The sequence below is a fragment of the Zosterops lateralis genome (genome assembly GCF_965231275.1).
Source record: "Zosterops lateralis genome assembly, chromosome: 4".
Lineage (NCBI taxonomy): Eukaryota > Metazoa > Chordata > Aves > Passeriformes > Zosteropidae > Zosterops > Zosterops lateralis.
In genome coordinates this window covers 14,119,005-14,257,009 of record NC_139765.1, presented here as the reverse complement: position 1 = coordinate 14,257,009, position 138,005 = coordinate 14,119,005, and the positions used below count along the sequence as shown (strand labels likewise).

Sequence of the window (138,005 nt, the reverse complement as noted above, 5' to 3'; positions counted from 1 at the left end):
GAGGCCTCTGGAAAGGAAAACCAAGCCCTTTGATCTGCCCCTCCAAGCGTGGGGAGCACATGGACCAGCGCTGGCAAACAGCCCTCCATGCCAGTGTGGCCAGGGATTTGCACAGCAAGGGGTAAAAGTTCCTAGTGCTGCCAGCAGACAGCAGTGCTGGAGGTTGGGAAGTGTGTGGATGTGGAGTTTGAAGGCACAAGGGGATGATTTATTGGCACGGGGCTTCTTGTTCAGTGCCTTCCCCAGTGTGGATACCTCAACAAAACCTTTTACCTTTGCCAGAAGAAAGGAAGTGAAGGTTGCTCCATTGTTCTCAGGCTCCAAACCAGCTTCCCCTCCCTGAAACAGTGGGGCCAGTGGGGGGCTGCTCTGGTGTTGTTTTTCTTTCATGAATCTGAAGTGGGTTAGCTTGGTTTTCAAACACCTTTCTCCAGCCTTTCCTTATTGTGCAGCCATATACTTCTGCTGTCAGGCAGTAAACCAGCAGTTAAACCCAAATCCCTTTCCGGTGGGCGGCATGAGCACCCTGCCCCCCCTCCCCACTGCCTGGGGCTCAGCCCTGCTGTGCTGCTTTTGAAGGCAGCCCTACAAAGGTGCATCCACCTTGGCCTCAGGGCTTGCTGGAGGTGGGTTCTTGCTGGCTGCTGTGCCCAGAGTCTGTTTACCCCAGAGCACTGCAGACACCAAGGGACAAAGCCAAGCTCTTTCCTCCCCTTGTTCTGTCCCAGGAGCACATGAAGGCTGCTGGCATTTCCACTTGCTGTCCACATGAGTGGAGACCCCATGTGGACCCATCACATATGGGATACCAGCACTGAGTGAAGTGCAGTGAGAAACAGGTGAGGAAAATGAGCCCAGGGTGGTACCTCATTGTCCTCACCCTGAAAAACATGGTGTCCAGTGCTCAGGGAGGGAACAACAATGTTGTGGTACTGCTGGTGCCACATGGGGAATGTAAAGGGCCTGAGCAGCAGGTGGTCTGATTTGAGGGATATGCAGTGCTGATTTTTCCCATGCACTATGTGTCCTGAGTTGTAAAGCCTGCTGAGACAGCTGGGTGCTGCTGGAGCCCAGTTTTTATCTAATGCTTTTTTCTTTCTGCCTCAGAAAGGTGGCAGGGGACACAACAGAGTGATGGCACAGCAGCAGAGGGGATGCCCACCCACCTGGCGTGTTCCCCTGGCACACCCACCAACAGATGTGGTGCAGCACGATCCCACCTGCAGCTCGCAGCTGTCACAGCAAGCAAACCTGGCTTCCAAATAAGAGCTGAGCAACACTGACAAATGTGAGCAGAAGGGCAGTCCTGGTGCAGTGGTTGTGTTTAATCCGTGAGAGGCCACCTTGCAGGTGAGGGCAGCTCCCTGCTATGGAAGCCTGCAAAGGGACCCCCACCTGAGGGGGACCCAGTGCTGCTGGCACAGCGCAGAGCCCCGTGTGGGGTTAGGAGTGCTTTAATGTTTAACAGGCACGGGTGCACCTGTGCAGAACAGGCTAGTGGCAGTCAGAAGGGGGTTTTACAGCCCGTGCTGCAGGCGCTTTCTGAAATGTTCATGTCACATCATCTTGCTTCTACTTTTCAGAAACAGTAAAGCCCAACTCAAGTAAAAAAATCTTCCATTGGAGCTAATGAGAGTCACACATGTCAATTCTTTTCAGCAGCTGGGAATTAATACAGAATATTTTATCCTTTAAAATGCTGGGCAAACATTAACTAATCCCCTCAACACCCTTCTGGGGTAGGTAAATATTACTCTCTCCCAGGTGCGGAAACTAAAGAGGAAAAGTTATGTGCTTTGCTTAAAGCCACAGAGGGAATTAGGTGGGGGTAGAGATGGGGGGAGGTTTTAATAGCGTGTGCATGTACTTGGGCTCATTATAGGTGCTGCCTCTCAGACAGTGATCCTTTATAAGCTCAGCTGTAGTGAGGGGAAACATGCTGATGTCCCCCTAGCACTACAAGAAGTGAACCAGCTGATGCATGAGCATCCAGGGTCTGTGGGGAGCATGGGCAAAAGGAGGGGCTTTTGGGGACAGGGATTACAGGGAGCACATGGCTCTGCAAAAGCCTTCTCACTGTGAAGTCAGTTAACTTTCGGCCCATCACCTTCAAGGCAGGACTTAAAACTTGCTTCTTCCAGGCTGCGTTTGCCATGGATGGGGAGTGCCCCTCAACGGCTTAGTCCCGAGCCGCCTGTCTTTAAAGTGAGTGATAAATGTTGTCTGTAGAGCTGAGCTGGTTATCTTTGGGATTTACATCCCAGATACGGTGGCGGTGGCAGGACAGCCCCGTGTTTGCAGACTTGGAGGGAAAGCTGAGCACTCATCCCAAGGAAGGGGCTGCTGCCTGGGCTCAGCCTTCCCGCAGTGCCTGCTGCTGCCCTCGGGTCAGGGCGAGGGTCTCTGTGGGGCAGCAGTGCCTGGTGCTCCACAGAACCACAGGATGCATCCCTCCTTTTCTTGGCGGCTGGGATTTTTAATAGCATTGTAGCAAGGGGCTTCTCTCCTTGTGCTTAATTGCACCACACTAACCTCTCCCTACTCCCATTCCCAGAGTGGTCTGGCTCATCCCCTTGCTTGTTTTCTCATCTCTGACCTGGCCAGGGCTTTAATTTACAGGTGATGGACAAAATTTAGTGGAAATGTTTGTGTGCAAAGCCACTCTCGCCTGCAAAGGCAAAGGTCACTTCTGTGCCTCCAAATATTGCTGGGGTTTACCGAGTGTTTGCCCATCAGAGTGCAACTATGGCCACTTCAGGGCAGTCGCCATCCATGGGAAAGCCCTTGTTTGTTATCCCTGATCCTGTTTCAGATGCAGTCTGAGGCGAGGCCATGTAGTTGAGGATCTGTGCCTGTGTGATGGGTTGCCAGAGGAGGCTCCTGTCTCTGCTGCCTTGTGCCTGGGTTATTTTAATTAGAGACACATGGTTCATTATTTAAAAGAATATGCTTTGCTGGTTGTTTGTTAGGACCTTGTATCTGAGAGTGCTGCAGCTTGTGAATCTTAAATTAAGCTGTAGGAAGGACACTGAGCACCTGGGGAAGGGGCTGCTGCAAAACCAAAGTCTATTGTTCTCCTCTTGAATTGTGAGGAAGCTCTTTCCTCATGCTGGCTCTTTTACTTGGGAGCCAACAACTACACACGGTGGTTTGTTTCTCTCTCCATCTGTTCCAACTTCAGTTTATTCATGGCTCTGTAGGTATTGTACATTCAGCTGCTTTTTCTTTTTTCTTTTTTTTTTTTTTCTTTTTTTTTTTTTTTTTTTAATGGGAGAGCCTCCCCTTTTCATGGTTCACTTACTCATTTTGAAGGTCTCTGGCTTCCTTGTCAAGATTTCTTTTTTGTTGTATTAATTGGTCTTAAATCTATAGTCAGGTGCTGCACGCATGCTTCCTGTGTACACCTTAACCATCTGCTCGGTTTCATCTCCATGGCACCCAGGCCAAATTCCAGCTCTGGCAAGGACAACCTGCCTCCCTGCATTTTTCCTGTGCTTTTAATTGGCTTTAGTTCACTTCTTCTTTTTTGGTTTTTTCTTTCCTTGTCCTAATATGCCTCTCCACTCCTTGGCAAGGCAAGGTGGTCTGGGGTGGTGAGGGGCTCCAGGCTGCCAGCACCGACCTGGAGCCAAGTTGTCCAGCACCATGGAGGAGCAGTCATGACACAACATGATGACTGGAGAGTGAAATGGAGAAAACATTACACTAGAAACAAGATGCACATTTTCAGCACTGAAAGCAGTTGCATGACTTTCAGAGGCACACAGTGAATTTTGCATTTCCCCAAAGTTCCTTCAGGGAGAGAATAGGTAGCTTTCTGGAACTGGTGCTGTTTCATCCTGCTGGCCCTTCTGTCCAAATAGATCAGCTGTAGTCCCTGAATGAGGGCAGAACAACAACTGATAATGTTTACCCTGGTCTTAACACTCCTAGATTCCGATACTTTCAGGATAAAAGCTGATGTGTCCCAGTGATCCCAGAATGTACTGAAGTTCCAGGAGCCTGGCTGGTGCAGTCGCCTGGCTTATCTGGCACTTTAATAGCACAGCAGTTGTTAGCTTTACAACTGGGTTTTGGGAGGACCAGACTGGTATCGCTCTGTGCAGCAACATGGTTTTCTGGGAGAGAGCAGGTTCTTGCTGCTCTTTCACTCCCGCTTTTTAAAAAATACTTGAGTCTCATTATTATTGAAAAGATTCTCTAATGCTCAAGCTTGCTTAAAAGCATGGTCTGAACTCCTTATTCACTTAGTCTATTTCTTCCTAGCCTGGAAACTTTCTCTTCTTTCTGCTAATCCTGTTACTTCCAGTGACAGCCCCAGCCATGGGGGTGAGCCACTGGCAGGGTCCTGACTCACCTGTGCTCTCTCTGACTGGGAGTCCTTACTGTAACAGCTTGGCTCCGGTTGTCACACTGAGTGCTGTATGGACAACTGTGGGCACCCAGACAGTGGGATGGATGGATGGATGGATGGATGGATGGATGGATGGATGGATGGATGGATGGATGGATGGATGGATGGATGGGGTGGTGCACAGCCCACAGCTGCCAGCACTCATTGAGAGGGTGGGTCCCTGCTGAGGATGGCAGAAATACCTGCCTCTTATCCAGCCTTTTATAGCAGGTAAAATCTTACTGGTCAAGGGCACAACAGTGGTTGAGACTGGATTGCAGGCAGGGCAATGATGAGCACCATTTTTTGATTCAGTAGGGAAAATATCCATGAGACTTCAGATTCCTGGTAGAGGTTTCTACTGCTTTGGAAATAACAAAGGAGGCATTGGCATTTTGGGAGTATTGCCCCAAGAAGTTACATCACCTTCTGGTCTTATGTGAGCCAGTGGAAGGGCTTGTCCTTGCAGAAGTCCTCTTGCCTGCCACAGACCTTCACTTGAAAGAGCATTAAGCTGCCTGTGTTCCCTTTCTCTTAGAATCACAGAATTGTTTAGGTTGGAAAAGACCTTTAAGATCATCAAGTACAACCATAAACCTAGCACTGCCAAAGGATAAAGTACCTGTACCAAAGTCTGCCCTAGCAAAGCAGCATTGAGCACAGAGGAAGAAAGACCAGTTCTTATCAATGAGCACAGCAGTAATAAACCCAGCTAGCAATAAACCCAGGCTCATGGAAGAACCCTGCAAGCCCCAATCCAACAAAGTCCTTGAAAAATCACATATTATTTGTCTTTTGGGGTCTTTGTGAAGATGATGGCAGTATTAGACATGCACATATCTGCGTGTAGGAAAGTGTCAGTTCTGAAGTAGAGTCCAAGTCATTGAGGTAGGTGGCAGGGGCAGGAGAAAGGAAGGGCTGTGGATCCCATTTCCCTGAGAGGGCATAGGCTGACTATAGTTCAGATTTTAACAGTATTTAGAAGCACAGAGATGCGGGGAAGAGGATTCCCTGAATGCTGTCTGCTGGAATGCTTCACAGCCTGACCTTGAGTGCATCTCTGAGTGAATAAATGTCTTTAGGGATTTGGTCTTTTACTTGTGAGACCTAGGACTTCAGCACCAACTTTCCAACTCTGAAGTGGACTTTTAACCATGGCCGCATCCTTAATTTGCTACAAGGTAAGGCTTCTAGATGAGCAATACACTGGGTCACATTTGTTTCAGATGTGTGGGTTGGTTTACCAGTGTAGTGGGTCAGCACTCTGCTTGTGTGTGTCCCGACATCCTGTAGCTTTAATGTCTGTAGTGATGGAACAGTTTGTGAATCCTAGCAGATCTATCACTGCTCCTGTGAGAGAGAGAACTGGGTTTTCAATTTTTACAAGGAGGTGGTGTGGCATAGAAGAAATTAGGCTTTTAAACTCGGTGTCAGAGAAGAAGGAATTGGCATGGTTGTGAGCATTGCCTCAGGTGGGCAGCATCCTGCCTTCCCCATGGGAATGCATACAGCAGGGTGCAGAGGTCCCTCCTGGCTAATGAGTCTGTCAGTGCTCCATTCTCCTGTCTCTTTCTCTGTTCCCACAGATCAGATCAGCCCTCTGTGCAACAGCCTGTCATCTGATTTATGGGAGCCATAAACTGCAGAGCAGAAAGAAATAAAAATACTAAACACTTAGTTTTTTAAAAGGCCAAGAGCACATTGAAGTCTTGGTGATAATTTGCTCATAAAGAAATGTTATGCTTCAGATCATAATCCCAGGCTGCAGATGGAGGCTGAGGTCTGGCCTGAGTCTCTCATACATAGGTTGTAAAAGGAAGGCAATGAGATGAAAAAAACTGCATAACATGTGGGGATCAGGCTCTGCTGTCTTGCTGTCCATCACCTCTGGTGCCTGGGAGGTCTTGTGGAGAAGTGCTGATGTTCTCCAGAAAAAGATCTGTCTTGTGTTGGAAGGACAGTGGGCTCATGGAGGGATGAGAGGCAAGAAGGGGAGGGGAGAATAATAATCTATGAACAGCAGTCAAACAGCTGAGATTTATAGGCTGTGTGCAAGTGCCCGAGTGGTGAGTTGAGGGCTGTTTCCCTTGGACTGAGCAGTGGGAGTCATCTACATTATCTGCAGTATTGTATCAGCATGGCCAGCCAAATGCTTGTTGGTGCTTCTTGGGCAGCAGTTGCCTTTAATAATTGTTGCTGAACACTGATTTTTGGTCAATGCAGATGGATGTCTCAGTTCCAGGAGGTGAAAACCAGCCCTGTGGCAGTAAGAGCAGAGAAGCAGTAGGTATGTGAGCATGTGACACCTTCACTGGTGTCAGTGTTTGACTGCTAGAGAGGTCTCACAGCTGCCCCAGGCAGGGGCCTGTTCTGGGTGGATAAAATTCCTTTCTGGTCTGGCTTCCTGCCACAAACACTGTCTGTGTCTGTTTACCTACTGGGCTTGCACTGGGGACAGGCACCTGGCAGTTAAAAGCAATGCATCTCTTCAAAGGAGATCAAGGACTGCACAGCCATTTCAGTGCAGACGTATTTTCTCCTATCTGATCTTCTCCACCTCACCCTGTCAAAACCACCTATTAGTACACTGCCATCTCAAAAGAATCTTGCTATGATGCTGCTAGGGTTGCAGGAGAGCAGGGAGGTTGTCAACCATGGTTTTTATTTTTCTTTTTTTCCTTCTGTCCTTTCCTTATGTTCTGCTGGCAGGAAGGCTGCTGGCAGCATTGTCTTGTGTCCTGGACAACACAGAGCTTAGTAGCTTTTCTCAATTTTTCTCAACTCTTCTTCCTACAAGAAACTCTCCATTGAAAGGAAACATGTCTTTCTCAGATACACATCCTAAACTTGATGAAGGGCCACTTATAAAGACAGGGGAACTGGGAGGAAATAGTAACTTGTGTGCTTGTGTGGTTTTCCTTAGTTTTTTGTTGTTGGGTTTGTTTTGTTTTGTTTTGGTTTTGTTTTGTTTTGTTTTCTCTAATAATAAAAATGAACAGATATTCTAGGAATTCTGTGAACTCTTTTCTAGAATTCATAACGTTCATGAAGCCTGCTATTCCAGCGCTCTGTTCCAGAGGCAGCCTTAGCAATGTTGAATTGTGCTCTCCCCATGGCCTGCTGGCCATGCTGCTCCTGACACTGCCTGCTGGGCAGTTTGGGTTTGCAGTGAGAGCACACAGCTAACTCATAAACTGCTTGGCAAGCCTATAACTCCCACCTCCTTTTTCACTGGGCAATTACTTGGCCAGTCTGTTCCCAGCCATGTGGATGCCTGACGTTACTTCTCCCCGGGGCAGAGCTTTGCACTCCTGTTCCTGTGCATCATAAGGCTGCTGTTGATCCAAAAGTCGAATTTCTCAGGGTTGTTTTGTAGCCCCAGTTTGCTGAGAGTATGATCATTTTCCCAGGCTACATTTAAAAGGTTTTTATGACTCCTTGAGAACTACTGAGTTCAGCCTTGCTGCATCTCAAAGGCTTGCTGGCGGTCTCAGCAGACACATGTTAATGGTAACCAAAGGGGCAGAGTACTGCTTTTCAACAAGTACTTTCTTAATTAAAATAAGAAGGCTTTAACAAAAACAGATCCAAAGCATAAGTAGCCTAGTTGAAAAGGGAATCTGAAGTATTTAACTTCCCCCACAAAGATGGCTCAGGAAGTTCTGGGGTGGTCCTGGGCTAAGCAATGCTTGTACTCCAGTGGCAGGAGCTCCTGTGCTCCTTGTGCAAGCAGGAGGGTTTCAAACACTCTTCATCAAGGGCATGAGTCTAGTTTAATTCTCCCTGGGCAAGAGTCACTTTTACCTTGTAAATTAATCCTGTCAAGAGTGTTCCCTCCTCTGCAGCCCTTTATAGTATTGAGTACTGTAGGAGAATTTTCTCCAGGAGAGAGGGCTCACAAGCCATTTCTCCTCCAGTTAGAATAGGCAGTTTATTTTCTTGGGGAAATCAAAACTTTCAAAACTTCTGCCTACCCCCATCTTTCCCCTAATGTTTCCTGAAATGTTTAACAGCATCCTCTTTGCCTGTTTCCCAGAGACTGAGTTCTTCTTTGTGGTCAAGGTTTCTCTTCCCTCCTCCTTAGTCACTGACAATCAAGGACCTTGTAAATACGTCTTTGCAGGAAAACAGATGATCCTGATGGCCAAAACGCATCATTTCTTCTGGTAAGTGGCTGCAGAAGTGGAACTTCGTTCTTTTTCCAATTGTATTTGCTTCTGTAAAAATGAGAGCAAAGGGATGATTTCTCCCACCAGACAAAAAGTCCATTTATAAGTGTGGTGAGTGTTTACTGATGCCTTGTAATAGCACACAGAAAGGGATCATCTCTGAACATCCTTCCCACCCATCCCTGCCTTTGATTGGAGATGACAGATGATGTGTCTGTGCAGGTTTGGCACTAGGGACTGGTACCATGCAAACAGCAATGAACATCTCACTTCTAATAGGGCTGAAATAGTGGCCCTTTATGGGTCACAATAAGCAATAGCAGAGTGCTCTCAACTGATGCCAGAAGTGGTTGATAAATCACTGATTGCTCCAACAAAATGCTTAAAAATGAAGAATGCTTCCAGGAACTTTACTTGGGTGTTTTTAACTCCGACCTTCACAGAGCACAGGTATTTACAAGGAATAATCCATAGATACTGTTCATTATAAAGCATGGACATAAACCCCCTTTAAACAGCAGAACTATATGCTTTCTGGACATCTGCAGGTTTGGACAAGCACACTTGTGCATTATCTTGCAATTCCGTGCAGTCTTGTCTGTTGACAGTCAGGCCCATGCTGTTACCCACACTGGTTTGGGCAGTAGCTGCACAGCAAATGAAACCTGTTTGGTTCTTTTACTTGTGAGCCTGCAGGGAAGCTGAGGGTAGCAGAGGATCTTTGGCTGCTCTACTGGTGGGGATGGACTTATAATTGCTGTGTAACCTCTTCTCACTGGGTAACTTGATCACTGCAACAGACACACACCAGGATAAGTAGTGGTGATCTCAGACCAGGCAGGATTCAAAGCATGCCACCTGCTCAGAAACCCTTGATTTGATTTTGTTTCTGGTGCCATCCTGCCCAGTGATACCTTTGAAAGACTGCACTTAGCTCCATTCATCAGCACTTCTCTGCCAGGTTTGATCAGTAATGAGTTCTCACCTCCCTTTCCATTGTGTCCTTCTTGCAGGTCCTCTGTGTGTACCCTCACTGCATCCAGTGGGGTGACCATGCTACACATCTCCACATCTTTCCCTCCAAAGGAAAGGCCTCTCAGGAGCGGCAGATAGAAAACCAGCCCTGGGAACTCTGCATTTTTTTGGAGGTGAGCTGGCTTGTGTGAACTTAATGGCCTGACAAGGGGCTGGTCGTGAGAACCACAGCACACAACTCCCAGTGCTGAGAGATACAGCCCCATTGCTCTCATCTGACTCTGTGCTGCCACACTGATTCCACTACCCACCTCTGCTTGTCCAGTGGTAAAGTGATTAATTTTTCAAGTGACATCATATATTGAACACTTTAAGTCGGAGCACTGGAGGTGTAATTAGACTAAGGGGAGACACTTAAAACGTGCAGTGTAATCTGCCTTCTTGACAGAAAATTTCCTTCGAAACCTGGGGACCCTTTTGGGCATCACTTGGGTGCAAAACTGTTTTGTCACAACAGGAGGAAGGACTTTGATGGAGAGAGGTGCAGTAGTTGAGCAGAAGTAGCTCCTCAGGCACGAGATGGTGAAGGAAGTCTCATGACCCAAAGTGGTGCAGTGCATGTCTCTGAGCAGATGGGCAGTGGGTGCTTTCTCTGCATGTCTCTTCTATTCCTAGGAAACCTGCATGATATGCTTTTCAAGTCTGCTGTTCCAGAAGACAAACTGAACACGTGCTGAACTTTGATCCTGTGAGTGTTGGTGTTAATAAGTTACAAACTGACCTGAATGCTTTGCAGGAGCCAAAGGCAGCCTGGAGGAAGTTCTCTGCTTTTCAGTGAGGCACCTTGTTATACCTCATCCCAATCCCATCAGCTTCATTAACTCAGGCAGCCACTCCAAGCTTGTATTTCAAAATGGCTCTTGTAATAGGTCAGCACTGGGCTGATGCAGCCAGTTCTCCAGCTGCTGAAATGCCACTCTGCAGGAGCACCAGCTTGGTGCTGGCTTGGGGGAAGAGAGATGCTGTGTCCCTTTTTGCATGGGGAAACAGTGAGAGGTCATGGAGGAGGCATGGAGAGGCCAGGAGCTCTGCCACCTCTGCTGCCCAGCAGGTCTTTCCTCTTTCTTTCCCAGGTATTTTCCCTTTCCCCCAGTCTTTCCCCTTTCTCTGACTTTTTGAAGATGAAGGCCTTCTGCTTCTATCTGGCTTTTTGCTTTATCTGCTCTCACAGTCTCCTCTTATTTGGTGGCTTTGGGAACAACTGTCTTGCTTCTGCAAATTAGATGTTGCTGAGAATCTCTTGTCCATTGAACCCAGTATGATTCCTGCTTATAAAGCACAAATATACTTTACAAGATCTGCTGAGGCTTCACTGTGAAGCAGAAAAACACGAAGGAAGCGATGCTGTTTAGATTCAGGGTTTCTACCTTTTTTAAAAAAATTAGAATTTTAGAGTTTTCTTTAGAAAAAATGAATTCCTGAAAGCTTATTTGGAGACCTCTCTGTTGGTGGCCATAGAAGTTTATTTTTTCGGGAATTTATTTAGAATTTATTTAGAATATACCAAATATAATGAAAAAATAGGAAGAGAAACTGCGCTTTGAACCAGAAATGTCAGAAAGTGTTTTCCCAGAACAAGACTGAGAAATGGGCTTTTTAGTTGTATGTTGCCTCCTCACCATCCCTGTTCCTTATGGACACCCTCAGGCTCCACTAGCAGCACCCCTGCACTAAATGTCTTGGTTCTTGATCCTGGACCCTGCTGCTGTCTGTGCCAGGGCTCTCAGCACTGCTGTCCCAACAGTGAAGCAGGACTGTGCTGAGGCTCCTTTGTGGTCCTAGGCACTGTCCCTCAGGAACAGGCTTTTCCCTCAGGTTTGGACCTTTTCTCTTTCTTTGTTTATGTTCCATTGGCCATATTGTTCGAACGACACCCAGGTCATTGCAGGTACTTCTGCGTGTGGCTAAGATTGGTTGTGTGAGTAGTGCCAGTGGAGAGGAGCTGAGAATGGCCAGGGCAGGGACAGCACAAGCCAGAGGGGTGAGTTCAGGTGAGCCATACCTCTGTGGGGCTCTCTTGCTGGAGCTGATCCACGTGTCACAGCTGCCATGGGACCAGGGAGTGCCTTGTCCTTTGGGCAGTGACATGGGCACCCCAGGGACACCCCGCTCCCTGCACTGGACAGACCTGGCTTTTCCCTTCTCTCTGTCCTGGTCATTCCAATGCTGGTGTGCAGTGGCAGTGGGAGGAGAGCTACCAGTGTGCTGCAGCTGGGTACTGACCCCTCGGGAGCAGTTGGCAATTACAGCTCTGCCCCGAGACAAGACAATCTGGACCTGCCACCAGCCCTGCAGGACCTGGGGGGCTGCAATGCTGCAGCCACAGACGTGGCTCACACAGGGGATGCCACAGCTACTGTTTGACAAAGCAGTGGAAGTTTGGCAGAGGTATCTGTGCTCTCCTAAGGCTGGAAGAGATACAGGTGGCGTGATGGGTGCTCAGTGCATCTCTAAGTCCGTGTTCCCAGATCTGCTCCCTCACTGTCCCTGCTAGCCAGCTGCACCAGCCCCTGATCAGCGGGGTTAGGGCAGCTCTCACACTCCCTTCTGCAGGACCTGGTGACCATTCCTCATATCCCAGAGGCATCACAGGGTCAGTCTCTGTAAAGAAAAGGTGCTCAGGAAGGGGCCGCCAAGTGCGTGGAGAACTCGCCGTGCCCCATCCATCTGTCCGCACTGCACTCACCCCCTGTTCCCTACCCCTGTTCCCTACCTGCCCTGTGGGGCAGGGGGCATGTGCCAGACGAGCACGTACGGCAGGCCCCGGCAGGGAGCTTTCCGCATTCGAGGGCTCCCTTCAACAAAGCCGTGTCTGTCCTGCTCCCACCATTCCTGCCTGTGCGGTTGGGGACCGAGGTCTGGAGAAGCACAAAGGAGCCCAGACAATAGGGCGAGCGGGAGAATTCCTCACACCCACGGCGGCAGGGAAAGGGGCTTTGTCTCCAGCCCCTGCCTCCCTCGGTGGCGGGGGCAGGCGCTGCCGTCCGCCCCGCGCCGCTCCTTTGTTCCCTCGCTGCCTGCCAGGGGTGAGACAGGCAGGTGAGCGCCGCGCCAGGCAGGGGGCTGGCGGCCTGCGGCGGCGGGCGCATATTAATGCATTTCTCCAGCCTGTCGCGGGATGTTCGGCTTGATTCATGAGGCTTCTCCGTCGGATGCGGCCGGCAGGGAGAGCGAGCAGGGAGACGGCTATTGTCTGCCAGGCCCGGGGCCCTGCCGGTGCCGCTCCGGCGGCTGCCTCAGCCCCAAAAGCACTTCGCACTTTTGCCCGCCGTCCTTCCCGCCGGCTGTCCCCCTGCCCGGTGCCCGCGCCCCACGCGTGTCACTGCGGCGTGGAGCAGAGCTGGGGAGAGGGCAGGGGGGCAGCAGGCAGCTCCCCAAACATCTCGGAGTGCAAGGTGAGCTGTGTCCAGTCAGGGCTGCATCCGAGGAGGGCTTGTGCAGCTGAAAACATTTCCATCCATCCAGTGCCTTAGTGACACCAGAAAAATGCCTTTTTTTTTTTTTTTTTTTTTTTTTTTTTTTTTTTTTTTTTTTTTTTTTTTTTCTGTAGATGTCATGGTACATTTTATGATTGGGTATAATTTTTAAACAAAGCAAATAGGCAGCTGGTGGACAGGTACTAACCAGGCAGCAGTCAGCCTGTCTTGAAAAGGCTGATTCAGGTACAGCATTTGATAATGCTCATGTGGGAAGGGCGTGGATGATAATCCCAGGGAAGAAAACAAACTGGACAGAGTGCACTCCATCATGCTGACAAAGACCTGAATTGTACGTGCTGGGGTGCAAATAGGATTGTTTGCATATTCAGCTGACTCGCTCTTCTCTTTTCCCCATCCCTGAACATAGGTGGTGCCTGAGGTCCTTGGGGAGCTGTTTGAATTGGGGAGACAAATGTGTGTGGGGGAGGGGAGTAAAGGAGCATGTGGAGGAAGAATGAGAGCAGAGAGGGTGCTGATTTCAGGGGCTACAAAAGAAAAGGCCTAGCTGGTGGGGAAAACGCTCTGGGGGTAGGGTTTATCGGACTGAATGTAGAAAGCTACAGATAAGCTTGTCTGACAGGCTTCCTTTTATATCCCTGACATGCAGTTTATCCCACTCTGAACTAGACATTAGCTCTCCAGAGCAAAATAAAGGTCCAAGGTTTGATTTTTTTCCTCCCCTTTCTTTCTTTTTCTCAGCTGTCAAGGAATAAAGCTGAACTGAGGGGGAAAGGAGCATTTATTCCCAGAGGGTAAAGAGAGGAAGGCTGAAATGAAGGATTTTCTCCTATGATAGCACTCACTGAGCAGCAAACCCCACCTCTGAGTTTCCAGTAAATCTATTGGGAGTACAAAGCAAACCAATCAAGAAATGTCAAGGTGTATTTACTGTCCTATTAACCTGGTGCCCCATTCCCTCTCTGGCACAAGCTGGCAGCACACAAAGGTGCATCCCAGTGCTGTGAGCTGGGGAGGGAGCATGGCTGTGAGCCTAGCTGGGGCAAGGTGACCAAATGGCTCCCGACTCCTGCTCTCCAGCCATCACAGCATGGAAAGGGGTGCTGGAGGTGAGCCTGTTCTGGGAACAGTGGTGCTTGGGGGCTGTACCAGTCCTTTGTGCTGTCTGCTCTCAAAAAGGCAGAAATTTAATTGTAACAAGGAACTCGCACACACTTACCTGCAGCTGAAGCCAAAGCAGTTTCTGTTAGAGATCATCTAGACTTAACTGCTGTCAAATTGCTGTAACTTGCTGGCTGCAAGTGAGATGGGTTTCCTGAAGGCTGTATTTTACTTGGTGACACATCTAGAACTTTTGGAAAGAGTTTTTTAAAATAAGCTTGTCTTTAATGTTTTTGCAGGTGTCTTTTTTTCTTTCTTTTTTTTTTTTCTTGTAAAGAGAATTGGGCAATCACAGGATTTTGATGAAAGTTGCCTCTTATTCTCTTGCTTCATAGCCCATGGCCATCCTGAAGAATAAAGGAAATGCTGATAAATTTGTTATATTCCCCATGTAATGTTCTTCTCTGCTGTCCTCAGAGCATGTTCTGCTTCTAGTTGCTCTGTTAACTTGTCTCTGCTTATAACATTCGGTACATAAAACACAACTGGGTGCTTTTCGCTCTGATTAAAATCATGCTGAGCAATAGGAAATACAAATTAGCTCTGGCCTTTGGGCTCCTGACAATTTTCCAGCGCTGCTTTCAACACCACAGAGATTGTGTAACTCCATCTGTGTGTGCTCTGTGTGGTGACGTCTCCCCCTCCGTCATGAGCTGGGCTGGCTGCCACTCATCCAGGTTCAGCTGCTAATACTTCAAGCAGCTTTTAGAACTGAAGGAGGAAGAGATGTTGCCAGCAGCTGGGTGAAACGCAGAAACCAGCTTTTCCTTGCCAGAGGACTATGTGGGAAATGTGAAAAGGAGGAGGACTGCCTAGGTGATTCTCCCAATCTTGATGTTTGTACAAATACCTCCCTTTTGAATGAATGACTTGGGGAGTTCAGCACAGAAGAGCCAATGCTTCAGTGCAAGATTAACCCCCTGAAGGAAGAGCACAGTAGCCTCTTCAAACTGCAGATTAAGCTCATGTTGCCATGAAGCACACAGCACTTTCCTGCCTCCTCCAGAGATTCAAGCCAGGCACGCTGTGTTACATCATTTCAGCGTTGCTCACAGAAGGGCTGAGGCTCCAGATATGGTGTCACGTTTTCAGCAGAAACCTTTTAAGTCTCGGCAACTTCCTCTGAGGATGCTGAAGCAAACAGTGCCCAGACCTGTGAGTGAGCAAGTTGCAAATGACATTGCCGGTTTGAAACAGTGCGTGGGCATGACGTGGGCGAATGTTCCCTGCACTGGGTGTTTTCTAAAGGTCTCTGAAGCATGAGGCATGACTGAATGACTTCTGTTTTCTTTAAATGATGAGTGGGAGAATTTTGAATCGTTGGTCTGCTTTTATTTTTGTTAAATGTGTGTGGGCTGACAACATGACTCAGTATTTTCTCTGCAGATGCAAAGATCATACTGCCAATTCTGGGTATATTTCAGACAGTTTCCTACAGAGAACTGGAACACTTTTTCAGTCTAGAGCTTTGCTTTCCAGCAGCCTATTGATGTGAAAATAAGTGATTTTAAAAACAAGTGTTTTGCCAAAATGCACATAAATACACTGAAGAAATGACCAAACATGGGGAAAGTCCCTCTACCTCCATGTTTTCTTAACAGTTTATCTGACTGTTTCATGGTTATCAATGTCTGATTTTTCTTTCTGATTCTCCCTAGTCTGAGCTGCTGCTAGGCCATCTCTTTGTCTGCTGGACATCATCTCTGGTGTTTATTTGGCCATCCATGTCCTGCTGGGTAACAGCCACCATCCTGTGATTCATGGTTGTGAGTTCTCCCCTCCTCCCAAGAGACAAGTAGGCATATTTATGGGTACCTGTATGTGGTTCAGCCAGAAGGACCGGAAAACTCCTCTTTCTCCCTTCTGGCAAGCTCCCTGCCCGGCTCTCCCTTCTTTATTCTCCCTTTATGCCATGTAGAGTGTATGCCATGTGCCCTGGGAGATATACAAAGCCAGGCATGGGCTTCGAATGCTGTTATTGTGCAACAAAAGCCATATTGTTCCTCTTCTCTACTAATGGGCAGTCTGCTGGTGGTTATGTCTTTGATAAGAATAGGTTTCTTGCTAAGACCCTCACCTATAGTCATAAGTCAGCAATCTAGAGCTACCAATAAACCACTCTTCCCTGCTGATAGCAGCCCTCAGCCCTGTGAACCTTGCTGAAGGTCTGTAAATGGATAGAGAATGACACCCTAGTGGATGAAGGATGTTGCACAGCAAAGGTTTTCTGTGAAGATGATGTGCCTGTTGATTCATTCTGTAGAGTGTGCAGAGTGAAATTAATCCCATACAGTCTGCTTGTTTGATTGCTAATTACAACCACAGAAGAATTCCCACAGTCTGCCCCTAGCAATGGCCTAATGTGACCTGTACTTAGCACCATGACCCAAAGCCCACTATAATCCTGACTCCATACTGGCTCATACAATATTGAGCTGTACCTGATCCAAATATGCACAAGCACGTATTACAGTACGAGGCAACTGTATCATTTTCCTATCATTCTAGTTCCTCAGCCCTAAGATCTTCTTCCTATTCCTGGCATTTTCTCTACCTTCAACTGTCCACCCATGGCAATATTTCACCCCAAACTTATGCCTGAGCATGTCCATCATCTCTACAGGCCTCGTTGGAAGCCACCTGATGTGGTTGACTCAAGTGCCTTTGAAGGTTCATCTCATAATGACAAGAAGCAGGTAGCAGGCTTTATAATTTCTCCACAATCCTCACATTATTCAGGAAGAATCCTACACTTTAAGCCCTTTTTATCCCACAGCCTGATTCCAGCCCTAAGGATAAACTAGCAGCTAGCATTCCTCCAATCACAGCAGAAGCATTGTGCCTTACTGAGTACCAGCACTCAGGCTTGCCCTGAAGAGCAAGCAAAGAAGTGGTGCTCTTTAGTCCTTGGTGCCCCAATCTCTAACTCTCTCTGAAGCTTCACAAGCTTCAGATTTTAGTGTCTGAAGATCCAATGCTTGTTACTTACAGTCCTGTACCTCTGAGTGTCAGAGCCACTCACCCCTGCCAGCCCCAGCCCAATGACTGTGTTTTGAATGTTTTTGCTGGAATCCAGGCACAGAGATGGTGGCAGCCACTGGGACTTGCTTGGTGTACAAGCTTTAAGTTGTGTTTTTCAGAGGTTGGGCTTGATGGGGCAGGGCATGCTTTGGTGGATTTTAGGGTGGAAAGATCACATTTGGGCATGGTTTGAAGGACTCACTGGTTTGCTCAGCTGCTGAGGGGATGGTAGGCTGGATACAAGATGGGCATGGGGGAGTGTGACGGTGTCTGTACATCTGTGAATGAGCAGGGAGTTATGGTCTGTGGCAGTGATCACTCTCCTTTCCTAAAACAAGCTTCATGGTTCCCATATACTTAATTCCCACTGCCCTTCCACAGGTTCTTCATCACTGTCTCTCGCCTTTTTCCTCCAGCCTTTGCATTTCCAGAGCTACCAGGTGCTCTAGAGCTGGTTCTTCGGCCCTCCCCAGCCCTCTGTCATTGCTGCCTTGTGTGTTTTTGGCAGTCAGATCTCAGCCAGAGGCCAAGCATATGAACCTTTCTTGCCTATTAGAAGGTGGTCTGCATACTATATTTCACATTGGTGTGTCTTGCTGGTTGGGAGACAAGAATGGACAGTGCTACAGCCTCAGGTGTCTTCAGATATCATTGTGTAGCTTTGAATATTGAGCTTGCTTCTGAAGTTTTTTTGGGATTGGCCTTTAAACTTGCTTCACTTAATTATTTACATTGAAGGTAGGTATAGCATTTTTTGTTTCTAAACTATGTTCAGTAAGATTGTCATAGAAAAGCTCTCTATGTTTCTGGAAAGAATACTCATTAGAAGAGGTTTTGTAATTGCTGTGGTGTGTGGTCCTCAGCTTTTCTGAACTTTTGCTGTGTTACATTCAAGTATAGTCTACAGTTGTTTGAAAGAAAGCTCGGAAAGAAAAAAGCTACAGCAGGTCCGACTGAGGGAGGTGGAGCTGGTTTATGCCACTTTTTTTTGCAACAGATTAAGTTGGTATTCCCCACCTGGTTAAGGTGCAGCAGACTGAATCACTAACACACCTTGTTCTGAAATAAATCACAGGGGCAAAAAGACATTGCTTGTGGCAGTAAGCAAAGTGCTTATTAAATAGTGAGCATTACTATGCATGCTTAAGATCACAATTACCCTCTTTAAAAAAAACCAAAAACCAAAACCTTTTTTTTTCCCATAATCAAGGCAAATGAAGGGCTGGTCCCCACAGGGTGCTGAGACCAGCCTGCTTCCTCATTCCTTGTGCTTTCATTGATGGGTTGCTTTCTTCTGTGTCAGCTGAAAGCTTCCTCACCCAACCCAGTAGCGCTGGACTCTCCCTGAGCCCTGGCAGGTCTCCTCTCCACACAGCACAAGTCAAGCAGCCTCACCCCATCTCTCCCGGGAATACCCACCCTATTCCCATGTGCCTTAACAAGGTGTTCAGCGAGTTTCTGTTTGCAGACACTTCCTGATACACAACACACATGCATTTTTATGGCCAATTTGGATAAAGACATCACTCCAGCTGGTAACTGCAGCTCCCAGATAAGACTGACTCTGTGGCAATGTAAGAAACACCCAACTAAGGAGGAAGGAGTAGTCCATTTTCAGACTCCAGAGTTTCTATATCTACCGACACTTTGTTGCACAAACACAGAATAACAACTCTAACTGGAACAGTTCTCTTGGTAGTTGTTACGTTATCTGTAATTGAATCTGCATGAGTTTGCAGGCCTTACCATTAGAAAGCAACTTACTGTGTGTGTCTTTGAATCAGATTAATAAAAGGAAACAATATTTTTCATGACAGATCCTCTTGGTATGTATTATTTCCTGAAACTCTGAAATCATAATTTGTTGCCTTACTGGTGTTTCTTGCCCCTAATTAATATTACAGCAGCTTTTTAGAAGATTGATGTGCCTGTGGCCCCATTTTTAGCTGGTGAAATCCTGAACTATGTTGGAAAACTAAAGAGTATTAAAACACCCACAAACAATGTACTGCAGGTCAAAACCTTGTGCACTTTCTAAATAGGTCAGGGTTTTGTTTGAGAATCTGGTATTTCTTGAAGATTTCCTCTACACTTCCTTTATTTCTCTGTCTTATTCTTCATTCAGTCACAGAGCCTGTGTGCTGGATTTGTTTGTTTTACATTTCTTTGCTGTCCATTTTGCTGCCAAATCATCATCTCATGTTGCCTGTCTTCTATAAATGTTAACATTAGCAAGCTTCACAATAACGTCTGGAAAGGAAACATTTACTTCTGAGCTTCCCTCTGCCAAACAAACCTACAGCGTGTGCTTTTTTGTGGCTACTGGTGGTTAAGGCCATGGGTTGTAAAATTATAATGCTGTAGGCAGTGTCTATTACAGTTACGATCACTGTAACAGAATCACTGTAATATGCATTTCAACGTATTTATTGTTTAGCTTTTAAATTGGTACAGTGTGGAGGACATGGCTCTCCATTGCCTCATCCAATATAATCTCCCTAGGTCCTTGAAAGGCTGCAGGAAAAAAAAATGCTGTTTTAAAATCTACTTTTTTGTTCTCGATGACACATAATGAAAGCATCAGTGTTACTTTTGTGTCCTGAAAGAAAGGGTGATGGCATTGACCGAACAGTGATGCACGCGTAGGCAGAGAGCTTGACAAGAATTAAACCACTGCAACCCCCAGCTGGGCAGCAGGGAAGCACTGGCCTGTCCAGGCTTCCTGAAATCAGATGTGCCCCGAGGTTCCTCTGGGAGAAAGCACAACTGCACGTCCCCTAGCCTTCCGTGTATGGAATTCGCTTTGTGAAAACATTTTTCAGAAACCGCAGCGAACGAGTGCTCCGTCACTGACCGTGCCCCGCTGCTGGCCCTTCAGGCGCTGCCCGGTGAGTTGGGCAGCCAGTCGAGGGGGAGACTGCACAGGCCGCCGTGCGGAGGGGAGCAGGGCCCGCCTGCCCCGCCAGCTGCGGGCTGGGGCCCGGGGTGGGGGGGGCAGAGGCGCTGCACGACCCTTGCTCCGAGGGAACTCGGCCGCTCCTCAGAGGGGTGTCCGGACAGGCTGACCCAGGACACGGCACGACACAAGGGGCCGAGCCGCTCCGGGCACCGCCGCCGCACTCGTTACATAACTCGGGGGGGGGGGGGGGGGGTGTGGGGGTGTGTGTGCAGCGCGCGCCGCGTCCCGTGCCCGCCTCCCCCCCGTGTCCTCGCGGCACCCCCGCCCCGCCCCCTCCCCTCGTGACTCGGCGGGGGGGCGGGGCCCAGCGCGTGCCTCCCTACGGCCCGCCTCCTGGGAGGGGCGGCACGTGCGCGCCCCGCCCCGCCCCTCCCGCGCGCTCAGCGGGGAAAACCGCTCCGTCCCCTCCCGGCCCGCCCGCGCACGCTCAGTCCCCGCCGCTTCGGGCGGCGCGGGGCGGGGCGGGGCGCGGGCCGTTCCGCGGGGCGCAGGCGCGGCGGGGCCGGTGGCCGGGCGGGGCGGGCGGGGCGGTGCTTCCCCCCGCCCCCCTCCCACCGCCGTCCCCGTCCTCCTCCTCCTCCCGCCTCCGCGGGGGCCGGGTGACGCACGTGCGCGCGCCCCCGCGCGCTGTTGTCCGCTCGCTCCCGTGCCGCCCGCCCCGTGCGCGTGCCAGCCGGCGGCGGGGGGCGCGCGCGGCGTGCGGGGCCGGCACGCGCGCTGTTGTTATTGGCGGCGCCGCCGCGGCCGCGGCGGAGGGAGCGGGGCAGGGGGGAAACGGAACGGGACGGGGAGGAGCGGAGCGGAGCGGGGCGGGCGGCTCAGTCAGGGAGTTCTTTAAAGATGGCCGGAGCGGCGGCCGTCGCCGCGACCCCCGTGTACTGCGTGTGCCGCGAACCCTACGACGTGAGCCGCTTCATGATCGAGTGCGACATCTGCAAGGACTGGTTCCACGGCAGGTAAGGCGCCGGGAGGCGCGCCGGGGCCGGGCGGCGCCGTGGGGCAGGCGCCGGGCGGCACCGGGCACAGGCGGTGGCAGTCGCCTTCCCCCCTTCCCCCGGGGGGGACAATGGCTGCGCGGCGGCGGCACGGGGGGAGCGGGGGGCGCCCGCCCGGTCCGGCTCCCCCACTCCGCCGCGGGGACAGTCAGTGCCGGCGGCGGCCGCCGTCACTGGGCACATGGGTCCGCGGCTGTGAGGGGGCGGACGGGCCGAGCCGGGCCGAGCCGGGGAGCCGCTTACGAAAGAGCAACAGATGCGGGGCCGGAGGGGCCGGGCCGCCCCGAAGTTGTGCCGACTGTGCCGAGGCGTCGCGTGTCCCCCCGCGCCCCCGCGGTGTCTCTCCCGGGACAGGGCGGTCTCCCGGCGGAGAAGTGCGGGAGCCGCGGCTGTCCCCGGCCGGCTGCGAGCGCCGGCGTGCCCGTGCGTTTTGTTCGGGGGACGGCGGGGGAGGAGAAAGAGGGTCGTCCCGCGCCTCTCGCCCCTTTGACGTTTCCAGCCCGGTCCCGAGCGGCCGCCGCCGCCGCGCGTGTGTTTTGCGAACTGAGCGTGTGAATAATAAAAGGCCCGTCGGCAGCCGCCGCGAGCCGAAGGAAGCGGCGGCGGTGGGGATTCACGGGCACTTAAACAAAGGAGCAAGTTGGGGGCCCGCGTCGGTGGCGGCGGCGGCTCGGCCGGGCCGGGGCTGCGGGGCCGCTCGGGGCCGCCCCCGCCGTGCGGGGAGCGCCGGGGAGCGCGCGGCGCCCGTGATTGACAGCCCGGCGTTTAAATACCCCGAGCGGCAACAACAACAGCGCCGGCCCCCGCGCCGCGCCCCCTGCCGGCCAGGGCCCGCACCGCCCCGAGCCGAGCCGAGCCTGCCCGCCGGGCCCGCCGCTCGCAGCGCGGCAGCGGGGACCGTCTGCAGGGCCCTACGTGTTTGCCTTTGGTTTCCCTTTATTTGTTTTCCTATGGCTTCCCCTCAAACGGCAAAAGACAAACGCCGGCAAAAAGTAGGTTGCGTATCTAGGTGTTACTTAACAGTAATTGTTACACACTGGCGTTTTCTTGCCACGTTTTCGAGCGAAAAGAAGGCTCGCAGCATTTCAGATGTTTACTTGTGTGTACGTCGAGGCGATTTGTTCTTTGTACGTGGGCTTCTCCCGGCTCGAGCTGCAGTATAACAGAAAGTGTGAAAAGGGCTTTGTAAGCCATAAAAACTGGCAAAGCAGGATTGTTGTACCTTAGAAACAACCTCTCATTAATGTTTTTAACTAGACTGCTACTACTCTTGCCAATAATGTTGTTTAGAGCGAGACACACAACAGCTCTTTTGGGTTACTGCAGCCTAATACAAGTTTGTCAAAACTCGGTCACTGCCTGCAGTAAATGTGCAGGCGTCGCCTGAAGTGTTTGTACAGTTACAGGTTCTTTCTCTTCCAAGTATTTTTCTGCATTTGTGTAGTTGCTCTTTCAGAATGTCCTGGCAATTGCTCAGGTTCCATCCAGGCTCAACTTAAATGCCAGCCTTGTGCGTCAGTGTTGCTGGGGTATGGGTGGACTAAATTTCTGAAGTTGTTATGAGGAGGAAGGTGTTGCCTGATCCAAAGGTGGGACAGACCACTTGGTAGCTATCTTGGATCCACAGAAGGCTCCACACAGGTTCCTGTGGTTGAGCTCTGTCATGTAATGGGTAGAAAAAGCCTGCTAGCATTGAACTGCCTGGATAATGTGAAACCCTAAGAGTGGAAAATAAGCAAGCAGGCCAGCAAGAGCTGGCAACAGCCATGCTGCTTTGGGATTTAGTTGCATGCTCACCCAGTCTCATGACTTGGGCAGGTTTTTTGGGAGACGCGTCGCCCCCTGCCAGATGTGGTCTGCTCTGGGAGTGTCTTTCCCGTTGCTTTGTGAGTGTCTGAAGACTCTTATATAGCTTGTGAACGAAAACACACACTCTCAAATCTTGGAAATTTTGGTGAACTTCTTACTTTCATGTTTTCTTGATTTTATTTTATTTTTTTTCCCTGGCCTGTGGAATGGGACTGATATGCATTCTAGCTTAAGAAACGTGTAAACCCAGGCTATGGTGTGCTAGCATGATACCTAGCGCATGTTATTGGATTACGGACTCTTTGCTGCCTTCCTATGTATAGTCAAGAGAGTGCCTGAACAGTACAGTGGCGACTGTACAAGGTCTGTTCTGACAGATTGTTACTTAGTCCCTTTAAATTTTTATGTGATTTTTTTCTGTGTGTTCTTCTTGCGCTCTCTGTCTTCAAGTGATCTGTACTTTGGTTTGCTGTTACCAATATATTAGTATTATGAAATACACATTTTATTACTTTTGGCAAATGTTTGTGTTAAAGCGAATGTTTTGTTGTGCCTGGCAAGGCTGTGAACCTGCATTGTGGGTTTCAGTTACTCTCTGAGTGGGCCTGACATCCAGCCACAGTCTGGTGTAATTACCCCTTGTGAACAAAAGAGCGTAACGCGGGTGCCTGCACGCTGCTTGAGGCTTCATCGCCTTCCTGAATGGCTTGCAAGAGTGCGTAGGCTACAGAGCTTTAGATGTGACAAACTGTCAAAGCTTTCAGATGGGCAAATCCATTTATATTTTAGACAATTTTTGTGTTTTTCCCATCTTTTGCCTGCTTTAAATGAAAGCGTCACATTAAGCTGATTCCCGCTTTCTGACTTGTCTAGAATATACTCTGGTTAGAATGTAGTATAACAAGTGCTTTATGCTGCTCTGTGTGTTGAGCTTTTTCTTGGATCTGCTCCATGGTTCTTGAAACCTCTTTAATTTCTTGGTTTCATCTTCAAATGATATGTATCATTCTGTGATACTTCCTGTGCTGTCTCTGCCTTCATTTTTTGATGCTTTGCCTCCGTTATTTGGTTAACGACGCGCTGTCATCTTTTCTTGTTTATGTTTTTTGCTGTGATATATTCTGTGCATAAGTTACGCATCTTTTTTTAAACTGATCTTGCAGTCAGCTCTGTTCTTGAAATACATTTGTGAAGCTTGCAGAAATCCTATTGAAATTTTTGTCATTTTTCTATCCATGATACATGTACTCAACTAGATTCATATGCCTTGCATAGATGTGACTTATTCCTGTAGACTGGATCTCAGGTCAGAACAAACTGAAGTTTAAGCATATAATTCAGTTTTTGTCTGCACAGTCTAATGTTGTCTCTGATATTTCAGGACTAAAGTAGTGTAGAATTGGCCTTTTGAGGAAGTTGCCTTTGTAAAGCTGCACTGGTACTGTACTAGTTGTAAAGGAGTGTGGAGAAGTCAGTCAGGTAAACTGAGAATTAAAAATGCAGGTGGCCCAGTGAAGTCTTCTGTGTTGCACTTTTCTGGGGATATTTTGTTTCTCAACAAACATACAGTGAACTTCTAAGGTCTCAATGATGAATAGGTTAAGAAATTATCAAATGTGTGCGTGTAATTTACAGACTGCCTTTTGAAATGCCTGCAACCTTTTAAATGTATTTTTTACATTACAAAAAGATTTTTTTTAAAAAATTAAACAAAGGAAATGTTTTGCTCTTCAAAGCTAGAGCAACGGGGCATAAAAAAGGGAAAGCATCCTTTTTTGTTGTTCAAAATTAGCAGTTTACCTGAAAATTTCATAATGGTGTTAACTTTGATGTCTTACCCCTCAAGGAGAAAATTTTTTGTTTACAGAAATAAATATTTAATTTGAGCACCTTAGAGGGCAGTCAGGGAAATACAGCGCTAATCTGTATGTAGTGTACATATGTACATGCTTCTGTTGCAAAGCAAAGTCAAATTGATTAAATTTGTATGGAATTGTTTTTCGATTGATAGCTCTTGCTCTCTGGATTAATTCTGTATTTAGTATAGTCTTGAAAGAATTAACTTTGCCCTTTCCTACAGCAGTTCATTGGTGGTATTTTGCTATTAGATGTTTGATGTTTTTCACAGCTTTGTCATTATTAGAAAACATTTAATAACCTTATTTGAGAAGAAAGGTGATTTGTGTACTGTTTGAAGATTTGTCCTTTAAACCGCAGATGCCTTGAGGCCTTTTTTCTTCACATGGAGGAAAAATTCAGTTCCAAAGTCACATCAGAGCGAAGTTTATGTAGAACATATTTTTTCTGATATTATGTAGGTTTGATCGTGTCTTTGTTTGGTCTTTGAAGAAACACAAAACTTCTCATCCACTCCTTAATATGATCTCGATGTAAAATCAAGGTTACCCTCTTACAGCTGTTAGGTTATGTGGTACAGGTCTGTCTGAACGCACTGATTTATACTCTGGAGGCAGGCTTTTTCCTTAAGAAAAGAAGGAAATGCATGTGCTATAGTGACTACTTTTCCTGAATTGGTTCTTTGTTTTGGAGCTTTATACATGAGGTTCTGCACAATGGGCTTTGCCAACTCCTTGCTGCAGAAAGAGGCTGTCCCGCTCCTGGCTGCATGCTACTATAATTCCTCTTTTGCTGGTTCAGTGCTTGCCTGATTGGTAAATCAACTCTGCTCAGAAAACTGACAGAAGCCATTCTCTTGCTGGGTTAGCTTTTTGTTGGGCTGCTGAGCTGAGTGGGCTCGTCAAAGGCTAGGATGAGTCCCAGAGTGCTGCAAAACACATGAAGCAATGTGTTTTTGGAGATGATACTGATGGGAAAAGACAGAAGAGTTGCTCATTTTTCTTCCTCACTGCCCACTTTGGGATTGATAGCTCACCAAGTTTTCTAGAGCCTTGTTTTTGTGTCTCAGTCACCAGACTGCCCAGACCAAGTTGCTCATCTAGTGGGGTCCAGGGGAATCCAGGCATTTCCAGTGGAGCTGCAGGAGTGCAACCTCAGGACATCATCTGTTTGCAGGAGTAGATGAAGCTCTTGTATCTGTCTTGGAGTTGGAGGACAAGGCATGGTGATGCTCGTGTCAGGGAAAGTGGAGATTGCAAAGAGACTGTTACAGATGTTTTCTGCTCTGTAAAGAACTACTCTTTACAGAAAATTAAGGCCTTGTAGTGAGAAACATTCAGGGACTTGAACTGAATCAACAAATCCTTGTCTGGTCAACAGAGCTTTGGTCTGGCACCAGAGAATTTTCAAGCTAACTTTCTGGCTCTTGTGCTGTATAAGCCTTAAATCCTTCATGTGGCAATTTGGTGGATCTTAGGGGAGTGTTTTAAACCTCGGGGGAAAGCTAATGTGTTTAATCTTACTTTCCTTGGCTTAGCCATGTTTTCTCAGAAGTAAGATGGAAGTCTCAACTTCAGTCCAATGAGCTGTGTACCCTCTGCCGAAGAATTAAGTAACTTGAAGTGACTTCAAGCTCTTCTAACAATACAAAAGCTGAAACAGTTTTGGTTAAACTGAAAAGAACCTAGTTATGATGAGGATGCTAGACAAGCACTTGTGTAACTGGGTGTCTGTTTCCAATCCTTTTATATTCTTCATTTGGACAAACTGGTTTTTTTTTTCTTGGTTCCCATCTGTGAAGTGGGAAGACTTATTAATATATATTAAAGTTTGATGTGTTCTACCATAATAAGCACTGAAGAGTTGTAAGTATTCAAATTGCTTCAGTTTTTGAAACTGTAATAACATGTAGAACTGCGTGCAAGTTTTTGTCTTTATAGTTTTCTTGAAGAACTGGCTTTATTGGAAATAGGTATACTTTGAAAGTTAATGCTCCTTTCCTTGAGATCTGTAATTTTATAATTTTTTTCATTTGTTCTGGAATAAAACACTGTAGATGTTTTAGCTTATGCCTTCTGATAAAATAACTAGGACAAGAAAAAAACATATTGTCCAATAAAGATCTGTAAGAGAACTGAATGGTACACAATTCAGCTTTTTAAATTAGGGCCCAACAAGATTCAAGTGAGTTTCTAAACAGTTCTTAAATGGTAATAGTTCTAATTTCTAAAGCACAAATTATTACCTTTTCAGTGCTAGTTAAAAGATAGAGGTTCAGATTTAGTAATTTAAACACTACCAATAATTTTCTATAGTATTATAGTTGACCTAAATTTTTGGTATAATTGTTTTTGTTTTGGCCATTCTTGACTGTGCAAATAAAGGCACTGTAAATATTTGTGTAATTTAACTGAATTTTTTATTAGCTAGTTAATTTATGATGATTTTATATTCCAAAATGTCATTTGTTGATACTCATTAAGCACTTCAGTATCTTCCTTTCTCTTTGCTATGTTTAATACATAAATGATTTGAGGAATTCAGATGTTTTCAGAAGGCTTTGTTTTGTGACTTTTGTATCTAAAAATCAGAGAGGTGAGAGGAGTCTGGTTGGGGGGACTGCTGCTTGGTACCCCTAATTTCTGTATATATACCTCCTAGGTGCTACAGTACAGAACATGAAATATATTCTTTGAATTTTAAACTTATCTTGATCTATTGATAATGATGAGTTCTCTTAGAGCAACACATTGGCAGTAAAATGGCTTAAGCCTTACAGTGGAGTGTCACTCTGTTAACTGCCAGTGGGCAAAACACATTAATTTTGTTTTCATTCTTCATTTGTGGTTTCTAGCTTTTCTTTTTGTGGATAGTTTTCATATTCATTAGTAGATTTTTTTTTAATCGGTGCAGTTTCTGTGCACTTTCTGCATCTTTCGAGAGATCATGCAATACTACAGTGTCTCCATTCTGTTCACATGACAGTTTCCACAAGTTGAACTAATACTCTTCATGTCACTATTTGTACTTTCCCTACACCACTGTAAAATAAAATAACATTTTCTCAAAACAAGTCCGAGTAATCAGTAAAATTTCCATAGTTACGATGCACATACTTAAAACCATAAACATGCTCAAATATTACCTTTGTCTTATTGCTCAAGTATGAAAATTCAATTAACCTCATTGCTATTGTTTTATTATTAACATATGAGAAGAATTTTAGTGAAATGTATAGGTTTAAAAAAAGCTAAGCTATTTTTCATTTTGCCAGTCCTTTCTAATGTATTATAACATTAGCTCATGAATACACAGAACTAACAATCTGTGGAGAATGAGTCGTCTTGAGATGTCTGCTGTGTGGTGGTAATATGGATATGGATTTATGTGGCTGGTAACCCTCCTCAGGTCAATTCTGCTTTTGAATGGAATTAATATTTAATAGTGTTTTCTCCATTACTTCAGCATTAACTTAAGTAGACTTGAAAACTGCTGTCTCTTTTTGAAAATACTGAGTTCATTGTTGCTCAGGCAGGCATAAATGCTGTTGTTCACCACAAAAGCAAAAAAGCTTTTTTTTTTTTTTTTTTTTTTTTTTTTTTTTTTAAAGCCTCCTACATTATTCTGTCTTAAAAGCCAGTTGGAGTAAGTATGATTGTATGATTGTTCTAGATTTTTAATATATTGTGGTCTGAAGTCTATTTATTTTCATTTGTAACTGTCAGCTGACATTGCAGCTAGGCTGGGAAATTAATTTCATAAATTTGATTGTGTTTGTTCCATTTACATGAATACTTTATTCACTTAAAGGCTCTTAAAGCACTTTTCATGAAAATGAGTGCAAGGAAAGGTGACTCTCTGAGAAATGGAATCTCAGATATTGAAGATCTGTGATTGCTCTGATGTGTCATTCTTGCCACTTATCAGGCAATATTTTCTAAAGAGAGTGAAGTTTTTCTTTTGGAATATTGATATTTGCCAATAAACAGAGTCCAAATCAGATAAATGAAGAGCAGCCAAAGAAATTTCTGTCTTGTTGCCCAATAGTATGTGTAAAACCTCTGGTCATGTTGCTCAACATACAGATTTTTAGTTTTGTTTCAATAACAAAAACATTTGGATCTTTTCAATAAAGGATTACATCATACTGTTGACTTGCAAAACTTGGTGTTAAGAACAAGCAGAACAAGAGAAATGAGGTGTTGCAAGTCAGCACAGGGCTTTCAGGGGTACTGCTGGGCACATCTCTGAGGTGCAGAGTGCACCTACGGAGCAGTCTAGGAACAGTAGCAAAAGCAAGTCAGGTGTGCTAATGGGGCACTGTGCTCAGGAAAATATTAACAGTCTGCCCCCTCAGCATAGTGTTAACCCTTAGTTCATGAAGGTGTGCTGTGTTGACATATCACAGCCTCAACCCCACTCTGTCCGAGGTGTTTCTCTGTGCTTCTATTGCTTATGTAACAGAGGATGAAAATCATGTCAAGGAAACTGATGTGCACACGTAGTCTCTTAAATATCAAGCTACGTTCTGACTACAGTATTTGTCTGCCCAGAGGATACATCAGTGTGTGGCAAAGGAGAGCAGCAGCTTGCTGCCTCTGTTGCTGTGCTCTCCTGTGTGAACAGCTAGGACAGCTCCTAACACTGCAGTAAAATGTGCTGCCCTGACGGAACAAGTATCACTGAAGTAGTTCAGAAGGCTGTTCTTACTCTCCCTGAGAACGAATGGGACAGCTGTAGTATTGAGTGACTGGACTGATGTCCTGCTGAAAAGTGCTTATTTAGCACTTCAGAACTGAGTAAAAGCAGATGCCTTGGTGTTGTACCTTATCCTTCCAGCATGGTCAACTGGTTGTGCTTGAAGCATCATGGAACTGAAGGATTTAGATATGAACTAGGGTTAGGAGTATCATTTGAGTAGATTAGAAATTACAGAAGCAAAGGTACAGCTTTGGTCTTAAGACCTTCTCCAAATGTTACCTCCTGACTTTTATATTTTACCAGTAAGGGCAGATTCCAATTTCCCTTTGGGTTTTGGAATTGATGGCTCAACTAGCATTACCAGTGAGAATATACTGTGTGTTCTAATTCCTGGCCCTTACTTGACTGTGGAAGTAAAGTTATTGTCTAATGAAAAAACATGAACCCTCCACTTCAGAGAAGAATAAACCTTTTTACTCCTGATTAGTTCTGATACTGAATAGATCTTTCACTATAAGAGGGAGCAAAATCTTCTATATTAGTGAAAGGAAAATATCACAGGTACCAGTGTTCAGCCTCTCAATGTCAGATGCTGTTACTTGCTTCCTGTGAAGATGCCTTGCATACAAGTGGTCTGTTCCCGAAGGTAGTTCCTTATATTAAGGAAGAGATCTGACATTCCTCTACAACCCTGTTTGCTTATTGCACATCAGTGCTTTTGTGCCTGTTTTCTTCCCCCCCAGCATATGAATATCAGCGCTTGTGTATAGTTGGCTGGATCTTTGTTTCTCATAGGGTTGCACTGTGTCTAATTCTCTTTTTTCCTTTGATGTCTGAATCAGTGATGCTGTGTGGGGACTGGGACAAGAAAAGGAGCCTATATCAAGAAAAATTGGTAAAACATAGGAAAATAAAGCCTTAGCCTTTCATTATGATCAGCAAAATTATTTTGAGCACACGTGTTGTTTGTCTGGACTAAACTTACATGGAACAGGCACAGGTACATTTACACTGTGTGATTAAGAGTGAACTGCAATGCATTCCTTACTGCTTTTGATACATGTGTGCCAAGAAGGGAAGTGAATGCCTCCCTGTAGTGTGTGATGGCAGTTCTCAATGCAAGCTACATGGCAAATTCCCAGGGAGTTGCTGGTGGATCATAGAGCAGCTTGAAGCAGTAAGGCCTCTATTTGAGTTTTCCACTCCATTCCAGGGCAACAATAGTAAACTCTAACATGATTTTCATGACACGTTATGAAATGCTTTGAATAGTCTGTTTTTCTGGGGTGTTTTTCCTTTTTTCTTTTTTTCTTGTACCATTAATAGGGCACTTGGAGATAGGAGTAGCATATAAATGTTTATATATATGTGTTGGTTAACCTAGTAAGGTAGAATTCTGTTTCCAACCTGGAGAAGCTGGACAAGCATCTTTCCAGTGTGAACACATGCATTGCTCTGGACCCTTTGAGAAACTCATCAGCTTTCTATGAAGCTTGTACACCATGATGCTTTGGAACAAGTTTTTTGTTAGGAAATGTGCTCTATCCCCTTAATATGCTTGCCATGTGTTTAGAAGAAAAACTATAAATCTCTAAATGATCACTGTTGGAAACATACTGACTATATGCCAAGAGGATGGGAGTAAAGTAGATACTTCCTTTTCAAAACCCTACCAGACACAAAACAATTGAATGGAACTTATGGTTTTCAGGTGTCTGAAAAACTGCAACTGAGATCAGAAGAATTTTCTGTTCACATGGGGTATCTACAAAGGGGGTAGGCAGCCTTGTATACAAGAGTCTTGTAGGTGAAAAGCTGGATGGAAAGAGATCAGGAAAGTAAAGACAATGCAGAAGAAAACTTATCAAAACAAAGAATACATGGAGAATATTAACTTGTACTGCATGAGTGTGAAGTTTTAAATTTGAACATTAAGTTGTGACTGAAAAAAGCATCTGTGCTAAAATGTGCCAAAATGTTTACTGCAGTGACCAGTCACTCTGAAGTGATGTGAGGAAGTTCTAAAGCAGCCAGTGGGCTTGGTAATACTTGTTGATACAAATGCATGGTTGACTTTTTGATTGGATGGAAACTACTTTATGGTGTGCAGAACATAAGGCATGATGATCAACATTAATTTAAATTTTAAATGTAACTTTCAGTACCTTTCTCTGAATAGAATAATCTAACCTGAATCAACTGCACCAAGTCCAACTTTAATTACTGCATTTTCTGAAGATAAGTACATAGTTTGAGGTTGTCTTATAATTCTGTCTTGAATTGCTAAAGGAGAAAAGATGTCTTTTTAAAGAAAGTCTTACTCTGGGTGTATTTAAATTGATGTACTACAAATTACATTGTAAGGTTGGGGAATTTTCACTCTTCAAACAGCTTTATTTTTTTTTTTTTTAATACTTTTAGTTTCAGTTGGTTTCATAGCCAGTGCTATTTAATATAAACAAACTGGTAAATAAACTTTTCTTCTGTAATTGAATTGTAAGAAAATAGCTTACTAGTTCACATTCAACAGTATATCAAAAAGTCTTTCATGAAAGGCTCTTTAGAGATCATTGGCCTCTAAATCTTTATCTAGGAAACACTTCTGATAAGAGATTATTCTTCTGTCAAGTATTTACTACTTTTTGCTAATTGTCAAAGAACAACCTCTTTGGCACTTTCACATTATGTTAGTGGAGGTTGTAAAGAAAAGCAAAGCATCATTATCACTTTCAAGCCAGAAAAGCAGCACCTATTAAGTGTTATTTATACTCCAAAAAGCCTGGCAGGTATGAGGCAGATCTTAGGCAAATTTCAAATCCTTGCCCGTTCCTGAAATATATAGAGAAATGGACAGTTCTTCCTTTTTTAAAAAGGAAAACAAGTGCATTCCCAGTCCAGGGGATAGACTACTGTATTTCTGTAGGAAGTGCTATTAAATCTGAAGACTAAAGAAAAGTATTAGTATGTCTTAAGACTTGGAAAAGGTTGTGCTGTAATTCATGTTCACTTCATGTATTTATTCACTAATGTCAGGAGCAGGGACCAGAACTTAAGATAACCTTGTCAGTGTCTGAGGGTTTTAAACCGGTCCCTTGTGCTCGGGTCATGTTACATTCTGTTCAGGGCCCATAATTCTTGGATACTTTTCTGTAGAGTGAGAGGTCCTAAGTGGGGGAGATAAAGGATGTCTTTACATAAAAAGTGAGCTGAAGGTGAACATTCCCCTGAAGTGTGTGGGCTTGAGCTCTCATAACCCAAATAAGCACTGCTGCCATCTGCTTTGGAAAAACAAAATAACTTCTCCCTTCATAACAACTCTTTATTGCCCAGCACTTTGGCAGTATGGCTTAGACACCAGGGAGTGTGGCATGTGCTGGGTGGGAGCACAAGGTGAGCGCAACAGGGGGAATTTTTGGGTGAAGTGGTGAGGTGCTAGCTCAGTGTAGGTACTTCTGAGGTTAGCTTTCTTCTGAATTCAAGTAGGCTTTAGGGACCAGCATCTTTAACTGGATATTGCCCTAATAGCTATGTATAGATGAATAATTTCTTCTGTGTTCTTGCAATTTTTTTCCCCTCCTGTTTTTAGAGGGATTTCAGATGCTTTAATCTGTGGCCATTGGCATTTGTCCTCTCATTGGGCATTATTAAGCAATGTCTGTTAACTTTCCCCTTACATCAGGGCAATTTTCACACTTTGATATTCACACACACTGGTAAAGTTGGAAATTTTCTCCCAAATAATTAATTTTGTGTTTTTCACAATAAGTGAACCATAATGTCTCTTGTAATTTTTACAGGAATAGTAAATCAGTATTCATCTCCAGGGGACGTTTTGCAATAGGCCCCCTACTTCATGCTTTGTATTTTTCCTGTGCATTTCTTTGAACATTCTTGATGGAGTAATGGGAATTTTGCCCACTATGAAGAAGAAGGTATTTTAAGAGATACATATATGCACACTATATGTACACTGATAAAATCTTATTTTTTTCCCCCATATAAAAGCACTGGAGCTGAGTAGCACAGACTGTGAAGTCAAGGTTACCTCTAAAAGCGTGTGTGCCTAAAATTTAGATTAAAACATGTGGATTTGTGCTCTTGCAAATACTGTAGATTACTCTAAATAGCATATGATAGAGCAAAAATGGTTTTGGTAACCTGGATCTGAACTCATACGAATTTCAGATTAAAATCAGTATGTCAGATTGTATCCAGAATAAAAATAATGGATGCAGATAGAATTCAGTGCTGATGTAACTCAACCCTCAAACTCTTTTTAGCTTTGTTCTTCACTATTTGAAGTTTCCACATGGTTTGGAAATTACTGTGCGTCATTAATTCCATCTGAAGAGGATTGAACAGTTAGATTTTTGTAGGTAGAATAATGTGTAAAAGTAACTTCTTGATATGTTGTGGACTGCATGGGCGCAGTTTTGACCAGCATGCCCCTCTGGACCTCTATAAGCAGCTGAGAATCCAATAAAGATCTCTAAATTATAGGCATTATCTAGTTGATTGAAGGAGCTTTTTCTACTTACTGCTTTGCCAGCCAGCCAATGTAACATCTGATATTTAGACTCATTATCTGTGTATCTGAAACAGTTTGCTTGTATCATAGCTTAAATAGAAGTTAATGTAATCAGATACTCCATCTGCTTTTGAAACGAGCATGGTGAGCCTAGAGATGAGCCAGTTTGCTCTCAGATTTCTTCAGAAATGAAGCATCTGTCTTTACTTGCTATTGACTGCAAATCTATTTGCCTTACACAAGTAAGGTATTTCAAAGCTATAGGAGCCACTGTGCATTTTTTTGTGTTGTGATTAGAAGATGCAGAAATTATTCAGCTTAATAAAAAGCTTGCTAAAAAGTTCCTAGCAATGTCTGAAAAATATTGCAGGCTGGAGGAGGAATTACTCAGTTGAGAAGAAGATGAATTGAAAAAATGTCCTTAATTTTTGTTTTTCATTTTTTATTTTTCTTAAAGGAGAACTATTTAATGAGTTGAATTTTGAAGGCAAAATAAGCTTTATTTCAGGTACAGCTGTAGAGTCTCTGAATGCTACTATGTGTTAAGTTACCTAGTAGACGACGGCTCCTTTAAAACCAATCTGGGTAAGAAATTTTTTAACCCAGTTAGGTGGTAAAGTGTTTTTGGTGTAAGGAGCCAATTTAAAGGTGTGTAAAGCAGGCTGAAGCCAAGTTTACTGTTGCTGCAGTCTGTAAAAGAAGCAAACACACACAGTAACCCAAGAATAAGAGATTTGCAGCAGTAGAGTTTTAAGGCTGTGCTAGTACTGGTTGCTGGTGCTAGGATATGGGAGACAGAAAAACGTCGTCCTAATGTTGTTAGCAAAAAGTCCTGCTTTCAAATCATTCCTGACATCATTTTTTAATTGAAGTGGCACAGTTTAAAAACAATCATTAGTGTCCTAATCAATCCCCTCAGGCCAGGAAGTCATTGTGGGTTTGTTGTTGTTTGCCTCCAAATCTTTTTTTTATTATTTGAGATACTTGAGAACAAGACAGATCTGATGGTGTCTACTGACAGCGTTACTCAGGATGTTGTAAGCTTTGCAGGCTGTGTATTGCGTAAAATAACAGTGCTGATAGTACATGTCAGGCTTCACAATCTTTTTAAACAGCTCATCTTTATTAGGCAACATGGTCTTTCTAAACAACTCATCTTTATTAGACAACCGGAATAACTAGCTTGTACTTTCTCTGTAGGAGTCTGCAGTCCGTGCACTTTGTAGATGAGGAACATTCAACACTTCTATTTGTTTGAGAATGAGATGGAGCTGCTGAAGACATACCAAAAATTCTCAAATGGATTAAAAATGCTTAGAGTGCAGATTGTCTAAAAGAGGTGGTTGAATTAATATTAGAGACACTTGTTGCATAAAAATGGTATAATAAATGGGTTTCTTGTGAGACTTTGATGTAGGTAATTATGGAATTTAGAAACTGCTGAGAGTATGCAAGTCAGTGAGTATGCAAGAACCATTAGTGAGGTTTTGTTTTGATCAGTCTCTAAAAACACAGGTATCTTCCCACTTCAGAGTGGTCCTCGTGTCTCTCAAACTAGAGGGTAGGAATTTGGCTGAAGGTTTGTCCTTTTGATCCTCTCCTGCTTTACGGAAAACTGTGTTTGATGTGGTTTAGAATTGTATCTTCCAAACTGTTTGGATTACTTGTTTTATAGTTCCTGTTGTACTTCAGTGTATTACTGGAAAGAGTGTTTTGTAGGCAATAATATATTGGTAGAGGCATAATAGACCTGCTGGGCACTTGCCTCAGCTACCCCGGTTCCTTGGAGCTACTGGTCTCAAGGAACTGATTTGACACTTCATCAGAGAAAGACTGGGATGCTTAAAAGAAGCCAGACTAAGACTATCTTAATGCTGTGCTAAGAACACTTGGGTTCAAACATGACATCTGGTGCTAATGCGTGTCTCCCTTGGACTCGATGATGCCTCCCTTGATGTTGTGCAGGGGGTGTGGTTAAAGTTGAGGAGGTTTTTCAGGGATGTTCCCTGCATTCTTATTGGTAAGCTGTTGGCAGTTTATCTGTTAGGCCACAGTAGTTCTGAGTCTTAGTGAATAATGAAATCCCTACCGTAGGCCTGGCCAGGTCTAGTGACTTCCACTGCTGAGAGGAGCAGTCCTACTCCCTGTATATCCCTCTCTCCGCCTTACATAGTTCTCTTCTCTCTCTCATGGATGCTGTAATCTGACTTGATAAACAGGCAAAAGACTGGCTAGGTTAGTTTCTGTCAGATCAGTGAATTAAAACAGGTTGCCTTGTAACCAGGCAGATACTGGGGCCATTGCAGGGAATGGGAGTGGGAAGCACTTGCTGGGAAGGAGTGGGTAACCTGCTTCTTCCAGCGACTGCAAGGCACTAAATCAATGTCATGTAGTTGCTTCCTAAGATTTATTTGTCATTTTGGACTGAACCTCAATTTCTCTTCATAGGGTGTGTTTTTATAATTCTGTTAATTTCTGTCTTTTTTCCTTCCCTTTCAATGTCCTCTCTCTTTGAAACAAGTAACTAAAATGTTTGTTCTGTGTATAAAAGGCCCTTGTTCTACCTGGTAGGAAACTGCACTGGAAATGGAATTGAAATTCCTGTTGATCAAGTTAAAAGACTTGATTGGGATGAAAGTAGATCTTAAAACTGTGTAATATGCAGTACTTCATTGAGATGGCTAGTGAGAATTGACAAGAGTTTGTGCATAAGTTGGAGCTGAGGAGGATTAGGACAAAAAGCTAAGAATCTAAAAGTTGAAGAAGGCAAATGAGTGTAGACTATATATCATAGAATTGTTAAGGTCAGAAAAGACCTCGTAAGATCATTTGAGTTGAACCATTAAACTACAACTGTCCCTACATGTCCCCAAGTGCCACATCCATGTTTTTTGAACACTAAGAGGTGGTGATTGCATTATATATATATATATACACACACACACACACAGATATATATATATATAATTAGGGGACATTTAATGTAATAATCAGCTTTAATTTGCTATGTTAAGGTTGTTGTAGTTGCTTCGTTCCTGAATGACTGAACATTTAATTAAGTTGTATACTGATTTCCTTTTTCCACGCTTTTGTTATCTCTGTAGGGCTTAGGATATTTCTTCCTTGTTTCTTCTGGGGAAGTACTGGTAGCAGCTTTGGGTAGTAGTTTGTTCTTCAGTAGAATAGAACCACACAGAGGTGCTCAGTTAAGATGTCTGTTTCAAGATGGATATGGAGGCTGCTTTAAATGGTTGAAGATTCTGTAGTGTGATTGGGTTTTTTTGTAGTTGTTGGTTGGTTATTGCTTTATAGAATTGACAAGAGTGTTAGTTCTGCCTTTAAACCCTCTAATTTGAAGGTATTATTTAAAGTACTTAATTTTGCTTATTGTAAGTTTAGGATTTTTTTTTTAACAAACACAATTAGATAGCCCTGTCTGGGAATTGAAATAAGGTAAATTACCTAAATAAGATGTAGTTATGTGTCAGAGTGGCTTACTAGGTTCTGTTTCATCTTAGGGGGGAGGAGGTTAACTGTTGACTTGGAGTCTTGAGGAGGAGATAAAAATACATAATTGAGGAACTTTCTTAGTCACCTAGAAAACCATTGTCACTAGTGTATACAGAAGCAGTCACACTGTTTTTGTTTCTCCCTTTCAATGCCCTCTTTCTCTAAAACAGGTAACTAATATGTGTTTTCTTCTGTGTGTGTAGGGCCCATAGTACCCAATACTGCTGTTACAGACTGTGCGTTATAACCAGAACCGAAATTCATGCCGGCTGTGGTCAGAGAAATTGGGACTCCAGTGTTTCTAGAATTAATTGAAATCCAATGTTAATCCTTTTTTTCCTGCATAATTTGTGGGAAGGACAGGATAGTTCTCATTTATTTCAACAGGCTTCAAGCTGTTGCAACTTCACTAAGACAGTGCCTGAAGTCAGATTGGACTATTGTTCCTTCTTCTCTTTGGTGTGTCAGTCTGGCCATGCTGGGAAAATGAATAGAGAAGAAGTCCAAACTGCTGTAGAGAATCCTTCTTAATCCCTGAGCAGTGTGCTTTGCTTCATATGTGTAGCGTTACCCAGATTACTGGTTTTAAAGTGTTAAAAAGAATTTCTTCGTGTCAGATCAATGCATTTTTTTTTTGCTTTCCTATGAATCTTGTCATGATTCTCTTCCTGGTATCATCTTTGTTTTTCTCAGTAGTTTCACACTGAAATAAGGCCTTCAGCTATCACAGCTGCTTTCAAAATGCCTTTTTTTATTCCCTGCTCTCACTGGCAAGTTGTTTAGTTTTGAGGTCTGCTGTAGTTTTCTTAAATGCTGTTTCTTTGATTGTGTTGAGGCAGCTTATTTTGCCAAAATCTACACTGAATCTAGAAGATTCAGTTTCCTTCAGACTTTCATTTCTGCAAAACAGTGTTTTTGAAATGACCCAAGTGCAATTAATTGTAAATACTGTTTTAAAGCAGCTTGATGCAATCAGTCTGGTTGGGAAGAATAAGTAGAAATATCATATGGCATAGAAAGGATAAAGAATGTGCTGTATGCTTAATAGACAATACTAAACAGAAGGAGTACATCAAAAGTACTTCAGTAATGTTAACTTGGCTCTATCAGGAAATTGTCATTAGGAAAAGTAACTTCTCATAAAGCTGCAACACATAATACATGATGGTGGCTGCCTTTATGGGTTAACCTGGACTGTGTGTCTCTTCCTAGAAGTTGCACATTGTAGTGGAAAGGTTGTTTGACCTCAGTGTGTGTAATTGCACATAAAGCTGTTTGGATTTTCTCAGCATGTAATTATTTGACTTCAGTTTGAACAGTCATTTGACTTCATTTTGCTTAAATTCCTAGTAGTTACATGAAATGCTTGTGTAGAAAACCAGCTTTCCACACAATCTTTTCACCAATAATTAGAAATAAGAACATGCCGATTATGCCAAATACTCAAAACTTGTCAAAGTATTTTCTAAAAGTAATGACTCTCTCTTGCCTTCTTTCTAGCAATTTCAATGAATTTAACTTAGTGTACTTAAAAAAAACAGGTCTTGAAAAAGAACATGTTGAGTTTCAAAACCATACCAGTTTGTTTTCAGACTGAACTGGAATTGCGGAACGGAAGAGTCAGTTTACAAATAATGTACATCTTTTTTTTTTCCCTGAGATTTGAGGTAGCATGATGATTATGTTGACTATGTGGCTACTTTCTCAATGCAGGTAGAGGGTTTGTTGTATTTGTAACTGAATCTATTTCATTATGTAACTTGATAGCTTTGTTCCATTGACCATAATTTTCCTATTAGGTTTCTACATTTCAAAATCCATTATTTTTAAGCTTTCGTTGACAAGATGTCATATACTGATTTTATTTATTTTAACCTCTGTGCTTTGAGGGAGTGAAAAGCACTGTTACTTAAGAAGGAAATTATGTATACTAGTTTTCTTTCTCAATGGAAAAATGTGCAAGAGTATTGCCATTAAAAGTGTTTTCTGAAAGAACAACACTAACATCACTATCAAACTTTAAGTTTTATTTCAGAAGGTGCAGGAAGTTTGAGCCTTTGGAAGGTCCTTTGGAATTCAAAATGGATCATATACCTGTCTGCATGTTTGTGTGCATGTTTGTACTACTGCAATACCTCATTTCAGAGAAACATTACATAATTTAAAAGCACTAGGGTTGAATTACGTTAGGGAAGTCTAAACCTATGCAATGAACATCAACATTTTTAATGTGGTGTTTGATGGTTAATCATAAGTAGACCAAGGCCTCTTAGGACATTGGAAGTATCAGAACAGATGTGTCTGAGCAATCAAAGGTCAGAGTTTTATGTATGTTATTGCATGCAGCATTGTTGTTCTTGGGATCCTTATCTGTGTTGAAGGATGATGCAATATTTAATAAGTTAGTATATATTTTAGGTGTTTTGAGAGTTGGCCTTACGTGTAATTTCTCTGTCCTTAAGAACTTGGTAGAATGTGTGTGAGTGAATGTGTACAAAATCTACATAAGCCACTGGGCCAACATGCATATATTTTATATATATGTTAAAACCATTATGTTTTGTTGGTTGGTTGGATATTTTGTTCTGTTTTGTGGAGAAAATTGGTAACTTTGAGAAAGGGAAAGTTTGCTACAGATAGAAAAACAGAATAACTGAAGTTATTCATGTTTTTTGGATTGTGTTTATATCACTTGCTTCCTTTTAAAAAGTATTTTCTTTTGCAAAGTGAATGTGGCAAAAACAAAACCTCAAATATTTTTATACTGAGATTTTTTTTTTGTAATTTAAGGCAGCAATTCAGTATCTAACGTATAGAAGTTTGTCGCTTTCCAAAAATTATTTCATTACTGAAGTAAATACTTGTAAGTTTATTGTGATTCCAAAAGTGTTACCATGCTTATCATGGTAAGATGAAGAGATAATGGAAGGAAACAACAGCTTTCTCATGGTGCTTTGTGGTTTCTTTTGGTCTGTTTTATTTTCTTTGGTGTAACTGCATGCATTTTGAAGAGTGGGGCTGGAGGGGAAATCCATCTTAAAATCTGGTCCAGGTTTTAAAAGCTCACAACATTTAAGTTTTAAATCTTCTTCAAATAAATTTCATTTTTTTTTTAATCTGTTATTGTGCTATGGGATGGTATGGTATCTGTCAATAGTATTGTGACACTGACTTTGTCTTTCTATTCCTAATTAAGCATTTTAATATTGTCCCGTAACAAGTGGCAGATGTGGCTGTTTGGTTGTGGCAGTGACGTCTTTAGTACTTTCATTGTTTTAACCTGTAAATATTGCCTACTTGGCATCCTTTTCCCACTTGGAAAGCATAGGCTTAAATCAAGTGACTAACCAGAATTCCTTAAAATCTGCCACACAGACTTCCTACCCTACACTTTCATTTGAATCCTTGGGATGGAGTAAGAGAAGTTATTCTTTGCATAACTTGCAAGCCCACTAGCTAATTTTGGCAATAATTACAATATTTTTTGGGTTTGTTATGCCCAAACAAATTAGGACTGAAAGTAGCAACTGCAGACCTTGTTACAGGTAAGATGAGAAGTTTGCTATAATGCTCGCCTGCTACTTATTTGCTCAGGATATTAATAGAAATAGCTCTCATCCTTGGTGATTTGAAATTCAATATTAAGGCTTGATAGTAAAAGGTATATTATCAGCACAAGATTGCTGAAGAGTCATCTCCTTATTCTTTAGCAATCATTTTTAGAAAGGCAAAGTAGAGATGAAGTAACAGAACATTTTCTTTCATCTGTCTTCTTAAAAATAGCATTGCTGTATATTTGTTAAGTAACTGCATGTTAGTGTAACATGTACCATTTTATTTCTTATTTAATGGAATCTTACTGTTAAAGTTTCTAAAACCTGTCTGAAAAAGTGAGTTGAGTGGCAGTTTTTATTCTTTTGGATCAGACTTGTCATGTGGCTGCCTGATGGTTTAGATCTGGTGAGAGAAACAGTGGAAGCCCATGGGGTTAGGCAGCTGGAGGAAGGAGGGTGGGACCTTTTGTTCAGCAGCAACATCTATGTTCAGTTTAATGCTATGAAAAACTGTCCCCTCCGGTAGTGACTTCAGTTTTGGGACACTTAAGGCTGCCCTCTTACTAGTGGATCTTTGCTGCCTCCAACATTGCCTTGGTCCTGTCCTCATCACTGTTAAGACACAGCAGAGACTCACTATCTGTGTATCTTGGCTGTTCTGTGGATGACTGGAAATTGAAAAAGGATTTTGGCAGTCTGCTCTGTCAGATAATAGGAAACATGCCTGTACCCCTAGTAATGGTCTATAGCCCTGTATTCTTGGTAACAGGGAACATGCTTTAATACTCCTAGTATTTTTCCACTCTTCCAGGATTTTTGTTCATTTCTTTTTTTTTCCTACTGGATGTCAAGACCTGTGCTTTTTTCCTCCTTTTATGGATAAACCCTGCAGTGCTCACTGAGGCATACCAGGGAAAGGTTGTGGGTGCTGATGCAAGGGTGGACATGAAGAGGACATGCTGAGTTCTTGCTCAGAAACAGCATGGTAGAGAAAGGAGGAGGTTGTCTACAGTATTTATTCAGGGAGAATATAAGGGGATCTTGCAAAATGTAATTTTGAGTAATTTTGTAGCTTGGAAAAGATAACAAGGTTTTGTGCTTAACTAATCATACTAGCAAGAGCCACTAACCTGCATTTTTGCTGCACAGTGGCCACAAAAAAAGTCAGACTGTTCAGGTCAGACACTGGAAAACCAAGAGATCTTGGGGCCTGAGCTTCATGTGTCCCAATAATAAATAAGAAACTTTAAAAAACTGCCTTAGTTTTGAGCTGTAAATCAACATCTAATTGTAAAATAATATCTATCCAACAATATCTGTTGAAGAAGTAGTAGACATGCCTGTGATGGCCTGTCCTGTTTCCTCATCTGCTAGGTGAAGCTTGATAGGTGCAAAGTATTGTGCTGGTGTGGAGAGGAGTGGAAGCTGTTGTGGGAGACGTTTTACAAAGTCCAAGTGTATCTAGAAGGATGAGCCTGTTAGATTGTTTTGCACATGCTGCTGAAAGAGATGAAAAAGGATGGACCTTATGGAATTAAAGCAGTAGAGGGAAGGAACAGAAGAGAGAATCCAAGAGGATGATGTCCCATGTACAACCCAGCTTCTTGACAAATTAGCTCTTTTCCCTTTTTGATGGTGATTCATCTGCTTTCTACTGTCCTTTTATTAGATCATTGAGAATTGCTTACATCTCTCAGTTTTCAAGATTTTATTTTCAGTATGTCTCATATAGAGGAAATCTTGGAATTTTCCTAGTAAATTCCTAGATTATCTTCCTGGTTTAATCTAGGAATTAAACTGAGAAAATGGGCATCCACATTTGCTCATTTCTTGGCTTTTGTAGTGCTTTTTTTTGTGTAAGCATTCCCTTTTACACTGGGAATTTTGTATAATGGTAGGGTACATATACTGCTTGCTTTAGTAAGTTAGTTTTTTAAGTGGTCATATACCCTTAAGAACACTGAAAATAAGGCCTTTGATTAAGAGTGCTTTGGATTTTTTTTCTTAAACCAGGATTCTTTCAGTCATACCAGTAAAGGCAGTTAAGCAATCTCTAAAATGTTGTGGTTGTGCTTGATAATGTCAGAAGCAGGGAAGAGAAAAGCCAGGCTGGATTGAGAGCAAGCAGGTATTAGATCCAGAAGGTGCAGCAGCCTGTGTGGTGACTGACATGGATCCAATATTTATTCACACTGTGCTGCTGTAGGAGAGATGTGCCAGGTGCCTTGGGTGGCTTACAATGTACAGCCAGCCATGCAGTCTCTGTGGATAATAGTTACTGTATTGGACTTCTGCAAACTCCTTGTACAAGACATTCCAGCAAAACTGTGAAATACTTGTTTAATCTGTCATTCTGAATTATTGGTACTCATTTCTTTAAATTAATAACCATACTGAAGAAGAGAACAGCCTCTGCAGGGCTTCCCCCTGTGCTGTGAAAGAAGCCTTATTTGCCCTTTACTGAATGGCAGAGGTCTGCTGGTACTTGTTGGAAGTTGAAGTCCTCTTCTGATTTGTTTTTGATTTACACACGCTACTTTTACATAGCTACAAATGTAAATATCAAATGGAAGCCTGCGACTAAATCAAAAACATGCACCTTCTAGTGAGCCTGAAGCTGGGAGAATTGGTTCCTCAAACTTGTAATAACAAGGGATTTCTTCAGATGCCAGGGATGGGCATGTTCTTGTGTGTGAAAAAAATTACCACTTCCTAAATATTGTCCTACCTCTTGTTGACCTTCCTTGATGATACCTGGGGAAGTTTGGAGTGTCTGATCGTTCCAAGACTGATGTAATGGAATCTATTTTTAACTGACTTTTTCCTACCTTGCTATTCCTTCTAGAGCATTTCAGGTGGAATTGGGCCTGGTTAGCCTTTCCACCTTCATGAACAAAATTAAAGGTGTGTTTTTGCATAGTCTTGTACCACTGTTGTTTTTGGGTTTTTTTAATTAGTATTATTGTATTTTATTGTCCAATACTGTAGGAGATGAGCAATTCAGAAACTAGGTAATATATACTCAAGACGTTTCAACCCAAATGGATTGGGTTGATTGCAAGGTGAAGGGTAATAATATTCCATACAGGAAAACATCAGTGACTTGAGTGTTGCAGTGTTTGAGTATGTTAATGTTTTCCAGGCTCTCTGCTACCTCTTGGTGACCTTATTTTGATGCTTGAGGTCTGAAGTTGCATTTACCACAGTAATTGATTGCTTGCTGGTAGCCAGAGTGATTAATGTCAGAGTCATCTGTGTATGTTGGAGAAAGGGACGCAGGGAAGCGACTTGTAATGGTGCTGTGTGTGATTGATGTGCTCTGTGGCATCCTTGGCAGTGCTTGTTCTTGCAGGTGCTGGCACCTCGTTTGCCCTTTGCTTCAGTCAGGCATCTGCTGCTGGATTCGCTTCCGTGATCTCCAGTTAGTGTTTTGTGTTTCCAGTGCTGAGTTTACAGGATAAATAGTGGACTGAAAATGTTTGCTTCCCTTATTGGATGGCTATTCCAGACATTGTAATACCGTTCCAGTCTCTGTATACAAAATCCCATGTGCCTTCATGAAAGGTTATGGAGTTAATCATTACTATTAAAGCCGAAATTCAGTTATCTGTAACATTCTATAAGAGACAATAGAATTAAAATTCTTAAATGGAATAGGACAAATAGTTGTCAGAGCTATTTTTACTATATTTTTATGCAAAGTTCTTACTGTTAGCAAGATAATCTAATTGGAATGATGATGAATGTATCAGATAAACACCAAGAAAAAGGGAAGGGAAATAAATGAAGTGCAAACTTGATCAAGATACAGTTCAACATAAATATCTTTAGCTGTTCAAAAATTAGGAATTTAGCTAGAATAATGAGATCCCTAAAGATGTATAAAACCAGCCTTCTGATTTGGGGCTTTTAGAGTGTACATTTTAAAATGATTTTCTTATAATGCATAGGATTATGAGTCATTCATCTATTCTATAAAAAGAGAGAGAACACAAGCAGAAGGAAATGGGACATGCATTTTTAAAGACTGCTTCTGCCTTCCTTTTTATTTATATGTCAGCTGGGTTTTCATGTAATAATGATTCTTGTAGCTGTGGTCTTAAAGCAGATGCTAAATATTGCAGGAATTGCGATGAACTATGACAACTGACTTTTGTATTTAGATTTTAAAATAGTATGCATATAAGAGAGCTAAATAATTTCTGGATATCATGTGGTATGTAGGGAATAGGGAAGTAGAACTAGCTGAATGTTTAGAGGGAGCTCAGAATGCACTTCCCACTGATAGTTATGTAGAGATGCTCTTCAGTTTCAGATTGGATTTGCTCATTGTGCTTTCAGTGCTAGACTGTTTCTTGTATTGTTTTGGCAGCATGTACTGACACTTGCTGGAGCGTGTCAGCAGTTTTGGCACAAGGCTGCTGAGGAAAAGACTTTGTGTAGCTGGATCATTTCAAAGCTTCAGTGTTTAAGCACTGATTACACTTGATATGAAATGGGTTACATGACTGGGGTACTGTTCCAGTTCTTATATTGCTAGAGTGTACATACCTAATTTTGTTGTAAATGTTCAGGGTTGTACTCTTTTTTTCTGTATTAACTGTAAAGTCAGCAATTTTGTAAGTGTCAGTGAACTTTTCAGAGAATGAAGAACTCTGCCAGGATTCAGACCAGCAAGCAGTGATTACTTGTTTTCTTTTTCCTTAAGAACTTCGTGCAAAAGTACATGTTCTCCAACTAACCTCTAGTGTTTCAGCTTCTAAGAAAATATACTTCATTGACTTTAAAGTTGTGTTGTTTAGGTATCAGCAGAGCAAATGCCTTTGCCTGACTATTGTAAAGATTTTGCTTTTAATCACATTTTGACTGTTTTGTCTGGAAAAAAAATATGCACTGAGAAAACATTACATCTCTCAAGTGCTCTTTAAAAATACTTGCTGCTCTTTTAAACCAAAACCAGTTCCACTAATTTATTTGTGTGGTCACTTGTGTAGCTTACAAAGCCAGTTCTATTTTAAAGATTTCAAGAATAACATGAAAGTATTCTTCATTAATTTGTCTTGGGGACTAGGAGTCAGTTACATGCTTTTTACAGAAAGAAGAAGAAAGACAAGGAAAATATCCATTATATCTTCTATAACTTAACAGCACATAAACATCAGATTTTTTTTTTAACTCATAGCTTCTGTGAGGAAAATTACTCAAATGATTTTGTATAAACTGTTTCCTGTAATTAGGATCAAGGTTTGGAGGGGGTAATGGTGTATATATTATGGATTTGCTAATTTTTAAATGAATATGATTCTTGTTTCCTGTTTATGATTTTTTTTAATGGCATTCTGTGTTCAGTGATAAATTCTTACTCAAAATTTATGTGGCAGCCCAGTAGTTGAGATAATCTGGTATCTCATTATCATTTTGTAGAGTAAGCACGTTTTAATAAAAACCTAAGATTTAATTATTTTTAGCTTGAAAAGTAAACCCTGTGTGCATTCTCATTAACATGTAAAAAATATTATTCCAGCTGCGTTGGGGTAGAGGAGCACCATGCTGTTGACATTGATCTATACCATTGTCCCAACTGTGCAATTCTCCATGGACCTTCTCTAAGTAAGTATGGGTTATTCCCATTTCATCTTACACGTTTGGACTATTTTCTCTCCATGTACAACTGCAAAGGACTGTTCAGAAGAATATTCAAGATGAGTTTGATTATTTAGAAGGTACTGGTTCTACGTGACTAACTCTGAGCTGATTAAAAACCTGCAAAACAAACAAACCATCTTGAAAGATTCCCTGATGCGGAGATGCAGATAGAATAAAGTATAAAGCACGGCTATAGATTGGAGGAATCTAAGTTCACAAAGTTAGTAGAACACAATCTGGACTTGGCAGAGAGTGAGAGAATGAAAATTAGAGAATCATCATTTAAAAAAAGAAAAAAGGAAAATACAAAAGATGGTTGCAAGGTTCCTGTATTTTAATTATCAAAATTCAGATAAATACCTAGGAAGGCAACTTTGAAAAAATGTACAAGCTAGGTGTCTTTTCTTTCTTTATGGTTGTAGGTTACGTGCCACAGTAGTTAAACACAACTTTTCAACAGTGACAGCAGAATATGAACAGGAACTCTCACAGGAGTTGTGTGTGTTTGTGCTTTTCTGTTGTTTTTGGTTTTGTTGTCCCCCTCCATTTATGTCCCTGAAAGTTACACAGTTCCCAGTTTCAGGTTTCTAATTTATAAACAAGGTTCCACCAAGGTCACAGTGAGTTGCCAGAAGAGTCTGACATAGGAGAGGAACAAGAGGCATCTCTTAGGTTTCCTTTCAGTAGATAAATTTGCTGTAGAGATCTGCAGTGAAAAAATGAAACATTCTTTCTTTTGGTAACTACTGAAAAGATACTGCTTTATCCAACTCCCTAGATTTCCCCCCCCTCCCCTTCTCAAATGAAAACAGGGTTTCAAAAAAACCTAAAAATAAATTTCACTTTCCCAACCATAAATTAAATTTCTACATTCAGACCTGAAAAGTATTTATAAGTAATGTGTCTTTATCCTCCAAGCACTGAGCCATGGTCATTTGTGTTTTCTAATGCAGGTTTGATTGTGGGTTTTGTTGTTGATTTTGCTTGTTGTATTTTTGTTTTGGTGGGGAGTTTTTGTTTGTTTGTTTGTTTGTGTTTTGTTTTTGGTTTTTTGGGGTTTTTTTGTGTTTGTTTTTAGGAGGTTTTCTCCTTCGAAGACACCAAATAATGTTTTATAGTCAATGTTGACTTAAATAATACTTCCAAATCTGAATTTCCTTTACATTTAGAAATAAGTTTAAAACCACCCTCAGTGATAGTCTTGTGGAGTATGCACAAAGTGATTAAGCATCAATTACTGATTTAATTAATATATGTTGAATGATATGTAGCTTCTGTAATATGTGAGTTCATGGTCTGTCAGCCAAAAGGTAAGATAAATGCTGGTTTATGTGCTTGTAGTTTTTAGTACTCCAGTGCTCATTTTCAGTTCAAAACCTGCACGTTTATCTTATAAATCAGAATACAAACAACAGACATTTTTTCCCCTTAACTTTCTGTCTCTTTTTTTCCTGTGGAATAGAGGGACTAGGAAGAGGAGTAGACGAGAGATCGTATCAGACTTTTCAAAATAATAAACTAGTAATTTTCAAACTTCTTTTATTTCCTTGATTTGTGAGAACTAGTCTACTTCACCCTGATGCCTGTAAATAACCTTTCTTGTAATGCTGTCTCACCTGCAGCAATTAGACAGTGAGATAAGAGGGATTTTTGTTTTGGAAGTCTTTTCAAAAAGACAAGAATCTGTGGTAAAAATTATCCTTGTTATTTCATATTGCCTCAAGTGTGTAGATCATCTAGATTTAGTAGAAGCTTCTGACATGTCAGTTACCAACCCAAACAGAGGTGATATAATTAAGTATGTTTTCACATTGAGTTTCATTAATTGTTCTCAGCTGTCAGAATCAAATCTATGGTAGTTCGTGGTTTGGGCCCTACTTCCTTTAGTTTTTAAAGAGACTGATAGTGTCTCATGAGTTCAGGTATTGCAGAAATGTTCAAGAGTACTTCAGTCATACGAAATTATGTATATAATTTAAAAAAACCCATTTTAATTTACAGCTTCATATTCTAAAATCACTTTGTCTAAGCGTTTTTAAAGACACAAAAACTCAACTGTTGAAGAAGGCAAGTGTATCTGTGGTTTCAACAGAACATGTAATCAAATGAGGTAGTGGAAAAAATTTACTTAAAGTGTGCAAGAAACACATAGTTACAGTACAAATCGGTGGTTTCTTTCAGTATCCTACAAAATTAATTGTGTAAAAGTTCCAGTGGTGAAAAGAAAGCTACAGCATAGATGGAAAGATGAAATTAAATGTCATGTAAAACTGTTCTTTCAAATTTATTAGTAAGCAACCATGTGTATAAAATGCTAAATAATACTAAAATCATAAGTAATTTAAAAAGAGAACAATTTAAAAAATAGAAATATATTGTGGTGGGTTTTTTTTCCTTAGATTATTTGATTTAGAGTATTCATATTTGTTTTGTTAGTTCCAAAGTTTTCTCAGTGATCCTCAAGTCTAAAAGTGAATGTTGTGAGTCTGATGTGTCACCAGTTTGTGGTGTCCAGAGCTTTGAGAAAGCACAACGTTCAGTAAATGCTAATAAGACCGTGGTTGTCAGGACATTACTTTCTTTATTTGGTTTTCTCTTCTCAGTTCTGTGTGTCTTCCAGCCAGTATCTTTTTGTTTGTGGTATTCATGCCCGTGCTTGGTCTGAGCTGAGAACACGATGTTGTACCAGGCCCTAGCAAGGTATTCTGTGATTTACTGTCGGCTCCTTAAAATTTTGCAGTCTTCCTGTGCCAACATTTCTCTTGCCTTTTTGGTCACTAGGAATCTCCAGTACCTCTTCCAAGACTTAGGCCCCATTGTACATGTGTACACCTCTTGATGGTCTCCATTTGGAGCCTAGCAGGTGGTGGTCTCTGAGGGAAACTGTCCAGTAGTGGGCAAAAACAGGGAAGAGTGTTTGCCTAAAAAAGAGACTGTTACTGGCCCATTGTTTTGAGTGTAGGAGAAATGTAAATAAAAAAAAATGTAACCTTTCCACTTAATTTTCATGAAAATGTCCAGCGCACTCTTCTTTTTCTCACCTTCCCTGCTACTGTCTTGTGTAGTTCTTAGTGTTGTCACAGCAGGTTTTACCTCAATTCTTAGAAACACTAAGGGTGAACACTGGTTCCTTCCTTAATTTGAGCATTAGGATCTGTTCAGTTAAAATGTTGGGGTTTTTTGCAGTTGTTTCTGTAATGTCTTAAGGGATTAAAAAAACCCTCTAGAATTAAGGGATATGTAAGCAGAGGAAGTTTTCAGTACTGTTTCCTCTTCTTCAATGTTCTCTTATGAAAGGATGATGCTTTGTACAGTGCCAAGTACAAGTGAAAGAATGATTTTATTTCTGATTTGTAAGTGTTGGAAAGACAGACTTTAAAAAGTGTGTCTGTGCTATAAAATCTCTTAAGCAGCTGTATCGTCTTACAATTTTAATGAGCTGTGGTAATAGCAGTGAATTTATGGGAAACTACTCTGTTGAAAATTAGTATTAGCCACTAATTTCTTGTATTATTATTTATGACTGAGAAAATAGCTTTGAAAACTTAATAAACCTGTCTTCATTATTTATGAAGTTTTACAGTATTTGGATAGTTGGTTCATTAAGCAGCACTAGTTATCAGGTTAGCAAAGATCTATAAATGTCAGTTTATTCTCAAAAAAGTCTTCTAAAGGGTCTATGTTGTCATCTCTGTGAGAAACAGAACATCAATAGGAATTATTCCCTCTTATATGTAATGACTATTAGATGTCTGTTATTCCTGTATAACCAACTGGGTTTTTTTCTGGCGAAGCAGCAATTTTTTTTCATTTTTAGAAACTTTTCCCCCTCCTCATCTTCCTATTACAATGAGCTATGTTTTCAGTATTGCTAGTGCTTTTTTACATTTTGTGTGCACCATGACTTAGGTGAATTTAAGAATGAGCTCTTCCATGAAGTTAAAATTTGTATTAATGCAGTGGTTTTGTTGGATGTTGTATTTCAGGCTGTTTGGCAGACAACTGTAAAACACTATTTGTGTTGACAAAGAACATTAGCTTTTTCCTCTTCTGAGTTTCCTCAGCATATGCAACTAAATTGCTGTTTAATATTAGTGGTTACATTACAAATCAGTAATCAGTAAATCTTCTTGGGGCAGTCTTCCAGTAGCACCTGTCTGTGGAGCAGAGTTTGGCTTTTTTAGGAAAAACTGAAATGCAGCCTTAAAATTACTGGACCCTTAGTGTGCTAGTACAGTGATAAAGGTAGGAAGTTCAGCACTCTTGGAGCTTGTTTCCCAAATGGTGAGACGGTAGTTCCTTTTGTGGAGCCACCTCTTGATGATTTAATAGGGCTTCTCAGCCTGTTGAGAGTTTGAGGATGAGAAATACAGGTTTATTTGTATAGAGGGAGTGCTCCAAAGAGCAGTTTAGTAACAAACAGGTGATACAGCCAAGGACTTCCGTTCAAGGCTGTATGCTTGTGTAAATTTATAAATGTAAATTGTGTAAATTTATAAATGAAAATGAAAAATGTGTGATTGAGGAAGCTGAATCAATGAAATATCCATTATGAAATTATTTGTTGTGAAACTATGAAAATTTGAAGACAGGCAGTTAAGTTAACCACTATATCGTAAGTCACTTTGTCCTCTCCTTCACCCAAGGTCAAAAAATTCGAATGGGGAGCTTTTGTATGTAAGCTACATGCAGCTTACAATGTTTTATAGAACAACTTTCTGATCTGTAAAGGGAGCTTATAAGAAATAAGATGACTTTGTACTGAGCCCTTTGTACTGAGTGATAGGACAATGGATGATGGCTTTAAACTAAAGAGAGTAGGTTTAAATTAAAGAAGAAATTCTTTAGTGTGAGATTGGTCAAACACTGACACAGTTTACCGAGAGAAGTGGTGGATGTCTCATCTTGGAAGTGTTCAAGGCCAGGTCGTATGGAGCTTTGAGCAGTCTGGATAGTGGAAAGTGTCCCTGTTCATGCCAGGATGTTGTAACTAGATGATCTTTAATGTCCCTTCCACCCCAAACCATTTGATGGTTCTGTGAATGTACATACACTTTTTTACACATCCTTTTTTTCATTTGGGTATCTGTCATTTGTCATGTGGAGATCACCACAACAAGTTTCTATGAGAATGTCTGGTGTTTCAATTTCCTTGGCCCTTTAAGTATAAGGAACAGTTAGAAATGCAATTTTGCTGCTATTGAACTATCAGTTTTATGAGATTACCAAAATTGTAATAGAACTTTAATTTATCCTTTGTTTCTTATTAAAATGCTGTAGCAGTGCATTAAAGCTTCAAACTGTTAAGAAATTATATGTTTTGGAGTGCAGTGTGTTACATATATTGTAAAGATCATACCTGCCCAAAACAGTTTGCACACAAAACTGTAATGAAGACGTAAGCAGTAGAAATGGTAGTGAATAGCAGTAATAGTATCAGACTTGGATATGGGCATGCTTATGGGGTGTGATAGCACAGTGGGATTAAGTCTTGTTAAGCTTGTGTGAATATGTAAAATGAAGTCTCTGGCTATTCAAGAGGTGTGATTCTTTTGTGTATTTAAAAGTAAAAAGTCTGAGCTTTAAGAAATTAAAGTTTGATGGTTTGTTTCGTACATGACTTTTTGGGGTTTCAGGCTGCACCTGTTTACTTGTGTTGGACTGGATATAGAGTCTTAAATTGTCTATAGTGTGCACTGAGATTCTCTTAAAGAAGGAGCTATAAAAGTACAGAGAGTTACTGCATCTTGCAGATTTCATTTGTTGGAAATAGGTAGTGTCACCTGATCAAGAAAATGAGGTTTGTTAATCACAGTAATGTGATTGAGGCATGCATGTCTCACTGATGGGATGACTGCTGATCTGAGCCGTCTGGTTTAACTAATTCCATGTTTAATCCTTCTGAAACTTGTAGTGAAGAAGAGGAGAAACTGGCACAGACATGACTACACAGAGCCAGATGATGGCTCCAAACCAGTGCAGGCTGGAACACGGACCTTTGTTAAACAGCTGCGGGCTCGCTCTTTCCCAAGGTACAGAACCTTCCTCACGTATTTTGGTGGGAAAACACAGTGAAATGTCCTATGAGTGTGTCTTAGAGGAAGTGACTAACATTTCCCTGCTTCACATAGAGAAGATTGAGGATGACTTCCTCCTTCTTCAGAACTCTTCCCAGTGCATCCCTGTTGCAGATATGGATACATTTGCCTTTTCATGCAGTAGCTTCACCTGTTCAGTTTTGCACTGGAGATGTTCAGTTTTGTCTGTTGAGGCTGCTGCAGGGTGGTCTGAGAGGTTTTGAGTTTTGGGGTGGGGTTTTTGTTTTGTTTGTTTAGTATTTGTGCTCTTACTGTCAGAATATTGTCTGTCTATTCCTTTAGTTCAGGAATAGGTCTCAGTTTCATTCCACATAGCATAGAACATTCACATGAGCTGGTAGTCTAGCCATTCCCATGCTGTAGAAGAAAGTGGAGAAACATGATTATGCTTTGATCCTGAGCTTGGTTGGCTATCTCACTGAAACATAATAACTTAAAATTCTTTAGAGCAGCTGGTGGTTGTCGTTAGCAAAATGTACTTTACTGCCTTCTCTGAGAATTCCTTTTCCTCATCCTTTTAAGTTACTCTCTTCACTCATACATAAGGACTATGAGTTTCCAGCTAATGCATTACAGTAAAAATTTATTTGCTTGTTGAAGTTATTTTCTTGGTCTTTTAGTTAAATGCTTAATAAAACTGTACTGTGTGTTTCTTTTGGATTCAGACGTAGCCATTCCCATCTGTCCTCTCCCAAACTGAGACTTTTTTATTTCAGTAGTGCTTGGAGGATGCTTTTCTGCTAATACTCCATTGTTTCTTTCCACCAGTGCTGATGAAGTAATTTTGAAAATGCATGGAAGCCAGTTAACACAAAGATATCTGGAGAAGCATGGGTTTGATGTTCCCATTATGGTTCCTAAATTAGATGGTCTAGGACTCAGACTTCCTCCACCAACTTTCTCCGTTTTAGATGTGGAACGCTATGTAGGTAAGAGTTACTCTGGAGTACTTATTAAAATGATTCTGTCTGTAAATTAAAATAAATATTTGCATGATTATAAGAGCTTCCGGAGTGCTAAATATTTATTCTAAATTCAAGACTAGCAGAGAGTAAAATCAAAACTATGGTTTGGAGTGGTTTTTAGCTCCTCTTTTTTTGTGTCAGTTTGGTAGATGTATGATAGAACTACAGCCTTATGTCTCAATGTTCGAACCTATCAATTTCAGTGCAGGCTATATGTGAAATGCTGGGGGTTTTTTCTGCTACATATAAACCAAAGATAATGGGAATTGGATTAATCACTCTTAGGATTAATAAGTTTAATCATTGGTTAGGCTATGACAAAACAGTGTTTTGGACTCAGTAAATTGGTCTTTCTTAATTAAATCTTCCTGAAAAATTTCCTACCTTGACATCCTTTGCCAGGAGAGGCTTCCTGAGAACCACTTCTTATCAGATCTCTTATCGGTCTGTAATTGTGACTGCACACTTGCAATTGCGAGCCAACTGCAGCAGGAAATTTCCTGTAACAAGTGGTACAGCTGAGAAGTCTGAGTGTGTTCTCATGATCACCTAATGTAATGATGTGTGCTGAAAGTAGGTTTTCTGTCCATCAGTATTCACCAGGATATGCAGTGTTGTCACCATTGTGATGATAAATAGTAATGTGTGTTCTGCCTTAAAGATTAATTATCGTGATGATATTTCTGAATATTTTCTTCTGGATTACAGCCTCTTCGGATTCAGATAGAAACTCGATTGTCTCATCCTTGTGCATACATTTTGACCTGCCAAGTTTTCCAGTTCAGGGAAAAAATTGGAATGCCATAGATTCACCTTCCTATTATTGAAATTAAAAATAAGAAGACTGAATAAGTACTGTATCAGCTGGAATTTATCAAGATGATACAAACCTACAGTTTTAAAGTGAATATGTTTATAATGTACATCTAGGCATGTTTCCAGCATTCCAAAATTAAGTGTTAAATTTGGTCATTGTGTTTCTAAAAGAACATAAACCAATTGCTATTATAGGGTGGTGTTAGTCCATTCTCATGGCTTGTCTAGTTCTGTAAATGTATCACTTCAGAACACATGGTGTGTAACCCCCTCTTTATTGACATCAAAAATGAAACATACCTGTGATAATTATTCAGTGAAGTTACTGCGTGCTTGCAACTTGTGCATGTATGTAAGCAAGGTGGGGGCTTGGTGATGGCTGATAGGAAAAGTGAGAAAGATCTGCCTTGATAACTCTCCATGCTACTCTTGGCAATTGCAGCTATAAAACCTTTTTTTTTTTTTTTTTTAAACAGATGCAGCCATTCTATACTACTCTTTCCTGTGGTTAACAAAAAAGAAAGAGGATTTATTTTTAGTGTGTTTTCAGTTCTGTCCTTAGCTGATTTTATTAGATTTAACTTTCATTACTATAAAGTTGGTTTATACTGATCTGTCTCTCTTCCAAGAGAATAATGATAGTAATGGAGGTTTTCTGCAGGAATGTTTGGATAAAGACTTGGAAAAAAATTAATTTTCTCTTAATACCTGAAATGTCTTTTATCTGTGATAGCCTTAAGAAAGCCATTCTGTTTTTTGCAGGTGGTGATAAAGTGATAGATGTCATAGATGTAGCAAGACAAGCAGACAGTAAAATGAAGCTCCATAATTACATTAAATACTTCACAAATCCTGACCGACCCAAAGTATTGAATGTGATCAGCCTGGAATTCTCAGACACGAAGTGAGTATTGACTTCAATTCCTTGAATGTAGGATGTGGTTTTCACTAAGCTGAACAGTATGTGTAGGAATATAATACCTGTAGTGGGAAAGACAGGAGGAGGTGTATTTTATGTAGACAGCCACTGTCATGTAATGTAGATATAAAACATATTTATTAGTTAATAAGTAATGTCTTTGTAGGAAGCTGTCATTTAAAAAGAGGTGTGCTTACTCTTGCTTATATTAACAGTTCTTTTTTTGTTTGTTTTTTAAAAGGATGTCTGAATTAGTGGAAGTACCAGACATTGCCAGAAAGCTTTCGTGGGTGGAAAATTATTGGCCAGATGATTCTGTCTTCCCTAAGCCTTTTGTTCAGAAGTATTGCTTAATGGGTGTCCAGGACAGCTATACAGATTTTCATATTGATTTTGGAGGAACATCAGTTTGGTACCACGTTCTCTGGGTATGAATGCTTCTTGATTTACAGAATCACAGAATATGTTCTATTGGAAGGAACCCATCAGGATCATCAAGTCCAACTCCTGGCCCTGGCCAGGACATCCCAAGAGTCACACCATGTGCCTGAGAGCACTGTCCAAATTCTTCTTGAGCTCTGTCAGGCTTGATGCTGTGACCACTTTCCTGAGGAGCCTGTTCCAGTGCCCAGCCACCCCTTGGATGTCTGTGACTATGTGAAACAAAAGTTATTCAGTGTGCAGCCTTCTGCTGTGGCATTATCACCTGCATGAAATCTTGTGCTTGCAATGCTAAGGGAGGAGCTTGAAAGTGAATTACTGATCTCTGGTGTTGCATTTTTATGCTTTTATTTTAGCGTGCTGTTGGTGACTTGTAGGTTGTAATTGGTTGACTTTAGTAGACTTGTGGGTGATACAGTGTGGTTTTAGTAGGAAAAAAAGTAATTGAATGAAAATTATTGGCATACTCAAGTCTTTATTGTCACAAATTTGACCATGTGTACATAGTAGAAGAGGCAAAGTAGTTTCATCTTCCATTTTCTCCTTTGGTAGGTGTGTGCATATCCATGAATTGTTTATAAAAACTGGGGTTTTTTTGTAGTCGAGTGAAAAGTTCTGGTTGATTTGTTTGCTTCCTTTGAACCACAAGACACCATCTGGTTAATATGCTATATCTAAGCTCTTGGTGGATTGCATTTGTGAGACACTGGGCTGGGAAGCCTGAACATGCCATAGTGGGAAGATGGAATACTTTACATTTAAGTCAATCTGTTACTCCATTAGAAGTGACTCAGAGGTTGTAGTCCACCTCTAGGAAAACATTTAATTTATTTATTTGGTACATTTTTCTAATAGGGTGAGAAGATATTCTATTTGATCAAACCCACTGATGAAAATTTGGCTCTCTATGAGTCCTGGAGTTCATCTGTCACCCAGAGTGAAGTATATTTTGGGGACAAGGTTGACAAGTGTTATAAGTGTGTTGTGAAGCAAGGACACACTTTATTTGTTCCGACAGGTAAGATTTTACTCTTGCTATTAGGACTTAGCATGTTAAATTATGTGGAATTATAAATGTTCCATTATCAACATTTGGTATCCTCTAAAATTTTGAATAAGAGAGACTAATAAAAAAATCAGAAATTCAGATTTTCAAAACAAATTATTAGCTTTTAAGATTGGCTGACAATCATAACAATTATCAGGAAATGAAAGGGTATTTGTTACCCAGTTAGAAGACAACAAATTAAAGTTGAATTTGATTATCAGGGAAGTAATTCCAATTAATAGAGCACAGATTGTTCACTCTTTGATAAGTATCCAGACTAAATTCTTAGTCTAATTTTATAATAAAGTTTTATTTTTACAGATTTCAGTATTGCATGGCCCACTAGGCCTAATTATTACAGAAACATCACATAAACTTCTTATACTGTAGGCTAGAGTATTAAGAATACAAGTTGGGTGGATTTTTTGGTTTGCTTTTGTTGTAAGAAATGCCAAAACAATTCAACAACTTTAATAAAAGAAGAAGACACAGAAAAATGTTTTAAGCAAAATACCTCACCCTACCCAAACTCCCCAATACTATAAGCTTACAAGTCTTTAATCAAACCATATTTTGCCAATAACATTACTGCCAAGTTTTGGTATTTTTGCTTATTCAACTTATCCCTATAAATGCTTTTTATTATTTTATTATTAAAAATTTGTACTGGGTGCTCTCTTTTTTTTTTTTTTTTGGGGGGGTGGAGAAAGCTTTCAACACATGGAGCAAGAAAATGGTTTATAATTCTATTTCTGGAAGAAGCCTTGAAGATGATGATCAGTACATTATTCCATCCTGCACTTTCTAGACTACTTCATTTTTCTCATAGCTCAGCTCTGTACCTGTGAGGCTCAGTGTTTACTATTCTAAGTTCACAGCTTGTGCAGGATAAGTACTACCTGATGAGGCCCTCTACGTGCTCTTGACATTCCTGAACAGCCAGAGCTTTTAAAACCATGTACTTCTGGCTAGAGATAGCATTAATTGTCCATATAAGTTCATCTATGAACAGAGAAAGCAGAATTACGGAATTAAGAACTTTACTGTGACTCACAGAAAATAGTTTCTGCATTCTAAGTAATCAGCTGAATTTGAGCCATCACTGTAATGTGGCCATGAACAAAAGTATCATCAGATGATCATTTCTCATGTGTACATGTATTTCAATGTGTGTACACATAAAAAGATACTTTCAAATACAAATGTGTCTCTACACATGTGCATGTATGTGTATACACACATAGTTATTCATATACATATGATTGAGTACAGTGAGAGAACCCATAAATTAAACCAGGTTTCAAGACAGGTGTTTAAAAAAATGTGAAATTATGTAAGACTGAGTGAAGACTGAAAAAAAAACCCCTGATCTCTGGTGAAAAACACTTGCTGTTACTGCTTGCACTGATGCTAGTGGATGTCATAATTGCTTTACAATCTTGGAAATATGTTCAGAGTAGTTTTCTGATGTAAAATTAATTTTGCATGTAGGTGAATAGCATCTACTGGGAGGCTCTTTAGAGTTATTTGAATATTATTCAAGATACTCTGTGTGGTCTACACCAGATTTTCATTCCTTGTTACTTAGACATTGATCAAAAGTGTAGCATAAAAATAGCAAGGAGGAATGTAAAAAAATTAAAACCCTAAGTTGATGCAAGTATACCATAAAACTGCTTATTTATTAGCTGAATTAGGGCATGGATTTAATGCTAGTTTGTAATATGTAGTTGTTTGTGATTTGGTCCGATCATTCCTCAGATTGGGAAGCTTCCTGTGTTTGTCTTGCCTACACTCAGTGAAGCCATGAAGTAGTCTGCAAATGTCTGGCCAACTCATTTTGTGTCAAAGATCATCTGTAGGCATGCAGAACCAGGAAAAAGATCTTGGCAGAGAAAGTTTACTTGTAGTTTACTTACGTTAAAGCTCCACAGTATAAATTTCACAGATAACTATTTTTAATCAGGAAGCTCATGTAATGTGTTCTTTTGTGTACTTAGTTGAAATTATCCACTAGTAATTAGCTAGATTGATAGCATAATGTTGGCCATGGTTTACCATGTTAAATAGTAGATTTCATAAGGACAATATTTCAGTTATGTGACAAACTTTATAGTGTGTCTAGACTGGGTTTTAAACTGATCATAATTTCACTTGACTTAGAATGACTGTATTTAGAATAATTTATGGGACCACTTCTGAATTCCTATTTGAGAAACTTCAGTATTGCTAAATGACTTTATGTTGTGTGAACAACCCAGTTACTGTAAGCAACATGTAAATATTGAAAGGCATATAATTTTATTTTTATGACTTGATCTTTTGTTCAGTATATTTTTCCCCTCATGAGTTGTTTATATTTGTGGATTGGAATGAAAACCTTTTGAATTTTTACTTGAAAAGTTTGCTTTCCATTCTTTCCACTCCCTCCCAGTGATAAATGTTTTAAGCTTGATTATGTCAGAAAACTACAGTTCCACTAGATTTCTGAAAAGCCAGTTTACATGTTGTTAAAATTTACATTACTTGTTCCTAGCACAGAATACAAGTCTGTTTGCTTTTTTTCTTTCAGGAATGGCATTTTTACTTGTATGTGTATTTAAAAACAGTCTTAGAATAACTCAAACATACATGTTAAGTTTCATAATCTGTCATTTCAGGCTGGATTCACGCTGTGCTCACATCTCAGGATTGTATGGCTTTTGGAGGAAATTTTTTGCACAACCTCAACATTGGCATGCAGCTCAGGTTAGTCTCAGCTTTTCCTGTACATGTTCCCCAGTAAGTAGGATATTCTTTTCATAGAGATTTTTCTTCATGCGGTTAACCAGGATCAAATTGGTACAGGATCTCTAACAGACAATAGTGGCATTTTCAGTTAGAATGTATCAAGCACATTCTCTTACTTACTTCTGCAAAGTTTATTTCAAAAGCAAAATGAAGGCTGTGCAAGAATTTAAGTGACTAAAAGGAGGGAAAAAAAAAAAAAAAAGAAAAGATTCTGCTTTGGAGATTAGTATAAGTGAGTAAAACAAAACTAAGCAAGCCCAGGTGTGCGACACTGTTGAAATGAGCATCCTCAAGTCAGCATTGCTCTAAGGGCAGCTGTATTTAGTTTTTGTCCAAGATGTAGAGCTGTCTTCTAAACATATTGTTTTTATTTATTACAGTGGAATCCCGATAAAATTCCATCTGTTAAAAGATCACACATTGGGTTTGTATCCTAGTTTTATGAAGTCCAACTTTATTCTTAGAAGTGCCGCAGTCAAACTTGATAAGGTCAGAGCCTGAATGAGACCAGAGTTCAATCTTGTCTGTGGTCTTGTTGGGGTTTAACTATGTGGTACTTGACTTCTTTTATTTATCATGGCCATGGTTCTTTTATTTCATTTTATTTTGGCATTGTGTCAATTGGAATGATTACATAGTTGAGCAATGAATTTGATAATTAAAACATTCATGTTTTGTAATATTTGCGTTTATTCAGGTGTTATGAAATGGAGAAGAGGCTAAAAACCCCAGATCTTTTCAAATTTCCTTTCTTTGAAGCCATCTGTTGGTTTGTGGCCAAAAACTTACTGGAAACATTGAAAGGTAATGCCTGTTTTGTTTTAAGAGATGCACATACATTCGTTCATATAATTCTTTTTCTCTTAAGTGATAATGGTCCATGGCATCAGTTTTTTTCCCCAGGGTTATTCATATCATTTAAGATCTTTGAATATCCTTTGATAGCCTTTACTTTGAGCAAATAGTTCAATGAAATGATCCCACTAACTTATACCTATGGGTTTCTTCTTGGTGGCTTCACAGCTGAACAGACAAGTTTTCTGGTACTTCTACAATTTGACCTTTCCAGTCACAGTGTCTGTTGTTCTCTCCTCCTGGTTGTGAAAAGAAAGATGTCTGTGAGGGCTTCTGTAGGAAAAAGGCATTGGTTCCTATGAGCTGTGTTAAATCACTTATGTCAGTGCTTATCCAGGAGGCATCTCAACAGCCTCCAGTTCTTAATAGTTGCTATTCTTCTCCAAACTTCCTCATCCATTCCTTAATTGCTATATTTGTACCCATGTATATTTGTGTTTGATAGAGTGCCTGTCTGACTTCACCTTCTTTTCTCAAGTATCTTGCCCTCTGCCTGCTTGCTTAATCTTAATAACATGATGTATTTTGAAGGACAGAAGTCAACCTTCAGAGGAGGCTGTTGAATTAAACTTCTGTTTTGGAGGAGATCATAATCCCACATAACTTTTTCAAAGTTACTGAAAATTATCTCTTCTCCTTTCAACAAATTAAAGCATTGAACAACCCTTGATTCCTAAATGAGAATTTAAAGTCTAGGGGTGACCCTAGAGCAACTCAGAAATCTTGCCAAACAGAACAAACTTGAAGAAAACTTTTCCTTCCAAAAAGAGTATTTTTATCTTGAACTCTTGCTTTGGTTTGTCTCATTCATGCATATTTAATGTTTACAAGCTTGTCAGTAGTGATAGGAACTGTGTTCCTGCTAGAAAATCAGTGGAACATGTATGTTTCTGTAAGATCTAGCTAACTATAAGCTGTGTCTGCTCTTCCCACTCTTTCCTCTCCCCTTTTAATCTCATGACTCCTTTAGTCCATAGGCTAGGAGCCTCTTGTGGCTTGTGTCTTAGGGAAGGGCTGTGAAGCTTTTTCTCATGTTATGTTTAATCTTTGGTTTAGCTGATGTTTTGTCACTGAACAATGCTATGACCTACAGACATCATAAAAAATAAAAATTGATGTTTCCATGGCTAGGGTGAATTTTATATTGAATTTTGGCCTCAAGACTCATATGAATTAGGTGTTTGCTAGTCAGAATCCATTGTTGTATGAAAAAAGGATGATACCAGTTCAGTTTTGTGGGGTAATGGTGATGTCCAGCTGTTAGCAGTACCTTTTATGAAATTCAGGTCAGTAAGCATGTCTTCTTGCTTCTTTTTATAAATTGGTAACAGGGTCACAAACATTCTGATTTTAGGTGTTTTGTGATACATATTATTGCATTCACCTAAATATTTTTCTTAATTCTTGGGGTTTCAAAATAGGCAATGTGTGCTGTTGTTAATGTATGCTGTACTCATTAATATGAATTACTTTTAGTTCATGCAGTTGTTTCTATTGCATCTAAAAAATGCAGCCTGTGGTACTCCATTTGTATTCTTAAAATTTTATCAATTGTGTCGGCTCATGGGCAGGAAGATTGCTGCTGCCAGTACCTCTCATACCCTTTAACAAGTAGGAGACCATTGAGAGAAGAATAGATGTTTACTCACAGAACTTTCCTTTTTCTGCCAGCTTCCTAATACATTATCCATAAGAATGGTGTTTTATTAGGGTATTCTTTTAAGGGAATAAAATGAGTCAAATTATTCTAGTGTTGATCCATTTGCTATTGACAGGTGGAAATATTTGTAAGGATTATGAGGAGAGGTTTTAATCTACTTTTGGCTGTTTAAGGAGGGATTTGTCTTTTCCCTTCTTTTTTACCCCCATGAAGCAAAAGAGAGAATGAAAATGAATTGCAATCAGTAGGGAACACTAACTTCCCTTACAAGAGGAGGTTCTGAAGCAGAGTGGTTTCCACCCCCTGTCCCTTTGATTTTGGGAGTAAAAATGATGTAAACCATGCGAAGGAGAACTGTGATAATTGGAAGGGTGACAAAAAATGTTTGGGAAGTGGAAGTATGCTAGTGTGAGCCATTTGCATATGTATGGGGATAAGCAATGCAAATTCTAATTTAGAGATACATCCCACATCCTACTGGACCCCTTTGACTAAAATATTTCTCAATGAAATAAAAGTAATTTCTTTCTTCAAGTATGTTATTTTTGTTCTGTTATTTGTCCCTAAATGACCTTTAGTATGTCACAAACTAACCCTAATTCATACAAGAATAAATTTAAAAAGAAGGTTTTATGTAGAATCACTTTAGGTTTGGATTTTTCTTTTTATTTGTGGTCATTCTTCTTGTTACAGTATGCACATAAATGCAGGATGCCATGTTTCATTTGCTGGCACCATTTTTCCTTTACTGTGCTGTTGCACAATGGCAACTTTATTGGCTGAAGGGTAGGTATCATTCTATTGTTTTCTCTCTTGATATGTTTCTAAATTGGTTTCTGTATCCTTTTTAGAACTGAGGGAAGATGGTTTCCAGCCTCCAAGCTATTTAGTGCAAGGAGTGAAGGCTTTACTTACTGCTTTAAAATTATGGATGAAAAAAGAGGTAAGTATAACTGACTTTGTTTGCTATTTTGGTGAGCTCTGTTTTGATTTAGAACTAAGTGAAGGTCTGTGCCCTTTTGAAGTTTAAGATTATTTTTATCTGTTAATGAGTACTGAAAAAGCCAATTGGAAGTATATGCTGCTGATTGGGGGAAGATTCATAATGACAGTTTTATATTCCAATGATGCTAATAAAGTCTATAAGACAATTTAATAAACTTAAGTATTGTAGCTGATGAAAGTAGAATCTTGCTGTACCTCAGGATGGGATAAGAATGCCAGAGGATAGGGTGATTAGGTGGGGCTTTTTCCAAGAAATGTGTTTATATAGCTGATTGATCCTAGCCTGAGGCAGTGGAGGGATGGAATGCCATGGTGTTTAGCATTTTCCATGCATGTCAGTGGTGTGGAAGGCACATTTCAGCTACACCTGCTGAAGAGTTGGTTTAGATACCGATTGGGGAATATTAACTTCAACTGAATATTGTTCTTGCACAACACTGATTGACCCTTGTAAAATCGTAAGTATGCCATCAGTTCTGGCTTTGCTGGTGCTCTTCTCTCCAGGAAAGCTTGTTTGTTTTGGCACAGAACTGGGTCTGGTCTAATTCCATGTGGTTTTTTTATGTGCCTGTGCTAATAAGCCCTCTTGTAACCAGTGCTCCTGGGAACTGCTGTTCACTGACAGGCAGTTTGGTTCTGACTGAGGGTGTTAATTCTAGTTTGTTGCTGTCTGTGATACTGCCTTGTTGCAAGCCGGACTGGAACTGGCTCTTTGAGATCTCTCTTTCTGCTCACAACTTCTAAGAGAACTTGCTATGCAACACATATGATAATTGCGCAGTGCTGCCTCCGACAGTATGAGCTCCGTAGAAGTGAACATGAGGTGCAAATGCAGAAGTGGTTTTATGTGTGGAATGTGCTGAGATCCAGCCTATGTAGCCTTACTGATCCCAGATGAAGCTCCGCTGGCCTTCTGGGTTGGTTCTCCAGTGTCTCTTGGTCTCTGCTGTTCTGGATGAACACTTGTTAGCAAACAATATTGCAGTGTTTACAGACTGTTGGGCCTGAGCTGTTAAACTACGTGTGAATCCAAGCCATCTCTGCATCTGTGGCATGGATAATAAGAAAGCCAAGTGATCAGGCTACTGAACTGAGATCAAACATAGTCTATATAAATCCTTATTTTAATTTGAAATTGGATTCGAGTTCCTTTTTGCTAGATTACTGTCTTGTAGTGTTATAGCATTTGTATAGTAGGTCATTAAGTATTTTGATTTATGTGGAATGTGATAAGTTTTCTACTTCTCTGGGGAAGAAAAATCAATTGTGCTTGCTGCATTCTGAATGCTTATTAATGATACCTGTGGGTATTCCCAAACCACTGGGTGAACAGACACACCCATTGTGAGGGGAGCGCAGAGCATCAGTGATTCAGCCACAGTGTTGTCTGTTGTCCACCAGCTATCATGTTTCATATCTTGCATCCTTCTTTTTTGGCTATTGCTTCATCCTTGAGCCAGTCTTGCTATGCAGCAAACCACATGTGTGATAGGTTTGAAGTTGTAGGCAGGTGAGGACAGGAGGAGCTTCATACATTGCTGTTTGATCTGCTCGTGCTGAGGATTTCAGACAGTTCCTGAAAAATGGCAAATGCATGTTCCTCAAATGAGAACCTTTCTCATGAGCTTTCACATTTGTGTCATGGAGTATGTCTTTTCAACATAGGTGAATTGTCTTAGAGGATTGGTTTTGTGCCATTTTCTGGAGAATTACAAACTCATCTTCTTTTGAGAGAGGGAAGTAGGAAGGGTTGAATGGTCCAAAAGTGACCCATAGCTTGATGGAAAAATTACACAGTTTAGTGACAGAGCTGCTGTTTTCTCTAGGGTGAATATGTAGAGGTGTGATACATTCAAAGAATGAACAATGGTAAATAATAGCAGCTGATTTAATCTTCCCTGTAGAATTAGGGGCACTGAAATGAGTAATCATACCATGATTATATGTTGGTGTTGGGTTTTTTTTTGGGAGAGGGAGAAGGCATTGGTTTTGATGACTGAGAGGAAGCCAAGTTCAGTGAAATGCACATACAGTGAATTGCTTCTAGCAATCATTTTGCTGCTGAATCTCATTTTAGAAATGTGGGTAGCTGAAAGTGTTTGGGATGTTTTTCCATTTAAATAGTTCATTACAGGAATTCATGTCAGTCGTTTTAGCCTGTGTGTTAAGTTATGTTTTATCTGTTTAATTCTAACTAAAAGTGTTCTGAGGGACATTTAAACTACATACGAAATATTTTTTGCTAAATCTAAATGTAGATGTTTGGAATTTTGTTGTGTGTATGTGTATATATGAAATCTGTCTCTGATATGGTTTTAAAGAGGATTAAAGGAAACATAAACTCTTACAGCTTTCTACATTTTTTACATGGAATGGGTTTTTTTTTTTTTTCTGAGTTGCATTTTTCAACCTGCTAGATTTTAAATAAGATAAGAAGGTAATTTTTAAGAATTGGTTGTCAGGAAGATGTCTAAAAACCTACATCTTGGTTACTCATGATTTGCTCTTGAGATTAAATTTTTGTCAGGGTGAAATTTCCTTAGTCTTAAGGTGTTTTTGAAGTCATGACTCTAATGAATATCAGAAGTATTGCTTTGTACTGACTATGGTAAAGGGAAAAAAACATGATAACTGTACTGAGGGTAAAAAAAAAAAAATAGATGGTTGTCAGTATGGCTTTGTGTTGTCTCTTTGGATTCTTGGAGACATTGAGAGATATCTGCTGACTACTAAAGCTTGGACTGGAAGTTACTGTGTGTGTATCAGTCCTGACAGTTTGTGGTCATTGTTATAGAAATGAATCTGGATTTTCTTTTACTTTTATTTTTTTCCCTTGTAGTTTTGTTTATTTCATATTATTTCTGCTTTTATCTGGGGAAAAAAAAAAACCCACAAAAAAACTAAGTATCTTTTCTTCTCCCTTTGCATACAGCTTGTAACAGAACATGCCTTTGAAATTCCAGACAACATTAGGCCTGGGCATCTCATCAAAGAGCTCTCTAAAGTGATTCGTTCTGTAGAGGTAAGAACAGAGTCAATGCTACGTAAGCCTTCAGCAAATAAATCTTTGAATCAGGAAACTCCATCATTGCTATGCTTCTGATTGACCATATTCACCTTTTAATTGATGTACCATTCATTTAATAATAGAACATAAGGAGGAGAACTGTTTGGAATGCTAAGCTTATGGGTATTTCAGATAAAGAAAATGGATACTGAGTCCATTATGTATTTTTTATTAATTTTTAGATTTTAATGGTGAAATTATTTGTAGGTTAGTATTTCTAAAATGTAGTTACTTATAACTATTTAAAATAATCATTGTTAATGTGTTGTTAAAAACTTTAATTTGATATTCTCTGCATATTCCATTCTCCTGTCTACTTGTTAGTTAGTTTTGGTCCAGTTGTCATCTCTTTTGCTCACTTCTGTTTTGTGGCTGTGTGTTATATAGTCAGTGGAGAAGAGTTTCCCTTTCCTTTTTTTTCTTTCCCATCCTAGTGTTTTGCTCCTTTATTCTTCAGTGGTTATGGATTCTTTAAAAATTCTCACATTTCCATATGAAGAGAGTGGATCTGAGGAGATGTGATCTGTTGTGTACAATACGTGTCTGCCTTGTGCTGCCTTCCTGAATAAAACCATGTGTTTTAGTGGCACTATTCTTGTGGAATAGCATAAAAGCCTTAAATAAGAAAGAGGTGCAGTAGAACTAAACTTTGTACATCAAATCCAAATGAAACATGTAGTTGTGTCTCTTAAAGGTCTAAGAATTTTCCTTACATAATTTATATTTAATTAGATGAATAAGAAGCAGCACTTTAGCATGTGGATTTATTCCTCTGAGACTATTCTGAAAAGTGCTTTTAATTACAGGAGGAAAACAGCAAATTAGTTAAAACTCAGGGAATTCTTGGTGTGTCTACAACTTCACGATCTTCGCATGAAACAGCTTCTCCTCACCACTCCAGACGGAGGGTGAGGAAGCTGCGAGACCATGCTACCAAAACTCCTTCTAATCTGGACATCCTGGAACTCCACACTAGGGAGGTACTGAAAAGGCTGGAGATGTCACCATGGGAAGAGGCAAGTATTAAGTTACGTGCAGGGAAAAACAAAACCAGAGTAGTTCTGTAATATCTGCTGAAAAGAAAATGATTTTAAGATGCGTAAGAATACACACTGGAACTCTTTGTCATATGAGATATAGATTGTTTCAGAGTATGTCAAATGTAAATTTCTTTGAGCTAGGAAAGTTCTGCTTAAGGCAGGTTACTTACCATTATTAATGTTTTGCTGTCCTGAGATACTAATATCAGGGAGCACATACCCAGTCCAGGAGTTGCTGTAGCAGTTCCAAGCCCAGCTTCTAGCTTGCCTGAGTCTGTTGGAATTTCTCTAAGGGAAATACGAAAGGAGTATTGTAGGAAAGTTGTATTTGTTTCAGGTGCTTCAGGAGTATAGGTGTTTCAAGGAAGGAGAAGGTGCAGTCATCTCCTGAAGTTCCTTACATCCAAACATGTTTTGTCTGAGCTTTTTTCAGTTGGTTATCCAGGTGGTAACCATCCTAGTAGTGTAGAAAAAACAATTGAGTTCATAGGAATAAAAAGGAAAATTGCTTTTACTTCTTTAGGATATCACAAGCTCAAAACTGAACGGGAGGTTTAACAAGCCCTTTCAGCCCTCTTCTACAGTACCTGAATGGAGAACAAAAGACAATGATCTTCGCCTTCTGCTGTCAAATGGAAGAATAATTAGGTATAAAGATTGCTTGTGGGTACTTTTTCTTGGTCATTATGGTCTGGAGTATGCTAATTGTTAATATTTCTGTTTGTAAAGCTCTTACGTTCTTACCAGTAAGAGTCACGTTAGGAATACAGAAGGAATGTCTGTGTCTGCTGTCCCCTAGTGGAGTCACAGTTAGGAAGTGAAGAGGAAGGGATTCTTTGCATGTTCCTTTGTTACAGCGTTTCATTCACTTGCTTTTAGTAGGGTCTGTACTGAAGGGAGTGCTTCAGAGTAGAAAAATTTGTTTTGTATCCATCTATAAGAGTGCTTCTCATTAAAAGTACTCTGGTGTTAAACTTTGTATCTTTATGGAAATGGCAGTTTTGTAGGAAGTAAATGGGAATACCCACAATTCAGAATGAAGAGATGAGCATAAGAAAAAATTACTGTTATATCTTGAGAGTGCGTTGTAAATAGTGAAAGGAAAACAGTTGCTTCATGTTTTTAAGAGTAAAAACTGACTTTTTTTTTTCTTCTTGTGAGAAGAGATGAGAGACGTCCATTTACAGATCGAAGTCTTTACACAGCAGACAGTGAAGATGAAGATGACAGGACCAGGTCGAAAAAGACAGCTGTTAAGGTAGAAGACCAGCCCTCAGGATTTGAAGGAGAAGCGAATGCAGATGCCCAGAAACCACTGAACAGTAAGATTGTCTCCAAGTTCTATCAGTTGAACATTTTGGTGGTCTCATTGAGGGCCTAGCTACTGTTTGTAGTATTTCAGTCAGACAAAGTATAAAGAGGATAAAGAAATAAATCAGAGGAGTAGTATTAGAAGTTGCACAAAACATTTCTTAAATATCTGTCTACTGAAAAAGCTGACAGGATAGGGATGAAAAGTAAAAGTCACCTTTTTATGTTACTGCTGTCTTGAATGCTATGGACAGCGTTTTTCACAGTGGAGATTTAATTAGTGTTCTAGATGAATATTTCTTACCCTAGGTCTCCTTCATTATATAAGAATGCTGACTTAATTTTGTTTTTAAAACTAAAATATGCCTCATTGTGAAAAGCTCATCACATCATTCCACTACAGAGAATGAAAGATCATAATAGGTAGCTAATTTTATATTTGTCTTAATTTTTACTTTTCCTGTTCAATTTGCCAATTTTATAGTTGATCATACAATTTTGTATGTTTTATTAATTAATTGCTTTATTCCATACAAGTGATAAGATATAATTTAAAATTAATAAAATCTTATACATTCAACCTTTGTAATCTACAAGGTTAGGAAAGAACTTAGATAATCTGTAAAATGCTTTAACTCCACTTTCCAGTGCTTTAAATGACCCTTCACTAGGAACTAATCTTTTTTGGTCTTTTGGTAGCCTCAAGCCCTCCTGCCAAGTGTTCAGCAGTGTATTAGCAAAGTATCAATATTGAATGCCTGTTGCTAATGCCTATTTTAATAGCACTGTCTGTGTGCAGATAGAATTACCTTGACATAGCTGTTCAGCTCTCTGCTTAATTATAAGTCACATCCTTTCACAGTACAGCTTAAAAGGGCACAGAAGGTGTGTACTAGGAAACTGAAGTCAACACTTAAGATGATAAGACTCCTCTGGAGCCTTACAGTTCCGTGAGTTTCCTGCACAACAGTCCATAACATTAGACTGCTGTCAGCCTGAATAAAATATTTAATTATTTTCATTAACAAAGCAAACTATAATCTGTGTTGACTGTGCTTCCAGATGTCACAGAGGACAGTATTGAAAAACCTGTGCATGAAAAAAGTCTCTCTTGGGTATTCTTGAAACAGGGCAAATAGCTTGTTGAGTGAAGGATTACTGTAGTGATTTTCCACTTCCAAAATTAAACTAAGTAAACCAAACTAAATTTTGCACTTGAATCAAAGATTAAATTTTATACAGAGAAATGGTTACTTTTCTTCAAAATTATTGCTCTTATTTGATACAGAATGAATATGGCAGTGAGTATCCAAATGTGTTAAATGTACTTAAAACTAGAAGTGGATGTGGAAGGAGAGAGTCTTGAGTGCTCAATTTTTGGAAGAAAAATTGCTGATATTTTTAATTGAATATTGAGCATCTTCAGACTTTCCTGTTACCTGTGTGTGATTATTTTACCTTAAGTGAGACTCTAGAGAGAGAGGGGAAGGGCATTGTCAGCAGAGAATTCCAGAAGAGGAACTACCTGTTCCTATAACAGCTGCCAACTTCTGTTGTTCTTGCTGGGATTGAGGCCAAGAGGAATGTCCACAGACAGCTGCCTTTAAACAGATCAGGCTCTATCTAGCTTTGTGTGTCATGCCAGGATCCTGATTTTAAATGGTGACACAGTATTAGTAGAGGGACAAAGATCAAGTGCTGTCCTTAATTGAGCAAGATACTGTGGATGAATGGAAGATGGTTTGAGATTTTTTCTTAATTCATAATGTCTTAGCCTGATCCCACAGATAATGACTACTCTCATTCACCCAATTTTGGGAATATTCCTCCTTGTCTCTGGAGGCATACAGAGCCATATATTTTCTTGGAAAGCCAGTAGTCTGAAGGAAAATTCTTTTGATCTCTAAGATGATGTTTTCTGTATTGTTCATGCTGCTGTTTATCCTAGAATCTTAATTGCCTTTTTGAAATGAGCCGAATGCATGAGTTATCATCAGAAATCTCTTGGATTGTTTTGAGCTGCAGTAATTAAAAATATTAATTTTATTGTTATATGTTGAGTGTTACTTTATACAGCTTAATTTCCTGTACAGTGGTGTTGCTCATTTAATATGCTTGGATATTCCTCATGGTTCTTTCTAATACTATCTTAAATTTAGTTTGTCTTCTCTAGTTTTTGGTCCCAGCTGTTCTATTTACTCACTTTCTGATGACAAGTCTCATGTTAGCTTTCTTCTGACTCTAAGAGTAATTATCACTGTGCAGTGTTTAGAAATCAGTAATATCCCTTGAAATATATTTGATACCTAATTGTGATCTTTGCCACAGTCTTCAATGGGAGCAACCCTCAACTAGAATTGCAGCGTATACATAGTTACTGGTACATCCTTTATTCTTGCATAATTATAGTTAGGAAGAATTATGTTCTTCTTTGTGTTTTCACATAAAACTATGATGAAAACAAATCAACATTTCAATTTTACTTGACTTCATTTTAGAGTTAATTTCTGATTTGTGCAGCTTTGCCTTCAGCATTGTTTTGTATAAAACTATAAATACTTTTAAAGTGATGTTTCTTTCTTTAGACCCTATTTTCTTGACACACAGTCACCTTTTTTTTTTACCCCATTTTGCTTTTCTCCAAAAAACTTGTGCTACCTGAACTGCACATTGTCATCTTTAATGAATTTTTACTTAATCAAGATTTTTGCCAGCAGCCTTGATACAGGTGTGCATACAGCTCACTGGCCTTGGAATCCAAACACTTAGAAATGTGTTTCCTGCTTGTAGTTCTTTGGGACAAATGCAGTCTTTTAAGGGTACATGCTAGTGAGAACTGCTCTGACTCCAGCCTGTACAAAAGAGGAGAAACTGCCCAAGATGCCATCTCTGGAGTGGGTGCTCTATGGGAAGGAAGAAATATAAACTTCTGCTGTACCTGTTTATCTTCCTGTCTTCATCTGCTCAATTGCTTGAGGACTCCATTGGTCAGCAGTAGACAACTCATTGTCATCCTAAGCAAACCTGTGAACCAGATCAGTGTGTGCATTTGCCTTTGTTTACAGACTGTTAAAAATGAAATATGTATTTCTTGGGTTTTACTTCAAAAATAATTGTTAAATATCAGTGTCGTAAATGTTGTGTCTTGTATTTTAATTCTTCTTTCTGCAGTGTTCTTTGAAAGTGTGAAATCAGAACTCAGGAATGGATCCTCAGAGTACTCTGATATTTCTGATTCAGAAGAATCTGAGCCTGATTGCACTACACAGGTACATCTGGAAAAAAAAGTCTCAGAAATTCATGAAACAATTAAGTGTAATTTTGCTCACGTACTTCAGGTTTATCTGGTCAAAGTTTATGTTAAAGCAGTAATAACAAAGTATTTAATTCTTGTTCAGATTAATGTCTGAAACAATGTGTTGCTTCATTCTTCATTTATTCTAGTGTTGAGAAAAAAGATAAGATATGCTGTCTTGCCAAATTCTTTCTTCTTTGTCATTGAGGTGGAGTTGGCAGAGGATGAGCCCTCCTCTGGAACAAGCAAAGTGTGAGAAAAGTCAGATCCTAGTTGCTCTATTTATTTATTTAATAAAAACCTCTAAATTTCATCATTTGAATTATGAGTATCTACCACACAGTTTCATTTTAGAGCACGGTTAATAGGAAACAATCTTACAGGTATTCAGTTTTATAAACAACCTAAAGTGGCTAAATCCTATTCAGGGATTTTAGACTATTGGAAATAGAGGGGAATCCTCCATTTAAGGGTCCAGATTGTGGTGATTTCTTCAGAATTAAATGAAGTATGAATGCATAGATATGTATAGATATTTACAAACATATTTTTTAATACAGCTTATAGAATTTAGAAATGTGTGTGTGTATCTATAAATATTTCAATTTTTTTTTCATTTGCAAATTGAGTTTGTACTTAGTAATTTAAATTTTTGTTGGTTAGCAGTAAGGTGAAGTGATTACCTCACATTTTTGCTTCATGCTTCTGAAGGCTAATGCCTTGGTCTTTCAGTTGTCAGTCTATTATATGACTTTAAAAGAAATCTTCAAATTCTTACTTTTTTCATGATGATCAAGTTTTTTTATTTTTTTTTATGCTTGCTGTCTTTCATCATTACCTAATCTAGATGTTGGAGTAAGTGATAGGAACCTTCATGGTGTGGTTTCTTCTGGTTTCTGAAAGTGCATTGTCAGCAACTTTGGGTCAGAAGGTTTCCTTTTCTAAGACACAGAATCAGTGGTTACTCCGAAGTAATATATTTCATCTTCACAGAAGAATATAGCCAGTTTTTTATGACTTTGTAAATGAGTGAATGTTTTATATTTATGCTCACTTAGTCTTAGTTTTTTTCCATATTCTCCTATTTTTTTAATTTCTAACAGTATCTAATGGAATAACTTTTCTGCATGTTGAAATTTGTCTTTTGTAATGATGTATCCAAAATTAATTCTCTCACTAGCATCTGTAAATCTTTAAATGTTTTTATATTGTACTGAAGAGGATCTTAACAAAAACACCTTTATTACTAACACTGAATCATAATTTAATTGCCCATTTGTGTCACTTTGTAAGGGTCAAAGGTTAGGAATGAAACTTTTATTATATAAAAGTATCTCTTGGTGATAAAATGTACTTCATTCATTCAGGTTCTGTTTTTGATGATGGGGATAATGGTGTGTCAGTCTTGAAGGGTTATGACTCCTCCATGTTCTGATCGTCTGTTTTCAAAACCTCTGTTGAGTGTCATATATATTCCCTGGCTTGAGAAAAAAAAAATATCGTGATGTTCTCTGTACTTGTTGAAAATAGATTAGTCTGAATTACCAAGATGGAACATATGTACTGCAGCACTTGCTTCCTGTAAAGGCGTATTGAGTCACATATGGTTGCTCCACCTTTGAGAAGCTGCTGCCCATACAAGCTGTAATCTCAGCAGGAGCTGAAAAGCTCTTTCATTCATGAAATGAGGCTGTGCCTCTGTAAGAGAGGCAGCAGCTGTTGTGTCTCTGTTCCTGCTGTCTTCTGGATTTACCTGAGAGCATCTGTCATTCATCAGAGATGATGCTGTTGAAAGTTAATATTTTGTGAGAGCAGGAACCAGAAGCAGTTTTCTGGGGCAGAATGTGTCCTGTTATATGTAATAGGCATCAGTTCTGTCTGCTGCTTGGAACCATACTTCTGTTTTTTTTCCCTGTACTTTGGATATTGAAGATAAGAATAATGAATGCTCTCATCAAAGAGAATGCAGTGATTGGCATATGGAGTAATATGTGTGTGCTTTGCAAAAAATGACTTTTGGAGATGCTTTCTGTATTGTGGAACATGTACTTGCCAGTATTACAAAATTTGAACATATAGCATCTCAACTGCTATATTCAGATTACCTGCATTCTGGATACTATGAATATAAAAAAAAGTTGGACCTTGAAGCTTTTGAATTCTTCATTTAGCATAAACTATGGTAGAGTCTCCACTTAGGACATCTGGTGACCATTCTGCATACTGCTTCCTCTTGTTTCAGCAGAAGGATTCCTCCACAGAGGAGTCAGAAAGCTCAGGTGATGAAGAGAAGCAGGAAGTAACATCAAATTTCAAAGAGGAATCTAAGGTCACAAGAGACCTTTGTCAAAATACCCAGAAGCCATCCAGAAATGTAACTCCCAGTAAAAAGTAAGCACAATGTGGGACTTTTTATAAACTGTTAGACCTTTTAGCATGTATTTATGGTTCTACTTTATAGCAATGTAAAAATCAGTCCTTCAAAGGGTTCTGTTTTGAACTTCTTGCTACTCCCTTGATTTTCCTAGGGAATGTCCTACCTCGACAAGTACAGAAGAAGCAGCTATTCAGGGCATGCTTTCTATGGCAGGATTGCACTATACTACATGTTTACCAGGTCATACTCAAAGCACAGACTGCACAAATAAAAGAACCTCTCTTCAGGAACACAGAAGCTACCCCAGGAGTCGGCATAAAGACAGACAACCATCTCAGAGCCACAGAACCATAGAATGTGGTAGGTATCTGAACTAAGGCTGCTGCGGCTCCCTGCTCTTGAACACAGCACTCAGAATAATCACTTAAAGTTACATTTTTAGATTTGTAATTGTTAGATTAGTAGCTTTTAAATAAATCAGACTGACATTTAAAAAGGGGATTTCTGTGGTTTTGCTTTGTTGTTGTTTTTTTTCCATAAAAAGTAAATACTACTTTTGAAAACCAGCAAGTTTAGCTTGTGATCAGAATACCCCTTCTAAATATTTCCATCTAAAAGTTTTGTGGCATCCTTACAAGAATGGGAAAGTTATGGCTAGATCAAAAGTATTGAAATTCAAGCTTGTTGAACTTCTCTTTAGGTAGGTCTGTGAAAGAAGAGGAAGGAGACTTGGGAACTTCAGCATGGACTAGACACCTGAATGAAGCTTCGAGGATTACCCCTCAGGTAAACTAATACTTAGAACATATTGAACACATTTTTATAGGAGAAGAGATAATGAAATTGTTAGTACAGAAGGCATTGTGGAGAGGTCTCTACACACTGTATCTGCAGTTACTTCTGGTTCTGGTAACTGGGTTATTTTTGTTATGCATTTTCTCACTGTTGTTGTTTTGGGTGTTTTCCTTTCAAATTCTTCTCTCTCATAGTGCTTAATATTAAGATATTCAGGGCAATATCTTGAAAAATAAAAAGTACTGCATTAAAAATGTGTGAATTTATATTCAGTCTAACTAGGGAAGCACTCTATTGTTTATTCATTGTTATTCCCTAGCAGAACATCAGAACAAGTGGAACATGTTGATAATATGTATAGTAAAGATACTTGCTTAGGAAATTGGTACTGCTAAACTGATAGCTTTCAACAGCTAGCAGGTGGGAATATTTTTGTTTTCTGATGTCCAGATGGAATCCAGCAAGGAATGAAAGGTTGTATGTCTTACACTCTGAGCTTTTCTACACTGTGAACTTTTTTAGTATTTCTGAACTTGTCTGTATGAGAAGTATTAGAATAATTAATTAACTCAAACAACTAAAGTTGGAAAATTACAGCCATTAAATAGCACTGTGTTTAACTGCATACTTTGTAGAGTTTGTTTTGCAAGAATATCTGACTACATGGTACTCTTTACAGTTTGTAATTCCCAATTTTGGATTTATTCATTTATCAGCTGAATATTGAAAACAAATTACCTATTAAAGTAGTCAGTGATTATGGTATGGCTTGTTATAGTGGCTGGTTTAATCAAGAACAATTGCATTTGTTTTAGTCACTGCAAACTGAAAGCAAAAAGTAGAGGAATTGAGTACATTAGTATGTGTACTTTAAGTGAAGCATTGCTCTTAGGTGTATGTGGAAAAGCTTGCACAGAGACTATGTTGTATGTTCTCTGTAAGAGGTATCTATTCTAAAAGAAGTGGTGGATCATAAAATGGCCAGATACTGGTGGAACTGAAATACCTGTTTCAAAGACACAGTAGTATAATCAGAAAAATTGGAGTGAACCTGTCACTAGCAGCTACTAACCTGTACATCTTTTCTTCTCATTTCTATACTAGGATGCAAATAAAACTCAAAAGTATATCAAGAAGGAGGGTGCATCAGAAGGCAGTCTTAAGGTTCAGGAAAACAGAAGCATAGTCCACAACAACAGCTTGAGTTTTCAGCATGGCAAATACACGCGAGACTCCAGTCTGATGCAAGCAGAATGTCAGCTGAGTGATGGCAGCCTTAGCCCTGACAGGCCTTATGGTGAAACGTCCTTATCTGTGCCACTGCACCCAACAAAAAGGCCAGCATCAAATCCACCCCCCATCAGCAACCAGGCAACTAAAGGTAATGCTTATCTCCATCCCCTTGCCAAAGCAGGCCGGGGGAGGGAAGGAAAAGACTAAATGCAGAAACTATGTAGAGGACAGGATTAGACCTTGAGGAAAAATACACAGTGAGCATGTTGTGGGCACTCAAATTTCAGCACAGAATATGGGGAGGTGGAATTAAGAGAGATCTAACTGGCCTGAATCAGATTTCCATATTGAAATGAAGGTTTAGAAACTAGCACTTCAGAAATAGTCTCATGAGCATACTATGTAGGTTTTGGTTTCTAATTTATATTCTGTAATTTACTCAAGGGAATAATTTACTCAAGGGAATTGAGTAAAATTTGGGAAGCTCAGTTTAAGTTCTACCCACTGCCCTTCATAGACTGAAAATATTTGTAAATAACATGCTCATTTTATTTATGATAATTCTAGCTGGAGTTCAGGGAAAACAGTTCTTGGGGGTGTTTTTTTAACTATTCTGGTTCCCTGTTTGTTTTTCAAGCTGATTCTGGTGAAAATTTTGCCTGCTTCAGCTTGAAATCTGAGTTTCACCATTGTTCTAGAATGATTAAAATTCATTCTGAAATTCCTGACTGAAGTCCTTACTTGGGTTTTTCAGGCAAACGTCCAAAGAAAGGAATGGCAACTGCTAAACAGCGCCTTGGGAAGATCCTGAAGCTGAACCGGAATGGCCATGCACGCTTCTTTGTTTAACATAGCTGCTACTTCTACTACTGCTGTCTTTCCTACACAGACCAGTATTGAGGGCAACAGAGCCTGGAGCTGCTGTTATTCCTCTGCTTGAAGCAGACTTGCATGTACCATAGAAAACATTGCCTGATGAACGAAAGAAAGAAAAAGAAAAAAAAAAAAAAAAAAGAAAAAACAAAACACACGAAAAAACCAACCCAATGCTGCATTTTCACTGTGCCACACCTGCTCAGCAATAACCATATGGGAACGGGGAGATCTTCAGAGAGACATGGACTGTGAGAAATAGTCTCTCATCAGGGCTTGAATATCATTTGTTGCTGGTAGTTTCTGACCTAAATTAATGAGGGGAAGATGATGAAGGTGGTTTATCAATAATTTATTTCTGATAGATTTTTCACAACTTTAAAATTCATTTAAGAAACTATTTATTTGGAAGACTTTTTCGGGGGGGGTTATTAATTTAGATTTAATAATGTGAAATTTTAAAATGTTTTGATAATGTGTGTTTGGTGCAGTGGAGAGCCACATTAATTGTGATTAGTCTGGACTCCTAAATTTGATATTCAGGTTATAGTCTTAAATAGGGGTGAGATGCATTATTAATTATTTTTTAAATTAAGGCATAAGGAATCTTTTTTTTATCCTGCTTTTTATAAGCTGTTGACTGGGCTTCTGTTGACTTGCAAGTTGCTTATTCTCTGCCAGCTTGATTATTTTTTGACCTGTCCTTTTAAATATCAAATTTATTTATTTAATGGACTAGAAGAGACTCCTAAAGACAAGAATTTTCTTATGTCAGTCCAGTAGCTAGCTTGTTTTAAACTGCACCTCTTTCCTCCAAATCTGAGAACATATTTTCCTCCTGATGATCTTGTCTGTGATGATTTTCTTCTGTAAAAAGACTCCCTGAAATTGTATTTGTTCAAGTTGTTTAAGAGTTGGTACAAAGGAGGAAGAACCAATATATCTTTCGGAGGAACGGGGACATCAGTTAAGATAAATGTTTCTTCAGAAAAGTTGCTCTCAAATAACTCGTAAGATACGCATTGCAGTCATAAGATTTGGCATTTTACTTAATGTAGCATGGAAGAAGCATTAAAGTGTTGTTATTGTATGTTAAACACATTTTACTGAAGAGTCATGAAAGCAGGAGAACATGTGTTGCTTTCAAAGCTGGGCGAGACAGCAAATTAAAAGTCTTAACTAGTCCATATATATAAGCATTTAAGTAGCTTACTGGTATCAGAATGATCATTTGTGTCAGGCTTCATACAGAGCTGACAGCAAATGCCAATTCTGAATTCTTGTAAATAATTTTGATTTAAAATTTGTATTTTTCTGTAATATAAAATTAAATATTTAACTTCTGAGGGACGGGGATGAAGACAGAAAGGGGAATACTTTTACTTGATTCTGGAAAAAGGGCATTTTGCAGGGTCCAGCCAAAATGTAAACATTAATATGCTAGTGACAACAATATTGTAAGTTGGTTGGGTTTTTATTTTTTTGATTGGTAAGAGTAAAAATATTCCTGCATAGCTGTCCAAGTAATCAAATTGATTTTAATTTTTCATACCAATTTTTCCTTCCTCCATATCCTATACTGGAATAATTTTGTCTTGTGGTTTAAAAACAAAGTCAGTTTTATTTTCCAGAATCTTTGTGCAGAGTTATTTTTACTTAGGCTAGATTATGAATGCCTTTAGAAATTTGTGGAAATAGTTCTGATGTCAGGTATTCTTTATTGCTGCAGGGTCAGAACCAGTTAGCACTATGTTATCCTTTTTCTAAATGGAGGAACATCAAAATATAGTGTCACTGCAAAAAAGTCAGGTAGCTTTCATAGCTTTACTTTGTCTGAAGCTTGAAAATGACAGTTTAGGAGTGTTTTTTGCAGCCCTACTTTTACATTATGACGACTTGACTTTTGTGACTTGTATGGGTGAATTTTTAAACTTTTGTTTTCTAAGTAATGTTTCACAAAACCAAGTTTTTAGTCTTTTTATTTTTTTTTTTTAATTTAACACAAGTTATCAACCTTTAGAATATTGGGAATGGAGGTAGTCAAGGATTTCTGAAAAGCAGAAGATAAGCTAAAAAGTATTCTACAGGTGCTGAAAATGATTATAAGAACTTGCGGTTCTCAGGTGCTATGTTTTCTAGATGGAAATAGTTAAAAGAGAATATTGTAACTATCCTCTAATATGTTCTCACCAAAGTAAGTCAAAGAAATAAACTATGTTGTCAATATTAATTAAAATAATATACCCATATAAATTTTCTCTTTGTTTAAACTTGAGAAAGTGGTTTAATGCCTGCCAGGCTTTGGAAACTGTTTTAGCTTTAGCATATTGAACCAAACTGTTTCCTTCCTGCTGGCTGTGCGATTTCTAATGATAGAAAATTCCAGTTTGGGGCAGCAGTGAGATTCAGAGCAGAATAATGAGTTCTCTCTCCTTAAAGACAGATTTTTGTCTGAAGTAAAAGTATGCCAGAATAGAATCTGGAGTAAGGAATTTTAAAATACAGAGTATGCTTTCTTGTATATGTGATTGGTTTATACGAAGTCCCTTTTCTGACCATCCATGCTATTTATCTGTATCTTACTGTTGAAACATAGATATGGCTGGACCCATATATATTATTTCTGTTTGGTTTTATCCTTTCTTTTACTCTAATTTTCTAGTTTTTGTTTTTTTTTTTTTTCCAAGTGGCTCTCCACTGTCATAAATTTATGTAATAGTCTCTTCACAGGCTGTCAACAGGAAGATGTTCATTCCCATTTTCTTCAAATATCCATGCTTCCAGCAGAAATTAAATCTGATGTTCCAACTCAGAACAAGTAATTCAAACGGAATTGCCATGTTGAGCAGTATTAAAAAAAAAAAGAGAAAAAGAGAAACAAGAAAGGGGAAAAAAGAAATCTCCTGGTAGCTCATGAAGGGGATGTGGTGACCTCACTTGTTTTGTGTACTTGTATATAGATATATATTTATTGTGTTCTAGCTGAAATCACTTCTGCACCAGTCTTTCTGTAGACGGACTGAACCTTGTGTTGTTGTAGCAGAGAGAAAAAGCCCAGTTTTTTTCCTTGCTGTCTCACTTGGGATGGAAGAGGGAGGGAGTAGGGAACACTGTCTGGACAACAGCAAATTACTCCTGCTATGGGAACTTGTTTTCAAGGATAATCTTTTTTGAAAAGTCAGAGAACTCGCATTTGGCATAAAACTCAATTTTTAATTTTTTTTTTTTTTTTGTAGGCGGAAGGATAGGAAATGAAATATTGTAGGGGTTTTCCCACTCTCTTCTCATGTTCCTACAGTTGCAAAAAAAAGAAACAAACATGAAAATGGAAAGACCACCTACAAACGATATCAAAGACTCTTCCAGCAACTTTCCCTTTTCTTCTCCTACTATACTTGCTAATAAACCCTGGCTACAGGGTAGCCTTTGTTGACCTCTGAGGTAGATTACCTATGCAACCTATAATGCTCTACATGAATTCATTCTTAAAGAGAATTTTGGAAGGGTTAGATGTTGAGAGTTAAAATTACTGTTTTCTTCACACAGGGGGTTTTGAATTTTTTTTTTTTTTTTTTTTTTTTTTTTTTTTTAATTGGTTTTGGTGGTTGAAGTGCTTGTGTTACCTTTGGTAGCGATGTAAGAGAGCACAGTGTCATGACCACATTTTAGACACTTCAGCTTTCTCTGGGCTTTGCTCTAAGGCATAAGCTACCTTCACTCATAAGACCGTAAAGTTGCAAGTGTTGAAAATTTTTGCAGGATTTCAAAGCCAGAGCTGGTGAGAATCTTGCCTACCCCCTCTTTGGTAGCTGTGGAGACTAAGCAGAACTGAAAGTAGAATGACCCAGTGACCAGTGTCCTCTTTAGGCTCCACATGCCCACCTGTCCCTTCACACTCCCACCATGACCCCCAAGTCTTGCGTCTTTCCAGAGTGTCATTCACATAACACTTCTAGACCATTAAAAACTGTTGTAATTCTGGGGCTGAGCAAGCCCAGCACTATTCTTTGACAGAAGAAATATAAATGGAACCAAGGGCCTTACTGTTTATCGTTAAACAAGATGAAAAGCTGCAACATCCATTTTTCCAAAAAAATAAACCCAACAAAAAAACACCCTGGTATAACCCTCTTTTTGGGGAGTGTGAATGATAAGTCATGCAGTAGATGGGAACTGAAAGTAGCACTGATAAGGAGATGCATGTTCTTCTTAGGCTGCATTTCTGTTTGGAAAAAAAAGGACTTTTTCTACTTTTAATATAAATTAAGCCATAAGAGTTTCATGCTGTGGGAAGGGAATGAAAGGGATCACTTTAAGAGATTATATTGATATGTATTGTCACTTCTGCTGGGAAATGTCTATTGCTGCCAATGCTTTGGTGAATCTTTTTTTAAAAAAACAAACATGGAATTTGAAAAAAAAAAAAAAAACAAACAGCAAAAAAAAACCCAACAGGGCTAGTTCTTGGCTATATTTACTAGTTTTGTAGTAATGTTTTGCTGGCCCATTTGTCTTTTCCTCCTTTTTCTACTCTCATAGTCTAATTTCTATCTTTCCTTCTTAATGTTTCTGAAAATATTAGCTTGTCTGCTCAGTAGGGGTTGGTGTATGTGTGTCTTCCTTTTTACAGAAACGCACTACTGTGTTAAGTATTTGGCTGGGAAATGGGATGCTGCAGCTTTAAGAGCATTTTTTTCGATTCATAACAGTATTTCCCATCCTCTTTTGCCTGCAGGCAGGGAAAGTGTATGTACAGTATTTATTTTGTTTTGATTTTACTTTAAATTTGTAAGTTTCTATAAGTAGTTCACATTGATTATTCTAGGGGAGAACAAGTGGCTTTGTTTAAATTTGTATTTGATATTCATAGTTTCCACTTTCTGTACTTCAAAATACTGAAATTAAAAAATTGTATGCTTATGTTTTGATTTTAGCACTCGAAAGTGTTTAATTTCTTCAGACTTCTCATTTACTTCAGTGTAAATACAGTAAAATGTACAGAATATTGTCAGGAGAAAAATGCTTTTCTAGATCCAATCTTTGTGCTGTTTGCTTGTCACCTTTTAAAGAAGTAATTTTGTGGAGAAATGTGAAGGAATATTCTCATGCCTTTTTTTTTTTTTTTAATTTTTTCAAAGTGCAAATTTAATTTCAACCCACTTATATTATATGGCAACTAAAGGCATTTTGTGAAGATGTGTATATTCTTTTTGAATCCTAATATAAAAAGGAGATGGAAGTGTTTGTGATTCATCATATTATCAGATCTAGATCTGTAAGAAGGTTGTCAAATGGTATTTTTGTATTTTTGCTCTTGGTTTTTGTTCAGGTTTGTCTCATGCTACTGATGGCTGACTCAGCTTTTGATTTACTGGTTGTTTTGTTTTTTTCTTTTTCCTTGAAGTATGTACAGTTTCTGGAAGAAGAGCTTTCTCTTTCACACTTACATGTGCTTAGCCATACTTGCTTTTGTCCTGGAGGACTTCCCTGCTGATTTTTCCCTCCAGACATCATAATCTGGTTTGCAGCTGCCAGTGCTCCCTACTTTGACTCCTGTGGCAGTGCAGTGTTTGCATATGGATGCTTTCCAAGTGGATGATGCAAACATTGCTGCCCCACCCTGCAGCTTGGTGTAAAGTCTTTTCCTTTGCCCCACTGAGCTGCTGGAGTGCTGTGCTGAAGGTCATTCATGGGAGCCTGAGATGAATGATGCACCAATGGCATTGGAAGAATTAGGTGGCAGAAGGGTTTGATATCAGCATCCTGTTCAGCTGTTCAGGTTTGCTTCTTAGCCTGGTGTCTAGTTTACAGAGAATTTATGGTTGACTTTAATGACAAGGAGATCTGTTCCTTGACTTAATTGTGCCAGGTGCTTTACAGAAAAAGAACAAGAATGCTGACCTCATCAAACCACCTACTGCTTAATGGAACAGTTAAAAACCATGACAATCTGGGATGTTTTGTGGCCTAAAGTTTAAAACACAGTAGTGTTGCAGATTTGGTGAGCAGAAACCTCTATGCTGTTTCAAAAAACAAATTTCATTTGGGTGGAGGGAAAAATCATGAGTCGAATACAGGGGTTGATGATGAAATATTTATACATCCAGATACCTGTTCCTGTTGTATTTTGACATGCCTTTACATCTTTCCAATTAATGTGTTAAAACTGATTTTACATTTGGTTAGCCCAAGATTTGCCAAAGATCTGAAAGAGTTGTTTGTCAGAGCAACTGCATATTTTGAAAAAGTCTTAATCACTGTGATTGAAGAGCAATGCTACTACCTATGCATTTCCATCAAACACTCAGCTGGATTTGTCACACTCAACTCAGTGCTCATAATAGTGTTTTGGTCTTAAAGTGATGGACTAAAGAGAGCTCCTCAGTGGGCCACAAATACAAGTTTCATACCCATATAAAAACCTACACAAGCAACTTTACTATTTGCCCTTTTGTTTTTTGCCAGCTACATTTCAGAGGGGTTTTTTTTTTCTGTCTCAGTTGTTTAGTGGATGACAGGATAATAAACTGGAAGACATGTGAAATATCTCAAGTGCTGCTTTAAATGCTACTGGATAGCCTTCAGCAGCTGGAGTCATATTTGCATTAAAAGTCAGAGTTTCTAGTCCTCTGCTTTTATGTTTGCAGAGGATAAAGAAATACTTACCTGGATTGTTCTTTCCTGAGGGACAGATGGATTTCAAAGATACCAAGGCTACCAAATCCAGCAAAAAAATTGAATTTCTAAAGTCAGGGAATGAACAAGATACCCTTCTTGGTATCTGGAGACTAAAGTTACTGATTTGGGGTTTTAATGAACAGTATTCTGCTGTGTTTGAGGTGAAGTACCCATTTGTAAAGTGCCTACAGACTGGCTTTTCATTTCTGTACATTTAGTAAAGTTCAGCTCTGTCCAGAGGGTTTGTCCTGACCTGCTTAAGTTGTGAAGCTTTTGTGGTGCCAGCTCATTAGTTAACATGTTCAACCAAACATTTTCTAGTTCATTTTGTTTAGGTGGAACTTTGGATTGATGGTTGAAATCTGAGTAATAGCAGGAAGATGGTGAAGTCAATCATGCTGAGTGTTAGTTTCTGTAGAAACTTAGTTTTTTCTTTGTATAGAAGTATTGGTCCTGGGAGCCCTTAGAAGTACACTTTTAGTGCTAGTAAGTAATGTGAGCTGTCTCAAGCCAAAAGTTAATGAGGACTGAAACTGTAAAACCAGAGTGTTATTGTTACTCCTTCTGATACAGCCAGGATTGTTAAACACCTTGATTTCCACAATGGCAGTGACTGAAATCTTTACCTGCAGAAAAAACAGCTGGTGATCAGGACAGTGAATAAAATCTGCCATTGCCAGAACTCATAGTATTCCACCTAACAGCTGGCTAATAGCACAGTTTGCTTTGTCTAGACAATGGTCTGATTTTTCGAAAGCCAATTATATTCAGTCTTTAGAATAACTACTGCAAATTTTCAAAGAATTGTGTTTGGCTTAAAAGATCTATTTATCTGTACTGCTTCTGCTGTATTTGCTTTGGTCTTGGAAAAAATAATCTACTTTGGAACATATAAGACAACTAAAAAAAACCAAACAAAAACCTGTATACTAAGAGTCTGCTCGTTTGTGGTGCTTTACCCCAAAGTTTATTCCGTGTAAGAAAGTTTTGCTGCAATGAGTGTGAGTAAAGTTCCTGTCCATACCTGGAGAACATGATATCTGTCTGAAAGAAACATTTGCCCATGAATCATACACCTTGGTGGTAAGGTGTATGATGGTAAGTCATAAAGACACAAGTTGGCTTTTTGTTCTGGTTAAGCTAAAAGCCAACAAAACTCTAGAAACTTTGGTCTCCTCAAAGAGGATGTGGGCTGTGGAAATTTTGGTTTAACTTAGCAGCAGTTTCAGCTGAGTATTAATTTGAAGAAGATAATCTTGTGCTTCATTATTAAGTTGATTTCTAGTTACAAATGTTTTTTTTACTTTTTTACAAAAGGTCTTTGAATTACTCTGTTTCTGTTCTGGCTCAGTAAAAATTATCCTGTGCTCAACCAGCCCTTGTAGAAAGGATTTTAAATTCCATTGTGATATGGTTGCTGAGCAGAGCTGTTCCCATGTGTTAAAGCATTGCATCTCTTGAAGAAGAGCATTCAAAGTGTATTTGCCACGTCAGTTGTCCTAGAGGTAATGTCAGAACTGGTTGTTCAGATGAGGTTGGTCCTTGAGAGGAACCATTTTGCTTCCAAGTCTCTTCATACTCAGCCCAAGTCTGCTGGGAGTGGGGAGAAGAAAAATCTGTGAGCTGTGCAGTGCACTACTGCAATTGAGTTGATCATATTGCAAAGACTGCTGGACAGCTGTGCCTGTCATTAAGCACCCCAGGTGATGCTGAACTGTAGTCTTGGGAGGGAGACCAAGCATTAAATGGGACATGGCATGTGAAGGATACCTTTTTCCTTAGGCTTTTGCAGCAGGTTAGAAAAGAGGAATTGATGAGATGCTTTGGGAAAACTCAAAAACACTGTACAACATACCTCTTCTGATGCTACAGGAAGTTATTTTAGACACTGGTTCTGTTAATGCATTTTCTTTGCTATTAAGAAATTCAGTTTGTACAGAACATGAAAGATACTTTGTGTTATACATCCCAGTTCCCTTATGAATGAGGTTTGTAAGTGGAGGTGATCTGTATTGGAACAACTGAAGTATTTGGAGAGTGGGAATTCCTGTGTAGTGCTCATGGTTCTGATGTGACACATTTCCTCCATACAAAAACCTTATATACTCTCAATAGAGGGCCACTGCTATGCCCTGGTAACTTACTGAACATTTTCAGTAACATTGCCATTATTTTTCTGTTGCCTCTAATCTCCAAGTATTTTGAATGGTATAAAATGTCAGCTATCAAACTCCAGTAATATTAGCTATGATTAAAGGAATGTCTTCACTAATCCTTTTATTACACATTTCATTAGACAACAAAATACTTGTGTCAATACTCTTAAAATACTTAAATTCTTTTCCCCTTGACTGAGGCATTCAGCCATTTCTGGTTTGTTTGTTTGTTTTTCTGCACTGATGTGAACTCTCACTATATTTTGCAGTTCATGACTTGAAAAAAAAGCCGAGTTACTATTCTGTGCTGCAGTGTTGTGGTTCACTGAAAAGGACTAAAAGATTGGGAACAGCACAAAAAAGAAATCACTGATCTGCTGTACATTCTGTGGAGCCTATACCTCCAGTCATTAGCTAAAGCACTAGAGCACAAGTTGTGCTCTTGATACCTTGATATATAATTTGATATCTCGAAGATGTTAACTAATCAGATCAAAATGTACGTAGTGGTAACGAACAGAAAGAAAATTGTATATATAAAATAAAGTATTTTTTAATTAATTAACTATACTAGATTTTTCACTCACCTGCATGAAGGAGTTGAACTGAATAGGTTTAATATCTGAAATACTTAGACTAAGTTGATAGAAATCACTGCAAGTAACAGGGCCAAAATAGGGTTGGTTTCTGACTAGAAGCACCGTTGGGGATTTTTTAGGGAAGAACCTGCTTAGATTTGCACACCTTGTCTACCCTTTATTTCTAACCAATTCATATACTGAACATGATAATTCTGATGAGATTACTATTAACGTCTCAGCATATATAGTGACATATATTTAAATATGTAGTTGTTCCTCTAAGGGTTTTCAAGTGATGCTGTGGTTTGCTCTTTTGGGGTCCTTGGTCAACTTAGGATGATTCAGAACTCCCAGTGCTCTTCTGGAAAAAAGTCATCTTGCTGCGTGCTGTTGTGGGAAGGAGGTAAGACGACCCTCTCTGCTGCCTGGGAGTTGCTTCTCCTATGCAGGAATTCTTTGAAGGGAAAGCCTTTGGATTGTGCTGCTGAATCTAAACTTTTGTTTTGCAAATGTGATGAGGGCCTCAGGGGTGTACTGGTGAGGGAAGGGGGTCAGAGGACTCGCAAGTCAGCAGAGTATTCCGACCCTGTCAGTCCCTGTGGTGCAGAGCATGGAAAGGATGGGACCCTGGAAGACATCCCTGCTTTCCCCTGTGCGGGGGCATAAGATCTGACCAGCCTTACCAGGGTCAGTGGAGAGGACGGCTCCCATCCCCAGGCACTGCCTGCTGAGGACTGCGGCCAGATGGGGAGGGGTTTTTGCTGACTTTTGGTGGCCTCCTCTTGTTTTCTGCATGGATGTCAGGTCTGCAGAGGCCGAGCACATTCCTGTGATAAACATGACAAAAAACCAACCTGGAATTACACAAGCTGTACCTGGAATGGTGTGAGCTTTCTTATAAATGCAACCCCTGAGGTCAGCTTGGGTTTTGAGTATTTTGAGTGCTATTGATATCTTATTTTACAAACCAGTTTTTCACTTACGCTACCAGCATAGTATGAAGTGAACCTCTCCATTTTGCAATTTTGGAAAAGTTCTTTCTAAATCATTGCCATTTTGGTTTAATTCATTCTTCATTTGTTATTTTGAAACTGACTGGGATGTAGCTTGGTCCCATGTTCCAGTCACATAATAATATAGCAGCTTTGCCTGGAAAGCCCTGTTAGTGGCACTGAATCATCAGCATTTCTATTCCTGCAGTAACAGAGTGGAAGGAGGTTGAACCGACACATTTTGCTTTTGTGTAAAAACATCTAAACTAACCATCTCTTGGAGACTTGTTTAAAAACTTTGGCTCCCTCTGCCTGAATTGGTTTATCAGCTGCCAAGAAGGTTGGGCTATAATGGATCCATGTTCTGACTGGTTTTGTGAAGGATCTGAACTGGAGGATATTTACTGACTCTATTTTTTTTTTCTATTTCTTCTGTTTTGTCTTGTATACTGTTGCAACCAAGTTTGATACAAGTTAAAAAACAAAAATCTAGTAACTCTTAAATGGATTATTTCTAAATATTTTTATGTTTTGTAGCTGGAAGCTACAGAATCTCAATGAGCATTTTAGAGATCTATACTGATTTTTACTTAATTCTCCACCTAATTTTTTTGGCTATGCTTTGCAGTGAAGTGCTGAGTCCTTTTCACTGATGTGATTCTCATATGTAAACTAAGACATTTCTGGCCTTCCCTTCTACATTTTTCAAATTCTCCGAATCTTTGGGGATGTTTCTGAGTGCGACTCTTGCAAGCTGATTTTTCTGTCTCCTCAAATACTATTGATATTTTAAGGTGCTAATTAATCACTCACACAGTGTGAGCCCAAAGGTTGGCATACCTGTGAACAGCCAGTAAAACTCAACATCCCAAAGAACTTTCAAATCAACACTGTCAAATCATCATCAAAAACATCAATACCTGGGAAATCAAAAAAAGTATAACAGTAAAATTTAGAAAAAGAGGTTTTTCTGTCATGGAGATGTTATGGCAAGGGACTTTTAGATTGCTTTCAAACATACAACTTGTGTTATTTTTATTTTGCAAAGTATCTTAGAGGTGTGCAAAAGAAAAGATGCATATTCATGTCCATGTGTATGCAGTGCATTAATCCATGCTTTTCCCATAAGTAGAGGTTGACTTCTGAGGTAAATGCTGTTTACACAGGAATGCAGTTGGACACAGGGCCAAGCTGTGCCTCTGGTCCATGGTGTAATCCACTTCTCTCTCTCTCTCTCTCTCTCTCTCTCTCTCTCTCTCTCTCTCTCTCTCTGTGACAGAACCTGAGCAAAATCTAGGTTTGGAAGTCCATGATTTGCACCTCATATATGAAATAAGGGGCAGTGATTATGTAGAAGCAACAAAGGTTAAAAAAGGAAGGGATGCTGAAGATTGTGGGGGAAAATGAACCCTCTGATGTTACTTAGGTCAGCTGCTGAACAATTCTGTGCCAAGTCATCAGAAGGATGTCCTGGACAAAACATTTCTAAAAGGAGCCTTTCTAGTGTAAGATGCTGGGCTTAACAGCTCTGATGTGAGGCATCTTGTGTGTATACAGAAAATGGGCAGGATTAACAACAGTTTCTGCTGGCACACCCTGAAGAAACTGCCTGATGCGTCGTTCTGAAATTTCCCAGTAGGTCAAGTTGGTTTTTGATGGTAAGGCTCTGAGTAAAGGCAGATGTGGTGCCAAGGTTATGTTTCTACTACCTGGCTGGTAGAGTGTGTATAATAAATTAATAGAAATTAATTTATACATGTATTCATATATTTAAAAATCTTAATAAAGAAATCAGAAGGTGTTCTGCAGTGCTATAATGTCATATTCTAATGGCCAGCCAGAAAAGGAGTAGAGGCCATTGCTAGTGACAGTCTTTGCAAAAACTCTTATATTGTTTTCTTTCCTCCCTCTTGTTTCACTTGGCTGTTACTGCTTGTCCGTAGTGACATATCCTTTCTGGGATGGCAGCTGCTGGATGCTGGATGCTCATGCAGTGCCTAACAAAGAGATTTAGTTAGCACCTTGGACTAGGATTAGTTATAATTCAACTCTCTGTAATATTTTTACCCATGCTATTTGAGTAGAATAGAATTTCTCATTCTATCCATTCCATTTCAATCTCAGCAGATGGTAGGGATAACTCCTTCCTCTTTCCCTCTTGCTGTCCCACAGACTCAGCATGGAGAATGCTTCAACAGACACAAATATTTAGGAAGGATGTATTTCCTTGGCTGTGGGTCATACAAGACTGGAAAGCATAGTAAATTAAATTAATTCTTCTGCTCAGAACAAAATGTGTTACTTGTGATTTTTGTGAAAAATACCCCAAATAAGAGGGGTAAGGATGTGTTCATTCCTTTTATACATGTGCAAGCCGTGAGGAATGAAAGCCTTTACATCACTCTCAGAATGCGTGGCTCACTTTACGTTTCCACTTTATGCATTTCTTGAGCATAGAAGAGAAGAATAGTAGAGAGCTGTGTTTTTTTATTCGAAAGCTGTATTTTTATCCTTCAGCTGTTAACGCAGGAAAGTTAATCCAGTATTTCTGACCACCAGGAGGAGCTCATGACACAGCCTGCAGCGTTAGCCTCCTGCCCCCGAGCCTGTCAGGATTTCTCCAAAGAGGGAACTTCAAGTCGGAGCAGTGCAAGGGCAGCCATCCCCTTGATGCTGTCAGTGCTGGCATTTGACGAAGGAATGCACAAAATAAAACTACACCTGGAAAAGGTAAAATGAACCAAACCCGAGGGCACGTGGGACAATGTGCCATGGGCAGATGCTGAGAAGTAAGAGAAAGTGATTTTCCATCGTACTGTGAATGATTTTGTTTATACAGAGAATCCTGGCCTCAAACTTTACTTCCAAAATCTGTCTTTTTCCCCTTGGTAAAAAAATAAGGCAAGGTGGCATAAAGACCATCTGGCAGCCAGAAGAAGCGAGTGTTCCCATGGTACAGTGCTTTTTAAAATTTTAGTAAAGCTTTTTATGGGCAAGTCAGTAGTGCCATTCTCTTCACTAATGTGAATGTTCTCAGTTATCCAGGGGCAGCAGAACAAATTTGTAAGTTAAAGCCTGGTAGTTTTTATTGTGGAAATGGTGCTTGGTTTCACAAAGCACAGAGCTTCACTTTGCAATTGCCTCTTTTCCTCTGTCCATGACAAAGCAGGATAGAGCCACCAGCATTGAAATTGATGAAGAAATTATTTTTAACAACTTTCTACAAAACTGCAGGATTAATGAGAAGAACGCACTGTCTGTCACATCTGTTCTGCTCTCTATTTTTGTACTTGTTTTAAAATTTAGTATTCAACATTGTCTCAAGACTAACCAGTTCCCTTTTCGCTGAGGCGAGAGTCTAATGTCTGTAACCCAGTGACTGTGGGTACCTTTCTTCTTGCTGAAAGAAATTAGTACTGAACAGAGTCTTTTTATCATAGCCACGCTCTTATCAGACCATCTCCCTTTATATTGCTTCCTTCCCCAGCCATTGTGGAAACAGACATCCTGCCCAAGGCACTGAAATCCACAATCTGCTGCTTCTTCTATGGAGCCTCTGGATTTTTGCCAGCAGCCCCTTGAGGTGGTCCCAGATGCAATTGCTTTTTCTGTGCTACGCTGAAAATATCCGGTAAAAACAAAGGACTGCGCTCACCCCAGTTACCGCTTTGGAGGCCAGCACTTCCTCTGCTCTCAGGGATGTACAGTGGGAGATGTTAGGCATGTAGTACCCCAGAGGAACCATGACTAAAATGGCAGGGTCACTGTCAAAGGGATATTCCTACAATAGAATAAAGCCAATCTTTTTATTGCATCTCTCAGCTGGTCCTCGAGTTTACCTCCAGTTCCCATGAACTCAAGAGATGTGTTTGGGGTGTCTTTCCCACATCATTCTTCTGCAGGGGAAATACAAATTCCTTGCACCTATGTTGTGTGTGAAAGGAGATTAGGTTTTAATACTGCTTTCCTTCAGTGGGAAAAAAAAATAGGCAAACAATTCTATTTTTATTTCAAAGTAACTTAGGCTTAAAATAGCTACTGCCTTAAAATAAAACCAAAACATTTTTTCGATTCAATAGCTTTCTTGGGGGAGAAGGCTAGGGGTGAAAGGAGGGAAGTGAAAATAACAACTCGTGACAGTTTTTGTGGCTTGGATGTGTGGGGGGTTTTGACTATTCTAAAAGGCTTGGAGTTTTCAGTAGCCCTGTCTATCAGAAAACCAACATTTTAGTCCTGACTGTTGTGTCAGTGGCTGAAGATACCCATGTGAAGGCAGAGCAAATGCATCTTCCTGCTGGGTTTCCTTCTGTAATGTGTAACCTTTTATTTTTCACTTGGTTCTTTGATCTTCCCTGCAGCTTCCCTGCTCCAGGTTGCCTGACAGAGTTCCTCATGCCTACTTTGCTCCATAAGTGTTTGTGCATGCAGTAAAACATTCAGAAGGATTTTAAACTCATCATCAATTTTTAGGCATTCATTCCTTGAGGAAGCACGGATGAGAACCTTTTCTGCAGGTTTGTGGTTGTTGGTTAAAGTGAGTGTTGAGTGTCAAAAGAAAGAAAAATTTCAAATATCTCTTTACTGGGATCCATCTTGCAATCTATTTGTCACTAAAATGAAAAGATTAGAGGCAATTCAAAAGAAGAGGAAAAGAAATTATTCCCAGCAAAATCTACATATGCCATACCTCAACAGTTCTAGAAAGCTATGTGCTGTTCAGCTGGACTGAGGAATTGTTACCCCTGAAGGCAGTTTATTACTACTTTAAACTATGAAAACCTCTGCTCTGCAACTTGTTTTCCTAACTGAAAGGACTTGAAGAAAGTTGGTGTTGCACTTGCCCCTTCGATTTTGCAGTGTCTCTTGGAAGAATGTTTATATAGACCCTGGAATTACTACAGTTTTTCAGGACTGCAACTTACTGAATTAGTCTTGCTCGTGTCTCCTCACCCATCTGCAGATAAACCCAGCTTTCTGAGATCCAGTTGTGGCTGTCCTTGGGGCCATGTGCTTAGTTTGTCATACTGGGGATGTGAGGGGGCATGTCCAATATGGCCTTCAGGTTTATTTCCAGAAACAGAAGTGTATCTCTGTGGCATCTGTTCTGTTAAATATTGACTTTCTATCAGCAGCATTAGATGTAAAGAACTTCCCTGGAAAAAATCAGCTCACGGGGATTTGCATGGCATTTCTATGACTGGAGCACAATTTTTTAGTTTGGTGTTTTTGTTTTGTTTTGGGTTTTTTTGTTTGGTTGGTTGGCTTTTTTTTAAGTTTGGACAGAGAGGTGTTTTGAAGCATCTTTTCATGTTGTGAAAAGGAACATCAAAAAGCACAAAGCACAGGGGCAAGATTGATAAAGCAGAGCACCTTAGTGACTGAAGGTCTGAGATACATTTTAAACAATGCCTGCCTACTTGTTGTTACTTTTCAGAAAATGCCCTGACCATGCAGACTTACAGATGGGTTTTTCTTAATGCTGTGTGCAATGCCAGCTCCAGCCAGAAACACTGCACCCTCTGTAAGCTAACAGCCAAATAAAGGGCCAGAGGTGGGTTGTGAAAAGTCAGAGAGCTTGAGCCCAAAGCGTGATGAAGACTTCTACATGAGAGGAAAATGCAAGAACTAACTGTGATGGTCCATGAAAAACTGGTGATTACACATAATGGATGTGCAGCCAAGGAGGAGATAAGTACATTTGTGCATTTGCAAGCACAGCCGCAACACAATGCCAGTCTACAATTGTTGCATGTGGCACAGTCTCAACTCTTTTGCATCAGAAGGAACACTGTAAAATGCTGTTAGGTGAGATCTGTACCTGTTCCCCTACCTATGTTGTGAGCTGACTGCTAGTCAAGGAGACCTCATGTCAACTGATGGGAAGGGTGCATTTCAAAGGGCTGATGCACCACTTGGTACCCATTTATTCCTGAACACTTCTGCCAAGGTTTTTATGAGGAAACCGAATGTTTGGTGGGAGCTCTTGCCCCATCTTTCACACACATGTGTTACCCAAAGCAAAGGAGAGACATGGAGGCAATGCTGTGCTAAAGTCACCAAAAGAAGCTGACTGCAGAGCAGGGACCTGTGCTGCACCCCCGGGTCCCCAGCCTGGCAGCCTGAGAGTTGGCTGTAGTTATTTTATTTCCAGGAAAGAGGCTGATGCTATTGACCCTGTGTATTATTTGCCTAATGAAATACGGGGAACTGAGAGGTGGGGGCTAGATGTGAGCATTTGCAGCTTGCTGTTTTTCCTTCCTCTCCTTCCCTTAGCGTGTTTTGCAAGAATGCCTCGGTGCTGCCAGAACACGAGTGCTGATGGCTGGTAGAAACATCCCTGCTCCAAAGGTGTCATGTCCTGGAATTCTCTACATTGCTGCCTGCAGCCCTTACAGATACAAACTACATGGCTGGAGACATCTTGCCTGGTGGAGAAGCCCCAGTCTTGGTACTCCAAAGATCTTGCAGATCATGCTTTGCCAGATGCCCGCAGCCCTTAATGGTTTTAGAGAGCCCCTCATATCTGGGGCCCTGCCTGTGAGACTGAGCCCAGCTGTCACCCTGTCTTTGTGGCCCAAGTAGGGCAGGGATGCTGCAGGGATTTGGCTGTGAGAGCAGTCTGGCCTTAGCCAGACTGCTGCTGCTGGACCAGGTGGGCTTTACCGGGCTGCTCCTTCCAGCAGCTATTGCCACTGAAAGCAGAGGGGAAAGCAGGTCATGTATCAAGCTGATTTCTGGATGGTGTGGCATCTTTGCCTGTTAGAGAGCCCAAATGGATTTGCAGATCCCAAAGAGAATGCCATCTGCCTCATTACTGAGCTGCATTCTGTTCCTACTCTACCCCCCATTTATATTCCCCAACAGGGATTTATTGTTCCTTTTCAATTTGATGTTTTAATCTCTAATTCCCCCATCTTCCTGGGGTTTCCCCTGTTGATTCCCTTTCTAGAGATGCTGCTTTTACTTGTGTCTTCCCTGCCTTTCCCAGTTGAAGTGAGACACTTGAGAGGGAGTATCTCCCTCAGAAGCAGCTTTACCTACCCACCCCTGCTATCTACCAAAAGAGAGGAACTGTTCTGGAAACACAGCAAACGAAAATCCTGTCACAAAGATGCACAAAGGTCCTGCCCTTCCCACAGCATTCCTGTGGGACATTAAACACCTGAGCTGGCATGCATGGGCTCTGGGCTTTTCAGGGGACACCAAAACCTGGGTGGGGGGGCGGCATTGCATCTGTGCTTGCCCCGAGTTCTTTTTAAGACAACTTGCTCTGGAGCAAAATAAGGAAGGAGAATGTACACATATGCATTGCTGCAGCATGCACAGAGCTTGGCCAAGGTCTATTCTGCCTCCATGCTCAACAACTTCTTGCTCTGAAGAATCTACAGCAAAGCAGGAAGAAAAATGGCCCTAGCTGCTCGCTTTGCAGAAATAAACAGTTGGTGGCAGCTGAAAATGAGGCTTTTAGTGACAAGGCTGTCTTTCCCTACAGGTGGAAGCTGTTTGGGAGGAAGAACCAAGGCATTTTGCATTTGAAGAGCTTCCAGAAAAGCCTGACACTTACATATTTCAGAACATGTACTCTTAGATGAATAACCAAAATATTTAAGGCTAAGGCAGCCAGTGATGTGGCACAGCAGGGACATAGTGTTCGCACTCAAGTGCCAAATCTACACCCCTCCTCTGTGTTCCAACATCTACGGCGTGTGCTGTACAACAAGTCCTTTCTGTCCCAGAAAAGGACATGTTTCCTGTGGTTTGTCCTGCAGTGCCTGTTTCTGAGGAGGGGAGCCTGCGGTGCTGCCTGGGCTGGAAGCGAGCGAGGGGCAGCGACAGGCCCGTGTCCCCTGCCATTGTCCGTGGGGGCTGCGCGCCCCATGCCAGCCCTCGTGCAGCTGCAGGGCTCTGTACCAGCAGCGGGGTCTCTGCCTGTGCTGCAGAGAGCCTGATTCAGCAGCAAATCCCTCGAGTTGTCTCCAAGGCCTCCTGGAGTAACCATCTGCAGGCATCCCGCTTGGGTGGGAGCAGTCGCTGCCGGAAGTCACTGCTGGCTCACGCTGTCTTCACATGGCATGGGGACAGGGCATGCCCAAGGGCTTCACCTCGAGGATCCCAAGCCTCTCACTTCTTGAGGGTGTGATCAAAGTGCAAGGGTTTGTGTTTTCTTTCCTTCCTTACCCTGGAGGTCTTTACCTGAAGCTTGCTGAAACCTGTGGAAAGACTAGTTAGCTTTCCCACGTCTTAGGACTGAAATTATGGTTTGCTTCTCCATCAGAGGAATGTCTGTAGCATTCTGCTAGCATCTTCTTAAATTTCTCAGGATAAAACAAAAAGAGTGTAGGGGAGGAAGGGGAAAAACCCAAGAATCCTTTTCCTTCACCTTTCCTTCACCTAAAAGAGTGCTAGGTGGCTGGGGAGGGATGAAAGAGTTACAGGGATTCTCAGAACATAGTGATTTGATATCCTCTGTACCTGCTGCTGAGTACCTGCTCTGTACCTGTCAAGTAGAAACAGTTGGATGCATGTGGGATAATCTCTTAATATGGCTCTTACTGTCTTGTCTCCACTGATATGCAGGATACGTTACATCTTCTTTCTGGATGTGCTCTATGAAAGTACAGCAAGAGGCTAGATGTGTTTTGCATGTGAGTACAGTTGTATAATGCATGACCCATTGAGTTGGGGCTTGTATCTGAGCTGTTTGATCTGGAATGGTAACTTTTCCCCAGCTTTTTTCACCAAACTGGTATTAGGATGCCTGTTGGGGGCAGCCAAAGACACACTGGGAAAGGAGAAGGTGATGGTTTGACAACCTTGGCCATTTTGGTGAGTCCAGGGAGCAACACTGACCATCACCCCCCTCTTTGTTGGTCCCTGAATCTCCCCAGAGCTCAGCACCAAAGGGCCAGGTCAGCTGTTATCAGAGGCTGCAGTGGGGTGGAAAGTGGCTGGCGGGGACTGGCAGCTCCTGGTAGTGGTGGTGAAGTGTGGGGGTGCTCAGCATCTGCTGATTGAAAGCAAACACTCCTGGTGGCCCAGAGGTCCAATTCTGAACAGGGCTGAGGAGTATTCCTGCCATCTAGTTAACTCATCCCAGCTGATTATGTTTCAGTCCCAAGCTTTGACAAGTGTGGAAGCCCAGACTGTGGCCAGAGCCCTTGAGCCCCTGAGTATTGCCACACAAACCCATCTTTGTGTGGCAATAGAGGCCCACGTGCTTCGCCAGCACTGTGGCAGGGAACAAGGGCTTGGCCCCAGCTGTGTAGCTGCTCCCCTTGGCAGTGTTTTTCCATCTCTGGAAGGAGTGCCTCATCTGGTGCAGACTGTGCTGGTCCCAGTAACATGTGGAGGCTGTTACGTGCTTACATACCTCACAGCATGCTAGTTTATTTTCTTTCTCCTTAGATGTTTTGTAATGTCTTAATTCAATTACTAGAATTTTTCATAGTTACATTTCAGCAGCTGCATCAGTCTGGAATTTGTACAGATGTCCTGAATTTTGCAATGTTCTCACTTGCATGAGGTACCTCTCACAAAGCACTGATGCCAAGGGGAGGGTATCCCATGAGGCAGCCAGCACTGCTTACAGTGCTGCAGCCCTTGCCAGAGCAATGATCTTCCTCAGGCAAGCGGTCTCCTTGTCCCACCTCACTCTGGTGAGCAATAGCTGCCCTCAACAGTCCCCTTGTTCTCCTTGTCTCACATGGCAAGTCAGCTGGGGACAGAAACAAGCAGAGGTTTGAATCACTGGTGCATGCACAGCAAGGACTCCCAAGATGGAGCCATGTGGTGATGCCATGAGCTAGAGATACACTGGCTGCTATTGTTTTAAGGCATCCAGAAGGGGAGCTGAATTCAGATCTTCCATATTCAGGATGGTGACTCCTTGGTACTGGCCACAGAGACCCCAAATCCAAGTGCCTCACAGGGCTACAGCCAAGTCCTGTAAAGGAAACACCTCCTTTCTTCTCTCCATGCATCTGTGATGGGCTACAGTGACAAAGGAAAGTAAACACATGGTATTTCTTGTTTTGTGCAGCCCGCAGTAGAGCCTTGCTGGGCTGCCCTGGCTCAGTGCTATACACAAGAGAAACCTCGTCCTGAGACAGCCCACAGGGCTCTGGTTTGCCTGTGAAGCAGGGGATGTAGTGACCTCTGTCTCAACATGAGTAATCACAGTTGTAGTTCCTGCCCCTCCACTGATGCAGGTCTTTATTAGACCTGACTGGGTCCATAATCTCTGCTGGCTGCAGGTTCTCCCAGCTGCTGGCATGCTGTGTGAAAGTACTGATTTTACTTCTTTCTATTCATGTTGACCTTACCTGCCGTGAATGATGCAATCATGCGGACAAGGTCATAGGGAGGCTCAAAGTCCAGGATGGGAAAAGGAGGAAAAAAAAAAAAAAAGCTAAAAATAGAGTTTCTAAGGCTGGAGGTCATTTCAGTGTGGGGCTCAGGGAACATCATAGACATGCTGGAGGGGAATCTCCACTTGGTGCCTTTCATTTCCTGTAGCTCTCTGCACTTAAGCAGTCACAACTTGCAGCAGTTTTGAGTCCACAGACTTCAGGGAAATCCAAAAAGAAGTGAGTGGGAGCTGGTGGAGCCCTGGCTGCTGGAGAGAGAGGGCTGGCAAAGACCATCACAAAAGGCTGCTATGAGCTGATCTGTGAGGGTGAGCTCCTGGAAGCCTCTGGAGTGATAGATCACATGGCTGTGGATAAGGAGCACAAGCAGTGGTTGGGATGTTCTGAGTGGCCTTTGTGAGAAGCTTCTCCACAAGACAGTGATGTGGCTCTGGAGCAGGTTACCAAGAGAGGTCAGGGACTCTGGAGAGGGTTTAAGACTTGGCTAGACAAAGCAAGGGATGATCTGAGCTAGTGTTAGCAACAATCCTGCTTCGTATGGGAGACAGGGCCAGAGGCACCCAGAGATCCCTCCCAGAAGACGCTTCCATGACTGCACTTCAATTAAAATTGAATAAACATAGCCTTGTGTTGACTTAACCTTCCCAGTGAACGTGTTGATCTGGTTTTGTTGACATGCTTTTTCCTAGAATCTGATTCTCACTAAATACAAGTGAAAATGGAGGTGGCTTGTATGTTATGTGAAAAAACTCCCCATGAATTATTAGGTGTTTGGTTGGTTTGTGGTGCCATCCCTCTGGCTCTGGGAACCTGGCAGGCACTGCACTGCTTGAGATGATATGGTGCCATATTATATAAAAAGGCATATGCTGTCTTTTTACAAGTCAGTGACCCAGGACAGACCAGGACGTGAGTTCCTGTGCTGTCTCATGGTGGGTCAGGCAGAGGTCAGAGAAAACCCTTCTTGTTCCCCTTCCTTCCATCAGAGGCCTGGAAAATGGTAAGGAATTAATCTGAAACTCTGTGTAGTAAAATATAAATCCCCATTGCCTGAAAATTGCTGGATAAGAGCCAAAAAGGCCTAACAAGGAAACATGTTCCTTCCAGCATAATTATATTTTTGGCTTATATTTTATTAAATGAGTAACAGCTGAGCAGAAAGGCCAAAAGGAGAGACTCCCCCCACCCAGAGGTATGTTCAAGGCAGAGGCTGGGCTGTGTGTGAGTTGGGTGCCAGAGTGGGTGAGTTAGCATAAAACACTGAGGTTTAACTGTGGATTAGACCATGAGTAGCAATCAAAGTGAGTGACTGGTGCAGGTGTAAAGGGTTGTTGTTCTTTAATGTTTAAATTTTCTTTTGAATTCCTTGAAGGTGGGAAGAGAAGGAACAAACCCAGGCTCTGAGGTCGAGTCTGAGGGGAACTAGAGGCCTGAGGTGATTAATCATCAGCCCTGCAGTGAGTTGAAGGGGGAAACTAATGTAATATATGAAGCAATATGGAAAGAGGAATTTTATTACTTCAGTCAGCTCTCAAAGGATTCTATTCCAGATGGTTAAAGCAGGGTAGATCAGGAGCCTCCATTGATGGGGCCCACCATCTAACAACAGCAACAGCAGCAGAGGGTTTCTTCTGACTCTAGTAGGAGTTTCACCAGGAGAGAGCTGTCTCTATAGCAGGATAAAGTAGCTGGTATTAGTGAGAAATTACCTCTTTGTGAGCAAAGCTGGTGATGAGCCTGGCCATTTTGGCATTTTCTCCCATTCAGGAAATGTGTCTTTTTCTTGCAGAATATTTATGGAGAGACTTAGGGATTAGTCTGCAGCTCTAAAGCACTACCTGGTTCTGGATGCTGTTGCTATTGGCCTATTGCTGATGGGAATACTGGCTTTGATAAACACCCCACCATAGCAGCCCTGCAGAGCAATAGCCCCAGGGGTGAGTAACATCCCCCACAGAGCAGCCTGAGTCTCTCAAACTTGTTTTTCCCAAGTCACCAGGCAGTGGTTGGGAGGCAGTGTCCTTTATAGCCCTCAGCCAAGGTCTAAGGTAAAACAAAGGCCTGGTTCATGGAGGAATTTTCCCTGCTGGAGCAAGAGCTGTTGAGCATTGGCACTGCCCAACTCCAGGTCCAAGGCAGACAAACTCTGAGACCTCAGCACTGATGTAGTGCCACAAGCCATTAGAATGAGGGGGGATATTTCTCTCTCTCTCTCTCTCTCTCTCTCTCTCTCTCTCTCTCTCTCTCTCTCTCTCTCTATATATATATATATATATATATATATATATTAATTTGAAGTGCTTGAGAAGAATTCTCATTTGGGGAAAGTTTGGCTGTACTTTGCTACATTAGACTTCTCTGTTGGGTGTCTTCTGCTAGAAACCTTTAGATTTATTTTTGTTTGTGTTCTGTCTTACGCAGCTAAGAAAACAGTTTTGAATAGGACAAATTGTCTTGTTCCAGGGAGGAGGTCTGATCTGGAGAGTGAAAACAGCTTGCTACTTGGAGGACTGTCCATAAAAGAACAAAGCTCTGGGGACACTTGCCTGCACTGAGTCCCAGTAGAGATAATGTAGAGCCAAGATAGCCTCAGGAAACACAACCATGTGAAACAGTCTCTTGTTAAGTGTTTTGTTTCTTTGTTTTCCTAGGATTCATGTACTCCAGTGCCTGGTACTGTGGGTGTTTGGGCTCCTTTGGATCTGATGGACTGGGAGGCAAGTGCTTTGGGTGTTCCCTGCTCCTGCTTGCAAAAAAGTTAGGAATCATGACAGTTTATCACACAGGGATGCTAGTGCACTTTTCTGACGGTCTTTACTAGCTGGTGCTGTAGAAGAAGACTGGAGTACTTTTTAATCATGTGTGCATCTTTCCAGATTTGTTTTTTGTGTGTCACTGGCAACATGTGTGGAAGAAATACTCATGAAAGGGCCAATGTTCCTGCACAACAACATTAATGGGAAATCAGTTCTGGATACAGAGAAGTGGAAGTTCCTTGTGGCAGCTGAATGGAGATTTATAATGGGATACCTAAAAAAGTGAGATGATGTTGTATGATCTGTGCATCCTGGAAATAAATCAACACTATCATTGTAAAACATCTCCATTTGTAATATCTGCTTTGGCAGACTGGTCATAATGACGAATTTTAAACTTGCTGTAGAATATAAATCCTAGTAGGAAGGAATTCTCAAGCCAACAGGAATTTAGCTGCTTGAAAACCTTGGTCTTGGTTTAGTCCAATTTTTAGCCAAAGTGTGGATTCAGCCCTTTAAGTTCTCAATTAAAAGGTCATCCTCATATCATCAAGAGGTCCAGACCATACCATCAGCCTGTTTTCCAGAAAAATTTCCCCTGTCTGAAGGATAACTGGAAATACTTAAATGAGATGATAGAAGTGCTGTGGCCTGAGCCAAAAACAATTTTGCTGTCAAGGCAAAAAACCTTTTCATTAAGACACAAATGTTAGGAAATAGTAGTCTTTCGATAGACAGTTCACAAGATGATATTTTGAAACTCTGTAGAAAGAGAAATCAATGGAAATTATTTTTACATTTACACCTAAGGCAATTGCATGGATTTATTACTACATCTGGGGCTGCAAGCCTGAGCCTGATTTATTAACTACTGTCCCTTTTGGTTTCTTATCCAGGGTGGCAAACCAGATGTAGAACACTGAAAAGAAGTTGAGCTGAATGTCTTGTCCTTTCAGCCTGTTTCTTGTGTTCATTTTGGTCTATAAACAAACATCTCCCAGGTCTCCTAAATAGATTTTCTGATTGAGTTCCCAGAACAGACCACCACCAGCCTCATTAAAGCTTATTTATGTTACTTTCATGCATGAATAAAATGCTCCCATTCACTGCTGATTTTATTTAGTTAGATTCTGTGCCTTGTGGTAGACATTGAATTGGAGTGACATTTTTGGCACTAAAAAAGAAAAAAATAGTGAGAACTGCAAGGAATAGTTTGACACCTGCATCTTTTGCAGTACGAAAAGGAAGAGGCTAACCTGTTCTTGGCTACATGATATTGATGGAAGATGTAAAGAAAATACAGCTGTAAATATTTAGAAATATTCCCTAGTAGCTGGGTTTTTTTTTTTTTTAGGGGGTAGGTCATTGAAGTGGGACTCTGGAGGTACATACAGTCTGTTTTCCCAGGGATGCCACCCGCTCCCTGCGTGATAGGAGGAGAAAGGTCACTCGTCGTTTGAGGTCTCCGCTCCCAGCTGAGAATGATACTGTCTCCCTCCTCTCCTTTTCCAGCTTGCTTGTTTATCTCACTAGCTTTTCATCAGAGTAACATTCACTCTGTCTCTGTGCTGAGCACAGTGGGTCTTGCTCTTGGCTGGGGCTTCCAGACACCACTACGAATAAGAGACATGATTCTCTCTTTATGCCTGTCTCCTCCCTCTCTGTCCATGCTCCAGTGCTCCTGAGGTAAGATTAACAGCTAAAAACCCCCAAACCAACAGTAAAATCAGTGTAAATGAAGAACGAGGAAAGAAAGATCCAGTATATGTGATAAGTTGTGAAATAAGTTTGAGAAGTATTTTTCTCCAGCCCTGCTGACTGCTGATCTCTCTCATATAAAGGTACTGCATTTTGGGACAAGAAGGATTTGAGCCTATCGTTTAAGTCAAAGGGGTGAACAGAAAGCAGCTTTGCCTGTTTCCTTTGCACTAAGCACATTGTGAATATTCTTAAGCATTGCCACAAGGATTAACATCCCTGAATTTTAATGTGCCTGGTGCTGGAATGTAGCTGGAAAGCAGAGCGGGCAGGAATGGTCTTTCTGGGCTGTAGACTCTGCTAGGTGACTCTTTGAAGTTCTATTCAATAGCTTTCTGTTACTCTTTATATTTTTTTTCCCTTTTCCACCTTTTTTCCTTCTCCTTCAATCACTTCTGGGACAAGTACTGATATATTTAATGTTTCTCAAATTTACTGGAATGGATTGTTTTATCTCCACGTACTTTTGCATGGCAGTAGTATTAAAATAAATTTTTTTAAAAAAAAGTGCACGGGGACAGAAGTACACAGTTTTGTGTTTACTTTGGATCATTAACCTGGTCTGTAAATTTGATTTGATCTGTCCTTTTTTTTTTGTTCCTCCCCTGCTCTCTCTGTGTAATTTCAGAGCCTGCAAAGAGACGCTGTCTTCTGTGGCTTCGGGATCCCAGCAAGAAATGGGAGTCTGATGGATTGTAAATGCACCTGCTTTGCTTAACACCCAGCCAAACAGATAAGTGCACTTTTAATTATCTCTGAATGGTGCTTTAGACACAGCTGTGCACAGCATCTCTCTTCAATTTGGTTTCAGTTTGGTGAGGCTCTGTGTTTCACCCCTGCAAATGAATGCTGTTTGGGTCTCATTTCAGCTGAGAAATACCAGACGATATTGGTATTTCACGTTAAGGTAATTAATTGGTGTCTGAGGGAGCTGCAGCTGAGGGGTTGGGAGGCTCCCAGGGATCTAACCCTGCTCTTCTAGAGCCACTGTCTCCAGCAACCTTGTGAGGTTTTGGGACTGAGGAGCAGCATTGTGGGACCAGACGAGGCTGATGTGACCCATGTGAGCCTTAAAGAGTCCTATGGGACTCATTAGAGGTTTAATAATTAAACTTGGCTGGTTTGATTGAGAAGATGCTTGCGCAGGCTTGGCACAATCTCAGAGAAACCAGCTCATGCTGCTGGCAGGAGAAAGGGCTTTCTGCATATGCTTGTCATATGTGTGCAGGGAAAGTGATAACCCTGCTTCTTCCCGACAGTTTCCAGGTGGGAAAAGACACGGGGATGAGGGAGAAAAGACCTTGGTTACACTGAGTTTACACAGGACATGCAAAGGAGTATTGTGAATGAATGGTAACAAGAGTTGTCCCCTCAAAGTTAGGAGAGCATTTTTCTCTCTCTACCAAGAAAACAATTTCTGGCTGCTTAGGTATGCTTCTAGAGGTGACCAGTGTCTCCTTGCAATTACTGCAATTACTGAATTATTCAAGAAACCCATAAAATAGGGTCTCATGTAAAGTGTAACTTTGCAATAATATTGCAAAGCCATGGGGCTGGGGCTAATATTCACCATAATACAATTTACTTGGTTAGAATAATGAAAAAAAAAAAATCACTGAAGCTGAGTGCATGAGCATTTTTGGGGATGTGTGGCAGGAGGCTGGACAAGAGTGAAATTATCTACTCCAGACTTGTCTTACCTGCTCTACCAGGGATAATTAGTAGTGTAAAACGTCTAGTTTACTATTAGGACAACTACAGAGAGATTTGTTACAGCAAATTAGGCTGTAGTAACTGACCTGAATTTGTCTTACCTACCTAAGCAAAAGGTGAGTTTCTTGGTGAAGTTGCCAATTTAGGGGTGATAAAAAGAGACAGGAGAGACAAGGAGGAGAAGTGGGAGGTTGCTGCAGTTTGTGAGAACTAAATCTGGATCAACTCGTGGTCCCTGAAGTGTCTGAAGTTCCTTCTTTTCTAGGAAAAACTTCACTGCTGCTGTTACCACCAAGGAATGTTTTATATTAATAGAAGAAATGGCATGTCTGTTAGTAATGACTAAGTTCTGTCTTACTATTGTAAACAGTGCTTATTATTCCTGACTCTTCAATACTTTGAAAGCATAAAAGCTTGACACTATATTAAGAAACACTGATAAAATGGAGCTCTAGTGAGAAAATCAGGGCTAGTTCATTCAGCAAGGGTGGATAGGAAGTTAAAAAAGCTTAAATCCTCTCGGTGCACCAATGAATGCAGTTTAATGCTTTTCTAACCTCAGAGATTCTCAAGGTATTGAGTGTTAGGTTTGCAAGTTTAAATCTGTTTTCTGCCAGTGAGCTTAAATCAATGTATCTCCGTACTCAATCCCATTAAATTAACCCTAAACTGGCCAGTTCCAGTCTGGGCTATATGACATTACTCAAAGTCAAATTTGGGAATCATCCTGAGGTGTGGCTGGCATGCAGCATGTAACACTCTGTGCTGCCAGGAAGAAGAAGCAGAAGACACCTAAAGTGTCTCTTGGGAGCTGTACTGATGAGAGAGATGATACCAAGGGTGTTCTAGGCACCTGTGGTTTGGCTGGTACCTCCTGCAGCTGAGGAGAACAGATTCAATAGCTCTTGTCTGGTAATTGAAAAAAAATTGTTCCAGAAAAGAAGATCCTTGAATCCCTAACTCCTTGTCTTACAGGTGAGCCTTGAGGACACTTGGGAGACTGTAGCTCCTGAATGCGGGGCCTTCCCCAGTGATTGGAAGAAAGCCATGGAGAAAGACAAGAAAGAAGAAGCCATCTTCCTGAGGAAGAAGATAACTTTGCTGCGGGCTTTCTCGCTGCTCATCGGCAGCATGGTTGGCAGTGGCATCTTTATTTCCCCCAAAGGAGTACTGGAAAACTCCGGAAGCGTGGGCTTCTCCCTGGTGGTCTGGTTTTCCTGTGGGCTCCTCTCCATGTTTGGTGAGTGCTGAGCTTTGGCAGCCTTTGCTTAAGCACCTGGGAGGTGAGGGGAGCCTGCACATTTTTATATTTAGAAAACTGGGAGAGGAATAAACCCAAAATTCCTGGTTCCTACTGCAACAAAGGCTTAAGAAATCAGGGGATGGTCACTAGGAGTTTTTAGTTCAAATGATTTCCCTGGGGTAATGGACAAACTTCCAGCACTTATGGGCTGTGAATATTGACTCCTGTACAAGTGCAAGGCAGGGGAGTGACCGTGACTGCAAATGGAGACAGCATGGTCTCTGCCAGGGAAACTGGGAGAGAATGAGGGCACTCCTTCTGTAAGGTGGAAAGGACATGTAGGCACCTAAAAGGGAATCTGAGGGCTGTGATGTGCTTTCCACAGACACTGTGAAGAGAGTAGGAAGAGAGAGTCCCAGTATGCCACATGGGACCGCTTTCTGTCAGAGAGAATAGCTGGAGCAGAATGCCTGGGGAGCTGCAGGGTATGCACCAGCCCAGGGTGGGTGTTGGGTGTCTGTAAGAAATGGTGTGAGTATGTCTGATGCTGTCCCACTTTCTTTGTGTTACTATTGGCTTGATTTCTGCCATTTAAGACTGGTCTTCTCTCACAAAGGGTTGTCATTTTGATGACAGTTTCATTCTAGTTCTTTTGAAATAACATAGCTCTTGTAAGTTACAGTGGATAAACCACATGGCTTTTAGTTCCTTTCATTAGCTGTATAAAATCACCATCTCAGAAACTCTCTAAAGGTGCTATTAGGACAACTGCAAATTCTCCCAGTCCAGGAGAGTAATCTGATGCTTATTACAATGGGTGACTTTAGCATTCTTCTTCTGTTGTAACTAACGAAAGAATGAACAAAAAACAAAAACCAAAACAAACAATGCAAAACAAAACAAAACAACCACAAAACACCAAGAAAGGAGTACTCCATGCCAAAAACCCCCACTTTGACACTGTGGCACGTACATGCAAGTTTAGAAATTGGGACATTTGATTGTTAATAGGACAATGAGTTGTTCTTGTTCTTAGCATATGTGTACCAATATTTCACATTATATTGGTTTTTGGTGAATTATGCACTTCTGCTTAAAGAAAAGCTGACAATGTAATGTGAGCATGGTGTTTCTTTTAACCAAGCAGAGCAGTAAATGATAATGTGTGTGCTAATCACATAGCCAAGTTCTGCACTTGCAAAGGTTTCTCCCTCTACAGCATCCTTTGATACACTCTGCTGGAAGGGCCTTGGGAGCCTCTATCAAGTGATGGCATTTTGTAGCTGGATTTGTTGGTTTGCTCTTCCCTTTTATCTACTTGATGACCTCACCCGATAATTTCTCTGACACTTTTTTGCAGTATATTTAAAAGGCCCACTTTCTTTTGTGCTTTTTTTTTCTTTCAAGTGGGGCATATATACAAGTCCCATTGCATGAGTTCAGCAACACATTTATATGCATACTCAAAGCATTTAAAGGGACACACTGGAATAAACAAGATGAGCTGTCTGCCTATATTTGATGCTTTGAACAGGAATTCTGCACAAATTTTCCAACAGGGAGGCAGGAAACACTGAGGTTGTCACCATCCTGCATGACCTGAATACGGCATGATTGCCATGGGACTTGGAGGCATGGTCATGTCACCACTGGATGTAAAAGAGGGAAGGGATTTGTATGTTGATGCAAGCTAAGTGGCTTGGGATCAAAAACATGAGTGGAATGACCAGTTCAGCCATGGCTTGTGGCTGAGCTGCTATAGCTGCTTTGTAAACACCACTTCACCACTCTAACTGTGAGGAGAAGCAAGAATCCAGGGTATCTTTCAAGGGAAACCTCTTGTAGCTCTGTGCAGCATTTCTATCACACACTCTTCTTCCGAGCTTCCATTGAAATGTTGTAACATTAACCACAAAATAGAGAATTCCTTTCCACCTGTCAGGTAAGCCAATTACTTCAAAACTTACTTCAAACCACAGTAGTGCACAGAAATAGGGAAAAGTGGTTCTGGTAAACCTCTTTTTCTTCCTCTCATTCACTACTTATTTTAAATGGATTTGTTCAATCCCCAAAAAACACACAAGAAAGGGAAAATCCCAGGTGCTATTTACTTGGTACATTTCTACCTGAACTCTTCCAGGTGCCTTGTGTTATGCAGAGCTTGGAACAAGAATCACCAAGTCTGGAGGACATTATATCTACATTTTGGAGACACTAGGGCCTCTGCCAAGCTTCTTATTCCTGTGGGCAGAGTTTTTTGCTATCAGGTAAGAGATTTGGTTTGCTTGCCACATCCTGGATGCAGTGATAATTTAAAATACCAAGAGTTGTGGCACCAGGTAATAGTCCAGACAGTTTGTAGAGGAAAGAGTAGAAACAAGCTGAATGATATTTAAAGCTTTTTCAGTGATACAAGGAAGACGATGCAATGTGGAAATAGTTACAAATGTTAAATGTGTTCTGTACTTGAAGAATAGCTCTCTTCTCCCCTGGCAGTTTGTATCCCCCAAGAGCTGTGGTGTATTTCATAGACTGGCAATAGATGCCAGATTTATTTCAGATCTTCTGTTTTCAGTGTGAAAAATTTTTGGTTTCTCCAGATTCTGAAAGTGGAGACAACTTCCTGGCTTAGCCCCAAGTTAAATAATTTATAAAATTGTGAAGTACTTCTTTTTTTAACATTAAAAAGGAAGTCCTCACCTCTCAATAACCTGTATCCTTCATGTAAGCTTAGATGAAGCAGAACATATGAACTACACTTGCATTGCTCAGTATGATTAATCTCAACTTTTGCTTTCAAGTTGGAAATTAATCATTTTGCAGCATGTGGTTTTTAACCCATTTACTGAGAAAAACCTATGAGAAAAACTCGATGGGAATTCACCATCTGCATGGGTGAGAGGATGAAGCCAGGTGGGGAAACTTGCTCCCCTTCCCAAGTTTTGTGCAGTTTTACCTCATGCCATTTTTCAGCCATCCTCAGAGCAGTTCGTTCTTGGTTCCCCTCACACTCCCCACTCCAGGCCTGCCAACAGTGCTGTGGTTTCCCTGGCATTTGGACGCTACATGCTGGAGCCCTTTTTCGCCCCCTGTGCTGCCCCTGTCCCTGCAGTGAAGCTCGTATCTCTCCTGGCCTACTGTAAGTACTAACAGTAATGGGATTTTCCATCCTGGCCTCTGCCCTAGACTAGGAGCACTTATGGGGTGTTATTTCCTGGGACAGCTGTGGGATAAGGGTCCTGTCTCACCTCCTCAGCCAACCAAAATGTTCTGATTCAAGGTCGTGGCGTTGGGCCACTGTATTCTCTAGGAAGAGGAATGGTCCTCCCTGTTGACCAGCTGGAGCCCTAGGTAGGGGGATTTTGCCAGGTGTGGGAGCAGAAGCTCTCCATGTGTAATTGTGGAAAAGCCACATGAGTTGTGAGTGTAAGGCTTGAGGTTTTGGACTCCTCTCCTGGTGCATCTAGCCTGTGAAGCTGTCCTGCCTGCCCCAGACTGGTGTGGACTGGCACAGGGAATGCTGTGAAGTGGGCTGCTGAGATGTCCCAAACCTTTCCCCCAGGCAGGTGTGGATCACCCAGCAGGAATCAGGTTCCTGTTCCTTTTTAGGAGCATAAGTCAGCTCCTAAACACTGATGTTTTCTGACATCTCTCACCCCAGGCATCCTCTCTAAGGCATAAAGATTCAGCCTTCCCTCAGCATCCCTGGGGCAGGGAGAGCTGCTGTATTTTTCCCTGTGTGTGTTGAGCTCAGGCTGCAGCTATAGCAGTGTTGTTTTCTCTCCAGATACAGTCCTCGCCCTCAATTCCTGGAGTGTCACCTGGAGCGCACGGCTGCAGATGGCTCTCTCCGTCGTCAAACTCCTGGCTCTTGCACTCATCATCGTCCCAGGGATGGTGCTGCTGGCCCAGGGTAGGTGTTACTGCATGGCTGAGGGAGGGGGCTCGATGTGTCCCCCATCATGGCTTTTATCAGTCCCAAGTGACAAGTGTGGTGCCCACTCAGCTGGCAGGACCTTTCTTTGTCCATGTGCCAGATGTGAATTAGCTGGGAGATGAGACCAGTGTAGCTGGCACAAGCTGCAACCTTGCACTGGGCTGATGCACCTGGCTGGCTGGGGCTTTCACCAAAATTTAGTGGATCTTAGTGCCAGAGGATGTGTGATCCTGCCCAGGGTCATACTGGCACCTTCCTCTGCAGATGGTCTTTCTTTGGAGTCAGACTTGCCTGTTTCCAGTGTAGCTCAAAATCTTTCCATAGCGGCACATATTCAATGGACATTTAGGATATGCGACAGCATCCCCTGTGCCAGTCACAGCTGTGTAATGGGTTCTCAGCCCTCAGCTGAGCCCTGGTAATGTCATCTCTAACCCTTCTGTGGCATAAGCTAATATTTTTTATCTCCAGACTGAGATGGATAGTAATTTAGTGAATTTACAGTGAACTTGGTACAGGATTTCATGCCCGCATGGAGAGTGGGGGAGAAAAACCCCACCAGTAGTATCTTCTGTGAAGGATACAAGAATACTGGCTTTAATCCAAGCCTCAGTTTATAGAAAAGCCCAAGGCATTCCCACTCAAGGGATGAAGCCTGCTCCCTCTTCATGCTATTACCTTCTTCTGCAGAGAAAACACCACAGGCAGTGGGCTTGGTGTTCATGTTTCTTTCTAATGCCTGGAGCTGGCTCATTTGAACATGCAAAGCTCCCCCTGGGCTGGCAGCGCTTCTGAACTAAAGGACTGCCTTGCAGCTAGGGATCCCGAGCCATTATTGTTAGGAATGCCTTCAAATGACAATCTGGAGCCCTGGCACCTGTCCTCTGGTGGGGAGGATAAGTGCAGGTGACATCTGGAGGGAGAATTCACCAAGAGACTCCAGTATGAGAGGTTGTATTTCATGTGACTCATGGGGGACTGTAAATTGCTCATTAATGCATTGCAGGCAATAAATCCTTTTCATGCGCCATCACTTACCAGCCATCATTTTAGAACATAAAAAAAGTCCCTCAGTAGGCCCACTCCTGCATTTTGGGTTAGTTTTCTTCAAACACATTTTCAAATTGACTTCATTTTGGTTTGGGGCTTAAAAATCAGTTTTGTGCTTTTAAAAAATTTTGCCTGATTTTTCTGCCTTGTGCTGCTTTTTTAATTTTATTTTTTATTTTATTTTATTGCACTTCTGTCCTTTCCTCTGCCATTAACTTCTCTTTGGCTCAGGCTTATATTAGAGACTTGCTGGGCCAGCATTTCAAACTCAAGTGCCTAAATCTCGTCACTGAACTTCTTGCAGAAGCACCTCCCTAGAGGTGACCTGACTTTCTCCACGTGCTTCATGCCACGTCGTACCTTGCCTGGTGAAGCCCAACTAGTCATGCAGCTCACCTTTTAAAGACAGTTTATTGTGGGAAATTGGACATAGATGTGGAACCAACCCTTGAATTTGAAAATGTTGGGAATGCAATTCCTTTTGACTGTGTTAGAATGAGAGGCTATTCAGCATTTCTCTCTCCCCTAAATATTTTTTTTATTTAGAGAAAATCCTGACTTTGGTTTTTTTTTTTTTTTTTTGGTTGTGTTTTGTTTTGATATGTTTGTTTTGCTCTGTTTCAAGCAGAGGGCTTGAAGGAAAAATAGGGGAGTTGGTAAATATCTGAGACACTTCTACTTTGAAAATTTTATTTGCTTCACCCTCTGTGTCCTTTCCTGTGGGTGGGTGAGTGGTGGTAGGTTGGACTGGCAGGTTCCTGCTCCCATCCCCTCCTCCAGCCTGGTTCCCATGCTCTGTCCAGCACAGGGCTGGGGTCACTGCTCCAGCAACAGGAGCAGGAGAGAGCACAGTGAGAGCTGAGTTAGCTGCCTCGCTGGCTGCACCACATCAAAGAGGAGTGTGTGTCCAGCTGCTGAGGGCGCTGGGGACAGAACATGGGGGTCAATCCAACAACTTAATTTTGGGCCTAAAGAAAAGAGAGGACAATGTGGATCCCCTCATGTCCATGATCTGTTCCCACAGCAGAGTCTGTTGGAAACAACTAGCTATTGTTGTTGCCCTTCCTGAAACGCCTACCATAGCTGGACAAGGGATAGATTTTTGAATTTTTTTTTAATGTCACTGTAGGACATGTAAATGTATCAGCAACAGCACTGAAATTAAAGCAATTAAATGAATTTGAATACCCTGCTCCAAGGAAATCACAATGTTCCCAGGTCTGGGCAGGAGATACAAGGGATGTTATCCTACAGGGAAGGAAGCCTGTCTCTGACACTTTCCTGCTCTGCATCCATTGTTCATCTCCTCTGCAGGCCACACCGAGAACTTCCAGGATGCTTTTGACAGACAATCGCTGGTTCTGGATAAGCTCCCCCTGGCTTTCTATGCAGGCATGTTCGCATACTCCGGCTGGTAGGTGCGATGGGAGAGCACTCCACGGGCGGTAGACAGGTGCCCTCAGCGTGGCTCAGACTCTCACCCCGTCTCTTCCCATCGTGCAGGTTTCAGACCAGCTTTGTGCGTGAAGAGTTGGTCAAACCTGAACGGTAAGGCTGGGAGGAAGCTGCCCTGGTTTACCAGCCTTGGGGGCCCTGCAGCTTTTCCAAGTGCAGTACAGGAGGAATAATTTTGTGGGTTCACCTGACTGCAATCAGTTGTACTGCCAGATAAAATCTGCAGTAATACTGTGCATAACAAGGCATAGCAGTTCTTTGTGTGTTCCCCTTCCTTGTAGAAATATCCCCCTGGCTGTTATCGTGTCTGTGATCACAGTAATTGTGGGGTACATGCTCACCAACGTCTCCTATTACACAGTCCTGGGAAGACAAGATGTTCTGGCTTCTCCTGCTGTGGCTGTGGTGAGTTGTCATTGCTATTGTTCTCTCCTCAGTGTGCCTAGATTATGTTGTGACCATGGCAAGTCTTTCAGAGGTGGTTTTCCTATAAAATGCTTAATTGCTTTGTAATTTCTCTGGATTACTGGGCAACACTAAATTCTTCTTGTCGTGCCTAAATAAACTGTAGACGACAGTAGAAAAGGTGAAATTTATGACTTCTATATTACTCCTTCAATGAAAGAAATTTCGGGTTTTTTTGACCCTAATGTCACCTAGAGATCACCACATATTTCCTAAAGTCACGTTTGCTCTTCCTGCAGAGCTTTGTGCAACGAGCCTTCAAAAGCCTGATCTCTGTTGTCCCTGTCCTTGTTGCACTGTCCTGCTTTGGAACCATGAATGGAGGAATCTTCACGTTTTCAAGGTCACAATCCCTAAGGATCTATTATGCTTTTGGCTTGCCGAATCAGAGGGAAGCATCACCAACCTGTGCAACTACCCATCCACACAGTGGCATATTAGCTACTCTTGTGAGAAAAACAAGGCTTTTGACTCCCAGTTGTCAGCTACACGATGGTCCCTTTTGGCTAAGAGTCTACATTTTCTATTTCTGACCAGGTCCAGACTTTGGTATCCAAAGATACTTTGGTCACAAAGATTTTTACCTTCTCCCCTACCCTTCAGTTTAAATCCCCAGTTTGAAGTGAAATATCAGTGTTTCTAGTGAACTGAAGGCTTTGTTGATGTTGGCAGCTGCTCAGTGAGATTGAGTCTTCTTTCACTGGGTTCACCCAGCTGTGCTGCTGGAGGGCATGGGGTCCCTCTGTTGTGAGGCTCTCTAGGCAAACTCTCCCTTGAGGACTTTGCTTTGAAGACAGTGAAATGAAGTCAGTGACTGGGATGGGCTATTCCTAAAGCAATAGTCAAGGTTCAAGAAATCTTGTTATAGCAATAAGAAAAGCTTTGTTCCATGGGAAAATAAACTTGCCAGCTTCACTGTCTGCCATACTCTGTGTCCTAATGGGAACCTTGAAATTGGAGAGAAGGGCAGACCTTATCAAGAAGTGTGGTGTGCTGGTCCTGTGGAGCTGAGCAAACTCTCTGCTGTGGGTTCTGCTTCACAACTTTGATTGCAAAGGGAAAAATCAGTTGATCTGAAGGAACGCTTCATAGCCTGAAAGCTAATGAATTATCTGATCTGATTTATTACCCTGAATTCCTGTATTAAATACAGGTATGGATGATCCTTCCCATTAGCTGCTCTAGATAATGACTTTCTTTGAGGATGAGAAGTCTCTGGACAGCACAGAGGATCCTTGTGTCCTCTATTGACCTTCTCTCCCCCATCCTGGCATCATTAACATAATCACTGCAGAAGTCCATGTAAACACTGATGGGGCCTCCCTGGCTGCCTGCCAGCCACACCCCTGCAAAGCCACAGAGACAGCAATAAAACCAGTTGTACACTTGTGCCCCAGCTGCTTGGGGCCCTGCTTCAGCCCAGCTGATGCTCTGGCATGGTTTGTTTGAGGATATTAAGTTTGTGAAATTGGATGTGATTGTTGTCTCCCTAATTGCTCTTTCACGAGTCAAAGGAGGGATGCAGGCAAGGAACACTCTGCTCTCATTTTGTAGCTGTTCTTATGTGTAGCTGGTCTCTTGGCACTATGACAAACTGTATTTTCCAACAGCTGACCAGAGGATTGGAAATCATCTGTCATTTGAGGAGATTGCTCTTTATTTTTTCTATATATGTACATATAAGAATATAGGCTTCAAAGCTGATAGTCTCCTTTTGAAAAACTCAGCTTCTCTTATAAATGACTGAACTTTGTGATCACTTCCTTTTCACAGAGAGATTAATTCCTTTTTTGATGGCAAGATACTTTCTTATTCTTGTTTCCAGTCTCAGCTCATTCATGGTCACTTTGGACTTGCCCAAAGGTTTCTGCTAATGAGGCACTAAAGGAGGCACTGCCAGTGGTTCTGATGGTGGGCTCTGAACTGCATTGAACTGGTCTTGGGAGAGCTATGGGAACTCAACCTTGGTTTTCTTCCAAATGCCCCCAAAGTGGAGCTCTGAGCAACTTGGTCTAGTGTAAGCTGTCCCTGCCCATGGCAGGGGAGTGGGTTCCAACCCAACCCAAACTTTCTATGAAGGTGCAGCTAAAGGCAGAACTATGGGCTTGAATAGCAGACCTGTGCTGGGGAAGGGAGTGGGTGTCTTGATGTCTCAGGTCAGTCCAGTGACTGATCTCGTTTCTAATGTGGATGTAGAATGTTAATGTACAGGCCTCCCTGTCTCTTCCTAGGACTCTGTTTGTGGCTTCCAGGGAAGGGCAGTGGCCTCCTCTCTTCTCCATGATCCACATTCGAAGGCATACCCCTCTTCCTGCTGTCATGTTAATGGTAAGGAGATCTGGCTGTGTGTGACATGCTCTGTTCTTTTGCTGTCTTGGCTTTCTTGCAAGGACTGGATAAACTGAGGAGTTTTAAGGGGTGTTGAGACATTAAATTACCCCCTGAAAAATAAAGAAGGCAGGATACAGGAAATGGCTGCAAAGTATTAAGTCCCCTTAAGCCAGCAGTGATATTCAAATGTACAACCTTGAAGTCCCTGCCTTATAACGTTAGACACCTTTTTTAAAAGTACAGTCCCTACCATCTGCCACAGGTGTTGCTTGATATTGCCTTATGAAAATACCTCTGCCAGGCTTTGGCTATTTTTAAATTGAAAGTTCCCAGCTGTGGTGGAAATGCAGGGAATGAGCATTTGTAGAGATGGTCTGGTCTCATGTTTTTGGTTGTTCAGGGCTTTTTTTAATGGCAGTGGTCCAGCTCCATCCCAACTGTGCTGCAGTGCCTGTTGGAGCTTGGCTGACCTGCTGAAAACTTAGCAGATCTCACTGTAGATAGCCTGTGTACCAGCAGTAAAAGGCTTTTGGGTCAGGCATGCTTTAATTGCCCTGGCTTGAACATGAAGCATTGAAGACGCTGCTGATCTTGAAATGATCACTCTTTTCTGTAGCACTACAGAACAGTGTCTTTAGGTTTTTTGCCTTCAGTCTGTGACAATGTTTTGTAAAGCACTGTGATCTCCAAAATGCCGAAGCTGTGAAGTAGTTGCAGGGGGGTTGGGGAAGGTGATCCATGGCTTTAATGACTGTATTTTATATTCATAATGCTCAGTTCCCTTTGGTCACTGCCATGGTGTGCGTCGGAGACATCTACCATCTACTGAACTTCTTCAGCTTTTCCCGATGGCTCTTCATAGGATTGGCCACCCTCGGGCTGATTGTCCATCGCCACCGCCACCCAGAGCTGCACAGCCCCTTCAAGGTAAATGCACAGCACATACCTGGCTGCCAGGAATGGGCAGGCCTGTCATTCCTCTCTTTGGTTTGCTAATAATTACAGCATTACATGGCCATGGTTGCCTTTAGGCTTTAAGGGGTTTCAGTCCCTCCTGCTTAGTAATGCCTATGGGGAGCTCCTGAAATTGGTTGATGTGCCCACACAGCCAGATGTGCTAAATCCTATAAAGCCAGTTCTACAGAGTCACCAGATGCATCTGTTAGAAGACTGCTTACTACGGGGGACAAAGTTTCAGACTTGGAACTGGGAGATGTACAGAGAGCAGTCCTCTCGCTCATCTCTTGTGTACTACAAGAAGGGACTCTTGCCTGGATCTTATTTCAGTGGTAGGTAAGTCTCAGCTCTAGCTGAGAAGCAGGAAGGTGTCAGGCTTGGGGGAAATGGAGCATGGGTGGGAGGGGTCCTGGGACCAAACTTGACCTGGAAGGAATCATCTGGTGGTATAGAAATATTGTCTCATGTAATGCAGTGTGTTATGAATAAAAATAGGCAGAGATAATATTAATCTCCTTAAAATGCCTTTATTGATCAGCTCTTACAGTAGTTGCTCAAGGGGTTTTTGGCTACCCGTGTGTGCCGTGGAGGAGGAGGAGAGTCTTTATCAGCTTTGCTGTAGGGAGTTGAGCAGAGCTGGAGAACCCCCCTCTCGTTGGGAATAACCCCACGGTTCTTAGTTTCTTCTGTTTTCTCCGGGGGTCTCATCTCTGGTTTGGTCTTTTTAACTTACAGCTAGTAAGAAAAACTGGAGAAATCAGCTCCTTCGATACTCCAGGGTCCACACAGCTTAGCATTGGTTTCTGTGCGTTTCAATTTTACTTAGTTTTATTTTATAAGGGGTTTTTGGTGTTAAAAGGAGTCCCGAGATGCATTTCGGGGTCTTTGATTTGCATACGGGGTTGGCCTGGGCAGCAGGGGCTGCAGGCTTTCATAGTATCCAATATGGCGTTTCGGAGGCTTTGGGGCTGGGCAGCACTAGGGCTGCTAGATGTGGCTGGCGTGGGTTCTCTCCTCTTGGAGCGGGGCGGCGGCCCGGGTGCGCTCGGGGACGCGGCCCTGCGGGCCTGTGGACGCGCAATCCAGCAGTGGCGGCTGGCCGCGGGCGGGCTGAGCCACGTGCGGGCTTTGGGGCTTCTCTGCAACTGGGCTTGAGCCGGGCGGGTGGCATGGCGGCTGGAGCCACGCCGGGGAGGCGGCTCTGCGGGCTCCGGGATTCCCTGTGCTGGGCTTAGGGGGAGCGCGGCCGGCCCCTCTTTCTCCCGCTCTGGCGGCGGCGGCTGCGGGGCTCCGGGATTCCCCGTGCCGGGCTTGGGGGGAGCGCGGCCGGCCCCTCTTTCTCTCGCTCCGGCGGCGGCTGGCTGCGGGCATTGGGGCTGGACGGCCCCGCTCACTGGGGTCCCCGCTGTGGGCAGGGAGAAGTGGCCGGTTCTGTTCGCTCTCGCCCCAGGCCGCCGCCGCCGTGCCGCAGCATGGTGCTGACGGGGACGAGCTCCGCCGCAGTGGCTCGCTCCGGGAGCGGGGGTCGCACGGAGGTGGCTTTTTACAAAATAAACATTTAAGGTATTAATACACTTATTGTATGACAATTAAAGGTTTCAGTTTCCCGAATTTCATTTTTTTCAAGTGGGCCCCTCTTGTGGCCTTTGTCACTGCTGGGTGCTGGGATCCCCCTCAAGTCAGCAGGGGATGCTGGAGCCGGTGCTGGAGCAGCTTCCCTGTGCTTGGGCGCCTCTCCCAGTGCCGGATAATGTACAGAAGGCATTAGGTTGGGGCGGTGCTTGAGGCGAGCGCAGTTTGTTCCTGACTCTGGTGGCCCCTGCGTGGTGCCTCCCGCCAGCAGCTCCTGGGGAATGGAGAGGACCTCGGGGGCCTGGCACTAGGCAGAGAGCAGCCTGGGGGACAGAAACACTTTCCTGCAGTCGCAGGGTCCTCTGTGAGCTGAGCACCTCCTCCTGCAAAGGTTGGGGTAATTTTTCTTCTCGGTCTTTGCATTTAGCAGAGAACTCGAGGCTCCCCAGTTTGTTGGTTGGCTGCACTTGTGTACTCCCCCAGAACCAAACTGAATAAGTTTATAGCTTTTCTTTCTAACCAAGCTTCTCAGGGGAGGTGTATTAGTGGGTGGCACTGCTGATGGTTTCAGATGCTGAGATTTTGCCCTGGTTTTCTTCAGACAAAGATTCAGATTTCTAGCAGCTCCTAAGCGCTGATTAAACGAGGGAAGGAAACACTGGCCTTTTGGTCAGTTCGGCTGATTCCCCCCGCTCCTTTCCACTGGTATTTATCAGCTCTGTGCAAGAGAGAAGGGCTGCGCGGGCCCGTGCTGCGCTCTAGTGGCTGCACACAGGCGGTCCCCGGCCGCTGCCCGCTGGAGAACAAAGCGTGGCATCCGTATGACAGTGCTGGTACTTAACGCTTTCCATTGCATTTTGAGTTAAAAACGGTGAGAAAACATCTGAAAGAGGAGGGAGCAGTCCGCTCGCACACCTCGCAAGCAGATGTGCATGCAGGAGTGGCTGGCAGGGGATGCTCTGGCTGGAAACACAAGAGTACCTAAGTTTGATGGCTGGATGGCTGCCATACCTAGAGCAACTGATCTCTTCCAACTTGGCATGTTGAGCATCCAAAATACAATCTTTATTACTGGTAAAGGTTGCCACCCTGTATGAGAGCAGCTCCTTCATTTCATCAGCCATGGCAAGGAGCTTCTTGGCTGAGTTTGGATCCAGAGACAGAGGGAGTGTTTCACAGTTTTATTATTTATTGCAGTCTTCCTATTTGCTCTCCAAATAACCCAGATGAATTGGCTTACCCAATAGGGTATGGCTGAAGTGCTGAGTGCTGCTTTGATTTTCACCATGGTGTCTCTGAAGCTGAAGTTCTTGGTGCAGGTACTACAGAGACAGGGATAGGGAGCCTGGTTTGTCTTGGCTTAGTCACTATAAGTCTCAGGCGAATTGGAGGAAGGTAAATATGAGCCATGAGTTTTATAAGCAAAGAACAGTTTGATTCAAAGTGTCACTTCTTTCTTGGCTTCAGATTTTCGCTCAGCAGTTGCCTTAGGTGGCCTGTAGGTATGTGTGCATGTGCATGCACAGGAGCAGGACACTGACAGAGCCATGGAGTGTAGATGGCTTCTCTCCCTGCTTGGCTTCCAGTTGCAAGCAGGTTTAGATTTTGGTGTACATGAATATAGGAGGCATGCACCTCACAGAGCATACTGGGCTCTGAAGCTGATGCAATCGTTTGCAGTCTGATTGTACAGAAGCACTCGGCAGGACAGGATAAGATTCTTCTCATTTTCTTTAGATGGAGAAATGACAAGTGTGTGCAGACATATACAGAGTCTGATTGGCTGCAGCCTCCAGTTTTCCCTGATAGTCTTCTATGATCTTTTCCCCAGGTTCCCCTGTTTGTTCCTGTCTCTTTTACCATCATCTGCCTCTTCACAGTGGCAATGTCTTTCTACTCAGACCCTGTGAGCATTAGCATTGGATGCACCATGGTTTTGAGTGGTTTTCCAGTCTACTACCTCGTAATCCACAGGCAGATGTCAGACCGCTGCCGCAACCTGTTTTGTAAGTATGCATTTGACTTTCTGTATTGTGGACCTAAACATACTCGAGGATTGGGATGCTGGTTTGTTCCCAGGGCTCATCTCTGGTGCAGATTTCTCCTTCACCAACAGACTTCATGAAACCTAAATCATGACCTCTGGCACCACTCTGATGCCTTTCCCAAGGCACAGCCTCCACAGCCAAATTTGTTTTAACAAAGACAAAGCTGAGGTCTACCAACAGGGGGAACAGAGAGGGTCGTTTTCCCACCTCAGCCCTGGTACCTACTAAACTTTCATGTCTTTGGGATCACCAGCTCTGGATCAAATTTGTCTGACATGGAGTAAAAAGATGAAAAGTTAGGATGGAGAGACTACAGGCAGACACTGTAGCTCCATGCATAAACTTACTTGCTGAAAGGCTGGGGAGAGGACTGGTAGGAGAAGAGTATTGCCAGAGGTCTGTCAGCTTGGTAAAGAGGCCAGGATGGTTTGGGCACAAATGTAGCCATGGAAATTAAGTACATCTCCATCCATACAGTGTCTGGTACAGATTTCCTTTGGATGTAGGCATGGTGGCACAAGGGGCTTTTTCAGAATTCAGAGCCTGGGTTTGAGTTTAATTTGTCATTTCTGTTCCAAGTCTTGTTTTCTTTTATTTGATGTTAGATAGAGGTGCATCAGTAACTACTGAATAGAAGAAAACACACAGCAAGAATAGGAAACAGATACAGTGATCTGCCAACATAAAGTGCTCTAGCCATCAGTGCTGATACTCTGATTTTAAGCCATATCTCAGGATTTCCTCTGGACTAAGCTTCTTTCCTTTTTTTCCACCCTTTCAGATTATCTTACACACAAACTACAGTTACTGCTGGAAGTTGTCCAACAAGAAATCAAGACTTACTGAGAAAATCATCAGAACTCATAGAGGACAATAAAAATCTACTTCCACCATTTTTGACACCTTTGATCCTACCAAAAGCAGGCCATGCTTTTATTCTTTTTAGTTAGTGCAAATGAGGATGACTCTGAGCCAAAACCTTGCTGCAAGTGTTCCTATGCTTGCCAATCGGGATCTGTTCCTGCCCTTTTCTTTTTTTCAGAAGAGCAGACTGGTTCTCTGAAATGAGCTTGCTTTGCCTGCAGAGTGTCTTTGAAACCAAGATCCATATTTTGCAGCCTAGCCCAGTCCTGAGTAAAACTGAGAGTGTGTGTGTTTATGTGTGTATGACAGAGACAGTATTTTGTTTTCTTAGCTTGGCAAATAGAGGAAACGGGCATGTTGCAGAACTTAGAATCCAATACATGCAAGCCAAATCCAAGTTTCAAACAGAATCACTATAGTAGCCTTGTTGTGGACAAGGGGAAGGGTTGGAGAGAGCAAACTATAGATAAGGCAGATTAAATGGGAAGGGACATGCAGGGGGATAAAATTTTATTTACCAGAAAGTGCAGATTGAGCTAATGAGAAGATATTTGAAAGTCAAGTATTAGTAAAGTAAGTTCAGAATGTTTTGCTTTGATTTTTCTATAATCAGAATGGATTTTTTTAGCTTTGAAATAATCTTTCAGCTTTGAATTTTACTTTTGTGGAATTTAATTTTAAAATGTACAAATGCATTAAAAAAAAAAAAAACCAGTTAAATATCAACTAGAATATGACAGAATAGATCCTGGTCTCTCCCTCAACTTCCCAGACCCACTCCTCACCAGCAAATTTGAAAACTCAGAATTTGGCCTAGCTCCAGCGAAACACAATTCTTCCTTTAATTAGACAGGACCACTGATGAGACTTGGGCAGATTCCTGAATAAGTGCATATTTTGGTGCTGTAAGAAGACATGAGCGACTTCATATCCAAGCTTTAACTTGCCAACTGCACATGACTTGCTGATTTAATCCATAAATGCTCATTTGAACTAATGGCATAAGAAAGGTTTCCATTATTGGATTACTTTGGTTTACATTATTAATGTGGCAATGTTATGTCCAGATAAAACAGCAATGAGCTATTTACAATCAGGTAATTGTTAAACGGTTCCTAAAAGATGGGAAGTAGCATGCTGAGACTCCTCTAATGACTGCTGGAAAGAGGAACAGGAGAATGTGTGGAGCATTTTTTAACCCTTTGTATCAAACATTTATGTACTGAAAATAAAAACAAAGTACTGTTTAAAAATCCAATGTAATTTACTGAAACATGTAAAATTTTGGAACTAAAGTTGGGTTTTTTCCAAAGCAATTGAGAATTGTTATTTTTGTGATGACTGCTTCCTGTTCCTGTGCTGAATTAAGCTGGGACAGCAGCAATGTGGTTGCAGGGCTTGTTTCCCCACTATCCTCCCACAATTTAATTTACAAGCTGCCGGACATTGTCCAACATGAAATACAGTCTCACTGGGAAAATTCTCACAGCAGAAACCATCACAACCTACAGGAGAAGATAGTGGCTTTAAATGATAGAATGGATTCAAGTGAGATCTGGAAATGCTTCCAGGCTCCCAGACAAGAACCAGTCCCTCCTCATGCCAGGCTTTGCTGAAGCTGAACTTCCTGGCACACCATCCCACAGCACTCCAGTGGTGAACCGGGACCCAGTATGGGTGGCTGGGGAACCAACCTGCAGAAAATCTTGCAGAACCAGATGAGCTTCTGAGTCCACCCACTTAGGTACTGGTTTAGGGGATTTTACACATCCTAAGGTAGAAGCATGAGGTCCAGCTTGGTCCCAGACTGCAATACCCATGTGAGTACAGTGTGCACATGTTGTAACATCAGGACTCCCACATCAAACGTTGTAACGGTCTGAAATTGCAGCAGACCTGCTGTGTGTCACAGAGGCACAGACAAAGGGTGAAATGTCCCTTTTTGTCCATTTCCTCTGAAGAGAAAAAGTGAACAAAATTGAAATTCCTGGGAGAAAACTAAGTTATGCTACCTGCTGGACCATGGTTTCTTTATAAAGGATAAATCATTCGACATATGCCAGGAAACCACACTTGGGTGCCTCTGCTGACTGTGCAGGAATATGATCTTGCAGGGCTATACATAGGATGTCTGCTCCAAGACCTGTTTCATTCCCAGATACTGGAAATGCAGACAGATGTAGTACCATGGTTGAGAAATCAGAGATTCAACAACTCCATGGATGGCATTGCAATGAAAAGGGGAAAAAAATAAAGACTATGTTTAGAAGGTATCAGTTTACAGTGAGCTCAAGTTTCCAGTTTGTGGAGAGTTGTTTGTTTTTAGAGAGGATGGTGTGCAGTAAAGACTGTAAACATTTTCTACCAAGCCAGAATACTCTTCCTAAAGCTGCTGTCTCATGTCTACTGAAGCTCTTAAGCCTCAGTAGGGCCTCAGAAGTGAAAGAAAGTGAGTTCATAATCACATTTGTGTCTCTTTTTTTTGTTGTTTTAGTTTTTTGAGGGTTTTTTTGTGTATGTGTGTGTATGTGCAAGGGGTTTTGTTGGGCTTGTTTGCCTGTTTGTTTTTTTTTTATGCTATGTCTATAGAATGCACTCAGAGTGCACCCTTTCTGGAAACTCAGAGATTTTTGTGTTTCAGCCACTACTGATCTAGTGTGACTGGGTTAGCAGTAAAGAAAAATGTTCTGGGTAGTGCAACTGCACACAATCTGAGAAAAAAAAAAAAGTCCAAGAAATGCTTTTGGCTTAAAAAGTTTGCATAGTTAAGACTACTTGACCTGTTGTTAAGCTTTATGCCTAAGAGCTCTGCTGGGAAGTGCTGTCAGCCTCTGAAAGGCTGGAGGTTAGACTGGAAAGCTCCTAAGTCTTGTCTGATTTGTGTGGAAAAGAGCAGAGAGGAGGATCAGACTCCAAGGTACAGGAACACAAACACCTGGGACGCTGCAGAGCTCCGAGGGCTGGGTGAGCCTGTCTCCCAGGGCTCTGTGCTCAGCACACACAGGTTTGTGTGGCTCAGTGTGTCTCTGCTTGCTGCAAGTCCCCCCACCACTAACCCTGGGGACAGCAGATGAACAATGCACCCATTTCTGCACTGAGATTTGGGACGTCACTTTGCAAGACAGTGCTGGCTGTTGGATTTCCAAGAATAATGTTCATTATAGAAGCTGCTCCTTATAGAAAGGAGAAGGCCCTGTATATCCCCAGCCGTTGGAAGGCTGGCAGGTACTGGCTTTAGGTAAGCCCAGAAACCCAGAAGCAGGGATAAACTCTGCTGGTTCGTAGTGACGTTGATTGTGCAGCTGTATTTGCCAAAGCCCTGGGCTGTGCCTGGCCAGCCTGCTCGTGCTTGGCAGATGCGCATGCGTCTGTCGCAATAACCAGAAGGAAATGTTACTCAGCCTGCTTCCTCAAGGGTCTGTGGCAGACAGGCATCTGTGCTCCCACGGCGAGAGGCTGCGAGGGAGAGAGACAGCGAGGTACAGGTGTGCTGTGGGGAGTTCACAGGGACCTCTCACAGGCCAGCTGTGGTTTACTTCCAAAGGTGTTGCTGCACCTGGGGCACCTTTGCCATGCAGAGCAAAGGTGGAGCAGGCTCATCCGGCCTGGCAAGCACAAGGCTGATGCCCTCAGCTCCCGAGGGTGGTGACTGGGCAGCCCGAGGACAGAACTGTGCCAGGGAAGTGGCACATGCTGGGCTCTGACAGCCTTCCCAGGTTGCAGCTGGGAGGGGAGGGCTGGACAGACAGGAAGTTCAGGATTTCATAGCTTGTGGGCTTGGCTTTAAGGTGTGCTGGAGGGATACTGGCTTGCACTTTGTCATACTGTAAGTTGTTTCTGTATCTTCATTCATTCATCTTTTCTTCTTGTGTAAGAGAAAAGGTAGCATGAGGTTGCTATTTAAGTATAAAATTTTCTCTGTATAAAGTTATTCCTGTTAAGATATAAAAAGCAGATGTACAGTTGCACAAAACCATGTAGTGAGATCTTCAGCAAAATGCAAAGGACGCTACCTGTCTGGCTGGTGAAATAGTTCTGTTTGCTTTTTAAGTGTTTCACCTCTGTTTCTAGTTGGGGTGAGGGGGGAATCCCAGCATGGAGCAGAAATGCTGGAAAGTGAAGAGGAAAGTAGGCCACAAGTGGACAGTTTTGCAAGCTCATGTGATTAGGGCAGACTGGGAGCCCCAAGTCTCGGCAGGGGAGCTGGCAGGGATGAGCTGGGGTTATCTGGAGTGGGGATAGAGGGAAGAGAGACAGAGGGGCAGCAGTGGAGAAAAGCTGCCTGGAAACATTATCCCACCCCATTTCCCTGCTTTCCTTTCCATTTGCCCTCTCCCCACCTCCCTCCTCAAATCCCACCCTTCAAATCCACAAACTTCAAACTCTTCAGCCGTGCCAGCAGCAGCATGGTGGCGTGCAGAGAGGAAAAAAGGGACAGCCATGTCCAAAAAATCTCCTGGTAGTGCTGGATCTCTTGAATGCCCAGCAAAGGGAGAGAAGAATAATTTGGAGCATTTTTCTAGGAACAGGCCTGGCTGGTGTTACACGGAGAGCGCTGGAACAAAGTCTGCCTGCAAGGAAACCCGGGTTCTTCCTCGCTCTTTGTTCTGGCAGTCTGGGGCTGCCACGCCTTTGTTTTGTGGACCTTTGCACTGTAAACAGCTCTATGAGGGAGCTGCTCCTGTAATGATTTCCTCTCATTGGCCTGCTCTGAATACCCTTGATCCCTGCCAAGGCACGAAGGGCGTCAGAGCTGGATACATGATCATTTCCAGTTTCTGTTTCAATATCATGTTCAGATTCTTGAGGCAGCTCAGAGTAGCTCTGTCATAGACCCTTGGAAGCTCAACAGCTGGCAGCTTTTGGCAATGGATATGTGATCCATGATAGGCAGTGCTGTGGGGGCAGTAAAGTGGTGAGAGACATTAAAAATGTTCTCTGGGTTCAAAACTGGGAGATGAAATGGACAGTGAAGTACAGCAGGAAGCAAAGTAGAATCTCATGAGTTGGAACTCTTGGTGGCTACTTGATTCATCTTCTTCTTCTTGTAGGTGCTGTGTCTAGGGTAGAGTGCAGAGCAGAGACTTTGCTGGTAAGTAACAATATCCCCTCCTCCAAGTGAGACTTGCTCTCTCACTCCCTATCCTCAACAGGACGGTAGGGAGAAAATAAGATGGGAAAGTTCATGAACTGAGATAAAGCCAAGGTGAACATTGGGCAAGACAGACTTGACTTGGGGGATGTTAATTTATTGCAAATTAAAATAGATTTAAGTTGTGAGGAAAGAAAATTAGATCACGTATTCCCCCACTCCACGGATTCCCAGGTTCAACTTCATTTCTTCATTCCTGACTTTTCTACACCCTTCTACCAAAGCAATGCAGAGGCGAAGGGGAATGGATATTGTCCTCAGTCTGTAGGACTTGCCACCTACTGCTCCATCGTTCTCAAAAATTTCCTGTGCCTCAGCATGGTTCATTTCCCATGGGCTGCAGTCCTTCAGGACAAATATGCTATAGCAGGGGTTCTTTTCCATGGACTGCAGCTTCCCTTAGGGCCTGTCCACATGCTTCAGGATGGGCTTCTCCATGGGCTGCAGTATGGATCTCTGCTCCATGGACCTCCACAGGCTGCAGGGGCACAGCTGTCTCTCTGTGGGCTGCAGGGGAATCTCTGTGTCAAGTGTATTTTCTTAAAATGTATTTTTAGGGAAAATCAGTGGCACAGGTCAAGGCCAGGGTCATTTCTGTGGTGCTTACCATGCCCCATAAACATACGAACATCAGTTCCTCAGTTGTGGGGCAAACCTGCACTTCCCAGCTGGAGGGGGTCTCCTTTTTTGAAAAATGAATAGATTTATGATCAGACCAGGGATACTGCACAATTTGACTGCTTTGGAAACCCCTACTTTGACCTGGATTTCTTTTCCAATACAGGGCAGGGCAAGCAGCTGGATGCCCATCAGCTCTTCTCCACTTGTGTTGTCTCCTGACTCATCTGTCTGCCCCTGAAATGGAATATGTCTGGTACTGGCTCGATGATTCCAAGCAGTGGATTGAGTATGGGAAAGAGGTGAAATTCATTTGCTGTTCATGCTGAAAGCTTTTGTTAAGCCATCTCTGGGGAGTTATTTAGAGCGTGTTGTTCTGCAGCTGATGTGTTCTGCACACACCACTGGGTGCCCTTGTAGTGCTGCTCCAATGCCTGGCTGGAATTGTCTTCTTAATTGTCCCTCAAAGCAGGAATGGAACTCTGTGAAAGCTTTCAAGGGACTGGCTTTGAAAGCGGGTGCATTTTCCAGGGTTGACAAACGTCGTTTGGCTGGAGCTGACCACACGGGCTGAAGGCTGCTTTGTTGCTGTTGTTAGAAGCAGCTGTGCTTGGTGGGGTACCCCTCCATCACTGTAGAACAAAATGCTTGAAGCCATAGAGACTCATTTCAAAACATCACCCTGTCACAGGGGCCTGGGGAAACATTGGTATTTCTGCAGTGACACCTAAACCAAAGGGTGGTTTCTAACATGGATAATTTCCTTGTTCTTTCTGCAGCACCCAGATCATGTCACTGCCACTGTAACATCTGCAATTCTGGAGAATGAATATCAAGCTGACAAGAATGGTGTTATTGTTTTCAGGGCTGGTTCTCAGCAGTATAAGTTAGACTTTGCAGGTGAAGTATCTCCTTGTTTTAAGTTCATTACACAGTGCAGTTGGCTTGAAGGTTTTCACACTGTGTCTGCATCTCTTTGAACAGCTCTTCTTCCTCCTGCAAATTTTCTCCAAGCAGAACTTGAGCAGTAGGTAAATTTCTCTGCAGTTTTGAGACACCCTACTTGAGCTTTTACACTTGAGCATCTGTAGTCAAAAAAACATACCTGACAATATTGTACATTCAGAAGAGTTGAGAGTAAATGCTTCATGGCACCTTGGCTTGTACATTTGGGTTTATTCGCCCAAAAGGAGGGATGAGAAATCAGGAATAAAAAAAAGGCACTGAAAAGTCAAAAGGTGAAGAAGTGAGCCCATGGTGAACATCTTGTGAGCTACTTATGGGAAGAGAAAGCACAATGCAGCAAACACAAATTTAGGGCTGGTTGCACAGAGAGAGAAAAATGGGAAAATGAAAAATGCTTTTCTGTTTCTAATTTAAAACTCCTGTTAGCTTTCCAAACTTCAAATGTTTCCTGGCATGAATGAAGAATGGTGTTTAAAGGAGGAAACAATGGATAATTAGCTATGTCACACAGCATGTGCTCTGTGACATTGTTACAGGACCAAGAAGAGAGTGCAGGCTTTCCTTTTAGCACCGTGGAGCAGCCCTGCGCTGCCAGGAAAGCCAGGTTTGTGGCCCTCATTGCACTGAAAACTGTTTCCTGCTGTAGGCCTGCCATCAGATGTGGTTTTCTTTGGCCAGCAGCCTGGATATGAATACCAGTGCAGATGCAGTTGGTGCTTGGTTGCCTTCAAGTTTCACAGCCTTTGCTAGCAGGTGGTTGACATTGCTGATATCCAAGTAGGAGCAGTGCAAGTGGGAATGAAGTTTGCATTGGGGTGGGTGTGATAGAGAGAGCACCACAATGCAATATTCAGGGCTACCTCCTCTTTTATTTTTACTTAACATGTAAGAGTCTGTCCCTAGACAATGAATTATTGAGTTATTGTGTTTTTCTTTCAAGACATGGTCCAAACAAATGTGCTCTTTCAAACTCAAAGAAGTGTTATTCGACTGCCGAAACAGTCTGAAGGTGGACAAGAAGGAAGGTAATACACATTCATTGCTTAACAATGTCTCTAGAGGACAGCATCTTTCTGCTAAGGAGTTCCTCCTACCTGCCTAGAATGCAATTTTATATTTCTTAAATTCATTTTTAGATACCTTTTTCTGACTGGTTTAACAGTATATTTTACAGTGACAGTATTTGTAAATTATGCAACGCTTCTGTAAAGCTCTCTGGAGGGATGTCTTGTGGCAGTCTCTGGCAGCTGTGAGAGACCACTGGAGTAGATCTGCTCTCTCTGTAAGGGGCAAGGCCACATGGGCTGACACAACTGTGCCAGGAATTTTTATTCCTTGATTTATGCCCCAACATGAATAAATACACTGTGCAATGATTAGGAGCTGGGGACTGCCAATCCCAAAAGCTGTGGTGCATATGGATATCATCCCTTGGAAAGCTGAGGATAAATTAAACTCAGAACAGGCAAATCCACTGAAATGAAGTGAACTAGAGGCACTTACTTGAGATATCCTATCTTATGACTTTTACTAAAAGGAGTTCAGCTTAACAGAATTAATGAACATATCTACTGTAAGTGTTATTTGTGCTACTGATTTATTTTAATAAGAGCTGTCTCTGCTTTAGAAACTCACCAGCAAACAGTGCATGTGAAGCTGAGGGTTCAATTAAAGTGTTGGTTCAACCTAAGGTTTGTTCATTCAGAAAGAAAACAAACTATAGCACCCAAATGGATGCCTGAAGGCTACTTTAGACCCTGTGGTTACATTCTCCAGAAGGGACATTTGGTTAGTAGTATCACCAGCTGACTGGGTCCTTTTTCTGTTCTGTAGCCAAAATACGACTCTATCACATCCTGTCTATCCTCCACAATGGGACCAAACTGCATTACCTGATATTGGGTTCAAGGTAGGACTTTCCCGCTCTCCAGTGGGAGGGAGAGCTCTGTCCTGTACTGATTTTTCCAAGGGTACAATTCAAGGCAATTGAGATGTTACCAGCTTTTAAATGTGTCTAATAAAATAAGCAATATGATGTGAAACAAGACTGACAGTTTCCTATTCAGAACAGACATCCATTTCCTGGGAGGCTCTCAGAGAAGCCCCTGTGATACCACACAGGGTAAGAAAGGCCACTGATGCTCATTCCTGTCCTTTGCACTCTCCCAAGGCATTTCATCCTCTGATAAACCAGATTAATTGCATCTTAAGGAGGTAATTCCTCTGTCATTTTGGGGCAGGATGTCATTTGCTGCAGTAAAACTGCAGTTTAGCCCTGTAGGGAAGGAGCTAGAGTGTCAGGATTAAGGTGAAACTTTCATTCTGCTTCAGCCTGAATACCACTGTGCATTTCAGCTTTAGGTTACTCTGAATTAAAAACAGTCCAGATGTGGAGGTGCATCCTCAAAAGGAAGCTTGCATGGGATTGCACTGATTTCCCTCAGTCAGTGCCTGTGCTTCCACAGGGGGAGTGATGCTGAAGGAGCATTAACAGGAAAAACAGAAGCAGCTTGTGATTTTTGTGGTGGGGCTTTTCAGCAGATGTGAGAAGGTTGATGAGTCCTTTGGAAGTACTGGGTGTTGTTACTTTCAGTAATACCTTATTTTAAGTGCTTAAAATTTTTCAGTTGGTACAGCTCAGCTACGATTCCCAAGAATATAGAAAAATCAAGAGTCTGTTTGAGAAGACAATGAAAAATTACTGCATCAACCAACTGCAGAGGATCCAGAACCCAACACTTTGGGACATTTTTCAGTGGTTTGTATCTATTTAATTTAATTTCATTATCCTTACTGTATGAGAAGAATGGTATTTCCTGATCTGTTGTCCTCCATAGTCTACATTTGGAGCTGCCAAATGCAGCAGTCCAGCAGTGAGGCTGCCACATCTCTCTGCCCATGTCTGGCTGGTGGCTCAGACTTATGACTGCCCCAAAACCTGGCTCCCTGAAGCTGAGGCCTCCCTAGGGCAGTCCTGGAAGGGGACTGGGGCTCCTCTCTCTGTGATTGGGTTGTTCAGGTTGCATCTGTGTTCTTGCATCTGTGTGTGTAGAAATGAGCCTTTTATCCCTAGCAAGATGTGTGTGTGATTCTTGCTAGTCTTTTTCAAAAAGTAAATTCTTTTCCTTCATCATAACTGAGCTTTGGTGTTTCAGGTTTATTCTTTTGGTTTTAGCCTCTTCCACATAGGAGTTAACAAAAAACCCAAACAAACAGAGGAGGCATTTTTTTGTGATAAAGATAGGGGCAGAGATTATACAGTCTTCACTGTGGCTTCATACAGCTCAGTTTTATAAACATATTTATGTATTCAGGATTTATATAACATGGAAACTGACCAACTCCCAGTCAAGAGATGTTTGTCTCTTTACTCTCTCATGTGGTATGAAGTTGTGGGTGACACAGTCTATAGTGATGCTGAGAACTTTTTGTTTTGCTGGCAGGAGCCAGCTGTGCAGCAGGGTACCAGCAGAAGTGCAAAGCAGACAGTAACCTCACTGGAAGTGATTTGTGTCACTGCTCCTGTATGACCCAGAACCAGGAGGAGTTGAGTTGGGAAATTTTCCTTGTTTGAACCAAGATAACAAGCTTTTTTTGTTTTTAATTTTGTTTGGTTGTGGGGTTTTTTGTTTGTTTGTTTGTTTGTTTGTTTTGTCTCTAGGCAAAAAGAAAAGATGAAGAAGCTCCATCAATCGAAAGGGGTGAATGAGAGGCTCCTGTTCCATGGCACAAGTCCATCCCATGTGTCTGCCATATGTGAGCAGAACTTTGACTGGAGACTCTGTGGGACCCATGGGACAATGTATGGAAAAGGTACAAGTGCAGAAGGGTGTAGGGGCTGTAGCAGCGGGGACTGCACACCCCTGCCAGGCTGGGGGATGTGGGTGCGAAGTGGTGATGGTTCCCAACCCATGTACTCCTGCCTTTAGGGCACTCTCACCTGTGTACATCTGCGTTGCTTCAGGTAGCACCCACAGCAATCCCATTCCAAATGGGGCTAAAAACACCTCTCTTTGCGTCAGGTACCTGCTCTTGGACAGGTGGGATTGGGAGGTTGATGGAGAAATGTGGACTGGAGTTTGTAATATTTTACAATAAGCCAATGTGGGAACACCTGGCAAGAAATACAAACAGACTTTATGACCTGACAGATTCTTCCATCTTTGTCATCTTTGAGAAGCAACAAGTTTACCCTTCCTGTGTCTTGGAGTACAGCACTGAGACCAGCTGTGTGGTCCTGTAATGAATGGTGGAATGTCCTTTGAATTCACACTGAATAAACTTTGTAGGGCTACCTTGAGTTGTTGAATTGCTGGCTGCTGAAGTGCTGTTAGCACGTTTGTCCCTTGGCTGGTTTATTGTCTGACTTGTGGCTTTTTCTGCTCCTTAGGAAGCTACTTTGCCAGAGATGCCAGCTACTCCCATGAGTACTGTTCTTCTCGCAGTGGGCGCTACAGCATGTTCGTAGCTCAGGTTCTTATTGGAGACTTTGTGCAGGGGAACCCTGAGTACTGTCGCCCTCCACCCAGAGCCAAAAATTCAAATAGACTCTATGACAGCTGCGTGGATGACCCAACAGACCCTTCCATCTTTGTCATCTTTGAGAAGCAGCAAGTTTACCCTGCCTATATCTTGGAGTACAGTGTTGAGACCAGCTGTGTGGTCCTGTAATGAATGGTGGAATGTCCTTTGAATTCACGCTGAATAAATTACTCTTCAGTACATTTTTTAAAATGTTTGTTCAATTTTAGTTGTAGGTTTAGAACACTTTGTAATGCAGTGAACCAGTATCAATCCCCTGATGGTTTTAGAACATAGTTTTTTGTTAGGGGATATTCTTTCCCCTTAGCTAGTGCAGTGCTAAGCTTTAGCATTCACCCTATCTCTAACCTGGATTGGGGATATACCTGCCTTGCATACCATGATGCAGTGACACCTGCCGAGTTAAAATTACCTTGATACACTGATATGGTCACCTAGGGTTGATTCCTGCCTGCAATGGTGCTGATATGCCAAAGGGAGGCTGGGCAGGGAATGTGGAAGAAGGAAAAGTGAAACTACCTACATCATGGTCCTCAAGAGAGGAATCATGGCCTGTCTTTCAAGTAAATGGCAGGAAGCTCCTGCATCCTGAAGGCTTTGTAATTAATGCTGGCAAAGAACTTTGCTTTGTTTCCTGGTCACATTGCTGACATCTCGCCTTACCTTGTTCTGCTCTGTCAAGTCTGCATGTCTCTGTGACACCCTGGCCTTCCTCTGTCCCTGCTGGATTTAGGTCAAGAAAAGCAGGGATATGGCAGCTGCTGAAGTTAGATCCCCACCATGCCATGACACCAGCAGTGAGGAAGTCCATGGTGAGCTGAATAATGTCACACAGCAGTGACCCATCAAGGCTGTGGAGCCAGTTCCTGCAGCAGTGAGCAGTGAGACAGAGGGGCTTTGTGAGGGCTGGCTGCTGGCACAGCCACCTCCTTCCCACTCTGCAAGCTGACACTGGTGGTGGCTGGTTTGGTTTACCCTGTTGCTGCCTGGCACTCCTGATGATGGAGAAGTGCCCCACTAGTGTGTACTCCAGCTGGGATGGAGGGTGGCAAAACTTGAATTATCGTCATATTACATGAAACTTGGTGGATAATGGGACATTTGGGATGACTGATAGCATGGAAACAGAAATGAATGGTTTATTTTAAAACAGTTGTGATGTATAAGTTGTAATTGAGGAGTCGCAAATGGTTCACTTGTGTGTGTCATAGCTAGGAGGAACCAAGAGGAGGGCTGTGTGTATGATCTCATCAGCTCTCCTAAAGCTGCTATCTTCAGGCACAATCAGTGCCTTTAGAAAATTTGGAAAGACAGCTGACTGCAATAAGTCCCTAAGCTGCACTGATTCATGCACTTTCATATCTTACTGCTTTTGTAGAAGCCTAGTGGTTGTTCTTTTGCAAATTAGTGATCTTCTCTTGTCAGTCACAGGTAAGCAGAGAACTCTTCTACAGTCAGGAAGTAAAAATGAAAGTCACTTAAAGTGGATGGGAAGCGCCTGAACAGGGACCATTTTCAGCTGTCACCCTGCATTGGTCCTTGCAACATTCCACAGATTTCCTCCATTGCTTCATCAGTGTAAGGGGGCTTGGACGTGCAGCCTCTGGGAAGGACAAAGGCTTGGAGATGGAGGGTTTGGGAAGAGTTTTGCTATTATATGAAATACTCTGTGGAATGATGCATGTGTATAAATCATCTTCCCCCATTTTTCTCCATGACAGAAGAAACCACCCATTATGTGGGAGGAAGTTGTTTCCAGGTGGGCTTCAGAGTATGATTGTCAAATTCATCAGAGGCAGGAGAAGGTAAGGAAGAGCCTGCTGAGTACCAGGCCAGCCACAGGAGCAGGGGGAGTTGTTGATCTGGAAAAGAGGAAAACAGACATAGAACAGAGGACAGGTGCAAACATGCACAGTTTGGAAGAAAATGAGATTTTCCAGTAAGTCAAAACTATTTCTGACTGCAGGGAGGGTTTCTCACAGCCTCCAGCTGCCTCCAGAATTAGGTGCTGGGTGTTACGTTGAGAAGATCTGGCAGATCTGGTGTGAGCAGCTGTAACAGTGTGCAGTGGTGTGGCACTGCTGTGGGCTCTGCAGGTGCTGGAGTCCAGGATCTGACATGGAAATTCTCCTGGAGGAGCCCAGCTCTTTCAGAGTCACCCTCTGCAACTCTCCCTTTGTGCCACTGCCCAAAGGAGCAGCCCTGCCTCCAGGTGGGTGCTTCTCCTGGTCCCCCATGCCACTGCTGGATGGAGGGAGCAGATGCAAGGCATTCACCTGCTTGAAAACTGACCTAGCCAAAACCCTCACAAAACCCAAACTTGAAATATGGCATTAAGCATGAGCAATTTCCAATTCTGCTTGTGTTGACACCAACAAAGAGCTGAGCAGGCTGCAGCATGATTTTTAACTGGCATAAGATGATCCTGAACCTCTAGCCCAAGCAGATCTGGGAATCTAAACGTAAAAGACTCAGGAATATTTCAGCCAGTGAGGTACTGAGAGCAGAGGCTGCTAGTAAAAGTGAAAAGCAACTTAATCTATGAATACTTCTTCAAGGGACTTTTGCTCAGTATCATATATTTGCTAAAGCTTCTTCCCAACCTGAACCTCTGGCTGCCTCTGGAGTACCTGGGTGTCTTCAAAGTACTGAGCAAAAAACATTCCTCAGTACTCTTTTAGATGAGAAATGCTTGCAAACCATCAGCAACATGTGTGCTAGTTGGCAGGCACCAAGCATGGCTCTATTGGCTTTTCATACACGTTTTTTTCCTTGAAAAAAAAAAAAAAAAACAAAAACTGTTGAGAAAGGGTTAAATTGTTTCTGTTCATGCATGTGACTGACAGTTTCACAGTCACCAAGGTGGTGATGGAAAAGGTCTGGCCTGAGGGATGCTGTGAGTAGCCAAACTGATTTCTGAGGGGTTTGCTTTTCCTGTGCCAGCCAGACTGACATAGGGTGGGCAGGTGCTGGAGTGGGCTTGTTCTGCATCTGATGACAAAGAGCAGCCTCTCTTTGTCATCTCCTGGACAGGCTGCTGTGGGCATCAGCAGCTTCTCCAGTAATTTCTTTAGTAATTGCTTTTGAGGAACCAGCAACAATTCAGAAGGATCAATGGAGGCATTTTATACTCATATAAATAATGTATCATTTTCTATGTGTTCAAATGTACTGCTTTTGTCTCTGCTTGCAAGGATGTTAGCTCAAGTGATCTTTTCATCATAATGTATTTCTAATTGATTTTATTCTGATTCTCTTAGGGCTTCACAGCATCCCTAGCTTTAACACAGTTGGTTACATATTCATGCAACTGGTCTAGGCTTTCTATTAAATAACACTTCAGCAAGTTTTCAGGCTTTCTTTTCATTTACTGGTGCCAAGTTTGACTTCTCAGAATTTTTAAGAAACCTTTTTAACAATTTTGACGGAATTTATTACAGGATGATTAACCTGCAGAAACCTAATGCTTAATTGAACATGCTGAATGACATATTATTTTCCAAAACATTCAAACTGTTAAAAATCAACCTGAGCCCCATAACCTGGCATGACCACTGTATGAGTGCCAGATGAAGAAAACACAGATATTGTTCTTGGCATGACATGTTCAACAATTGCATTATTTAATGAGGCTGTTTCTAGATTGAGGGAATAATGAACCCAGATCACTCTGGTAATGATGAGAGCTAAGGGTTTGGGGAAGGGCAGAAGCCTTTATTTAGGAGCCTGTAGGAGAAAAGTCTCAGGCAACAGCTTTTTCTAGTTTTTCCTGTCCTTTTTCAGTGTCTATTGTCTGGCATGTTGAGTCCTAGGCCTGAATTCCCAGAGCAACTCAAACTGTCTTTACAAGGCTACTTTTACATCTAGCTTACAAATAGGAGCAATAGGGAAGGCTGACCTGGTTCTTATCCATCTGTTCTTAATAAGCTTAGATTTTCCTTCCAGATGGTTTACAGCGATGTCAGAGGGCCCATTAATTGGTGTGCCAGTATTCAACTTAGAAATACTTGGGAAATGTCTACACGTGATATCCCCACCACTGGAGGAAGCTTTGTCTTTATTCATTCCCAAGGAGACATTTTATTTCAGTGTGTGTTCTGTAAATAATTTTTCTTGGTCTGTATCTTCAGCTTTGGTCTCCTTAACTGTATCTTATTTTCAATATCGTTTTACATTTACTAAGTCCAAAGGAGGTGTTGGAAGTCACATTGGTGTCTGCTTAAACAATTCGTGCACCTGTTCATTCTTGCTTCTTGCAGGCTCTTTCTGACTGCATTTTGCAGATAGACCCTTGCAACTTCCAGTTCGCTTTTCTGTTAAAAATTCCTGCAGGTTTATGGGGCCTTTTTACTATGTTTTACTATGTAGCATCCATCCCAAGCTATATTCCATTCTGCTGTCCTGAAAGCCAGCTGACCTTTGTCTTGTCTCTCAGCTCAAGCAATTTCTTCTAAGAGTCTTTTCTCATACAATCTGACCTAGCAGTGACACAGTATCTGCCTTCACATAACTTATTTGACTGAAGGTCCTCACGTCAATCCTAATGGCTTAAAAAATCCCTCTGTTTGTTTGTTTGTTTGTTTGTTTGTTTGTTTGTTTGTTTTGTGGGTCTTCTTGGTTGGTTGGTTTGGTTGGGGTTTTTTCACTGAGTAAATCAAATTTCTTCCTAACAGAATGTCCTCTGTACATTTTCTTAGTAAGAAGTGTGATTAGTTTCACTGCATGAAGGTGTAGACTGCTAACTAAACCTAAACTTTGTGACAGTGCTATCAAAATACAATTTTCCTATCAGGATCTTCTCCACCTGCTGCTATATCTGAACAGTCTGAGTAACTCCATGATGTGTCCTGATCACTGGCTTTTCTTTTCCTTCCTGGATTGAACTTTAGATTGTTTTTCCTTTCTTCCTCTCAACTTTCAGTTCTATTTGGTCCTGTTAACATGTGGCATCTAGGCAGTTTCCTGAGCTGAAACATAATTAAAGACATTCATAAGTAATGCAAAAGATTCATTACGTAACTGGGAAGACAACTTGCAGGACTCTTTTCTATCTAAATGCCATCAACTGACATAAAAATTAACATAATCCTCTAATGACTGAATTCAAGATGATTGTGAAAGTTGTTGTTCATGAAGAGAAGCAGCTCCTTGCACTGGCATGAGCTACGTGATCTGGATAGCCAGGTGATCTATTCCCACACTTGTGAAGGTTTTATTAGGGAACCTATAAATAAAAACTTGCCTTTTTATTAGGCAAATTCAGAAGTATTGACTTCTACAGGTAAAACATGGATAACAACCAAATAATACTACTGTTAACTAACCAGGCTCAGGTGTTTGCTCTATTCTGTGGGCTGGCACACTCAGAGGGCAGAAAATGGCATGCCTGGGTTTGAGCACAGGCAAAAAGAAAATCCAAACCTTTTAGGACTTGTTTTCTTCCCTGAGGATTTGGAAGCTGGACAATTTTCTGGGCTGTGAAATGATGACAACAGTCCAGGAATTCCTGCAGAGTTTGGGTTTCCCTCTCAAAACTACCATTAAGCAAACTGCCAGAAGCTGATAATCTTTTTCTTCTCCCTCTCTGTCCATGTGCTCTCTGCATTTCTTGTGCCTTGCCTCAGAGTGTCCCCACATGCATTTTGATGTATTCTGCAGCATCTCATAATTTTACTTATATCACTTATGAGAGGACCGTCAGAGGTTGAGGCCTGAATGTTATTTTTTTTTCCTTAACCAAACCAGAGCCTTTCAAAATTTCTTTAATTTTTTTTTTAATATGTTGTGTGTGCATCTATGAGGAGAGTGCTCTTTTCCTTTGGAAATCCTAACTTATAGCAGAACACTGTGTCAGAAAGCTCTCCTATGTGCGGACAGTTGGACCATTTGGAAACCATTTGGAGAGCTGTGGTGATGTTCTCTAATGCTGCCTGGAAGGAGAAGGCAGTAAACACCACAGACTGCAGAGATGGATGGGACTCTGGGGATGCACCACCCCACCAGTCCCCAGCCATGTGTGCTGTGATGAGGGGGGAGCAGTGTCCAGGAAACAGCTTCTGATGGAGATAGGGTTCAGCTGTAATGAACTGGGAAACTCCAAGCTATAGACAATTACACATGGTTATCCAATAAAATGCTGTTCTGCATTTTAAGCCAATTTTTTCTGATGAATAATTCCTTTTTTTTTTTTTTTTTTTTTTTTTTCTTCTTTCCTAGACTCCAAACTACTGTGCTCCTGCTTTAACCTGTTAACCTGTACACAGTCAGAAAAGGCAATTCAGACTGACCAGGCTGGCACTCTCCAGTTTCAAGCAGATTATTGGCAGTGTGAGATCAACTTCAAAGGTGAAGTATCTGTTTGCTTGATGTCTAATGCAGGTGGGATGTGACTGGTGCTGCAGCACAGCATGTCCTGCATGGGCAAGGCTTGCAGGCCAGGAC

General features: G+C 41.8%; 3 protein-coding genes across 13 annotated transcripts; all 3 read left to right on the top strand.

The window, feature by feature from the left end:
* Window positions 1-20,966: 20,966 nt before the first annotated feature.
* On the top strand, window positions 20,967-82,296 carry KDM7A (lysine demethylase 7A). Of its 6 annotated transcripts, none has more exons than XR_014589988.1 (21): window positions 20,967-21,131; window positions 46,654-46,739; window positions 52,690-52,807; window positions 53,642-53,802; window positions 55,417-55,558; window positions 55,815-56,001; window positions 56,870-57,032; window positions 59,723-59,810; window positions 60,550-60,656; window positions 63,219-63,310; window positions 66,305-66,394; window positions 67,246-67,455; window positions 68,003-68,127; window positions 68,644-68,801; window positions 71,962-72,059; window positions 74,328-74,476; window positions 74,614-74,826; window positions 75,167-75,248; window positions 76,362-76,638; window positions 77,245-77,614; window positions 80,600-82,296. XR_014589988.1 is itself a non-coding variant. In XM_083860491.1 (20 exons), exons 1-20 carry the CDS (start codon window positions 21,016-21,018, stop codon window positions 77,337-77,339), a joined length of 2,754 nt encoding a protein of 917 aa, XP_083716617.1. In that variant the 5' UTR covers window positions 20,967-21,015; the 3' UTR covers window positions 77,340-82,296. The 6 variants fall into 6 exon arrangements, 3 of the variants coding, with proteins under 3 accessions (XP_083716617.1, XP_083716616.1, XP_083716618.1); XR_014589989.1 differs by having other exon boundaries at window positions 80,094-82,296; XR_014589990.1 differs by having other exon boundaries at window positions 77,245-80,181.
* Window positions 82,297-87,076: 4,780 nt separating this feature from the next.
* LOC310908641 (cystine/glutamate transporter-like) lies at window positions 87,077-120,379 on the top strand. 2 transcript variants are annotated; one of them, XM_083859874.1, is made up of 18 exons: window positions 87,077-87,181; window positions 90,330-90,500; window positions 91,258-91,401; window positions 92,129-92,284; window positions 93,205-93,575; window positions 96,348-100,074; window positions 100,601-105,604; window positions 107,748-107,874; window positions 108,631-108,746; window positions 109,395-109,520; window positions 111,909-112,008; window positions 112,098-112,142; window positions 112,331-112,454; window positions 112,754-112,857; window positions 114,746-114,842; window positions 115,623-115,772; window positions 119,206-119,380; window positions 120,204-120,379. In XM_083859874.1, the coding sequence occupies exons 7-18, from the start codon at window positions 105,412-105,414 to the stop codon at window positions 120,266-120,268; spliced, it is 1,422 nt and encodes a 473-aa protein (XP_083716000.1). In that variant the 5' UTR covers window positions 87,077-87,181; window positions 90,330-90,500; window positions 91,258-91,401; window positions 92,129-92,284; window positions 93,205-93,575; window positions 96,348-100,074; window positions 100,601-105,411; the 3' UTR covers window positions 120,269-120,379. The 2 variants fall into 2 exon arrangements, with proteins under 2 accessions (XP_083716000.1, XP_083716001.1); XM_083859875.1 differs by lacking the exons at window positions 87,077-87,181; window positions 90,330-90,500; window positions 91,258-91,401; ... (1 more) ...; window positions 93,205-93,575; window positions 96,348-100,074 and having other exon boundaries at window positions 103,382-103,558; window positions 105,340-105,604.
* A 5-nt stretch (window positions 120,380-120,384) lies between these two features.
* On the top strand, window positions 120,385-131,736 carry LOC310908642 (protein mono-ADP-ribosyltransferase PARP12-like). Of its 5 annotated transcripts, none has more exons than XM_083859880.1 (9): window positions 120,385-122,735; window positions 125,338-125,378; window positions 126,223-126,358; window positions 126,836-126,956; window positions 127,963-128,047; window positions 128,856-128,931; window positions 129,650-129,780; window positions 130,684-130,835; window positions 131,413-131,736. In XM_083859880.1, the coding sequence occupies exons 3-9, from the start codon at window positions 126,299-126,301 to the stop codon at window positions 131,691-131,693; spliced, it is 906 nt and encodes a 301-aa protein (XP_083716006.1). In that variant the 5' UTR covers window positions 120,385-122,735; window positions 125,338-125,378; window positions 126,223-126,298; the 3' UTR covers window positions 131,694-131,736. The 5 variants fall into 5 exon arrangements, with proteins under 5 accessions (XP_083716006.1, XP_083716004.1, XP_083716003.1 ...); XM_083859878.1 differs by lacking the exon at window positions 120,385-122,735 and adding an exon at window positions 122,750-123,765; XM_083859877.1 differs by lacking the exon at window positions 120,385-122,735 and adding an exon at window positions 122,750-123,771.
* The last annotated feature ends 6,269 nt before the right edge of the window (window positions 131,737-138,005 follow it).

What these genes read in the sequence shown, in the direction of transcription:
- LOC310908641 (XM_083859874.1), top strand. Translation starts at nt 105,412, where the DNA reads ATGGAGAAAGACAAGAAAGAAGAAGCCATCTTCCTGAGGAAGAAGATA. An exon ending in AGCTGCACAGCCCCTTCAAG is followed by an intron (nt 115,773 to 119,205) that starts GTAAATGCACAG and finishes TCTTTTCCCCAG; the next exon opens with GTTCCCCTGTTTGTTCCTGT. An exon ending in CCGCTGCCGCAACCTGTTTT is followed by an intron (nt 119,381 to 120,203) that starts GTAAGTATGCAT and finishes CCACCCTTTCAG; the next exon opens with ATTATCTTACACACAAACTA.
- LOC310908642 (XM_083859880.1), top strand. Translation starts at nt 126,299, where the DNA reads ATGGAATATGTCTGGTACTGGCTCGATGATTCCAAGCAGTGGATTGAG. An exon ending in TACCTGATATTGGGTTCAAG is followed by an intron (nt 128,932 to 129,649) that starts GTAGGACTTTCC and finishes AAAATTTTTCAG; the next exon opens with TTGGTACAGCTCAGCTACGA. An exon ending in CTTTGGGACATTTTTCAGTG is followed by an intron (nt 129,781 to 130,683) that starts GTTTGTATCTAT and finishes TTTTGTCTCTAG; the next exon opens with GCAAAAAGAAAAGATGAAGA.
- KDM7A (XM_083860490.1), top strand. Translation starts at nt 21,016, where the DNA reads ATGGCCGGAGCGGCGGCCGTCGCCGCGACCCCCGTGTACTGCGTGTGC. An exon ending in CTGGAATTCTCAGACACGAA is followed by an intron (nt 55,559 to 55,814) that starts GTGAGTATTGAC and finishes GTTTTTTAAAAG; the next exon opens with GATGTCTGAATTAGTGGAAG. An exon ending in CAGCAACCAGGCAACTAAAG is followed by an intron (nt 76,639 to 77,244) that starts GTAATGCTTATC and finishes TGGGTTTTTCAG; the next exon opens with GCAAACGTCCAAAGAAAGGA.